Genomic DNA, 101729 nt, shown 5'->3' with positions numbered 1-101729 from the left:
ACATCTAAAATTTATGCTCTTTAGGATTTGAACACAAAATGGTTCATTGGTTCTGGAGTGGAGAAGTTTGTTTTCATAGATTAAACTGGAATTTTCCCTCATCCACAATGGCTGCCGAGTCACATGACCAGCTGAAATTTAAAGGGTCAGGTGTATGCATGTACTCACAAGACCATACATGTCCTGCAATTTTGAGGAGTTTAAGTGCATCCTGGGTTTTTGAGGTAAAGTTCAAAAAAGTTATTGAAGATGAAGAAGGGGAAAGAAAAAACTGAAATGAATACATTTAGAGCCAGGCAGGCTTGGGCCCTGGTTTTGTTCACAATTTCTGGCAAAGGAGTGAAATAAATTAGTTATAACGAAATAGAAAGATAACGACACATTATTCAACAATTCTACATAATGAGAACATTTGTGTTGCAATTTGTCTGACCCCATACTGTTGATTGACTGGACTATTTCCCTGGTAAATGATTGGTTAAAAGAAATCACATGACAACACCATATTTGGGATAATGTTTCTCTTTATTTGAAAGATGAACCAGTTGGTATATGATTACAATAATCGTGGGTTTACAAGCTTTGCTGTGTTTGTTCTAAAAAAACACACAGCTGAACATGTAAAATACAGGATACAGTTATGATGACCCACAAAAAGAAATCAGAGAAAATCAAAAACACAGATAACATAAATGACAACAGAAATGAAAGATGTCTCCTTGGTTTCAGTTCCTGTGAGGAAATGCATACGCAGAGGTCAGGTAATTATATTCTTGTTGGTCTAAACTAGTACAGTGGTGAGATAACGCATCTTGTGGGGTCGTATTCTGCTTGCTGTCTGACAAGTAAAATCTTGTCCAAGCAGAGCAAATAAATACCTGAACAGACCACACAAAAAGATAAACCTGACAAACTTGAACTTCTGTACATAAAAACAACCTACGTACTGCCAATTGCACTTGGAGTCGACTTTTTTCTCAGAGTCTGGAAGAATTGAGTTTTCTCATGTGTGACTATTAACAATGTCATTGGTGAATTTGTACAATACTGACTGTACCCACAAGTTGTACATACAAAAAAATATAATAAGACTCCATTCACTTATTCTACAAACTCTCTGATCTGTAGATATGTCACTCATCTAATTTCATTATTTTCCTTTTTTTAATTTTTCATATGATGAAAACATTCATATTTTTCATCTCCAGTTACATTCATTTAATTTACGCTATTTACATATTTTTTTCGCAAACCCTCATATTGTGTGCCATAATGTCATATTAAAATTTGACTGCGGGGAACTGATCAACTCAAGGTGTCTTGTAGCAGAAGCATGCACATATATAAATCTCCCAAAGGATACCCCGTTGCTTAGGGCAGAAGCTAACATTACAGTAAACCCCATAAAACTCTGTTTCAAAAACCCCAGTCCCTACCAAAATTTTGAAAAAAAATAAGTTACAAAAACAGAGGTGAATGCTTTGAATCAAATATCTCCATGCATCAACAACAGTAAATTAAATACAGTTAAGCAGCATATCCATAAAGTCAACCACTTCCAACGTTTGATTTCTCATTTGCCTCTCTCTCCACATTGTTTACAACTTTTTCTACAATGTCCTGTTCTCCAGTTTCCCAGACCGACCGCGTACACACTACAGAGAAATGGACACCAGGCCGTGCTTCAGTCTCCAGAAGACACAATAGACAACTGCCTTTCCTTCTGCAACTGTTGGGAGAGATTGAATGTCCAAAGAACATCTGGAATAATTTGGGAACCCTGACAGATTTTGTGAGCTATTCTCTCTATATATTGATATTCATCTGTTGCCATGACATCCACTCAGAATACACAGGGACATATAACAATTGCTTCTCAAGTGGGTAAAAATACAACTTAGCCATGACATATGCAAACTTAAGATAAAATCAAATAATTACACTGGAAATTACCAAATCTCACTTCAGACATACTTATCAATGCAAATGCATTGCTCTGTGAACGTGCTAACATTACATGCACAACCAAGTCTACCGGCTGTGGTATCAATGTACATGTCAGCTGAATGATCACAAAGAAAGATATCATACAGCTCTATCATGTGTACACACATCATGCTCAAAACATGTATCTGCCATATAGACACTCAAACAACACATTTCACTCGTACATAGCTTCCATCTACCAGGCACAATGTTCAGGCGCGTGCACACACACGGACACATGCACACACACTCACAGACACACACAAGCATATTTACGTCCTATTCATACTCGTACCCTACCCTACCCTACCCTACCCTCTCTCCTATAGCCCAGATCTGCCTATCCTGTCACTCTAACTTTCACGAGAAAACACTCTCCAAGCTCAGCTCCCAATATGGAATATGCTAACAATAAAGACATTTTGATGATAGTGACTTGGAGAGAAGAACTACATATGGAGAGAAGGGCTACATATGAAATACATGCACATGCCATGCAAAAAAACATGACAACTAAGATAGTTATTTTATGAATTGTGATGGTTGATTTTATTCTAGAAAACATTTAGGGTAGACAAATCAGGGATATAGAGGGATGCTATATGGAGTCTATTTTTATGATGAGTCCATTTTCGTGCCTTTTCGAGGGAAAACTACATTAACTTCACTTATGTTGTCTCAGGTGGTTAGATTGATTGGCGAGACTTTAACCCTTTTGCAACCAAACTTCAGGATAATGCTATGGTTTTTGAAATTGGGACCTCCGTATGAGGTGGTACTGGGAGTTAAAAGGTTTAACTCCGTTTAGTGTTGATACAATGTAGCTGCTTTTCTACATGGTTGTACTGCGATGAACTGAGTGTGACCAGATTGCAGAAATTCCTGCACAGTGAGTGGGTCTGTCCCTCGGCTTCAAACATTGACACTGCTGCCGGCAATTGTGGACGTACACTCCAACTACATTTGACAGAGCTTATCCGTCCAGCCAGTGTCCACACACTCTAATGGGCACATTGTCTAAATCACATGACGATATACTTCCCACAAGCCAACCTGGAACCTCACAGAACTGTCCATCGAGACACAGAGTATAGCCATTACATAAAAAGGAGGGTTTTTAGGATACAGGACTGAATAATGCGCTAAAATAGTAAAATGGTGCTACATAGTGAGCTATGCTGCAGTGTTTTGTGTTTAAAATGTATACATTGCAATAAATGACATCTTTCCCCAGAGAAGAAAACCATCCTAGTTGACAATAATATGATATACAGAATGTAAATACCTATATTTCTCTATTGACTCAGAATTATTTCCAATAACATATACTTTACACTTACTTCTCTGGAAAAATGATCATCCTCTGCTTCTTCAAACCATATTTTTTCAACATTTTTTTTCAAAATATTTCGTTTTTGTATTACAAACCTGATATTTTACAAGAACTTTATTACAAGTATAGGGACACACTGTCTCTCTCTGTTGATGTTTTTTTGTCTTTTTGTTAAGCCATTGTAGTGAATAACTGATTGACAATTGATTGGCAGTAGGTACAGGTAAGTATCTGTTTTGTAACGCACCTTGCAGATTTCAATAAATGTAAACTCGGACTCACAAAAAAATCCCCCGAAATTCACCTGCAAGGTGTTGTCTGTGTGTCTTCTCAGTCAGTCGGTCGGTTAAAAGTTGTAATGTCCACGACAATGTTTTACAACATAGTATGGCGACTGATAACAAAAAAAAATTACAAAATAAAATTCATGATATTCTTTTTTTGTAAACCGAGAGAGTTACCTATACAGGAGTCCGGAAAGAATTTCATTGGACTGAGTGGAGTGGTTTATGTATTTACAAAGAAATTGATCTGTCGAGTTAGAAAACCAAGACGTCCGTGCTCATTTCATCATGTAATTACTGCCCATCATTGGTGATTGACTGCCCATCCCCATGCCCATCGTTTGCATTCCCATGGTGCCCTGGGGCATGGAGCCCATCCCCATGTTGCCCTGTAAACCCAATGCCCATACCCATTCCTTGCATACCCATACCCATGCCCATACTGTTTTGCATAGGTTGCATGTTCATCATGGGCGTCTGCTGGTTCATCGCACCCAGGTTCATCTGGCCCATGCCGCTGGTCATCCCCGCCACGCCGGCCTGGTTGTACATATTTGCGCCCGATGGCTGGGCTGAGAAGTTACCCTGCATTCCGCCTACAAAGGGACAAGACAAGTAATAAGTCAAGTCTTATCATACCTAATCATTTAAAGGCTAAAGTCAACTTTTGTTGCCTTGAAAATATAATTCCAGGCAATTTTTTTTTCAAATCCAGACATTTTTTTCCCGGATTTCCACACAATTCTGATCAAAAACTGTAGCAAATGAAAAGTGATGTCCATTTAGTCCTAAATTATCAAAAGAATTACATAAAATTCATATAAATTGGGTAAAATGTTGCACTAAAATTTTGGTGGGAAAAAAATTAAAGCACTCAACAAAGGGTTAATAGGGTGAACACCAGAGGAAAGGTAGCTAATGGGTAATGTTCACCACCATACCAGGCAAAAACTGAGATCTTGGAATGAAACCATCATAGGCGACACACTACAGAAATTATTGCAGTTTGCCATTCGGAAACACAATGACATTAACTGGCTATTTATCAGAGTGAAATCTAGGCTGATGGCTGACACAGTTTGGCAAGTAAACTAGCTTATCAGGTCTAGGTGACATAACATGTTCTTAACTTACCCATTTGTGGACTGTTGTGTTGTTGGAGTTCATTCATCGATGGCTGAATTGTCTTTTTGTACTTGTCTGCAGGGCTTAATGAATCTAAACTGATATCCACTTTACTGTTGGTCCAAATTGTATTTTTCTGTAGGAGAAAAACGTAACAGTACATTACAGAAGCATACCATTGACTGTTATTGACAACTTGCAGACCAAGGGACAAAACCAAACACTGTTACCCAGATTTGGCTTGCCAGGACACCTCATCAAACTTTCTCATGGAAAAATGAGAAATTCTCTGCAATCACTTGCCTCAGTTTAAATTTTCAAGAATTGTTGGCATGCATAGAGGGCGCTTTTCAAACTTACCCGGGTAACAGTTAAAAATAAAGTTCTCTGAACTGTTCACTAGAACTTGTCTTTTGCATGTATCAAATGATGCATATCACATTACAGTAAATTGACGAATCATGACAGAGATATCGCATAAGGTGTTTTACAAAGCTAGCTATTGGCTTTATCCATAAAGAAAGTCCTTCCTCAACCAAACTGGCATTAGGGCTAACTGTTCAGCAACGATTGAATTCATCTGGGGAAACTAGTGTTTTGTGTTTTGGTCATTTTGTCAATGTTAAATGATCACAGATCACAGCGCAATTGCTATATTACCTGCGGTGACTGAGTTGCCGATGACGTCGTCTTGGATGGCGTCATCATGTTTGGCTGGGGAGCCATCATGGGTTGCTGCTGGGCTGCCATCATGCCGGGCATTTGCTGTGGCATCATCTGCGGGTTGGCCATGGGTACGGAGCCTACCATGGGTGCCATCGGGCCCATGCCAGGGTTGCCTAGCCCTCCTGGGGTGGGTTGCATGGGTTGTTGACCCATCATGGGTTGAGTGTTCTGCATGGGGGGCATCTGACTGGTGGCGCTACTTCCTGCAGCCATTGGCTGTTGCAAAACAAATGATGACAATTATATTAGTTTTTACTGCTATCATTTCTAAATATCCATAAGTCAGTTTTGTCATTGCTGATCCGTCTGACAGTAGAGTGCGACGACCATAAAAAAAACAAGGAAGAGAATAAAGTGCAGGTTGGTAAGAATTTAAGAAAACATCAATGGGTAGGCCAAGCTTATCACGTGATAATCCAACCACGTGGATATCATCATCTGCATACGGCAAGTAACATTGAAAAGTAAATATCACAATTAAAAGACAGTTTATGACACAGAAAAAGAAAGGTGTATTTTGGTAATAACAAGAATCGTCTTGAGAAAAGTTGTGTCTTGTATCTGACATATTGAGAGAGAGATCATTTTAGCCTTTTCCAGTATTTCTCTTTTTGTCAATCTACTGAGACTTTCTCCTAGCTTCAAAAGCCCCTTCCCCTCCCCCAAAAATGAAGGGTACACATAACATGTAATCAAACTGAGACATCTACGGGTTGAGCTTTTGTGATAAAAGGCAAGAATTTTGTACTCTTCCATCATATATCTACAAATTTGCTAGTATTTTGCATGTCTCTGCTAATGCTGTGTCTGGGACTGACGCCATAGCATAGCAGATTACAACAGCACCTTGTAGGCGCTGCTTGTGGGTATTTCTACAAATAGTTACATCAGTATAAAATCTACCCTATATCTAATGAGGCCTGCTGGTATGTATCTCTGTCATGGAGAACTCAGCCATCTTGCTACAGAAGCTAAGATATGTATAATCATACTATCCAAAAAATCCCCTTCATTTCAAATTTCTTTCAGACCCCTAGATTCTGTAACAAGATGATAAAGATCTTGTACTGACATGCAAGTATCTATAACCATAGTAACTGCTACATGTGTTGAATGTCTAGACATGCCAAAATGCATTACCAAGTACGCTACACGATGCATGACAACATGCCATATAGAGGGATAAATGTGGCTTATTCCACTAGTATTACGGGTAGAGCAGGCAACCACCTTAAAACCCCGGCCGATTCTATAACAATGCATGACTGTAACAGTTGACTGTACATACCATAGTCATCAAACCTGAAAATGATGCCATTAATTCTGGGTTTGGCTGCATGGCCAACATTGGATCCACTGTGGTGTATGCAAACATGGGCTACAAGATAGAGCAATGGGAATGTTTCTATCCAGCCTGTGGCTATTAGGATAATCACTTGGCATACTAGCCACACACTGGGTAGCTGTCAACGTGAATGCCAGATGTGCACACAGGGAATATTCAAATTGATTTCATTGTCAACAGCATACACCATCAGATGCAGGAGCAAACCATCCCACTTTTATGTCAATGGCCTGCAGTATCAAAAGATTTCAGCGTTTCCATAGCTTGGAAAATTAGAGGGATGAACAATTAACATAACAATGCATAATTTGCATACTGTTTCTTTGTATTCTTTGGTATGGTTATTAACATATGAATAGATTGCTTAAAAGGATACCTCACCCCCTAAAATCTACTTTCGGAGAACCCTCCCTGTTTGGGACGAATTGTTCAATAGAGAGAAATAAAGAGGTAATGTTTGTTGGTACATGATCAAGTACTGGTGGTTGAGAGTCAGGAATTGTGGAGCATGATGTCAACTGATCCACCATAAAATTATCAAGCATGGATAGCTTATGTACTTTCTTCAGGGTCATATTAAACCATGGATGTCTTTTTTTACGTCCATGTTTAAACTAAGATACAATAGAGTGAGAGAAGAGGTAACTCTGGTATTTCAACTGCAAATCCTGAATTTTCAATGGAGTCTTGATTACGACTAATCTATCAAATTACAACACATGCATGTGCAATATCAGTTGTCTGAAAATATGACTATTAAAACACATGCCAGCTGCTGCCACAAGATTGAAATTAACAAACATCATTGTTAACACCCTCCATGAAGCAATAAGCTAGTTCTCCCATACAGCTAAGGCACTTCTATACCTGTTTCAACTGATTTTCTAGACATTGGGATTGCAAAATATGTTGAAGTTTTATTACTTTTTATGACATCTTTTAAACGTGTCTTTTCAATACATACTGGTCAATATTTGATCTCGCAATTTACACATTGATGGAACAAACAACTGAACACAGTAATCAATGGAATCAATGAGGAAAATTGCTATGTGGAAGCCCCAGTGAATTTCAGTTCTCAAGATCAAGCAGTTGTCACTGGCATTCCTTTAAGTTAACCGGGGATTATGGATGATGTTGATATTCAGTGATTTATATCATGCCGGGGCAATGCTTGCCTTGCTTCTCACAATAGTGCAGATAAGCAGAGTATCTCAGACAAAAAGTGGACACAGTCGTAAATTGTAGATTCCAAGGTTGCTCATTGAAACCATTTTTTTTCCCCTCAACTTTCTCTTTCTGTACATAACTGTAATTGCAAGGTCAACTATTGACCAGTTTCATTAAAATAAGGTGTTTAAGATTTATTCACAAAATGCACAAAAAGAGAATGCCTTCTTAAGGGGAGGGAGGTCGTCGTCCTGTCTGCCGCTGCGCAATTTTCTTGTTGATAAACAGTTCCTCTTCCAAGGAATTGTGATGAATGTTGAGCCATGTGAAGCAAAGTCAGTGTTTGATGCATGTTCATAGTTTACCAGTTTTGTAGCATTCCAATCACTGCAAGACTTTGCCAAATGAACTTTGGTTGCGTCCCTTTGTTTATATGGAGCTGCTTGAACCGTTGTCACCAGTTTTGGTACAGCGGCCATTTTAAAATTTTGGAAGTGCACAATGATGTTGGGATGTTGTGTTGTGCATAGCAACACACCCACTGTATGGGTATACGTGGGGTCATAGACAGGATGACACTTCCCTCTCTCTTTAACCCTTTCACCACCATGGTTTGGCCCAAACATATTGTTATCAATGGTGACTGTGGACCTTTTTACAGGGAATTGGGGGTGAGCAGGTTAAAAGAGGCTACAGGCATCATCTGATATAGTAGTTTGATACAACATGTCCACTTTACGTTTAAATGCATGCAAAATGGAATCTTCAATTTTTTCAAACAAGATTGAATTTACCTGTTGTGGAATCTGTTGGTTAGATTGCACTGAGGACATTGGCATTAAAGGAGTTTGCTGCATTCCTACTTGTGGCTGCATCGGCTGTTGTTGCTGTTGTAACTGTGGTTGTTGCTGCTGAAGTGGTGGTTGCTGCTGTTGTTGTGGTTGGAGAACTTGTTCCTGAGGGACTGGAGACTGTACCGTCATTCCCATCAGAAGGCTGCTATTGCTACTGTTGGTGGACGTTGGTGGCGCTACGAATGCTGTTGCTTGGAAATCACCGAATGAAGAATCCCTGGGATCAAAAAGCAGAGATATATATCATATGCGTGTGTACTTGTCTCTGTATATGTATGTTTGTATGTAAATATGTATGTATGTATGTATGTGTGTGTGTATGTATGTATGTATGTACATTTAAGTATTTTAGTGTGTGTATGTGTATGGGTGTATGTAACTTTCTAGGGAGGTGTGCTTTGCAATAAAAAAATATTATTTCTTGTGTGTTAAATGTGTGTTAATCTGCTATGCAACATCCACTGAGTGTACTCTGTATTTGAGTTTTGGCACAAGACGTGAGTTTCTAGGATAACCAACTGAGCATTTTCCAGGAAGGGACTGCCAATTCCAGGATTCTTCAGGAAAATGAAAAACTTTAAGTAATCACAGCAAAGTGTTTCAGTATTCTCGCCTATTGTTCTTGATTGCTCCCGATGATCATTTAAATGATCTGTTTATGCGTAAAGCTTTCTCTGCAAATGAGAGTCTGGAAATATTCAAAAGTAATAAAAAACTCATTTTTCACCCTTTCATCCCTATTTCCTAGTGGAAAGGTCCAATTGTCATCATTGCAAACACACTGGGTTTTGTCAAGGCTTGATAAGAGAAGGGACTAGCTAAAGAATGATGGTCAGTCATGGTGTTGTTGTCAAACCTTCAAAATTATAGCCGTAGTGTAGCTACGTATTCAAAGAGTAGGGCCTACACAGCTTTGTTTACAATCCTTTTGAATGATAATTCTATCCTCTTGCACTTGTTCTGTCTGCTAAATTCTGTCAAAATTTGCATTTTCATGATGCACATGTGGTTCCGACAGACTTACCCTTTCTCTGGGCTTTTTGGCGAGGTCGTTGAACCCTGAAACACGCTGAAGTCGCCAAACTCTCCGTTTGCAGTCGTCTGTGATGTGTTAGCACCAGCTGTGTCCACACTACTGTCTAGGCTGGTCACCGCCTCTGGGGAACTGAAATCCGCAAAGGCATCTGTGCTACTCTGGGTCTGCGAGAGTAAAGTCGGTTGAGCGGGAACGTCTGTGTCTATGAGGGAAAATATATCCTGTGAGGGCTGAGAGGGAACTTCCTAAAAAAGAAGACAAAAAAAATATGATTGTTATTACTGTTTATGTGACTGTTTTCACTTCTCATTCAGAAACCTATTACTTTACTCTGCAATTAGTCAGTGAGATTACAAGTACTGTGAATCTTGTTTTGACATCAGTGTTTGCAGTCATAATTTTTTTAACCCTTTGAGTGCTGCCCATCAAAATTGTTGTGTGCAACATTTTACCAATTTTGTGAATTTTTCTGTAATTTTTTTGACAATTTTGGGTCAAATGAAAATCACTTTTTATTGGCTTAAGATTTTTAGCAAAATTTAGAAAAAAGTTGACTGGCGTATATTTTGATAGAAGCGACAAAAATTGACTTTGGTGCTCAAAGGGTTAAACAGGTGACACACTGTCAGTGATGGAAGGAAAGGGGAGGAGTTTAGAGTAACCCTCTTGATAGCTTAGAAAATTTTGATGAGAAAACAATGGGCAAATTTTGTTCACAGAGCTAAGTCAATTTGTTACGTGTCTGGCTAAAAATGAACAAGGGGCCATGGACAACATGAAAAGTCCTTTGGACCTTGCATATCAAAATTGAAGACAAAATTCATATGGTTCAGATAAATATAGTTCAGATAAATGTAAACCATGCTATTATATGTGAAACAAGTCATCGTTGATGACACAGTCCCCACTTGTTAATGGGTACTTTGATTACATGTCCTAAGAGGATAGAGTCCTCTTCATTAATTGAGACATGCCCAAGTTTTGGCTAAGGACACGAAAAAATTGTAACAAAATGGCTGCCATGCAGCCATATTGGATCATATCAAGAAACAAATTGACATACATATGTATGACATTGGTTAATGTCCTTGTACCAACTTTGAATAAAATCGGTTAAGATATGCCTTAGAGTATTATGGCCCTCGACAGGAAAAAATCGTAATAAAATGGCCGCAAGGCAGCCATATTGGATCGTATCACATAACAAATTGACATGCATATGTATGACATTAGTCAATCTCCTTGTACCAACTTTGAATAAAATCGGTTGAAACATGTATGAGTTATGGCTCTGTACATGAAAATATCGTAATAAAATGGCTGCCTAGCGGCCATATTGGATCGTATCACATTACAAATTGACGTACATATGTAAGACATAGGTCAATGTCCTTGTACCAACTTTGAATAAAATCGGTTGAGATATGCCTGAGTTATGCCTCTGCATATGAAAAAATTGTAATAAAATGGCCACACAGCAGCCATATTGGATTGTATCACAAAACAAATTGATGTGCATATCTATGACATTGGTCAATGTCCTTGTACCAACTTTGAATAAAATCGGTTAAAACATGTCTGAGTTATGGCACTGTATATGAAAATATTGTAATAAAATGGCCGCCTGGCCGCCATATTGGATCGTATCACAAAACAAATCGACATGCATATCTATGACATTGGTCAATGTCCTTGTACCAACGTTTGATAAAATCGGTTGAAACATGTCTGAGTTATGGCTCTGTACATGAAAAAATCGTAATAAAATGGCCGCCTGGCGGCCATATTGGATCGTATCACAAAACAAAATGACGTGCATATCTATGACATTGGTCAATGTCCTTGTACCAACTTTGAATAAAATCGGTTGAAACATGTCTGAGTTATGGCTCTGTACATGAAAAAATCGTAATAAAATGGCCGCCTGGCGGCCATATTGGATCGTATCACAAAACAAATCGACGTGCATCTGTATGACATATGAAGTAATCCTTGTACCAAGTTTGAATGAAATCGCTTCTTGCATCTCTGAGATATCTGCGTGAACGGACGGACGCACGCACACACGCACGCACACACGCACGGACATGACCAAACCTATAAGTCCCCCCGGACGGTGTCCGTGGGGACTAAAAAGGTCAAAGGTCACCTCTAAAGTTTGTTATGAGTTCGTTTTGGTATGCACACTGTCCATCATATCTAGCCAGTGTTTATTTACCTAACTGCACACACCATTTTGCCTAACTGAGCAACTAATGCATGTATTCTCATGTCAATTATGTTTTTTGCCAAACTATGCTAAACTTGACCAACAGTGATCTTTGACATATAATGTCAAGATTTTACCTACTAGTGCGATCAATTTCAATTTCAGAGAGAGTAATAGAGTTGCATGTATCAATATCTATGTGCATATATCTGAATTTGACGCCAATATCTGAATACATAATCCTATTGTAGAGAATATCCAATCAGCTCCTTAACTTGATACTAACAGCCTATTGTGATTACATCATCACTCTGTGTGCTCTGAACAACACGCATCTAGTCATCAGTTTACGTGTTCTTTTTCAGCCAAAAACACCTCACCTGTTTACTACTACTCGTTTTCTCACTTGCACCGTACGAGGCAGCAGCACCTAGGTCGACTTTTTTGCCACTTTTAAGTTTTGACGTCTTTTTTGTCTGTGATTCTGTTTTTGAGGAGGTAGAAAACTCTGAGGAGGTGACACTGTCTTCTTTGTCCTTGTATTGGTAACTGTCAGCCTCCTCCACATCGTCGTCACTGCTGTAACAAACAGACGCATTTCAAAACATTTCCCATGGTGCTACATGTTTCTTATAATAGATTTGTAATTTAAGTCATTGTCAATGACATAGTCCTCACCCAATATAAATCTGTCAATGTGCAACAGTAAAAGTGTATAAAAGTGATTGTTTATGCACAGGTGGACGGATGGACGGACAGACAGAGCCCAATTACAATCCCCTTGACTTTGTCCGCAGGTACTAACAAAGCAATTTGTAAGTGACAGTGACAGCTACCGACATAAACTGAAACAAAGAATGCATATTGCGCTCATGTTTACTGCTGAAATGTGTGATCAGATCCCCTCAATATATAATTTTTACAGTTTCAATCATAACATTTGCGGTTACCAATTTCACAATTTCTGTCAACTTACAATTTTTTATTGTATCGTAAAAAAAGAAATTTGAGTATCATATTATTATTATTGCATATTAGATATTATGTATAAGGCCAGTAGCTATTTTTGTTTTTAATGTCAACTACAGTTTCTTGTTCTGTTCTACTAAGCATGTTCACACAGTAAGCATACAGTATTCAGCTTGTCAACTCAGCCTGGACATCTGTAAACTTCATTGTTATTGTTGACTAGCCAATTCTGACGTGGATTAGAATTCACACGTAAACAATAACAATGCATTCTACTTATATGGACACTGTATTTGCAAGCTAATTGTTCCAACATACTTTGGGGAGAAGAGCGAGAATTTGCAATTGACACAGACAACAAAATTAGCGAAACAATCATTACAGTTACTGGCCCTTTGAATCAGACACAGTTATGTGCTAGGGCTTCATCTCTTATACAGAGTACACCCTTTGCCTTAACCCTTTCAACACCATGGTTTGGCCCAAACCTATTGTTATCAATGGTGATAGTGGACATGTTAACAGGAAATTAGGGATGAACAGGTTAAATTTGGTTACCTCTCTGAGTACGGACTAAACTTAAAATGGTCACAGAGGACAAAACAAAGAGGAAGTGACCGAGCCAATGCTCATATCTGATATTGTTTAATCAGATTTCAAGTGACCTGACTGAAATCTACAATAATTACGATGGGTCAACTCACTGACAGAGGAGATCTGGTCAGTGGAACTATGCTCTAAGGTCTTATGGAATCCAATAGTATGTGATATTGCATAAAGAAATGTTTTCCATGATAAATGCAGCATAAACGGGGTGACTTCATCCATCTTAATTAAAGCTGACTTTGCAAATATGTTGACTAGAATTTGTTGAGTCATCAGTAATGAGCAATGAGGCTTCAAATTTTATGCATGAGAAATATGAATGGCCTAAGAAATTTTTCTGCTTTTTGGTCCTTTGTTGTCCCAGGGAAGAAACCACAAAGATATTTAACTGACTGACGCACTGTGTGTTGGTTGAATGTTAACTCCCTCCTCCATCCAGCCTATGGATACGGCAGATCCATTCATAATATCTGGAATCAGAGTTCACAGACACACTTTCTACTCAACAAATCTGCTAAGGTCACACTCTGAACTTGGCCATGATTAAAGTACCAGTGGCGGTAACTTTTGATGATTTGGTTTTCACTATTTTTGTTTTCTAATGTCAACCAGTTCCTTGTTCTATTACCCATTTTAAGGTAGAACGCACCTCGGGGACAGACATTCGGACTCTCAAACTTTTACAGTTCTCTTCTGATATACCACATGTGGGGGTTTATTTTAAAGCTCTTGGTGAAAGAAAACTTTTCACCGCCTTAGTTTTTCGAAATTCAAATTTTTTATTTTTCTCCATAGAGTTAACACAGGCATGGCGGCCATTTTGAATTTCTAATATCGGTAAATCTTGGGTAATTTGTTTCTCTAGTACAAAAATTTGCACGGTGACCCCCTATTTTTATTCTTGATTTTGAAAGAGAATGACTGAAAGATTCCTTGAGGAAAGTTAGAGCAAAAGTTTAAGTCTTTCACTTTCGAGGTGCATATTACCTTAAGAAATGTTGATATACACAGTATTCATCTTGTCAGCTCAGCCGGTACATGTTTAGACTGCATTGTTATTGTTGACAAGTGGAATTCTGGTCATAACTAGAATTCAAATGTAAACAATAACAGTGCATTTTACATGTATAGATGCTGTGTTGACAAGCTAGGCATTTCAACATGCTTTAGGAGAAGTAAAAGAATTTGCAAATGATGTACTGAACAAAAATAGTGAAATAGGAAAATAAAATAGGAAAAGAAATCTGACTGAGAGAGAATGAAAAGGAAGCATTTACCTGACATAATCTGGTGGTGAGTCGTCGGAAGAGTCTCTTCTACGGCTATGTCTTTGTCTTCTATTGTGACTGTTAATTTCATCTTCCCATTCTTTCAGTTTATCTTTCCTAGATTGTGGATCATACCTGTCACCTGGGAAAAATAATACAGAAACGTTTCTGTCAATGGAAGACTCCCAATATAAAACACACTAAAGAACTGAGTGCATGATGCTAAGACTGTACATGTGCATGTCCTGTATGCAAATCTGTGCATGTATTTGGAAGCATACATGTATTCTGAAAGTTGGCTGATATGTAAACATATCAAGTCTGCGATCAACAATAGACAGCTTATCGTTAAAACTTATTTCACCGAAGGACAATTTAAACCCATAGGTAAGCTAAAATTGTCTTGGGCATACCACACATGCACGCTTTTTGGAAAACCAAAAAGAATATTATCACAATGAGATAACCTGCAGATCTTCACAAACTGAACTATGGCCAAGTGTTGTTTCTAGGTTTTCTATAAATAGCCCTATGCATGTAATCTACTAAATGTATATGAGTCTACTGGTTATTGACATTTCTGCCTCCTGAAATACAGCATTGTGCTCTGTATCAATCAAAACATCTAGTTCCATGATGTCTGCAAAAATAAAGTCTTCACAAAGTCAATCTAACTTGTACAATGAGCCTTTCAATATAACTTCCTGTACATCTTGTGGGTCTAAATATATGCACTGTTCAAGAAGAAAACTTGATTAAAGAAAACCAATAAGTAGGCTTTAAATTTGGCACTATGTGGTATTTGAAGAAAGAATTTGTTACAGTTTTCAGTACTCGCAAGGAAACCAATGACACATGGGGCCAAGGTCAAGAACGACAGCCATGTTTGTTTACAAAATACCATTCATGTATGGAGCATGGATGACAGTCGCCTTCAAAAACACAATGATTCCTAAATTGATTGATAACAGGACAATCTTTGCAATTATTTCTTCAAACTCATAAAGTGAAAATGTCTAAGTCAGGTTCAGCCCAACTTCAAAAGATCTGTTGTGAGCTACACGCCTGTTTTAGAATTCTCTGAGAGCTTTCAATGGTGAGTACGTGTGTACATTAGCCATTACAAGTCATTAGCCAGATGCATTTAAACAAGAATTTCCTTCCTTTTACAGTGCCAATACAGTCAATGAAGTGGTTAATGCACAAAGAATGTCAGCGATATTATCAGTGGTGCAATTTGAAAATACTCCGTTATCATGTGGAAATTTATCACCAGTTCGTCGTGGCAAGCACAAACAGAAAATGCATAACTTGTTAAATTTTAAGTTTTTTTAACAATATTTATTTTGCTAAAGTACACAATGCTATCATATCCCTCATGACCACATTTTTGGCAATGTTAGAAAATGCGCAATTACCTTTATTGACATTATTTATTATTTCAGCCTTGAGTTCTTTGATCTGGGCTGTTGTTCAACAACAGGTCAAAGTACTAGGGTTTAAGGGTTAATATCCATGAATTATTGATTGCTCAATCATCAAATACCACCCATTTGAATGTACTATTGACCTATTCACCCTGTATTCCCTGTGAACAGGTCCACACTCTCCATAGATAACAATGGGTTTGGACCAAACCACAGCGGTGAAGGGGTTATTGTCAAAAAAATATCCCCCTTGGTTCAAATACTCAAGAGTAGTTCAAATTTATTGAAAAATCAGAAGATATTTTATGAAATCATCCTGGGTGGGCTATCTGGAGCAGAGTTCAATTATGACATATTGACATATCATGAATGCTCTGGGAACATATCAGCTTTGAGTGGCAGTCTCAGACTTCATAACCAGAAATCAGACCCAATTTTACGATATTTGTTTTGCACTTGTACACAATGCTATCACATGCCTTAACCACATGACGACTTATCACTGATCTTTATTGGTAGAGCGAAACTGGTGGGACAGGAATTTGAAAATCTCAGGTGAAAATTTGACGTTTACTCTTTGACCTAATACCAGGAATGCAGGTATTAAATGGTTGCTATGCCGACAACCGATAGACTTGGTAGCATTCTGTCACAGCTTGTCAGTGGTTCTAATTTAACTAACACATGATCCATACAAGTGTTTGAACAAAGATATGTAAATTAAAATTACAGCTCATAATGTGGAATTTTTCAAATATTTCTGCTTTATGGCAAACAACATTAATGTGATTACGGATGTGTACCGGAGCACTGCTGTTCAGAATAAAACGCAACACAGATGTGAGAGACTTGTAGAAGCACAAACACATTTGTGCAGGTCTGTGTATGAAGTCGTAAGCCATATAACACGATGAGTTAATTAATTACTTGTTTGATTATTATACTCCCAGTTAGTAATTAATTTGTCGATTGTGAATAATAAGGTGAGTTATAATGTTAAATACCAGTGATCTCATTAATATGTACATTGTCAGTGAATTACTTCATTGAATGTTGTTTATTTCACAATTATTCTTCTCATGGTTGAAGGCTTACAAAGCCTGATATCTACACCTTTTTTAGGATTTGCATCTGTGCACACATAAGGTACACCACCAAGCATTATAAGTAAACTCCATCTGTGCAACCATCATCTTCAGGAACGCTGAAAGACCTTTTGAAAATATTTAATTTTTGGAAATGGAGACTAGACCAAATATTGTTGTATAATTTATGGCATTTTCTTCTTAGGCAGTTCCCTTTACTAATGCAAAGTTGGCACAGCACCATTGCCTTAGCTGAAATTATACATCTATTGAATACAAGAGGGTTTTCCACAAGGCGATTTTTAGGGGAGGACCATCGGTCTGTTTTTAGAGCAATTTATTGATATGTTAATAACTGTACAAAAGAATACATTCTCACAACAAAAGAATATGCAAATTGTATACTGATATGTAAATTGGTCACCCATTTTTTTAATCCATGCTGAGGAAAACACTGAACAGATATCATCAAAATGTTCACACCATTGAATATAAACGTAAAATTACTAAGTACACCATGTAATGTTTAACTCTATTATCATGTCAAATTATCATGGTCACAACGTGATTAACTTTTCACAGATACTTACTGTACTTGTATTGGTATTGATCTCCTGACATTCCAATATATTTGTCTTTAGTCTTCCGGGCTTTCCTTCTCTCATCTCGTAGACGATCATCGTCTTGGATAAAATCTACCACCTCTTTTACTTTCTGGCGCACTGTGGAATGAAACGGAATGTTGCTTTATCATGTAAAGAATGACATTACATTCTCTTCCAGTATTCCACAACACATTAATTGATGGATAGTGTCTCATAAAGAGAACTGAGTGCAAAAACAATTATGTGAAGACCCACTTATCATTATCTGAAGAGGTCAAATGAGACAGACAGAGTAATCAATCATAAATAATATGATAAATGTGTCATCGGCCTTCAACAGGAGACATTTATTTCATCGCTAGACCACTGACCTATCACTATGCTCTCACAAATTATCTCAATAAACGGTCTTGACCACAGCAAAGATTGACTAATCTTTAACGTCCACAAGAAAACACACATTGACATAGCCGCAATGAGCAATGTCTTTCCAAACTGACAACATTTTTAAAACTCTACGAAACAATTTAGAAATTTCCGGACATCTCTGCGACTCACCGCTATACTGGTAAATGTGTGTACAATGTTATATGTGAAACTTTATTTGTGTCGCAGAGGTCATTCTTGTGTCAAAGGGCCATTAATTCAGCTTTAGAGCACACATGGACTATGTGAGGTACATGTGTGTACATGTAGGAAGTGCATCGGAAGGGCAGACATCAAGAGCAAAACTACAGACATTGCCTCTCTCCCTATGTACAATGTCCCTGACACTTTACTTCCTTCTGGGAAATGTAAGCTCTGATTTCTTGGAAGTGTCACAAAATGATATCATGCAAAGAGGAACAAAGTACTTTGAAATACACGTCAGTCAAGCGTTTAACATCCATGGCCATGGTGAAATGTGAACTGCAGTTCCCCTCTGAAAACCTCAATTTACATGATGGTTGCTGTGGTGATAAACACTGATTAACTTTTTACCATTTTGGTAAGTTTTATCAATAGAAGCCTTGCAAAGCAAATTGAAACACTGGTTGATTTCTAGTTTCCTTTTGAATCTGCCTCGACATAAAGAAATGATTCACATCTTGGTTATTCAGAAAGTTCCCTGAAATGTCTTTTTCCATCCATCATTTTTTTTCAAATTTGAACTTTCCCTAAAAAATCTCGTCCTTCTAGCCCTAATCTCGTATGCAGCTATTGTTCTAAGACTTCTTTAATATTTAATTGTTTTATTGACGTTTTTGTACGTCACTTATCTTATCAAAGATATTGAGGCAAAAGAGAAAATACAACAACTGGAGAAAATGATACAACTGATTGCATTAAATTGCCTGGATTAGAAAATATTTCATCTACAATAAAAGAAAACGTTTGTAATTGGATATGCACACAAAATGCATGCCTGATTGATTTGACAATTTCCGTTTTGATAGTATTCTTCTTTTCCTATTGATAAAACCGTGATGCAAAATTTGTGGTCGAAAAAACAGATAAAGCTGCTTCTTTATTCACCATTCACCAAACTATCAGGTTTTTTCTGAGCTATTGTTTTTTGTAGATTGTATTGCAAGAAACATGAGAGTTTGGAGTCTGGGTACATTTCTGTGTAATTATCAAGCTATTTCATGTTGTGTTCATGAAGGCACACAGCGTGACTTGTGGAAATCAAAACCCTTGAATGAACCATTTCTTACTTGGGTTACCAAGATGGATGTAGCAAGACCGAGTAAAAGCACAGCTGGGAAAAGTTTTACCACAAAAAGGGCATGTCTGCACATTTTTTCCATATGTAAGTTATGGTGTTTTCCCCCAATACATCCATGTTGATGTGCACACATGAAAATATAAAACCAAATGTGAGCTAAAAAAGGCTTGATGTAAACCAACCTGGCTAGTTTGATAAAGATAAATAGCTTGTTTACAGTGTTTCCATGGGTTATAATATGGCTTTTGTCTTTTTTGTCTTCCACGGTCTCTCAGTGTGCAGACATGAAAATTACATACATGCTACTCACAAACAATTCTGACAGCGAACAGCAATAGCACATGTAGATTTCCAAATGCAACAGCCCTATTATTTTGTCTGAACTCCCATCACTATGGTAACATGTTACAACACGACCACACTAATATAATCCCTTGACAATTTCAACATTTTGTTTTAAATTCATTTGGATTACCCTGATTATAATTTTGCAACGAACACGTATTTGAACATGCAAAATTTCCTCTATAGACAGTGTCTGTGTTTTTGCAAGCATCATTTGTGATTTATGCCGTGTAAAATCAATATTTTAATGCACCATGAATAGTTGTGAGAAAAGTTCAGTATACGACCATTATAATTGCTCTGTCTGTACATCGATAGGTCAGATTTCTTCCAAAGTACGAATAAATTTATTACCCAAAGGATTACTAGCAACACTTCAATGATATTACACAACACGGTCACAAGAAGTTCATTTGGGCATTGAAATTCATTTTGCAGACACAGATGATCGACTGATGTTATTGTTCGATTTCAGTATGCTGCTGAAATTTTCAATGTCCCCTGATGTTCCTTTGTTATTTTAGACACACAGATAACCCCAATCCATTCACCTTCAGTTTTCAGCCCCTGTACCAGAAACATAGACATCCACAGACGTCTGTAGATTGCTTTTGTATGACAAATCTCCTGACAAATGCGGCAAATTTTTTCTTTGTTATAAACATTAAGATTCAATGCTATTTTCATCAACTTGAGATGGTCATGTGGTCAAATGGGAGACTGGAGAAGTCATCGTTTGGGAAACAAGTCATCGTTGATGACACAGTCCCCACTTGTTAATGGGTGCTTTGATTACAGGTCCTCAGAGAGGATAGAGTCCTCTTCATTAGGTCTGTGATAAAAATACTTTTGAATAAATTCGCTTGATACATGTCTGAGTTGTAGTTCAGGAGATGAAAAAATCGTAATAAAATGGCCACATGGTGGCCATATTGGATCGAATCACAAAACAAATCAATGTGCATATGTATGACATAGGTCAATGTCCTTGTACCAAGTCTGAATGAAATTGGTTGAGATATGCCTGAGTTATGGCTCTGTACATGAAAAAATCGTAACAAAATGGCCGCATGGCGGCCATATTGGATCGTATCACAAAACAAATTGATGTGTGTAGCTATGACATTGGTCAATGTCCTTGTACCAACTTTGAATAAAATCTGTAGAAACATGCCTGAGTTATGACTCTGTACATGAAAAAATCGTAATAAAATGGCCGCCTGCTGGCGGCCATATTAGATCGTATCACAAAACAAATCAATGTGCATATGTATGACATAGGTCAATGTCCTTGTACCAATTTTGAATGAAATTGGTTGAGATATGCCTGAGTTATGGCTCTGTACATGAAACAATCGTAACAAAATGGCCGCCTGGCGGCCATATTGGATCGTATCACAAAACAAATTGATGTGCATAGCTATGACATTGGTCAATGTCCTTGTACCAACTTTGAATAAAATCTGTAGAAACATGCCTGAGTTATGGCTCTGTACATGAAAAAATCGTAATAAAATGGCCGCCTGGCGGCCATATTGGATCGTATCACAAAACAAATTGACGTGCATATGTATGACATGGGTCAATGTCCTTGTACCAATTTTGAATGAAATTGGTTGAGATATGCCTGAGTTATGGCTCTGTACATGAAAAATCGTAACAAAATGGCCGCCTGGCGGCCATATTGGATCGTATCACAAAACAATTGATGTGCATAGCTATGACATTGGTCAATATCCTTGTACCAACTTTGAATAAAATCTGTAGAAACATGCCTGAGTTATGGCTCTGTACATGAAAAAATCGTAATAAAATGGCCGCCTGGCAGCCATATGGATCGTATCACAAAACAAATTGATGTGCATATGTATGACATAGGTCAATGTCCTTGTACCAATTTTGAATGAAATTGGTTGAGATATGCCTGAGTTATGGCTCTGTACATGAAACAATCGTAACAAAATGGCCGCACGGCGGCCATATTGGATCGTATCACAAAAAGAATCGACGTGCATATCTATGACACTGGTCAATGTCCTTGTACCAACTTTGAATAAAATCTGTTGAAACATGCCTGAATTATGGCTCTGTACATGAAAAAATCGTAATAAAATGGCCGCCTGGCAGCCATATTGGATTGTATCACAAAACAAATCGACGTGCATCTGTATGACATATGAAGTAATCCTTGTACCAAGTTTGAATGAAATCGCTTCAGGCATCTCTGAGATATCTGCGTGAACGGACGGACGGACGGACGGACGGACGGACGGACGCACACACGGACGGACATGACCAAACCTATAAGTCCCCCCGGACGGTGTCCGTGGGGACTAAAAATCAGAATCAGTAGGAAAGCTACACTTATACAACAATCTGTATGAAAGCCACTGTTCTACAACAACTGTCAAGTCCCACTCAGTGAAGCCCTCAATATTGCTTTAACATTCTTGGGTATGCTGTAACATGAATCCATCCCAGTGTACTACCCTTTGGGCTAAAGCCAAAGTCAATCAAAGGATCAAGGAATAGCACGGTAGGCCCTAGGATTCCGTAGTATGTACAGACGGCCCAAGCATTCCATGGTGTTTAGTCCTGGAATGAGGCACCATAATCCTCATGCTATTCCCAACACACGAGTTACAAGTAATTGGGGACTGGCATAGCAATAGAGTTATTTAGTTCCATGCAGCCCATCCACCTGTGAGGTTGAATCTGAATGTACACAGAAATGCGGTGTTGGCCGTCCCTACACTTACCGTTTATGCCTTGATCTTTGCCAAATTCATCCCGAGCTGAAAAATCTTCTAGACCTTTTAAATCGTAGATATGTTCCCTGGCACTGGTGACGACGCGTTCAGAGCCGTTCAGAATCAAATATTTTAACAAAAGAAGACACTGAAAAAGGGAGACAAAAATATGAGAATACTGATAAATACTGAGTGAAAACTACCATCGTTTCGAGAATACTTAGCTGTGATAAGCGTATTTTCTGAAATACCAGTAAATGGACCATTCTGGTCTTTTGTTAGATCTCTATTCCTTTGTATCGTATATGAGCTAAGCAGTTAGTTCGTAAATGGCAGTCTTACGGAAAGATGCGTTCTTGTTTTAAGGTGGTTGGAAAGGCTAGAGCATCAGTTATAAATTTCAACAAAACTATTAAAATATAAAAGTAGTCAACATTCTCTGTGGAATAAAAAAAACTAGACATTTGGGCACAAAGGCATTGCAGAGTTAACCCTTTTCCTGCCGAGCGCCCTTGTCCGTTATTCTCCCAAGTCAGTAGAAAACCGCCCCATAATATGTGCCTGCAAAAGATTGGCTCTCCTGCATGTTATCCTGCCAGCCATTTTGGCAGAAATTGCCCATTTTCAGGGTAGTTTTAGCCGTACTTATACGTGTTAGACTTCGATAATTTCTACATGCCCGTAGACAGGGGAAGGAGCTCAAGGGTTGCTGCAGAAAAAAATTGAGGTCACCGGCTTTGTTTGCCCCTGGGAGTGCGTCATTTTATTGCCGTTTCATGTTTATTTTTTCGGAAATAAACTCCTTCAGTATTACGCACGTCCGCTAGGCACAAACATCACCTCACTCGTCTGTTAGTCAGAGGTCCTGAGGGTCGTGCTAGGGGTGCAGAAGCACCGTCAAACCTGTCCTGTTTCCCCAGGGTAGGGGCAATTGAATACGTACCTCAACGACTTGGCAGTGTAGCACAAAAACTACGTTTTTGCCGTTGTATTAACGACATGGCTGAGCCATTGAAGCACAGCTTTACGTAGTTTTGCCAGCTCAGTTGGGAGTTGGCTTACGAGTGTTACCGTTCATTACTGACTTAATCGAGTGGTCCTCAGTCAGGTACGGGTTTGTACCGACATGGCTTGGGCTGCAGCTAACCAGTGATAACCAGTCACTACCCCCAAGTCTTCAGTTCACTTTTGCGATGCACGGGTGCAACGCAATATGCTTCCATTGTTCTAGCCATCGACGTGTCCACATGCTGGCAGCCATATTGTACTGCTAGCTGGTTTGCATAACAAAAGCAGTCCCTGCTAAATGCAGACGTGTTATCCCCGTACATGTAGCATATTGACCTCATGTGCCCTTTTGAATTCTCTGTACGCAAACAGCGTACGTAGTTACCAATGCATCGGCAAGAGGATACGTTTGCCTGCAAACCAGAGCCAGTACTTCGGACGGTGGAATAAATAAAAAATCCAAAGCTACGTCCATTGAATGGCACGGCCAAGGCAGTGAAGGACGTTGCCTGGCTTGAACTTGCAGAGCTGAAGCCCAGCTTAGTACGTCGGACACCAGTTTGTAATGGTATTTCCGAGTCGTTCATATCCGTTCCATGGGAGGAACAAGTCGAGCCGTCCCGTCAAAAATACGTTCTCATTTTCAGTCACGCACAACTGAATAAGTGACTTTCGTCTCGCACCATCGGCATATCTGCCAAGTCGTTTGCAAGAGGTAGCCTTCTAGATTAGCATTGCCGAGTTGGTCAAGTTCGGCAGCAATCTGTATAGTGCCAGGCAGCCAAGTACGTCCAACTCCGCCAGAAAACGTCACCATGCTATCCTGCCAAGTCCGCTAAAAAGCGGTAAAAAAAAACCAGCCCCCCTCGGGTGTGGGGGACTGGCGGACAGGTTTCTGCACCTTTCCCTGTCCTTGGACTCCCTGTGAACCCATTTCGAGAGCAAACGCCGTTCCTCGCCCAAAACCTGTCCTCGAACGACCCCTAGCGTGAGCAAGGGTTTGCTACACGTAGTTCCGTCGACTAGGCAGGAAAGGGGGTACCAAAAAGGAGCCCGATTTCCACCGCCTTAGGAGGATAACGGCCGTGGCTGCTCAGCTTCTAGCTACACCGAATTTCAAGCGGATTTTCACCGACTTGGCAGGAAAAGGGTTAAAGCCTGTTAAAACTTCTGAAAAACTGACCAAATAAGAAGAAGTTGGGGAGTCCTTAGTGTATTAACTATGGTAGAGGTCCCCTAGCTGTTAATAAAATGTTTGAAAAGGGAAAGTCATTATTTGCAGTTTTTCAGGAAAGTTTGACAAGGTGGTGCTGGCATTCAGAGTGAGTGACTGCTATTGTAAATGCATTTTTAGATTCTTTGAGTGTCAAAGAGGTGTCAAAAGTGAGATTAACCAAAAAAAACTGCTCTATGACTTCAAAAGAGGGGTGCAAATATGGCATGTTTTCAACATTTTTGACAGAACAACAGTTTTCCTACATAATTGTATACCAATTTAATCCAACTTTGAAATGAGATATGGACATGGAATTTTTACAGCCTATTAACAAGGTTACAGATAAGATTTGTACGGCACAATTTTCCTGTATTTGAAGTACTTTTTGAAAAATCACATTTTGAAATTTGAAAGAATTTTTAATAATTTTTTGATATATAAACCCATGTAAAATCATAAAAACAAATTTTATTTACAAATCCTGCCGTACAAATCTTACAATAAATAGTGTCAACATATTTATAACTAATTTGGTAATATTAATACTATCCAATTCTTATTAAATTCAAATATGTAAAAAAAATATGAAAAATTAAATTTTAATATTTACTGGTGTCATATTTCAAAATCATGGCTGCAAATATACAATTTTTATATTCATTGGAGAAAATATTAACTAAGGGAGTTATCCTGAAAATTTGAACTAAATATCTTGATTCTAACACTTGAAACTTGACATTAACTCTGAGAAAAGAATTGGTGCAAAAATAGCCTTTCCAACCACCATAAAGTAGAATGTTAACAATATTCAAATCCATACATCTACACTTGTTCCATTGACTGCTATTGCCATGTGACAAGATAATTGAATACACGCTCCCTGTATCCTTTGTAATAAATTACTGTGAAGTCTTTTAGGCAGATTATTGCTCTCAAATCTATGAAACTATAGAAACATTTCATTGCAGACTTTTGACATTTGACATATACAGAGGCTCAGTCTGGTGTCAAATTTCCACAATTTTTTAGCAAAAGCTTCTTAAGTTGCTTGAGTAGTTTCGTTCATACAATGATACGTTGGGAAATTATCCACAGGCACTTGGCAATTTGTCTTAAGGGGTCTACACAAAGTAGTTATTAAAGTGCCCTGACAATAGCTCTGATTTTATAATAAAGTGCCCAATCATTTTTCCTGATCAGATGAATACACTGTATGTTTCTATCTTGGCAATAATAGATGTATGGAAGTATTCGAAACAGCAGGAAACCTACACTTTTTGTGTTTTGCCAGAAATTCTCCTTTACTTTCGTTATCAGCTACATATAACTGTGTTTATGACATGAAAGTTATTGTTTTACCATAATTACAACAGATTGCTTTTTTACCTTATAAGTTCTCCTCCAATTTTTCCTAGGTTCTGTGAGCATTCTTTTCCATAACATTCCCATGACTTCCGGAAAATGTTCATAAGTAAATGTTTCCTTGGCAATTTCTGCCATGAGTGTGCCGTGAGGTCCCCACTGGTCATCGTTTGTAGCCTCTCTGACCTTGGCCTCAACTTCACTGTAGTTCATCACCACATTGGTCCTACAATGAAAACCAATACATGATATATTGCGACTTTTACCGGTTTCTGTCTTATTTCATTCACTCCTCATTTAGTAAGATGGCTAAAATTGAACATTTATGTTTAAATCCACAATTTATGTACAAAAGAATATCTTTACGCTTCATACAGAAAGCACCGGTTGGATGTACACTCACAAAGGTATGAGTGATCCTCCTTGTGTTCTTGGTGTTTTAACTCACAAGTACTCCCGTTAAATTAAGTATACTGAAAATATATAGAACTGTGCTCATCCTTAATCTCTCACAAAGGTGATGTGGCGACAGTTTTTTGTCCTTTTCAGCTCACAAGATTTAACTTGTGGGAAGAAGAAAGACCCAGAAATAAGAATGTATGAATGCAGTGATAATTTGGACATGCATCAAGATGACAAGCATAACTTTATTGTTCAGAATTGAACAGTCCATACATACTACATGTGTGATTCTACAGATATAGAGCACTATCAATATTTTTGGTTTTTCGCGAGTAAATCTTCTAAAATTTCAATACAAAAAAGAGAGATGTAGCCAGCCTTAATTGACACGTGCGAGGATGAAAATTGATTTACCAGTACTGTATCTTGGCCTTTATGACTGTGTTGGGTGTTCTGTTTTTCTCTTTGTGTGGTTTTTGAATACTATAAACTCAAAGTGTAAAATGATGCAGGCATTGATTATAAAAGACATGCAAATGAAATGTACAGAAAAGTTTTGTTTTGATTGACTGGTATTATAGCGTACGTTAGCTGAAAATCAAACAGCACCATCTAAATCTGAAGTTCTACATTAAAAAGTGTGTCCATTTTCTAGACTGTATTGGAACTTTTGAGACATGTTTTGGGGTGTGCATCTCAGTGCCAGCAGAGCACAACAAGGATATGAGCAGTTGGGTCAATATTGAAATAAGATGTATCTGTGCATGTACAATATAAAATGTGTATTGTCAGTGACCATTCCTACAGTAGCAGGTGCACTGTTAAAACATTGTGACACACCTACATGTACACTGAACAAACTAATCTAAGTTTGCTATATATCAATATTCATATGTTATATTTGTGCACATTTTTCACATATTTTCTTTGTTCCATTTTTATTTTGATACCACGTTGAATTAAAAGATACCAAATGAAAAAATGGGCAAAGCTGCTTTTTAGAATGAATATTGATTATGTCAAATACAGATATCTACACATTCTCTCAGAGAATGTACCTGTAGTGATAGTGTACATATATATACTTAAATGGTAGAAACTGCAGTATTTTTTAATTTCACTTTTGTGTAATGTAAATATTTCGGAGGTGAGTTTATGAGAGTATGACCTTTTCACCTTGTTGCCCTGTATTCAGATATTCCTTTGGCTGACAGGAAATCCTATTAGGACAAATCACATTATCCGGTTTCTCTGGGCAGTTGCAGTGCACAAGTACCAGATATTGGTCTGTATGGTCAATATTGGATTTGATACAAATCTATTCAATGTCAATAAACTGTCTGCATTAAATTTGTACGTTTAATCTTTTCAAATATCAAAATAACACCAGCCATTGCCGCTTCTGAAATTCAAATCCTTCATATTTCTGAAGATGTGATGTCATTAGCTCTACAGAAACTTTCCACAATAAACCATCTGGTAAACTTTTTAAAGGATCAATGTTTGGGATTTTGTGACTCCTTGATAAACTGACAAAAAATATGAGTGTGCCATACGATAACTCTTGTTCATATCTTGTCCATCACCAGATTTTGGACTGTCTGCACTGCTATCAATGTTGACCCAATTTTTGGTGGAAATTACACTTAAAGTGAAACAGGTAAATAAATTTAGTAAACTGACGACACACCTCACTCGTCAACAACCTTCTCATCGAAAAGAATAAGCACTTTATTACAGAAGAGACCTTTTGATCTGTATGATGCAGTCTGGCGAGTTGCAATATATAACGAACAGCCAGATGTATGATTTATCAAGTATGGATACTTCCTGTCATCTGCACTGTACAGGGAAGCCATACAGTACCTTGCAGATCAACACTTCCTGTCATCAACAGGACTGGAGAAGCCATACATCTTACACATCGATACACTGGACTATATGTACTTGACTTGCCATTGGTACTAAAAGTGATACCTTCAGGGTATGACTTGCTGGCCCTGCTCAGCACATATGTGTAACCATGAGTTCCTCATGCCCCTTTGATGGGGAGGCAGCATATTGATGGGGCTGAGAAAACATCCTTTACAATCTTACAAATCTTTACGGTTAATTTAAACTATATTACTTCTGAATGTCCTCTCCCTCCATGTCAAAAAAAATGGGTGGGTGGGAGGGGAGAAGGTTGATTTGAAGAACTCTCTCTAAACACTTTACAAAAATTATCTGACCAGCTCTACTTCAAATTAGAGGTTGTTGTAAAATACAGGAGTGCACAAGGTATATGTTGTGTATTGAATTTATAAACGCACATTTATTTTTTCTGGCTATGCTAACTGTCGACTAAGTTTCCACTTTCAATAATAGTTAAACATGTTTGACATTACACTCCTTAGGAATGTTGTTCTCTTTTGTAAATTCCCTCCTACATTGTTAATCTGAATGACGCCTGACTTGGGGTTTTGACAGACAAATACAGGGACAATATAAAGTGCCATGAATTTGATTAAAAACTGTCACTCTCATAGATTGGCATACTTTGTATGGTCAACATAATACACAAAACCAACCAACTGCGTTTCTTGAGTGTCAAGTAAGTGAAATACGAGTATTTTTTTCAGAGATTTGTGTTGTGATCCTCGGAATTTAAAACTGGCACTGTACTCTGCAGTGATTGTCGTTGAACAAATAATAAAAAAACACCTTTCCTCGACACACTGGAATCACATAGCGATGATAATGGTAGGATCACGGAAATTTTATGTTCTCTGGAAAACCTACTATCCGATGTGCACGGATGTTCTAGTTAAAAGACCATATAATGTACGACATTACTGGTAGCAACGCCAAATACAAATAGGTATTTGACTATCACTACTGACTGACTGGTGGTATGGTGGGTGGGGTTCAAAGCGACCTTATCATTTTAACTGTGTTGACACCGAAAGTGGCATTGAAGTTCTTCGGACTCGTGATCATGAACTGAAGAGAGAGACTCTTTATATCAGCAATGATCACCCGAAGGTACAGCAAATGCCACAATCATCATGCCATACAATGTCACTGCCGAGCAAATTCAGGAAGTATTTTTTTTCTGCCTAGGTGCAATCGGCAGTACGATCGCTTTATGTGAAGCCTTTTTGTACGTGAAACGTAGATCAAAATGTAGATTCGGGAGATTCTGCTTTCATTTTACATAAATTTTCACGAAAACTGGCGCAAAATCTGAGTGTATTGGAGTCGTCTTGCGACCAATCTTTGAATACTATTTCTTTTATGAGAATGTACACGTAAACGCAATGGCGGCCATTGCAATAATATGCAAATAACCCGGCTTTAGTAAGTACTGCATTTGACTAAAAAATGGCTGGATTATACTTACACTTTATCGGTAAGCTCACGAAGCTTCCACATCTTGTCACTGGATTTCTGATACTCCTTCTGACGACTACTATATGTCCTTTTAACAAATACCAGCAGCGATGATTGAGGATGGTGTAAGGTCTACCCTTTCGCTCGATAGACGGTACTGTAGCGATATAAGATGGCGCCCACTGAACCCGGAAGTGATATAATCGTGACCCTTTAATGTTTTCATTGCATTACAGCATGCTGTCACGAACCCTCCGAAGCAAGGCTTTAGCAGCACTCCGAATGCCATCCGGGAATGCCATGTGCCTGAAAGCTTTTCGGGGCATAATTATGACACGTTTGGGTCACTGGTAAATGGCGACTGTTATTTAAATTACAATAACTTTCTTTTCTCTCTCGTTTGGGCGGTACACTTTTCATAAAGAAACCGGCAAAATACTGTTTTATGATTGCCGTGTACAAGCCTTGCATCTACAACATTTTGAATCGGATCACATCTTACTCTACGAACTTTGAACCCAGATTCTGAGATTGAGCGCACTTGGTGCGTGGAAGCTCAACGTGCAAGTCAGTGTTCTGAGTTTTGTCACGTTTATTACGACAACAATTCGCTGTTGGAGATCATAAAGTCCTCAGCAATGGCTCAGGCGTGCACATTGTCCACGGCTCGATTATCAAGCCCTATCGGTGAGATCATCGTAAATGCTTGCAGTAAAGGTGTGCATAAAATACAACTTTCAGCGGCGGAATCCCCGCGTTACAAAGAAGGGTGAGTCAGCTGGGAAGAAGAGATTCCTTGAGTTTCGTTTCGTGGCTGTGTCATTTGATGTCGGTTTCAAGGTTATTCATTTTCCCCTACATTTTAGCGCTGAATTCCCAAATGTGTAATGGATCATTCTAGTATATTCTGGTTTCATTTTTTATTAGTTCATTTTCGGATGAAACACATTTACACATATTTACTGGTTCCCGGCCCGTCATGTGTCATGTCAGTGACGAGCTCGAGGGATGGAATCGGATGTACCTTGATGGGGCAAAGCATATCAATGATTGTAAAGTAGATGAATATATGTTTTGACTTGTTCAGGTTACATATTGTGTCATACAGGTATGGTATTATGTAGGTGCAGTACAGTAGCTCGAGGTTCTGCCTGGGTATTTATTTGGGTCGGACCGTATTTGCAGTCTGGTCTGACCCAAATACCCAAGCAAAACCTCGAGCTACTGTACTGCAGCTAGGTATTATGTCGTCCACTACTAGCATTTGCAAAGAATCGTAAAAATCTACCGTACCAATTACCATATCGAGGAATTGAGTGCATGGAAAATATTATTGGAAGTGTGTACATGTCATTTCTATTGTTTGAGAAATGAGCCAAAAACATGAAAAGAAATAAAAACTTGTCGTGCTTGAGGTAACAGCACTTGGTAAGTTCTGTGGGATCATTCACCACTACTTACAGCTTATTGGTTGATTGTGAATCATCTGATGTTTGACCCAGTGCTGTATGAGATATTTAGCACATGTACACATTTAACCCCTCTTACTGCAGTAGAGCCAAAGTTTGATTTAGAGTTTGAGCATAGTTCATTTGATGCCGCTGAAACATTTTCCCCACTTCTGACGTGTTCCCATACTAGAAGAATTGTGCTCGTACCAACTCAGAATTTATGGGCGCTGACTATTTTCCTACAGAAGAGAAAATTGGTTTTAACCAGATATGAACTGAAAATGCTCATGTTTCATTATATATTGCAGCTATGTGTAAATGTGAACCTTTGCCACATGTTTACAACTTTATTGAAAGTTTTATGATCAACATAATGAACAATTCACCACAGATTAATTCTAAAGGTCAATTAATATTCAAATATGTAATCAGCTGAAATAACAATACTTAATTTCTTTGACTGCTGTCCTTGAATTACCACTTTATATAGCAAGTGCAATTGCCTTCATTCAAGTCCGTCAAGCTATATATGCCAAACTGCGAAAACTCATTAGATATGCAAATTATAAATTAGCTGACATGAAAATGCGAAATGACTTTCAATATTGGTATAACCTTGTATAGTCATCAATGTACATGGCATGATTTTCCAACTTTGATCAAATAAATCCAAGTATATATCCCAAATTAGAAAAGTTCATTAAATATGCAAATTAGCAATTGACTGAAATGTTCTCTTTAAATATGCAAATTCAGAATTGGCTGAAGTAAAAATGTTACATGATTTTCAATAATGTCGTATCAAAGTATCTTTAATGTACAAAGTAAGTTTTGCCAACTTTGGTCTTGTCAATACAGATAAATATCCCCATTAGGAAATTTCATTAAATATGCAAATAAGGAATTTGCCGAAATAAAAATGCATAATGACTTTCAACAATGTTATATCATAGTATCTTTAATGTACATAGCAAGTTTCATCAATTTTGGTCAAGTCAATTCAAATAAATATCCCTAATTTCAAAAGTTCAACATGTGTGATCAAGATTTGTAGCACATCTCATCAAATCGTATATCCGTTTTTTCTACAATCATTAATTATGCAAATGAGCAAAAAGTAAGCAAGCCATACTCAGCAAAAATTAATCAGTTCTTGCCATTTGCACAGTTATGTACTAGATTTGATTCTGATCTGATGGAGCTGTTTTTGAGATATCCAGCACACAGACCGACAGACAGACAGACATCACTGCGACATTAGCTCATGTGTGCGAACACATGAGCTAAAAACATGATGAAATTAGTAGAAGAGACTGTTTCAGCAACTTCCCTTTTCTTCAATAAAGTTATATTCCTTTTATCAAGTAAATGCAAATCAAGAAAAAAAGGAGTAAATAACAGTGATAATTTGATAGAAAATGGATGAGATGTAATCGATTTATCTTAATCATAGTCTTAAGGACTCTTCTGTTCCATAGATTTCATATGTTACCTTGGAGCATCGTTATGCAAATTGTAGCCATGCCAATATTGTTATGCAAATTGTAGCCATGACATTTACATATGAAATGAAACGAAAAGCATTTGTCTAAATTGAACCATGGATCTTCTCGGACTGTCTTTATAGATTGTCAGATAAAGTGGTAGAGATCGAAAGAGATGATGGTCAGTCTCCAGTACTAAACCAGTGCGTAGGTTGGTTGAAAGTGTATTTTTCTGACATCGATGAAGCTAGAAAGATGACTTTGCCACCGTTGCATGTCACAACTATGAAACCAGGTCAGTTCACAGTTGCTAGCATCGCAATGTTCCATGTTTATGTATACTAATCATTGATATATATCATAGTCACTGTTTTAAAGCCCCAATTAGCTGCAAAGTTGTATTATTTTCATGATTTCATTTTCAAACCAAAGTTGGTTCATGTAAATGTGCTAACTGAAGGACATCGAAGTATCACTGCTCACTTATTTGGACCATGCCTGTGTGTTTTAACAGGCTGAATAATAAACGGGTGCTTCATTCTTAAAATGTTCCCCCACGGAAAAGTACAAAAATGCAGTATTTCCTGCACATACACATTACGCATTGTGATCATAAAGGAAACAAGCATGATGCCATTTACTTGAATGCACAACAAACAATGGCTGACATTTTGTTGTTGTAATCTTTATTTTCTCTGTCACGTGAGTAGTTTTTAAAAATGCTGGAAAATCTAAAATGATGTTAAAGGTTTGAATTTACTTCCCACTTTTGACACTTAAGACAGTGTTATACACTTTTTCACTCTTTATTGGGTCTTACTCAAAGAGGACTCTTAGAAAACGGAGGATATTTTGAGATTGGTTTATGACACATTTGCAACTATTGGAGCTTTAATGAGATTTGTTCATGAAAAATGATAAAAAAGACGTAGTGTAACAGCAAAATTCATTTACAATCCATGATCAAGAGGGACCGTGGCTTATCTTTATTTGTAAAACGTGAAAAAAAAGGAAAATACATGTTCTCCATCGATATTGGCTAATTTTTGAATGATTTGCACATTCAAAAGTCACATTTATGCTAAATTAATTTAAGTACACTCACGCTTGTCTATCAGTACCAACTAAGGAGTGTTGTAAAGATGAGAAATTCTGATCCAAAGTATGGTCATGGACTCTGCTGGTAGTTTGAAATATGAAAGAATATGATATACAAAAACTAATTAATTGTAACGTTACTGATACAATGTGCAGAGTTCTACTACCACCTGTGTTAAATTTTGCATCCATTTAGTTTTACATCACATTTTTCTTGTAGATTCTTTCACTGCCAACGTATGGAAAACTCTCACAGAGGAGATACCAGTCGGGCAGACCATATCCTATGGAGAGTTGGCTGGCATGGTGGGCAACGTGAAGGCCAGCCGTGCCGTTGGTGGCGCTATGAGGCTGAACCAAGTACCTCTGATTATTCCATGTCATCGGGTCATCGGCAGCCAGGGTAAACTGGGTAACTACATGTCAGACAAAGGAATTCCGATCAAAAAATGGTTACTCAGACACGAGGGAGTTACAGGGTTTTAGTGAAGTCATAGTGAGAATGTTTCCGGAATGAACACAAAAGTTCACTGCCATGAACAGGTGCGTCAGACCATGAGTACCTTTCAAAGTTCAACATCTATCAGTATTAATCAAAAGTAATCCTCTTTGAGCTGAAGTAATACTGCCGTTATATAATGTATCTGATCTAAAATTTCAGTTCTATAGTCTGTTTCCGATGTTTTTTGTATACATTCCAGTGTTTACACCTTCCAATGCTGCAGTCTCATCTTTGTTCTATGAGGCCACTGAACATCAAGTTCGAAACGTAAGTGGCTCCAACATTTATTGAGTTGGACCAAACGATTTGTCAAATGAAGTTAGCTGCTCCTAACATGTGTTATGTCACATCCGTAACAGCCAATCAACACACAGCTGAGTCAGACTCTGTGATTGATTTTCAGCCAGTCTATCTCTGCCAACGTCCCATATGTGAGGTTCTACATTTGGCATTGATTAATAATTATATTGAATGATATGTAACAGTAGGGTTTAAAGTAGCCCAGATCTCAGTGTACATATGCATGTAAATCTTATGGCCAAAAGAATGTATTTGTAAGACGTTTGGATATATACAACTCCGTGTGTCTGGCAGTGCAATAGTACATAAGTCAGACGTATGCCTCCATAACAAAGACAGAACAGACAACTTTTCACTGTCTGGTCCAAAAGAAGTGATATAACGAACATTTAGTCTGTGGAAATCATTTGGTGATTTGAAAGATTTGAAGCATTCAAACTTGTGATTGTCATCAAATGTCAAGTGTGTTAACTGTTAGGTTTGAGGTTAAACTAATATTTGTGAACAGAAAACCTGTACATGTACTTCTGATGATCAGAGTGCTTGAATAAACCATAATGGACACACAAAGTACACTCACAGTACACTATGCATTTTGTATTTTTTCAGCGTTTGTAAATGTTTAGCATTTTTTAAATAAAACATGTTTGTAGTCATGTACAAAAAATGGTCTTTGTTTGAAATCACAAGCTACTTTAACAGTGGAGGCGCTCTCTATGGAGAGGGGTGTAGAGCGCCCTCAAGCGACAGATCATTCGGTCAATGGATTCGTTATGCACCTTTTGATAATGATGGCTGTGTTCATATACGATCGAATGTAACATCATCAGAGATCTGCTATATAGAGTAATTTAACTTCCACCTTTTCAAAGGGAACCTGATTGATCAAAAAGTGACATGCGTAGAATTCATCTGCTGTCCATCTTGTTTTTTGTAAATTTGTGATGTGATGTGGTAAGGTTCTGTTCCTGTATGCAATGTGTCGATGTGATATTTTGCCCATTTTCAATAAAAAAAACAACAACTCGCAATATATACAATGTTTAGAAAAACTAAAACAACAGTTGTACTTTTTCTGTTGAGTAAAGGTTCTCGTGTTGTAAGCTCTGCACACCAGAACAATCATGCATTTTTCTACTGATCAATGAAAAGTCAGAAACGTAGAAATGCCTACCACATTACTCCATATTGAGGCTGTAGTCACTTGATAGTTTAATGGTGCTATGTACAATGCCATCAAAACAGATTTCTGTCATAAAACCTGTATCATTTATTTCAGATATCCTGCCAACAATAATTCAATACATGACTACTTGAATGACGTTTATTATTACGTGAAGATTGTTCTAAATAATGGTAAGGAATGCAGAGCTTGAAATTACCCCCCCCCCCCCATATACAATCCCCACCTTGCAAAGCAATCTTTCACAATTAGATATTTCAGTCAGCTATTCAGTTGTACTCTGATATAAAAGATTTGAACCGCACAGTTTTGAACCTTTTATGATTGGAAGGGCTCCATTTTCCTTTGAACACAGTTGAAAAATGTGGAGTACTTAATAGTCTTATTTCAATGGCATTGTTCCAAAAATTATAAATGATATACATTCATAACAGTTGTCTTTAATACAAGCCGCTTTGTGGTCACCCAGTGGGAATGCTCGTAAGTCTGTATGTATGTAAATTGATGTTTCCATCAAGGCTTGCTGCGCAAGAGGCGAGAGGGCATGGGTCGTGAGACTAATTTCGAGCTGAGAAGAAGTTGAGCTGGAGGTACTGGTATAGAGATTATGAACCTCTTGTATAGCGCCACCAACGATTCGTACGTGATTATTAGCTCCGCTTTTCACTCTGTTGCCGTTAATACTATGCCCGGATACTATGTAAGAAATTATCCACATAATAATGCTGTGAACACTTTATTGGCTGATTTTGACGGATCCTTTCTTCTAGATGTTACGATTTCAATGTTATAACAAAAAGAGGATGCTCAGAATGTCTGTATACATACACATATTCTTTTTTTTTTAATTGAACATGTTAAAAGTCACAGCGTGTGCTCTTTGGTGCACAGGTCCATAATAGTTGAAAAGTTGTAACATTCTTCATTTATACATTTTCTAAAGTAATTTGAATGAGTTTCATACTGACTTTCCTTCTCAACACTTTACCTTTCTTATATATATATTTGTGTCATTTTTGAATGACACTCTAATTTGATTACTTCACTTTTGTCCATTCTTTTGCCGCGATATCCAATAATATGTGCGAGGGTCATCCGTAATTTGTCCTGAAATACGGTAATACATGTAGCTTTGATACTCATATGTTTTACACCCTCTGCAGTACAGACTATTAACGAAGGACAGTATCTATAATATTATTTGAGAAACTCTTACCTGGGAAATGTCATATATAACTGTTAAAAAATATCCATTACAAATACAAATGAAAGCTGTCATTTTTTGACGAAAAGACAATGCTTTTTTCACAAAAGTAAAGTTCAGGGCGCCAGAACATTTTCTCTGGCTTTCGTGCTTCCACTTGTCCTGTATGAGAAACTTATTCAAGACTAACGCCACCTACGACCAAGTTAGACTAGGCAGGTTGACCTGTCAACAACCCCACGACGAGTGTTCCAGGTCGTCTGCAGAAGGTGGCCAAGCTTAGCCGTTGCGCCAGTGTTTCACCGTTCGCGCCTCTCGTAACACCAGGATGGGCACGGATACTGGACGGGGAACCATGCTAAAAGGTAGTGATGTGGATCAAGGATCTCAGAAAGTGAACTAGGTTTGCGTTTGATTGGGCATCAACAAATACAAGGTGTGTATGCCAAAGTCCTACATGCACGTCGCGTCAACATCATGAACATGTCTGTCTCGTCACCAGACGAAACGTGTACTGGGCAGCGCAGGGCAAAAGTCTTGAGAGTGAATTCAATCGCACCCGCTTTGCTTGATGAAGAACAGTGGAACTGGGTAGTCGATGATCACGACAATGGGCAAGATGACCGTGTACTAGGAGCACAGTTACTCAGGTAGGCGTTTTCTGGTTAATGTTTTCAAGTGATGACCAGCAGCAGTCGACTTTGCTTTGCTGCACATGGATTCCGAGTGATTGGGTTCGTAAGCGTGGTCTTTTATTGCTGTCTAAGGTCCGACAGTGATACCGGCATAATATTGCTGCTGGTGCACCATAGCACACGTGTAGTCGCCTGCTTTATTGCACATAAATATATTAGTAAGTATACTCTTTGAAACAAGGAGACGCCCGATAGATTTCAAGAGACAAGATCAGCATGACGTGCTTCACTATCAATACTCCCCCACACAGTCGTTTGATGATCGAGTTTGATTCCGATCATGTACATGTATTTGTGAGATGTTCCAGTTGTTCACGACTTTTACACCTTTTGAATATCATGTCAGCATGTATAACTGGCTTCCCCTTGGTTTGAGGAAATAAAACATGAATGAACACCACACATATCCGAAATGCCCAACAATTATATTTTTGGATTTCCCCTGTAAGTTGAAAAGAAGACTTTGTTTGCGTACAATACCGCAGTATAGCGTATATACGTCCATATTGAGTTGAAGCTGCATCGGGTTCCATGATATGACCATGGAGCTTAGCTCCATGGTATAACAGTGCGACAGCGTGGATGTATCAACCACAAAGACACCTTTACCTGACCATGGAGGGAGTAAATCTCTTCCTCCATAACCTGACCAAGAACAGTGTCGTATGGCCATAGAGTTCGATGTTTTGACTGGAGTTGAGCGGAATGGTTATTCATGGTTATTCAATGTGCTTACACTGTAACCCGAGTGTTTCCTGTTCGAACTATCGGGTCGGATCGCTCACAATTTCTTTATTCCATTATCTGTCAGCGAAATGGGATAAACGTGTTACTAATACTATACCACGTGTCAACGTTGACTCTAGAGCACCTTGCTATAAATAATACGTGACCTTCCCCTATTCACAAGATACGTTCATGAATTCTGAAAAACCTTGGATGACTGAACCTTTGGTTAGTTTAGTTACCTGAAACCATGGAGGTAGTACTACTACCTCCATGCTGAAACTAATAATAGAGTACCACTGACTGAAAAGATTCTACCTGAATCACTGTGATGCTTGAATCAAATAAGTTGTTCGTCATCAATATGGTAAACACCAGGGATTCCCCTCATGATAATCATCAGGAAGGAAGAGAACACAAAAATATCATTGTGAACTGTTTTTCCCCCTTTCTTTTTGCGTTCCTTGAGTTTACTATATTTGATCACTCATTTCTACCTGCTACCTGTAGTATTTATTAATATGGTAGCACTGTGTAATGATCGGTCAACTTTGATGACATTTATTTGCATTCCCTTTTGATTGTGTCCTATACAGCTATCTCTTACCTTTTTGTCCTTCACACAGCTTTGTTTATAGGTGACATCACACTTGGCAAAAGTCCCATCTTGGTGAAATCAGCTATCATGTGGAGTTAGTCTTGAAAGAAGTTCCTTTTCAACACAAAGTGTGCCACAATAGATATTTTCATGCAATTTATTTCTACATTTAGACTTTTAAGGCATTGCCAAAAGTATGAAAGTTTTTATGTCAACAGGTCCCTGGTTCCTGATCAGATCTGTCTGTATTAGATTGTAAAGCTTCTGATATATCACTGCAATAGGATACAGACAACAATTTAGAATATTTCATACAAGATTCTGTCAGTTTGTTTGACTTTGTCAGTCTAAACCTGAGATGAGTTTTAAAGAAAGGATCTTGGAACACATGATTTTGGAAGCTAGCTCAAGTTTTCTAAACATTCAAATCACAAATACCTAAAGACAGTGTTTTCCAATATTAAGACATTTTAGTTGATTGATCGGATAATTGATGTGTGATCTGGTACAAAATGTTATGGTCTTGGTAGTGATGGATTATTGCATAAAACGACAGAAGCCTTACATAAAGTGACAGTTATCAATGTGTAGTGAATTCTTTGAGAAGCCCCATCATCCATTAGGGTACAAGAAGTCAAATCAAATAAACACCCCATTTGTAAGCCATCGGCTCAAATCACAGTCCTAAGACAATTAAAGTACACTCTGATTGTGACATAAAAGACCTTCAAGACTCCAGGAAAGTTCAGTCGTTCAAATTTTTCTAAAACAAAATTTATTACAGTACATGGTGTATGATTTCCAAAAATACATAAATTGCTTGCTGTGTTGTTATACATGGTTTCCCCGGCCAAAAATAGACAGGACATGTCTCAAATACAATCTGTAGTGATTGTGCCTTAATTGACAAGAGTAGAGGGCCAGATATTGCACAGTCCCAGAGTTGATCATCAAATACATTCCGTCATCCAGCTTTGACCTTAAAATGACCCCAACCACAGCATGGTTTCCCATACACAGCAGGCATAGTTGGTATCAACTTATGAACTTTTCTCAGTGGCTAAGAGATTGACCAAGTTTTTCTGGTTTTGTAATTATCCAGACTCTGAGGTCAATAAGATATATACCAAACTTCATTTCCATAAAATACATGATTTTTTTTACCCCAGTTCCATTGTCATATCAGTCATTATTTTTTAACTTCTAGAAGATTGGTTCACATGCCTCTCATCATACCAGGTGTTCAGATGGAGTAAGCTGTATGCCCTCAAATGTGAACACACTATGTAGACATATCTTGGTTCCTTTGCTGTCATACTTTCCTATCAGAAATGTGAAGTAAAACAGTTCCTGCATTAACTGTTCTCCCTGTAATCAACGCTGTAAACTTCTCTGATCCGGGGTTATTTCCTGATCACTCTTCTGAGAATTAATCTTGACAAAGGAAGCAGTATGAATGTTTTTAGCTCGAGCGCTCATATTTGGTATTTATATAAATACCAAAAAGAGCTTATTTACCATAATAGGAAGAGCGGGTGTTCTTCGTCATGCACCAGAAGACTTGAAAATATAAGTCCTTCATGGTACAACAAGCTTTATTACCTGCACAACTAGGCTTGCCCCGAGTCTGTGGGCTTATACACATCAAAACAAGAGTAAATTGAAGAGGTAAACTTTAACAGACTGTCGCAATTGCATACTTGAAGTACAGTAAAACCTGTCTAAACCGAACCGCTCAGGGACTGAGAAATTTGTTCGGTTTGTAGAGGTGTTGGGTTTATAGATGTCCTTTTAACATAGAGTTCTATTGGAATGTTACTAGGAAAAGGGTTCAGTTTAGACAGGTTTCCAGATGAGACAGGGTGCAGTTTAGACAGGCTTCACTATAATACACTTTGGCAGACGGTTTCATGGATGGAGGGGTGAACGTTAAACCCACGGCCAGTAACTAGCACGTGTGCATTAGAATAAAACATTGCCTCATTAGTATGCGGATCAGACTTCTGTTCCTGCAGAGGGTTATACCAAATACGGTAGTAGTGAGGGCATGGCCTGAATGGCTAGGACTGAAGCAGTATAAAGATTTATTGTTCAAGTGTCCTTTCCATGTCTTTCCAATCTTAGCTGGCGTATATAATAAAATGTTTAAGAGAGTTATGCAATGAACATGTTTGCGCAGAAGTGAAGTGTTTTGACTTGAGAAGCTGGAATACTTAACCTGGAGACAATTAGGGTATTTTGTTGTGTACGTTTTTGTGTCTCTTTATAAATATTTCTTCAGCCCAGCACTCCCTCGACAAGATGTACCACCACCACTACCACCAACCAGTACTTAAAGATATTAAATGCAATTATGGCATATTTGCTTCAATTATCAGACTACGTCATTATGCAGATGAGTATTACATCACTGATACCAGTAGTTAATAAGTCAGTGAGTGCAACGCATTTGATGAGGTAGCAATCTTGTTGCTGTAACTTTCCACATTTCTTGCTCTTTACGTGTATACATGTATACCAGGGTCCTTTAATTCAGCTTGTGGTATGCAAACACGTGACTTCATACATGCCTTGTTCAGAGTCATAGAGTGATTGCAGGGGTTTTCTAATGAGCTGGACTGGACTTCTCATCTGGGCAAAAGAAGTCTTCGGTGAATACTTGCTGTGATACAAACATTCACTTTGAAAGGAAACTGACTTGTGAATGAAAATAATCAAGGCCTGAAAAATTCTTGAAAGGCAGCAGTTAGCAAAGCATATAGATACAAAAGTCAAACAATAAACCATTTTATTGCTATCTCTGTTTTCTAGGAGTTTCTTTTATCTTCAACAACTCACCTAAAATCTCTGTAGTTTGTTTCCACCCACTTTACGGTACCATGAGTTGTCAGGAAACACACAAGATTTACTGACATCCACGTCACTAAGGCTTTTCAGAGCAGTGTCTTCATCCATAGCATCAACAACCAATTACTGTCCCTAACCTTTGTTGACCAACAATTGGTAGCAGCCAGAGATTTACTACTGTTAAAAGGTCTGCTAAAGGCCAGATACATGAATAAACCCACAAAAAAACAACTTTCATTTACTTTAGAGAAGCTCTACACCCACATCATCAGGTCATAGGTCAGCTCGGGGTGTAACCAGGTCGTCGGTTAGCTTGGGGTCACTGTAGAGTAAGAATTCAATACTCCACAGTGACCAAGTTGTCACATCTATAGATCTCTGGCATGCCTGGTGATGTCAAAGATTTTCCCTCGACCTGGAGCAGGCACTGGTCAAGATCACTGCGATTTTTAAAACGGATATCTTTTTCTTTGTCAGTTAACTTTAATTTTTGTCTTTTAATTGCTCATCACAGGCATGGAAATACAGTCAAGAAGATTCATGGTTATTTCAGGAATTTAGAGTAAGTATCTTCTGCAGCACTCTTCGTATAAAAGAAATATCAAGGAAAAAATGTTTGTGTTGCTTGAAACATTGCCCTAAACAGGTTAGGTTGGTTGGTCAGGAACTTTTTTTATACACACTCTGTTATGATCAAGTACAAATAGCAAAATTAAGTAATAATCATATTTTGGCATCATTACAGCAGTGGTATTGCTACAAATTGATCATTACAGCAGTGGTATTGCTACAAATTGATGATATCATACCTGCTGTAGACAAAAGACATTGTCTATAATGGTGGCACTAACTGCAATGTATTGTCAGTACCACTTCTGTAATGGTACCCACATTTTAAATTTTTTGAAACGCAGACATAAGTTACTTGAAGTGACATTTTTATTCGTCTCCTCCATCTTCTGAATATCATTACAAGCTTTCAACCATACCTCTGGTCTTTATGCACTCAATTCATAAACTCTATCGGATGCACTTGCTTACCTGTTACCTTGCTGCGTTTTTGTGACATGAATATTTTAAGGACAGCAACTATCTCTTTCTGTCAACCAAAATGAAAAAAATACATCAAACCAGTGCACCACACAGAGCTCACTAAATGGATAGAAATTTTAATGTTTCACCATTTTAACAGAATGGTGGTGATGAAGCTTACTGAAGTCGAGATGCAAGTGGGAATTTTATGAAACAAAAATCATCAGTGTCTTAGGTAATCAGAACATATTCTAATTTCAGTTTGTACTCAGACAGATGGCTCATAAAAGTGAAAAAGGGACTTTACTCTTAATTTAGATTAAACTATGTAAAGTACAGTAAATGTGCAGTTTGCTTCAAAACTTTAGAAGTGACTGTGTTAAGGATGATAAATACCAAATCGTTCATTTTTCTGTCAAATTTTCAAAATTCTCTGAGAATACGCCTTGAAGTAAGACCCAGAATTGAGATGTGTCGCCAGTTCAAGATAAGGAATGGTTTCCGTGTAATTCACGATTTTTAAAAATCAAAACAAATGCACGTGGCTATCCCGGTTAAATCGGGGAGCTTTTGTAAACATTGTGGACACATTTGCATTGCTATTTCCATAATCCATCTTGAGTGACACAACGTTGCGTTGCACTAGCTAATTTACATAATGACGTGCTGTGACTTCTCCAAACACCAGGATTACTTCCGTCTGTAAACAATAAACCGTAATTAAATGTTTGTCGAAGCCTAGTCCAATAAACAAGTATTCGTACAGTTCCAGACATAGTCTACACCAGAGAGCAAGTCATTTTTCTCAGTGTGGTCAAGACATCGTGTCAACGACGATTTCTCAGCAATGCGACGTTTTATCACTCTTTGCTTAGGGTTGGTCGGAGCCTGCACATGCCGCTCTACGGTGGTTGACGTCTTTTTCGCAATGTTAGATAAACAATTACACAGTGTTCATTCTAGGATTTAAAAACAACGGGCCACTGTTGGCCCCAACTCCTGTCCCAAGGGGGCCATTTTAGAAAATCGGGGGCCATCATCATTACACATGAAAAAACCTTGAATTTTCTGCAGAAAACACTATAGTCTATCAAGTCAAGAAAAGGAGAACACTGGAGATTGGGGCCCCCGTAACCAACCAAGCCTACTGCAAAGTTGTCCCTTTACGTACGCAACAGGCCCAATAATGGCAACAGCGAACCGTTTAGTTTAATTCAATTGTTTACGTAACTTATGTGATGAATTATTGATATGTCGGACTTGAACAAGTGTACAAATTGCTAAGGACTGTGATTTTGACTGTGAAAACGATCATGATCAAAGCTTAGCCTACCGGTAGGATTTCTCCGAGAGTGGCCTCGATTTGCACGCATCGACAATTAGGCTACTCATACACTGATATAGCACGAGACTGTAACCCGTACGACCTAAATAAAGTGATCGATACATCAACTTTTAAACATAACTCGTATGTATTAGCAAATTTACGATCATTGGTTCTGGCCAAAGGGTTTTACACAGCGGTGTTGTTCTATGCAAAGACCTGGCTACTCTGGAAAACGAGATGTGTCCGACCTAAAATGTGTTGCTCTTCAAAACGATCATGGATCTTTTCCTTGCAGTGTTCAACGTTTCGTTTGTATGGACGATAGACGTTGCAAACGCTTCAATTTAAGGGACTGCCCGACCATCCGGGGTTCATCAACTATACCGGCGTTAAAAATCCGAGTGTCGACTAGCTTTCCACCTTTACGCAGCGGCCAGTGCCGTTGTTTTATATTCATCGGCCATGCCACATGCGTACGGCTCCAAAACACCGTTGCCCCTACATCAGTCCTTCCTACCCAGCTTCCTATGTACCACAATATATGCTGTAGTGGGTATTTAATCGCAAAGATAGATAGGTAACTGAATCGTTTTACATGTCACACTATGACTGAGGTATTACCTTCGGGGAGCTACGCGAATGTATGAACTAAGTGAACTCTGCGTGATCGACCCATTCATATAATGTTGCGCCCTTAGTGGCGCGTCAAACGTAGAAATGAGGGCCATTCGAGATTTTATTGCGCAATGGCGAATTAACTTTGCAATTGGTGCGATAGTACGCTATCAAGTCTACGGTTCTACATAGCGTGTGAGGGGAGTGTGATCTGGGGAACGCAAACAAGCTTATCTGCATATGAATTTAGGACACGCCCGCTATCAGTAATGACTGCTGACGTCATTGTTTTTCCCACTGAAGCCATTCGCTGTGGCGAAGTGTCGACACGCAAGGCTCCAAAAATTGGTAGTTTTCCGCGATTTATTTTATTTTCCTGGGACCTTTTCTCTTAACAACTGTCATTCCCGGCCGACATCACCACTTGGTAACAAAGTATGCCCGTGTTGAGGCTCGTGCACGTCTAATTATCAAATGCCGTAGCGTAGAAGTATCAAAACATGTTTTTTGCGTTTTTCTCGAATTCAATGCGTGAATGAAGTACCCTTCTTTGGCACCTCGTCAATTCGCGCTCACAAACACTAGCTGCTTGAAATTCACACCGTCCATTGGAAACATAATGAACTCAAAATCCGTGTCTGGGATTTCCTTTATATGCCTTTGTTATTTTTAATGCGCTCTTAAAGGTGTTGGACGAAGGTGCTTTTCAAGGAATTTTAATTATCACGCCATATAATTTGAATGGAGCCTCCGAGAAAAAATCGCAGACACGGTTTTGAAGGATATTGTCAAGGCTTGTCAATGAAGAAATTCCAACCGGAAATCTTGCAGCGTGTTCGCATAAGGCCGGGAAAACCGGTTTTTGGAAGGTTCAGCAAAACGCTTGTCACGTGACTCTTATGCAAATAATGACCGTGCACTGTGCTTGGTCGGATAGCTCTATATCAGGGCTTTCAGAAAATGTATACTTTATTGGGGTTTGGGACATGTTCAATTGAGAAAAAAATAAAAATCTGAAAGTGTCTAAAAGGTATTTATCATCCTTAAGGTGATATGCACCTCGAAAGTGAAAGACTTAAACTTTTGCTCAAACTTTCCTCAGTGAAACTTTCAACCATTCTCTTACCAAAGCAAAAATAAAAATCAGGGGTCACCGTGCAACTTTAGTACTAGAGAGACAAATAACTTGCGATTTATCGATATTTGAAATTCAAAATGGCCGCCATCCCTGTGTTAAAGGGCTGGTGAAGAGTAAAAATGAAATTTTTATTGCATGTTTATTTTGACAAATAAAATGGTCAAAAAAAGATCTGCATTGGAATTTTTCAAAACTGCGCTCCCAGTTCCGAATAAAGGCCCTAGCGACGCCCTTGGCAACAAAGATACAAATCTTCGGTACATTTCGTCAAATGTCGGGTGTGACGTAATTTACAGCACATTGACCGCCGGCGATATTCACGTCAGTGCTTTTGTGTGCATTCTCGAAATCAATCGTAAAAAGTTGTAACAGTACCTAAGCGTTGCGTCGCTGTGCAATGTTCTCATTCAGTGTCAAAATTGTTTCAATGACCGAAGGATGAAGATCTGGCCCAAAAATGGACCAAATTTGTAAAAGCAAAGCGGGTTAATTTTACTCCTGTAGCCTGGCGCTACCGGTAGCTCTGCATGGCAGGGCTGTGTGTTACCAGCGTTATACGGGGCGGCCGTAATAACATGTATTTTATACAAAGGTACAGACTTATTCTACCTGCAAGTTAAAACTGGTAGTGATTTTTTAGCTCATTCTTTGCTATTTTACATAGTATTTGGTAGCAGGTATCAGACAGTTCGTGTTCGTGTCGACTACATAGACAATCTGATGCCGTAAGCTTATACGCAGGTAACACACAGCCCTGCCATGCAGAGAGCTCTAGCCAGGCGCGTACTTCGCTACAAACACTTCACTGACGATTGGTTTCACGGAATGCAATAATGAATTTTCCAGAAGGCAAGCCCTAATTTATAAGATTATCAATAAAACAAGTGATTTGCTAGACTGTTTTGGTGATGTAGTTCTACCCCACGAGTTCTACGTAACCGAAGACGTCAAACGACTCAGACAACTGCATGTGCTTCAGCTTTCCAAGCATTTCTATGTTGCCAAACCATGTGTTGCGCAATCGATTGTCTGATATATGTACGTCGCGGCGATTAAATATCATACCGTTCACACTTGACGATGTATTCAGTGTAGAAGTTACAACAACAACAGACCTAAGCTTACATTGGGGAAGAAATTAATCTGTGAAAAATATCGAAAATTTGCAGTTGATTTTAAAAACGTGTCCGGTAGAATGATTCATTAAAAAACGTATGTGCCGCTGGCTGGTGTAGCTCGGCAATTGCCTGGCATGGCGTGACCTTTGACAGTCGGTCAATCAACGTTTACAGATCGATGGGAATATTTTATATAAAGTGAGATACTGAGTCATGATTATGGAGAACACGTCTTATATGGGCTCTGAATCTCACGTCAAAACTATGTCAAAGATTAGAAATTTTCAGGCGTACATGATTCGAAAATACCGCAGCTCGCGCACTGTCTTGCAACAGATTATACACAGAATGATACCATGACGATACACAACTTTCCACAAGTTTCTAGCTGTTTCGGCACTTGTAGGTTTTAGCCCAAATTGTTTCGGCAGGTAATGTTCACAACCCGGTTTGTTCGGCGATGACAGCTTAGCCTTTTCGGCCCATATCGTTTTGTCAGGACTGACATGCAAGATAGTACGATAATACCACGGCGGTGTACCAGATTTTACCTCCATGGATAATACGGACAGTGCGAGCGAGCGTTTTGTCAGTAGGACTAACATGACACTACAGTGGACGACAGTACGATAGAGCCGGCGAGCGTTTTGTCAGTATAACTGAAACAATTTAATAGAGACCTACAGCTACCATGTGCAGCCCAAAATGTAGCTGTTGTTCGTTCTCTAACACTATCTTGGTCGCGGTACTCGACAGAAGTTGCCATCGTGTTCAAGGCAAGTACAGATGAGTACAGATAGCCTGCTCTTTTTGTTGAGGGACCGTGCTTAAAGTGACTTCACACTTCCGGGTTTGATTTTTTTTCGCGGGAAAATGTGACTAAGCTTTGGAAAACGCAATTTTTTCCCGGAAAATACGCACTTAAACCATTTTTCTGCCGTAAATTTTTTGCTTGTGCCTTTCCATGTATTATTTAACGAGTGAAAATCATCTTTTCAGCGATTTCATTTTTACTCTTCACCAGCCCTTTAAGTCTATGGGAAAAAATTAAATTTTCGATTTTCGAAAAACTAAGACGGTGAAAACTTTTCTTTTGCCAAGAGCTTCAAAATGTGCCTTCACAAGTGGTAGGTCAGAAGAGAATTGATAAAATTTGAAGGCCTGAATTTCTGTCCCCTAGGCGCGTTCTACCTTAAGACATTGTTAAAAATATTCTGATTTCTTGTCTTGCATAAATTTGTTTTGATCAACACAATCAACACTCCGCTGTCCAGCAGTGTACCGGTAACCCAATGAGAAACAATGAAATTGCTATGCCATATACAAAAATAGACCAAACAAATTCACAGCAGTGGAACTTTCAATAATAGCAACTGTTTCCACACAATGATTTATATTTACTTTTCTGTTACCAGTCACAAACAATACAAGAAACTTGAAAGTGTCACAGTGTTTGGCTGGTACAGGTGTATTTACTGTCAACAACTCATCAATCTTTGTTTTCCACCCTGTGATAGAAAATGCCAAAACTTTGCGTGCTGGAATTTAATGCATCATGATTTTTTGAAAAGCACAGCTTGAGCAAGCATAAATGTAATTTTGTGTAGCTTTCTGTGTTTACACTTTTAATGGAGCTGGTGCAAACGAACCTAACACACATGAACTGCTATCAAATATCAAAAAATGATGTCAGTTACAGGAAGGAAGTCTACCATATCGTGACTTTTTACCAATTTTGGACACAGCTTTTTGGACAAGACTTTGCTGGCATGAAATTAAAAACTTGCAAGTAATCTTTTTTTGTACAATGTTCAGCTCTGAAATATTGACATTTCAACTTCCCTATTGAAGCAAATCTTCTCAACATTACCATCTAGATAATCTTTCGGCCTTGTTTACTTCTTCAAATCTTGAAAAAATCAAAAAGAATGACGCAAATAAAATCATAAATTGCTTGTAATCTTTTTTGTATAACTTTCAGCTCGGAAATCTTGACATATCAAATTCCCTAAGAAAATCTTCTCAACATATCATCTATATAATCTTTCGGCCTTGTTTACTTCTTAAAAATCTCAACATAAAGGACAACAAAGCAGAATTGACTTCACACTGTATGGTCGTCATATCGCCAACTTCACTTGAATGTGCTAAAACTGGAGTTTCACTTACTAATGCTTAACAGGTTTCACTTTGCGGTAAAATGGCCAAACAGTATCTTGTGACAACAAAGTTATTACTGACACTTGGTGTCAATGAACTTTCTTGTCCCCTTGTAAAATCCAATATGAACTGCAATGGCATATCACAATGGCTCAGGTGGTCATTTCCAGCCACTGCACGATATAGAAAGTATGAGTGTTTTGCTGTCATGAAATCTCAACATACGTAAATAAATTTTTTGCTCAATAACAGGGCAAGGTTGCATGAAACGGTAACTATTTTTATACTCCATACAGAAATCACATGCTCTGACACTTCTGTCATTATTGATGTCAAAGGTCATACAGACACTACACCTTGTGAGCTTCATGTGACTCCGTGTCCTTTGTTAATCAGATTGACATACTTCAGAAAATCTATATGAAGAAAAAAAATATGTTACATACTAAAATTGATTATTATTTTACACAGTAATGCAAAATCTCAAATATGCTGCTGGCGAATTTTTCTCCCGGTTAAATTTCAATAATCACATTGACACTGTCGGTATTTTGATGAGCTGAACACGTACCTATTGACACATATGCCATGTCAACTTTATAAGAAATGCCTTCAGTCTGTTGTATGACTTTTCAGCCTTCCTGCTGTCATTTTGATAGGAGTAGATTGTGTGTTTGATTCTTCTTCCGGAAGATATTACTTGACTTAATAATACTGGACAAACATTTTTACTTTTAAAAAGGAAAGAAAAATACATATAAATATTGATTGGCCATAATAAACCATCTCAAAATGATCATGTACCCATCTTAGTTGCCCAGTGTTGTGTTTAGGCAGACCTTTACAAATGTAAATACAAGCATATATTCAATCACCGACAGTGTCATTTTAACAGTTCCTCTTGAAAGTTTGTGTTACATGGTACAAGCAAGGTATTGATATCTCTGATTGTTTGTGAACAAGTTAGCTGTATGTGCAGTCAGTATAAACTCCTCACAAAGAACATATAGTGAGTTTTTTAAATTTCTTTTTAAATATTTTTTAATAATTTTATTTTTTTTATTATTTTATAAAAATTTTAAAACTTATAAAAAAAGAATACATAGTGAGTTTCTTAGTTATGGACAAACTATAACCCTTTCTAACAGTGGTTTTCAGAACTCCCCCAGCAAACAGTGGTGCGTAAGTATAGGATAAAGCCCGAGTACGAGGGCTCTTCTGGTATATAAAGTCCAACCCAACGATAAATGTCGAGGCCGCAGGCCGAGAGATTTTATCGTAGGGTTTGACTTTATATACCAGAAGAGCCTGAGTACGAGGGTTTTATCCGACTTAAAAACTATCGCCCCTAACTGATATATTTTCGTTTTCAATGTGTTTACGTCAAACGTCCCCTTTGTCAATGTAACATGTTTAGGATATGAATTAAAACTTTTATTTGTGAAATAGCCTTCCAATGTAATGGAACATCCTATAAATGCCCTAGGGCACATTATATAAATGCCCTAGGGCACAGCAGATTTTGTGTCGCATCTGGTTTCCGCTGTGTTACCAAAATTGAATACTAAAACGTACCAGATGTCTACAGAATATGACATGTTCACTTTTGATTGGACAGTACTTTACTACGGCGCTGTCATTCGTTTCTGGAATTTGGTGACCAAGGCTTTGCTGGTAGATAAAACACCCTGAATTGAGCACTCTGATTGGTCAATCAGCAGTAGATAGTTTTTAATTCGTGTTACAAGTGTTGACATGCCAATAAAGGGTGGTTGCTTAATAAAAAGTGATGACCTCATTGAAAAGTTCATTCCTCCAGGCATTGACCCTCTCTCTGCATGACCTACATATGTACCGGTACATGAAATAAACATGGCTTCCTTTGGAAATTGGAAAAGGTCTTCCCTTAACACAGAAAGAGTGCCTGATATAAAATGAAAATGTACAAAGCAAGATATTTAAGCAATAAAGCACCCCAGCCGAGCGATGATATACCACAAGATTTTGACCAGTTCACAACATATATGCACGAGCGATAGCGAGTGCATACATTGTATATGAAGTGGAGTGGTTAAAATCTCATGGTATATTGTTGCTGGGTGTGCTTTATCGCTATTATATCATAACAGTATATTGAAAGTCTAGGATGAAATGTCAAAAAAGGATTTGTGCACTTGCCGAGAGTTCACGAATATACCATGAATATACGAATATACCAACGAATATACCATGGATCTTTTCACGTCTGGACCAATCAGATCGCTGCATTAGCACCATCAATATACTGGTGTGATATAATGTAGAATATCACATTACAGTGGTTGGAGAAATTATGATCACATACATGCTTTAACTTTTAAGCCACTTATTTATTTTGCAAAAAAAAAATCAGTCATCTATAACAAAAACATTCAGTAATCGTGATATTCAAAATGTTATTCTGAATTTACAGTCATTCAATTTTTCGCTGTTGTGGTTTTGGAGGGTTGCTGTTAGTTTTTATGTGTATTGTACATATATCTGTAATTGTCTTGTTTGCTTGCTTACAAGTATGTTGTGTCCTATACTAGGGCTAGGAAATGTTGCATGAGCCTAGCCGGGCCCAAGACATCCCTCACTAACATCCGACTGGTCCGGAATGATGGCAGGGACTCTGGAATTGAGGAAGGGGCCATGTCTTCCCAGTCGGTGGAACTGTCATCATCAACAAAACAACTCAGTGATAAGGTGAGCTAGAAGTGAAAATTCTCAGTACTCTCTCATTCATAAAAAGGGGAAATTTAAACCTTATTTGTTTAATAGAATGGGTGTACTTTGAATAGTTTTGCAGCAAACTAGGGGGTTGAGATCACGGATATCTATAATGATCATGCTGTTGTATTTCACTTTGACTCACAAAAAGAGTTCGTAGTTCAAAATGCACAATGTGTAAGTTCATGCAACTGAGAGAAAATAGAATTTGAAGAGTAATTCTTTATGTCAATTATAGTGTACTTCATTGAATGAGGGTAAAAGAATTCAATGATCGTAACAAAGTTTGTACAAATTGTGAAATTTTAGATAAAGTGAATTTATTATAAAAGTCAGTTTTATCCTCATTGCAGTAATTCCATTTTTCTCCAACTATACTGTCAATTTAAAAAAGGCTAAATGCAAACAGCTGGCTTCACAGACTGATGTGGTGTCCTTCCTTTCAAAATATAATCCTGGTCGCACAAACACTCAACGTCAAAAACATTGTCATTGTTGTATCTGGGTAATCAGTAAGCAATCTGTTATTCAGATAACACACTGATGTATGGGACAATGGAGTCACAGTTGTTTTGAGACTAAAGTTCATTGTCACCAGATTGTGTGGGTGAATTAACATGTGTTACCTGGCGGTTGTTTGATGTGTTATGCCTAATTACCAACCAACCTTCATTTACCTTCAGAATACTGAAGCCCCCAAAATATATTTTTTGATTGTGCTACACTTAGTTTCATAACAGCTGAAATTATTCTCTGTTTTAGATTCATAAGTCACTCAGTTCTTTTTCCTTGATCTTTACGTGGTCATTGGTTTCAAGTAATTTTGGCATCTTTAGAAATGTACTGGCTGGACAATTTAGCTATCTGTTTCTTTTTTGTGATTTCTTCTTTTGAGTTATGAAGTATTTTACAAACTGGCCTGTTTTGAAAAAAGTAATAAAAATCTAAAATATCAAGGGTTATAAATGCATTTACTCTGTTCAATTAATAGAACTCCCTTGTAAAAGTAAACGTATGTACAACCATAAAATTTACAATCAATAGTCTTTGGTCAAGATATTTTTGGCTTGTTCATTCACAGTTAGCAGATGGCAGTTTTTTATTTTTTGCAAATCCAGTGGTACTTATACCTGTATACGGTATATGGGTGACCTTGGATGTTCCTGTATAGATGACAATTCTCATTGTTTTCATTTCACAAAGGAATTTCAAGTTTACAAGCATGCTTTCCTCTGCTCTGAATTCCCTGTACCGGAGCCCCCGACCCACCATCAGCCTACACTCCTCCTACCACACCACTTAGAACAAATGTGAATACGCTCACGACGCTTTCAACATCATCGTTGCAATCAACATCGTCAAGTCAGGAGAGAGACTCCCAGACTGAAACTGACTCCGATGAAGGCACCTCCCCCATACAAGCGGAGACCCTGTTTGAGTTGGTCCGGCAAGCCTTTGGACTGACTCCGGAAAAACACCAGTATTACAGTGATATCATCATGGAGGCAATGGGACGGAGAGCTCCGGCTAAGGTATTGACAGCTCTATTGTTTTGATAGTAGGTAACATGTAAACTATCATGAGGCACTGTTAACCCTTTCAAGACCATGGTTTGGCCCAAGCCCATTGTCATCAATGGTGAGTTTGGACCTGTCTACATGGAATTAGGGGTGTACAGGTGGATGCAGCCCCACAACTACTGTCCACAGATTACAAGACTTTATTTCTGTCATACAGAGCCAGGAGAAGTGAGAGTCTAAAAATTGCGTTTTAAATGCATTATTAGCATTATTCAAAGGATCATAGTCACCATCCTTTGACTAATATTTTTAGGATATCTTTGTTTCATTGATGAAGTGCTGTTGTCAAAGTATTTCCACATTTTGTCATTGAAGCATGGCTGATTCAGACATTTGATAGTGGAATATATTTCCAATATGGCCAGAAAAATGGATATAACTTGTCAGATTAAGCGACAATGACCAAAATTAATGTCAACAGTATGCCTCTCACTCAGTTGAATTCATACGCTTCAGCTTGCTCCTCTGTTTGTAGACTGTTGTTTTGAATAAAATCTAGACCAGATCAGAGTATCAGACAAGCTGTACAGTGTGGAAAGTTGATTTGTGCATACTTGTCTGTGATATCACTTGTTTTGCAGCATTTCAGCACCCCACGAACATCAAATTTTTAATGATGTGCCATAAATAATGGCCAGCAGCTGAAGAAAATGCCCAAGAGAACTCAGAGCTTGTCCAGCTATGATGTCTGTGAACCAAGTTACCACACACCAGTTAATGTTCATAATAGTGCTCACACACGCCCTCTTTCCATACTTACATTATCTCTGTCATCACCCAAAATCATAACTGTGCTGCATCACTGAATATAGGCGACCAGCAGCTACCCCTTAATGTAACCATTTCACCACCGTGGTTTGGTCCAAACCCACTGTTATCATGGTGTGCGTGGACCTGTTTACTGGGAATATTGGATGTGCAGGTTGAACTATGGATAATAATATTGACAAATAGTGTGCAGCCATGCAATCAGTAGATGAACTTTTATTTGTGAAATGAGATTTAGAATATGAAATAATCCAAAGTATTCAGGAAGTTTATTTTACACTTTGGTCTTTCCACAGCTGCTTGTAGAGGAACTAGTCAGCCAGCTTGCCATATTGGAGAACAACAGACACCCATATTACAGTCCCCAGGCATTTCTGGTAAGTTTTATTCACAATACATAAAATAACAAACGTTTTTATTGATTACCATAATTAAAATCTTTTGTTTCCCACAAATGGCATGTTTGCCATCTTTTATAGCACAATGAAATTATATCGCTCTGCTGCTTACTGCATTCAAACAACATAAAGTAAAAACAAAAAGTGAACATGATAAATGTGTAAAAACAATCATTGAAAGTGAAGAGCAAACGGTAAATATAACCTTAATAAGACTAGTTTTCCATCTATTTTTTTTTTTTGCAAAAAGGTAGCTCAACCTTGACCAGTGTGTCTGCCCATGCAAGTAGTTGTATTAACCTTTTGACAGACAAAGTCAATTTTCGTCTCCTGCATAAATTATGTTCCACACAATTTTTGTCAGGTCTAAACATTTTGTTCGGAATTTTACCAAAATTTTGACCAAAAATTGAAGTCTATGAAAAGTGCTGTCCATTTGGTCCAAAATTTTCAAAAGAATGACTGAAAAACTTAAAAAATTAGTAAAATGTTGCATTTAAATTTTGGTTGGAAAAATTACAGCACTCAAGGGTTAATGTTTTAGAAATGTAAAAAGGTAAGGTATCACATAATGTGAAGCTCTGTAGACATTGACCAATAGCGCTGTTCACGGTTACAGGTTTGTTTCTAAATATAGCTGTACGCGCGCGACATCGCACACGCAGCTTGAAATGCGGACAAATTTTATCAATGTTGCATACATGGCCGTTTTTGCAGCTAATACTCAGAGTCGTGAATATGTTTTTTAGTATTCATTGTTACACTAGCAGTCACCCACTGAGATGTATTTTCGTCGTTCTTGCATGCGTAATTTTCAAAAGCGTTATCTGAAAATGCGGACAAATATTTATTTTTGCATATTAATTAGAGAACAGTGACGTAAACTGTGAACGGCCCTATTCCATATTCCCTTATTACAGATCTCATACGCATTAATGTATGTTGTCTTGTGTGTGTGATTGCATTGTGTATTTTGATGAGCTTTGGAATGTAGAATGTGTACTTTGAGATAGTTTACAATGAGTCAATATCTTTATTTGAATGGCCTACCCAATAAAGTTAGATAGCTGCCACTTCAAAGGTGAATTCCACCAGACTTTGATACACAGGGCAAGGTAGTGGACTGACCTGGCTTCACCCATCTAGTGTAACAAGTGCTACATAATGGAAGTTATTCCTGCAAATTTTTTAGCAGAGAATATTCAAGTGCGTTAGATCTTCCGCATATAAGTTGGCACAGATTTTGAGCATATCTCAACAATGTACTGTCAAACATAAAATGATTTTACAGATTTCTTGACTCTTTGAGTTCCTTTTGGAATTTTCGGAGATATCCTTTAATCAGTCCTGTGCCAAGGTTATGATAAAATTTTCAAACTGACTCAAAAAGAGTGCTCAAATGGACATTTTGGGCACACTTGTGTCCGTGGAAGCTGAAAGATGGCAGAGTGTTGAGTACCAACTCCAACTGGACTTTGATAGTTGACAATGCTGTGTGTTGGTGTGGGTGTAAAAATACCTGTTTATAAAAGTTAACTCCAAGCAAATATAAAATTTTAATTCTGACAGGCAGAGAATATTTAGCCTTCTGTTTCAATCATGATTGGATGCAGAAAATGTAAAGTATAAATGTATGATAAGTAGTATGTAAATAATCGTAAACAAAACAAGATGATAAGAGAATAAAATTTAAACATAGTCTTCTGAATTTTAAATGATATTTGCTAAAGCATATATTTTGGTTTGTGCATGGAAAACTTTGGTTCAGCGAGGTTTTTACTGTGTATCAGAGATGTAAAGACAATGAGGAGATCATTCAGATACCATAATATAGAGAAACTATAGAGACAGTGGATTGTGACAGTGCCTCATATAACCATTAACAGCCACACTGAATCCATCAGCCATACTGCTGTAAACTATGACAATGCTGGGGCTCAGTATGTGTCGAAAGGAACAACTGCTGTAACTTTTGATGATTTTTAATGGTTTTTGTTCTATAAAATACAAAACATTGAATCATTCTACCTCTTAAAATTATATGGAAACACATACCAGGTTAAACTTGTGAACATAATACAGTGTGTACAATAGATAGTGTTATTTTTTGGACCAATGAAAAGTAGTCCAGACTGAAATTCAGTTGTCAACAAATACCAGGGACATCAAAACGCACACAGGCTGAGTTAATGACGAGTTGAACAGTCGCCATTTCAAGAGGTGGGACAGGAAATTGTATTCACAAACACACAAAAGCTGCGGAAAATACATCACAGGTTGTAGCCACTTGAGCTTCGAATATGATGTGACAATCTAGGTAGTGTCGCCCGAGTTCCTTTCAGACTCAGAGAGCATAGGTGTATTATTATTGAAAGGACGCTGTGTCCTGTATCTAGGACGTCTGTCAAAATTAAGAAGTCACTTTCCAGATAATGGATATAAATAGGTACCAGTGTAGTTGCAGCCAGGCAGAACATCAACACGCCCATTTGTGTCAATATTAGTTTGTATTGTTCTTTCTTTCTTAGATGCATCCATAATCCGTAATAAGTTTTGTGTACGTGACTGAAAATAACAAAGTTGACAGGAACTGAAAAATGATTGGTAGACTTTTAGTTTGAAATGGTCGGATGGTTAAATGATGGAAACAGCATGTAGGATGTCATCAACAGTCCCTATCAACAATCTATATGTGTGTGTGCATGTGCTTGTGTGTGTTTATCCGTCCGTTAACTGATTTTGTTCCAGTCATAACTTAAAGCCGCCGTTCTCAATCCCAGGATCGCGCATTAGTGGGTACTCCACCCTGTCAATATAGTATCGCTTTCATCGTTTTGCGTCAAACGCCGCTATATTAGTAGATTTACAAACATAAATTCACGTCGAACGTCGATGAGCACGTCGGAGAACGTACATTTTGGCATGAGGTGTTTTCACCATACTTGGTGCGTTCGAGTTACAGATTTCACCGATTCCGGCAGTGTGTCGCTTGGCGCCGGATGCGGACAGTGTCCTCGACCATCTTCCCCCATACTCTCTATGCCTCGATCCACAAAATTACAAGTCAATATACTGGTATGTAAAAAACACAATCTGCATCGTTCGAATCTCTCAAATTCTTAGAAGTAATGTTTTATTAAATTTGGAAACATCGGTGTCGAAATAACATAAAATGAGTATTTCCTGAAGATTGAACCATGATCCCGGGTTATCCCGACGTACTCAACCAGCCCAACGTAAAACTTTTATGAGGCCAAGATGGCGGTCAGAAGTTAGAAACAAGTCCAGATCATCGTGTATTACATTATTTGCCAATTTGTGTTGCGAGACTTTGTTTGAATTGTAACCAAAAAAGTACAAAAATCAGATGCATTTCGAAAACTCGGACAGGAAATCTCGTAATTTAAAATTTCTCAGACGTAATGAACTTTGATCGATATGCAGCGGAACTGCATGGCGTCGGTTATCGATAAGATGGCACTTGCTCACGAGGCTACGTACACTCGAAGTGACGGCGGAACGAAACAGAGGAAGTCAAATCATCCTTTTTTAGCTCCATGGTCAAATAAACATTTCGTTTATTAGTAGACTCACAGAGGTACAAACGACACTCCATGGGAAACTATACACGGATACCGTACCGCTTCACACCTCTGTGCCGGGATATTGAACATTTCTTGATTTGTCATTCTGAGTTTAGCATCATTAGTTTGGCAATGACAACGCGTCTATCTGACTCCGACTCTGTCGGAAGTATTGGGATATCCTTGACCGGACACATGCTTGGCGTGATGAGCGATATTTGGCCCGAAAACAGCATCTGATGCAGGCCGATGACGTACTCGTCAAAAGAAGAGAACTAGCTGATATGCCCATTTGTGTGACTTTTGTTGTCCGATCGTTATATCCAAATTTGCCCGGTGTACCATACACATTTGCCATTGTTGGGGGTGTACGGTAGAAGCCACAAAACCAAACTAAACGGCCCTTTTCAGGGCCCTCAAACTTTCCAGTAAGAGAGAACCCGATAATACCTTTTCTTTTTACACGGCACGTCTTGTGGAGGGACCGTGTCCACGGTTACTGAGACGTAATCGACTTGAATGTAGTCTGATCACGTTTTTTATCCCCAGCAATGCGGCGGGTAGGTGCAAAAGTTGGAGAACTGTGAAGAAACTATTGCGCGCGTCTTTCGACACTGGAAATCTTGACACATATTTTATTTATTTTAGTCACCATTAGCAGATAAGGCGAATGCTAATCGACACTAGGTACACATCAAGCTAACTCGTGTCTGACTTTGCACAAGGTTTGATTGACAGTGGTATTCAAATCCCAATCGGCGTCCCCTGGGTCGACGTTCTCACTGGTCACACACAATTACTCACTAAAATTGTCCTGAAAACTTATCGGTTTAGAAAATATGGAGTCGTTATGTATTGATCAGGTATTTCCTCTGCTGTAGAGCATTCCCATTTCATAAATTTTCATAAAAAACACGCAAAAAAACGCAATCTGTGGAGCTCTCAGTTCAAGCTACTCGCACGGCGTCTCTTTGCATAATAAGCATCCTCTCATGTAATCCGGTATTTATAACCAATGGGCGTCTTTAAAAACCATTCATATTTAATTAATTTCTATAATTAGGCCATATATTAATATTGAGGGCACAGATTTTGACTGGACCTCTGCTATTAATTGATCTAGTTATGTTGTAAGTTTGATGAGCATAGAAGTCTAATTAATAGCTCATTTGCATATTTAATGAATTTCTGTAATTAGGCTATCTGTCAATACTGAGTGCCAAGTTTTGACCAGACATTTACTATTGATTGGTCTTACTAAGGTCTAGTAATTTTGAAAGTTTATGAGCACAAGATTCTTATTAGGCCAAAAAAAAAAAATGAAATGTTTCTGGTCAGCGCGCGCGTCACTTGAACAACAGCGCGTCACCCTTTTTTTTCCTGGTTTGAGGCCGGCGGCAGTGGCAAACTACATACTGATTACTATAAAACACGAAACCAAAACGGCTGAAGAGAAAGAAAATTCTTTGGGGCACATGATCAGTGACTGCATGAACAGTTTAAATGTTACTATATTGATAAAACTACAAAACTCAGTGTTATCCCCAGGCCATAGCGGTCCCGCTACGCTTTCGCCTCTCCCCCCCCCCCCCCCCGCTACGCCTTGATTCTCCCCGCTACGCTTTAAAATATTCCCGCCATCCTTTAGTTCACACGCTCTGCGTAGCTACCAGCTGATGCATGCATTATCTACACATAAGCGCTCACTGCAACTTTTAACCTGGTGAAAGAGTGGAAGGTGTGAAGTATGGTATGCATCAGATAAGTTGTCCGGAAGTGTTGAGAGGAACGTTAAAACAATAGAAGAATCGGCTGGGTTGTTCACAAATTTTCATTCCAGAACGACTATTACGACCAACAAAGACAGTATAGGGTATAGGCCTACATCGCGGACAAGTGTTCACAGAGGTAGGCGGTGTAGCACTAGCAGGGCCTTTGATCACATTCCCATGCTTTGATCAACGAAATGGACCGCAAAAGAAACAAGAGTTGACTGGTGAGGTTGATTATGATTGTACAACGATGAGTTTTGTCTGAGTACGATCACGATCGGATCGAGTTCACATTGCATAACTTTCAATATGGCGGCGGCCATGTTGGTCGACAGGTTTTTAAGGTGTTGACATTGATCCTGGCGTCGCGTTTGGTTCCACTCTGACACGTTCTCTGAAAGATTTTACACCTGATTTTCGAGGGATTCTAGTTGTACTTAGTTCATGTCTTGTGATCATCTTGGTGGTATTTTTAAAATCAAGAATCGAACGACGATGTTCAGTGGAAGTAGAAGTTATGCGGGGGGGGGGGGGGGGGGGGGGGGGCCGCTGGTTGAAATCTATCCCCGTGATGAAAAATTATTCGCGGTGTTTGTCGTTCAAAAATGATATAAAACTCAATTGCATTTGAATTGCTCTTTGTTGGCAAGTTTTGACAATTTATTAGCAATATATGTATTAATGAAACTCCAATCAGAAGAACCATTTCTTGCTCTCAAAGTTTCAATCTGAATCTTCTGTTTTAATTGCAATTGTAATTACAATACTGTGATGATTTATTTAAGTGTAATAAAGAGTTTCCATGATGTTCAAACTGCACACTTGTGTGTTACCATTGCATTTTGTTGTGAGTGTACATGTATGTGTGGATGCATGTGCAAGCTTACATCCATATGCAAATATAAATTAATGATATGCAAATGATTATGCAAATTAGCCGCTAAGCTTTGGCGCTTTAACTGACCCTGCTCCCTCCCTTGAGGAGGAGGATAAAAAAAAAAAAAAAAAAAAGCCGCGTCGCCGCACCATTTTTTAAAGAAAGGCCTGACCAGAAACATTTCTTTTTTTTTTTTTGGCCTTACTAGCTGATTAGCATATTTTATGAACTTCTGTAATTTGACTGTATATCAATACTGGGTTCATCAATGTTCATGAGACCTCTTCTGTATATTGATCATACTTTCGTCTATTTTTCTTAAAAGATTTATGAGCAGGAGATTCCTATTATTATCAGTTCAGTTGCATTTTAATTAATTTCTGAAATTAGGCCACAGGTTGAAATTCTGTATTCAGGCTCTATGTCGAAAGTGAATCTACTGAATTTGATCAGACTTCTAAGCTACAATGGCCATACTCACTTTAAATCATGCTTGAAGTTGATGGGAATAATATATCATAATTAGCTCAATTACATAATGACATTCTATAATTAGGCCATGAACAAAACTGAATGGAGTGGATTTGATGAGACTTTCAAGATGTGTCAGACATACTTACACATGTGCGAAAAGTTTATTGAATATAACATGTTTACATCATACTGACATTTCGTCATGCTTGAAGTATGATGGGTGTGCATATCATAATTAGTTCATTTGCATATCTATATATAATGCACTTTATGTGGACCAAATGTCAAAGTTGAATACCCTGATTTTGAACAAGTACAACATTGATGAATGACTTGTGTTTAACATTACAAGTATAATACAACTTTGTGTTCAGTATATATATATATATATATATAATGCACAATTCGGGGCAGATGAATATTCCACATTGATAAAGAATCATTAGCATAAAATTTTAATACCAAAACAATGCTCATTAATATAATTTGCATAAATTGATACTAATCGGTCTAGTATCTTGCATTTATAGTCAGCATATACAAGTATGGATAAATACCTTTTTCAGTTATTTTTGCTTCCATACCATGTTTCCAATGCATTCCTTTTGGCGCACTGTGTCCACCTAAGTCTTACTTTGATTATCCGTAGACAGTAGAGGGGGGGAAGACGGACGCGTCTCTGCCACATTTCTTTTCAAGTAACCAATGTTGTAATCCTTAAATCAGATTCCGGTAACGAGATTATCCCCATAAAAAATCTCGCGATCTCAGGCATATCGCGTGATGTGACTATGCAAAATAGCTGTGAGTTGTTTACAAGTGATTACTTCCAGCATAGACAGTAGAGGGGGAATCTTCCCCCCCTCTACTGTCTATGGATTATCATAGCTGTAAGCATAGCACAAACAACAGATCTCAAGCTATGAACCCAGTTGACCTCCAGACACTGGGGAGGATTCACCTCACGAATCACATTCTAAACCAGCCACAAACTCTTTCATGTCATTTCCGGAAATTTATGTCCAATCGCACAATCACAACAATCGTTCTACCAGAACCTGACTATGTCAAAGAGAGACAACTTTCTGAAAAGAAACCTTTCATTTTTTCCCCCACGCACAAACAGAGTCGTAATTCTTATGATCAATGGCAGCAAATGGAGAGAAGCAAAATCAGTGGGCTGATCAACAAATTCTGGCATTTTGCACTGCCTGCCCCACATAGCGCCATGGCAAAGCCTACGTACTGGTTTAACAGGCATGAAGAGTACAACGCCCTCATGAACAAACTGCTCAGGTAATGAATGGAATACCTTAGTGGGAAAGAGACACGTGGGCATATCAGAATGGAAGTTAAGATGTACATATAGTGGTGCCATTGATAAGACTTTGAGCTAAGATGTTTATAAATATTTTTCATACAGTCTGATGTGTGAATGAGAGTGTTTTAAAAACAGTTGTGACATCACTGTGTGGAATTCATGTAAATTCGTAATTGTTTCATTTAAATGTGTCAAAAGAGGTTTTATATTGTATTTTTAGCGCCGCTGTCAGAGACGCGGAGCTTATCTGATAGGATGATTGTCCGTCGTCATCCGTCCGTCCGTCCGTCCGTCAACAATGGTCTTCTTCTCTGAAACCGCAAGTCAGATTTCTTTGAAATTTGGTATGGAGGTTCTAGGAGTGACCTCACTCAAGTTTGTTCAAATTGTGGTGAAATTTGCATAATTGTATTTTAAGGGCAATTTTTCCTGTTTTTTGTCAAGAAATCTTCTTCTCTGAAACCGCTTGTCCGATTGCTTTGAAATTTGATATGTAGTTTATTTATTGTGACCTCAGTTAGATTTGTTCAAATTGTCGTGAAATTTGCATATTTGTATTTAAGGCAATTTTTGTCATTTTTGGTAAAAAAATCTTTAAAAATCTTCTTCTTCAAAACTACCAGTCAGATAGCTTTGATATTTGGTACATATGTGCCTAGGGATGATCTATTTCAGATTTGTTCAAATTGTGCAGAAATATGCAAATTTGCATTTTTAAGGCAATTTTTGCTATTTTTGGTCGAAAAATGTGTTTCTCAAAAAGTACTTGTCTGATAGCTTTGAAATTTGGTATACAGGTTTCTGTAGATGAACTAAGTAATATGTATTGAATTTGTGATGAAATCTGTAAATCTGTATTTTTGGGGCAATTTTTGCCATTTTTGGTCAAAAAATGTGTATTTCCAAAACTACTCATCTGATAGCTTTGAAATTTGGTATACAGGTTCCTATAGATGAACTAAATGATATTTATTGAAATTATGATGAAATCTACATACAAATTTGTATATTTGGGGCAATTTTTGCCATTTTTGGTCAAAAAATGTGTTTCTCAAAAAGTACGGGTCTAATAGCTTTGAAATTTGGTATACAGGTTCCTATAGATAAATTCAATGATTTTTATTGAAATTATGATGAAATCTGCAATTTTGAATTTTGGGGCAATTTTTGCCATTTTTGGTCAAAAAAATGTGTATTTCCAAAACTACTCATCTGATAGCTTTGAAATTTGGTATACAGGTTCCTACAGATGATCTTAATGATATTTATGGACATAGTGATGAAATCTACGATTTGCATATTTTTGGCAATTTTTTCCATTTTTGGCCAAAAAATGTATTTCATAAATTGTACTGGTCTGATAGCTTTGAAATTCGATATGCAGGTTCCTACAGATGAACTTAATGTAAATGTGATATATTGAAATTATGGTGAAATCTGCAATTTAGTATTTTGGGAGCAATTTTTGCCATTTTTGGTCAAATAATTTGTTTCTCAAAAACTGCAAGTTGATAGCTTTGATATTTGGTATACAAATTCCAAGGGATTATTTTGATATATGATATATTGATATTATGGTGAAATCTGCAATTTTCATTGGAGGGGGCAATTTTTGCCATTTTTGGTCAGAAAATTTCATTCTTTTAAAAAACTCTTTGTCAGATAGATTTGGTTGACGTGTTCTCAGGGATGATACAATGTGATATATTCAAATTTTGATGAAATCTTCAATTGTGTATTTTTGCAGCTATTTTAGCCACTTTTTTCTGGCCACTTGGATTGAGCTATCAAAGATTTCCACCTTCTTCATCAACATGTGTCAAAAATAGTTATTCTCTACATAAACACAGCGGAGCTATATCGGCCGATAGGTCGCCTGTAAGTGACAAGTTCTCAGTTTCTCATCTTCTTGTAGACATTTTGATCATTTTCTGGATTACAGATCTACTATCATGACAAAACCCATTGCAATGGGTCAAATTCAAGTCCTGTGTTTTCATTGTACGATTTTTACTGCAGTGGACATCATCAAGGTTCATGAATCTTGTCTTTGAATCGTGCTACTGACACCCTAGTCTTATCTTTGTGAATTTTCAGATTTGAGAGTTCTTTCAAGAGAAGTTCTGTCTTTTTCATTCCGCTGTCATCATCTTCACGGAGGCTTCTCAGAGAATTCGGTCTTCGATATGGCGTGGTAAGTCATTGTGTATGAATATCTTTCAATGTTTGACTGCAAGTATGGTGTCGTACAAACTTGAGATATTTGAACAGAACTTGTACATCAAACCTGTTGATATCTAGCATCATATCAGAGTCAAATATTACTGAAGATTTATTCTTTTCAATCATGACAACTGGGAGGAAAGTGACTTACTGTCGTTATTGTTGTTTTCAGGGGGAGCTGTACAGGAAAGCTGTGTACCTGGAGTATCTTGCAAGGTTAGCTTCAACATCCTCTAACCCTTTCACCCCCATTTCCAAGTAGATGGATCAAACCAGAACTTCGAAAGCAATCCGGTTTAATTATCCATTGTATAGAGGCATGTTCAATTGTAGGAATTCAAGTTCATTTGAACTACATGAAGTTCAAACAATTTCAGACAGTGAATATGATTTTATCTGATGTTGGAAAAAATGACATTTCATCTTTTGTAACAGACATTGTGACTTGTCATTACAGGACGATATTCCATAATATGTAAAAGCTACAAGTATAGACTTCATCTCTCTCTTCATTTTTGTTGCCATAACAATAAGCACTGATAACAATAGACAGTGTGAATAATACATATGACACTGATAGATATGAAAGTAACATTTGAGAATATTGAAATCTTGCCAAAAGATTGTAATGAAAGGTCAAAGTTCAGGTTGTGTGCAAACACACTAATACAATAGACTAAAGATAAAATATAATTTGAAAAACAATAATGCTTTCTTTGTTTAGGGAGGGCTGCTTGTTGTGTCTCTTATATGTGACGTCACAGATTGATGGAATAATATTCCTTCATGTGACAGTGAGTGAATCTGACAGCAATCGGTATGAGTAACTCACACAGTGCCATTGGAATGTGCATTTAAGTGTCAATATTCCCATTAATTTCTGTCCACAGTAACTTTGAGAATGAAGTTGGACTTGTCAAGCATATCACAAAGACTGTCAATCAAGTATTCAGTTTAGTCAATACACACCATAGAGGGAGACTTGTTATGACCAGAAATGAGGTGAGTCACCCTCCTGTATACACACCCTCCCAACCCCACCCCTGCCTGCTACAAATACTTACAAATCAGTCACCCACAGCCCCCTCTCCCTCCCCTGTCACTCACATACGGACACACACAGACATGCACAGTCACTCACTGTAGATAAAATTCTCATAAATTCCTGTACAAATAGGAACTTACAAGTTATGATTTAATCTCTCCTTCTGATTTCAAAGTTCAAAATTCATTTCAAGCAAGTGTAAACCATTAAAAAGCCAAATATGCTTGGTTTCCTAGCACTTGAAATATCAAATGATTTCCTTGCACTAACAGAAATATTGGCATCTAGGTGATTGAAGTGAGGGACAGTTTTGACTTGTTTGTCTATGGCACTGTGATGCTGTGATCAAATATAGACTTGTTCTGTACTCTAATCTTGCCTTGCAATTATCATGTTGATCAGTTCAGGGATGTCCAGTTTATTTATTACATTATTTTTCCATATAAATGTTGAAGATCTCTCAAACTTCATAGCATCTTTGCTTACTATTAATGACTCACACCTCGAGATCTTGCACACCTACTCTGAATATTTCGTTTTGACTTAGAAATTGGAGACTGTTACTCGACAAGCATATATTGGCATTGAAATTCTCATCTTGGCATTTTTCCCTTTTTCAGTTTGATACTCTGCAGCAAACAGTAATACTATTGCATGGACAGTGTGGTAATTCTTTGACAAGAATTAAAAGACTGTTCCCAGACAATCAGCCACCTGATGGACTGGTTAAGGAGATTTGGAAAAAAACCGGCAGAAAATATTAACCCTTTGAGCGCCAAAGTCAATTGTTGTTGCCCTTACAAAATATACCTCAGTCAATTTTTGTCAGATTTTTGCCAAAATTTTGATAAAAAACTCTGGCCAATGATATGTTGTGTTCATTTGGTCCAAAATTATCTAAAAAATTACAAAAAGTTTATAAAAATTGGTAAAATGTTGCACTTAACTTTGGGTGGAAAAAAATACAGACTCACTCAAAGGGTTAAAGGTTTGCACAAAACAAAAATTAAACTGAAGTTTGACAAAGAAAATGTGAACCTTAATCTTAGACCCAAGAACATCATCGCTCTCTTCATGCACAGTGATCAGGTCTTAACAAGACAGGTTTTACTTTTGATTATGTATTTGAGTGATACTCATTGATTTAGGGTGACTGGCTTTGTATAGGTGGTTCGCACCTGTTTCAGTCATCCTATCCTATGTCGGTACACGTATCGTGTCCACTGTGGATGAATATTATAAATAAAATAAAATAAGATTACAGTAATGAAGCAAGTAGTGATATGATAAAACACAGAGTATTGTATTCATTTTCGAGGAAAATGATTTATGAAATATTTACATTTATTGATATCTTCACTTTCAGAATCATTGATAGGTCTTTTGTCAAGTGTGTTGCGTCTCAAGAGTGTTTTATCTGGAAAGAAGGAACGTTCTGTTGAACACTGGTTGAAACAATACATGCAGGTAACGCATTTTTGTGTTTCCCCCATTTGTCACTGAGTGTACTCCACAGCGCTATTTAAATTGCGTCAATCGAAGGTTGAAGGTCGTAGCTTTCAAAACAAACATCTGCTGTGTTGGAAGAATTACATAACATTTTGCCTTTGTGCCAGGCAGTGCTATGACCTATTGTCAATCGTACGCCCTCTATACTGTGGTGTACTGCATTAGTGTGGTTTAAAATGCTGACTTATGCAAACAGTGCTGTATATGTGTGCACTAAGTGTCAAAATATAATACTTTCAACAAGTAAGCCTTGTGATAATGTAGTGAATGCGATGAATAATGATTTTCACTTTCTGCAAGAAACTTTAACTGTTATTATCAATTTACAATAATACATTATTAACAATGGACATACAATAAAAAAATTTACTATCCAAACGTTGCTTGTACAATAACTGGTGCTTATGACAGCACAGACTTGCTTGCAAATGTACCAAAATCCCAGAGTTTTGATATAGTCTGCTATTTTACTCAGATGTTATGTACAGTGCATGTCTTTTGTTCCTTAACATTGGATATCTCTGTGGTTTGGGGGCTGAGTCCTACTTATTAAAAGAAAGATCTACTTTACTTGATTCATTCCTACTTCTTGTTTCATTTCCAGGAGAGCTTTGCTTTAACCTACGAGAGACACAAGTTGATTGCAACGACAGAACTGAATCTGAATGCATTTACGACTCCGTTGTCCCCAAGACTGGTAAGTTATCCACTTTAATACTTAATCTGAATACATTTACGACTCCGTTGTCCCCAAGACTGGTAAGTTATCCACTTAGGAGTGTTTCAAACCCATATGTATTATAGATTTACATGTAAAGGACTTGGAACCCGATCATAGTCATTCCCTGGTTCAAATCCATATTGTAGAGAGTCCTGGCTTATTTTATTGACTGTATCAATGTATGTTGTCATTATATGGAGTCTGTAAATTGTAATTGTCCACTCATTATGAATGGCAATTTTATTTCAAAACACAAACATGTATACCATTGTGCCCTTTAAACTTATTTGATGGGCCATAAGAATGTTCAGTTAAATTGGAAATTATTCATTGTGACACAGAAAATTTCACAAAATTTTCAATTGCCTCAAAAGTTTCCTGAAATCTCTTTTGTTAGAGGGCACACTGATATAGAGATATGTATGAGTAGTCTATCATTTGAATTGTTTGTTTGTTGAAATTTCAACAATATAAATGTTGGGTGAAACCAACAGACGGGTGCTTTGTGCCAGTGTTTATGTCATACGTTGCATGCTATTTTTACTTCATATCTAGACTACCAGTACTGTGCATTAGCATAAAACATTATTCATCATGCATTTTATTTTAAGTCGTGTTCTTGTTTTCAGAACGAGCATAGTTTTCAGCTTGCTGTTAAAAATAACACAGTGAATTTGTTTTTCTTTCAGCTGAATATTTTATTGTTTGATATCCGTGATGAAATCAGCAATTACAGACAGTATTATGTGGAGGTCTTCCAGCCGTAAGTTGATGTTAATGATTGGTAATCCCTGTACAAATCAGTGGAGTTTAATACAGAATTCCTAGGAAAACAAAACAATTTTCTTAGTGTTTCACTGTATTTCACCTAGTTTTGAATCACACATACAAAATTAAAATACCTGCATATACTCACAGAAAAGATTCAGTGTCTGTAAAGTTTATGAACCATTGAGTAAAAGCTCATATGTAGTTATTTCATCACTTACACGATTGTAGCTCCCTAGGTTTTGTTTGGAAAGCAAAGCTTTTAAACAAGCCTGGAAATTCTATCATGGTATTTCTCAGGATTATATTTAAAAGTTTAGGGTCTTCAGAAAACTAAATCACCATATACAGCTTACTAAGTCAAGTTTGATGTACAATAAGATTTTTTTCTCTATGAAGTATAATATTTATGAAATTTAATAAAATTAATATTATTGTAGTATTAGTAATATAATAATAAGTGCATCTGTTTGATTCTGTTGCAGGTATTTTAACATTGTGCAAGTAGCTGCCAAGGCTTTTTATCAATTTCTAATGGATGATGTGAAACATTTGTGTGAGATAGCAGCTGAGGAGAAGGTGAGTTGATCAATGATATCGATAGCTGAAGAATTCAGTTAATTTGGTTAATGGAAAATATGGCAGGAAAGAGAAATCATTTCATTGCATAATGACATTGAAATGAATGCAGTAGTTTTTGCATTTGTTTTGTGAACTATGAAATGTAAAATTCAGGTGTGCGTTAATATATACTGGATGTGTGATTTTTCATTTACTGACAGTCACTGTAATGGTACCTGTATTTCATCTGTTTTGTATTCAGCGGCTGAGATTTTTGTATTCCCTTGCAAATTCTTTGTATTTATTTAAATCACTGCGATCAATATTGTTAACAATACATCTTTAAAAAATCTTGCAATTTTCGATCTCATCTCACCATAATTTATTACCTGGCATTTTCAGTGGCTGTTGCTACATGCTTTGTTGGCAGAGTGACCCGTCCTTGAGTTCATGACCTTTTGGTCAGGTCATGTGACAACAAAATAGACCAAAAACTTATGTCAATAATTATCTACCAATGAATGAAAATTCCTGCATGCAGAATTTTGTTTGACTCTATAAACCATGATGAAATGATTTCGGTTTGTCCTCACACAGATGGACTTGTCTGCTACGGCATTTCTTCCGAACTAAAACATAATGACCCTGGTCAAGTTTGTAGAGAAACCTTTTGTGCATCTTCCACAAAATGACAACTGGTAAATTTTGTCCACAATATACAGGCAGTCGCAAAACTCAGATTAGTTAAGCAGGCAACTTATTGAATCAGTATTCCCCATGTAGAGCCATGGATCTTTGCAGGCAATGGGCACTCTCAGATTGAAACTTGTGCCGTTTTTTCTGCAAATTACACATTCATCTGTATTTCTTGCAGGACTCTGGAGAAATTGATCTCATGATGTTGAGTTTAGCCTACAGACTGAACCGATTGGATGCAGACTGGGCCATGTTTATTTTACCCAGGTAAGTCCTCCGCCATCAACGATATGCCTGAATGGTTTATGCCAGTTTGTCGTCTAGATCAGATTAAAATAGGTATTTTCTAGCTCATTAATGTAAGGCCACCAACCTTAACTGCTCATAAATTACAGCGTCATCAGATTAGAAAGTCACTGAACACCAAGAAAACAGTCCACAATGGATTAAAATTTTCCTTATTCTGTATCTATTTACCAAGATGGGATATAAGCAGTACCTTTGAATTGAATTCCACACCACTCATAACAAGTCTGTATTTCTATAGCATAATTCGGTCACGATACGTATGACGTAACTCTGTAATTATTGGTGAAAAAGTTAAGCAGACACTTCCCAGGAATTGTACAATTCTATCTACCACACTTGGCCTGTTAGTTCACTTGTACAACATGGAACAAAAGTTTCATTGCAACTGTGCACCTTAAGTAGCTCCTGAGTCCTGAGACTGAGTCATACTACAGTGACTTCAACCGTACTTCACGATAAGCGTGAAAGTGACAGACTTAAACTTTTACCCAAACTTCCCCCAAACAAAATTTTCAGCTGTTCTCTTACCAAATCAAGAATAAAAATGAGGGGTCACGATGCAAAGTTTAGAACTAGAAAAACAAATTACTTTAGATTTACTACGATGTAGAATTCAAAATGGCCTCCATCACAGTGTTAGCTCTATGGGGAAAAGTGACAATTTTGATTTAAAAAAATTAAGATGTTGAAAATTTTTCTGACTCCAAGGGCTTTAAAAAATGAGCCGCTACAAGTGGTAGATCAGAAAAGTATTATAAAATCGAAGAGTTTGAAAATCTGTTCCTGAAGAGCATTTAACCTTGATATCTTCACATTTCGATAAAATTTTCAAATGTCATAGAAACACTACTCATAGCCACATACATCAGGATATGCATGTGTGTGTGATTTTCATGTCTCATTGATATACTTCTGTGACTTTGTCCTATCTTTGTAGAGCTCAACGTTGGAGGCCATGTTTTCTTCAGCAGTCCAGTAGATGGTTGATGGTTCTCAGGGAGCACCTTGTTTCACTAGTTTTACAGTCTGTTGGTGCCGATAAGGTAAGAATTTTAATGACAATTCACCTATAACCAGTGATCCGTGAATGTGCTGTTTCAGTTTTTACGAGAATTTTTTAATACAAAATGATGAAAGAGTGAGTTCAAAAAAACAATGCAGATCCACCAAACTTAACTGTGGGATCTTCAAATTTATTTCAGTACTTCCCAGGGTTATCATTAGAACTGCCATGTATATGTATTTTGTACTGAACATATTTGCTCAGTGATGCAAACTTGTCAACATATTTTTTTCAGCTGCATCTTTTCCAGCTTTTTCCATCCTCTACTGCCGGTGTAAAAACAGGATAAGAAAGTATTCTTTCACTACATCTTTGAATTCTTCCCCTTCACACTTACTGTAGATAAATTTTGCACTTTTGCAGTATGAAATTCTAAAACTGCCAGCGGGATTGGAAGATTTCACGCTGTCGTTGTCACAGGACTACAGTCGCCTCGGACCCACTGCAACCCAACTCACCCAGTCTGAGGGCTCCGCCTTCAGCAGTGTGCCTTCGTCAGGCAACATGACGCCACGGTCACCGCAGGAAGGGGTGGGTACCTGATTTATGCAATATCACATGATTTGGCAAACAGTAGGTTTAAACAGTTCATCTAAAGGTCAAAGTGAGAATAACAGTGTGTGTGCATTGACAGATACTTGAAAACAGCATCCCTACAAAAGGGGGGGGCCAACCTTTCTTGTTGCACTGAATATTCCTGTGTTGTGATGCCAGTCATTTTCTGCAAGGTAAATCCAAGTACATCATGGTGAAGAGGTTCAAGGTGATTGCAGGATTCTTTCAATGATGGAAATTTCACAACAAATTGAAATAACTCCCAATCTCGTATTTCCAAGTATTGGATGATAATAGAATCCTGATCATGAGGGATATGAATGTAATGATCCATGCAGAGGTAGATGGCTCTAGGATTACACAGTCATGTATTTAGCCTTCTAGGGGAAAATGTCACAAAAAAGTTTATTGTGTGTCTGTGTACATGCAGGTTTCTCAAGAAGCAGATGCCAGGAGGAGAAATCAGACAGCTCAACCCAGTCATGCAAACCAATGCAACCAAAACGATGAAACTATGCCAGTAAACAGGCAGCAGTACACCACTGCTGCCAAGTCTTCAAAAGGGTTCAAAGGTCAGGGTCAAGGGTCATCAGGCCAGTATGCCCCGATGGGAAGTGACCTACCGTTCGGCATCAATGATGACTACAAGTATGGCTTGAAAAGCAGGCCCCCAACAAATGCAACGAAGATACAGGGTAGACCAAATTCTGACGGACATTACACTTCTGAAGATGAACAAATTTTGTCCTTTGCGCAAAAAGTGGTGAAAAGTAAACCCAATTACAGTGACAGTAGCATGCAGAAGGTGCCCAATAGAACTGAGGTCAAGGTCGAAGTTCACAGGGTCAGCACTGACGCTTCAGGTGAAACTGAAGGTCAAAAAGGTCAAGGTGACAGGAAAACACAGACTACAGCAGTGACACCATACCCAGTTGTGGTTACGGATCAGGCTCGGGAGATTCCCTCATCAGTGACGAGGAAGCAATCATATCAAAAGCCGGAAAGATGCAAGGTCTCTCAGAAGAGTCTGAGAAACTCAACAACAATGAAGAAGATATTTACAGTCAGCAGGAGTCTGACACAAGAACTGCCCAGGAAGATCTCACAACTGACGCAGTTGCTGGCACAGCTGTTGAAAGCAGTACGGAGACTGGCATTGTATGTGGTGAACGTGATTCATCAGAGAGGACCACTAGTTCAAATCGTGCCAGCACAGATGAGGACGTCGAAGAAAGTGCAACCACATCAAAAGATGCACTCGAAGGTGCACTGACCGGTGTACAGGACAGCAGTGGTAGCTTCACCAGCACTCTCCAGGACATGACAGACTCTGCTGAGATGAAAAATGAAAGGAGGGGTGAAGATACAGAGATAGAAAACCTTGAAAACGATGAGATAACTCAAATATCTGCCAATGCCAGTCAGCATCCAACTCCTGCCATAGACCGCTTCTCAGCATGCAGGACACCGCAAGACGGGGAAGTTGAAGTTGCCGCAGTTGAGGGAGGAGAAGTTGAAGTTGCTGCAGGGGAGGGAGGAGAAGGAGATGATTTGGACAGAGAAGGAGAGACTGAACAATCAGGAATGGAAGATGAGGAGGGGGAGGGGGAGGAGGATGGAGAGAGAGTACTGCCAATCACCAGCTCACTCGTTGATGTCATTTGTATGATCAAGAGACTTTCTTCTTTCGTTTCAACGTTGTATGAAATGCTATGCCCGGTCCACGAGTGTTCAGACCTGTGCATGGTGAACGGTGCCGAGAGCGTGGCACATTTGAACGCCATGGAAACCATCAGTAAACAAAACTTGATGGCTGCTCAGGAGCTGTTTCAGAAGATGGTTCAGGTTTGTAATTTGAATCTTTTTTAACCCTTTCACCACCATGGTTTGGCCCAACCCATCGTTATCATTGGTGAGTGTGCACCTGTTTACAGGGAATCAGGGGGTGGACAGGTACTATGTCAGACAAAGTATCTGTACACTGAATACATTTTTGTCTTCAAAGCTGTGCTTTTGAACTTACCACTAATTGCTTCCAAACTGCAAAATACTGTTCATTTTAGGATTGTACCCAAGTATTTATGTCACTGTTTGTGTTCTGTCAGATATCAATGATAAAATATCTTATTTTCCAGGCTTTCTCAAGTACTCTATGTATCTATGCAGACAATTTACTCTCCATGGATGTGTGTGCAACGCCGCGAGTTATAGCTCTGAAACTTCTTGGAAGACAGGTAAATAATCATGAGAAGTTCTTTGAAGAAAAAAGTGTTGTGTTGTCTTTAAGCAATAAAGTACCCCATTCTGGCCCATAATGTACGAAAGCAAACTTTGTGTGACATAGTGTATGAGGGGAAGACGAGTACATTATGGAGTGTGAAGTTTGCTTAAATTTTCTGTTCCACAATTGGAGCAGATCTGTCTTATGCTGTTCTTTCCAACCACACAAGTTGCATAGAATTCTGTGATCAGTTAAATTTAACGTCAACAATAAGTGTAATATTCATGTCTTTGTTATTTTTTTTTCAGCTGCTCCAACATCTTCGATGGGATCGGAAAAATAACCATCTATGGGGATGTCGTCACATGGCTGCTGGAATCAATACCTGTTACCAGTATGTGTCCAGGGAATCGCAGTACCTCTGTGATAGCTTTGAACCTGTCACTGAAGAGGTGAGGAACACGTGTAACTAGGGTACTTTCAGTGTTTGAGTTTCCATAAACAAAATTTGTGAAATTTTCAAATCTTTTCTGAGTCTGATCAGACTAAAACTTTTTCAAACTTTTGTGTTATTTTTTTATAACAGATGTGTAGTCGTATCAATAATGTGGCTGACTTGATCACGCTGATACCGATGTTCCATTCAATGTTATCCCAAGCGATACCTATGTTTGAAGACATCAACCAAACTAGGTCAGAAGATTTCGTCTCTGATTTGGAAGGTAAAGTCAAAGTGTAATGAATGAAGTTGTGGCTGAAGTGCACTGCTTAAAGATTTCATAGTTCTAGATAATGCTGAAATTTATTTTACTTTAGCCCCGGTGGTAGAGAGAGGAAAAGTTTTTTCAAAAAATGACAGCTAATCAAGTTTGAAATCTTGGAGTAGCCAACTGCGTCATACATTGTTGTTTCAGTGGTGTTGTTAGAACTGTGTATTTAAAGTGCATGCGCATGTACTGCAAGCAGATTTTGGGTTAGGTGGGGAATGTAGTAAAGGAGTCTGTTACAAGAAAAAAACGGCAAGCTTCACAATTTGTAGTTGTGGTGCATATGGATTCTTTTATCTTTAAGGTAGTATGCACCTCGAAAGTGAAAGACTTAAACTTTTGCTCTAACTTTCCTCAAGGAATCTTTCAATCATTCTCTTTCAAAATCAAGAATAAAAATAGGGGGTCACCATGCAAATTTTGGTAATAGAGAAACAAATTACCCAAGATTTACCGATATTAGAAATTCAAAATGGCCGCCATCCCTGTGTTAACTCTATGAAGAAAAATAAAAATTTTTGAATTTCGAAAAACTAAGCCGGTAAAAAGTTTTCTTTCACCAAGAACTTTAAAATGAACCCCCACATGTGGTATATCAGAAGAGAATTGTAAAAGTTTGAGAGTCTGAATGCCTGTCCCCGAGGTGCGTTCTACCTTAAAAGCAACAAGATGTTTTGTGCACATTGGGAGAATTCGGTAATTAGGTGATAAAATGAGTGAACTGCTCTAATCTTTAATGTTTTAGTGTTTTTTGTACAAAGGTAATTACGTAAAATTCTACATATATTATCATTCATAGTTGTGTCATCTTTCCAGACTTTGTGGTTGTTGGTGATGTCCCACACATACCAACATCAATGACAGACGACGACGAAGAAGAGACATCGTCAGCAGAGAGCACCACATCCACTAGTTACCATAGCAACAGCAGTACTACAAGGAGGAGAAGCCAGCAGACCAGCAGAGAGGCAAGGGCAAGTACTTCCAGACAGTCATCCAGTGAACTTGGCAATGTGAGAGCTTACAGAGACAGGGAGTCACTGGTTGACCTTGTACTTGGACACTGTGAGTGGCACCTGAACTGCGTCAAAGACAGCCTTATAAACCTGCTAGCTGAGAAGGTAAGTAGATGAATGACATGATGGGCTGGTGAAAAAGTCAAGGTTATAGAATATCAGTTAATGACTTCTGTAGCCACAGTGTGAACTGATGATTATTTCAACTAGTAATAAATGTTCACTGATGACAATGGATGTTGTTAACTGTCAACTAGTGTGATTTATATTTGCAATGAAATGATTTCTATAATATCAACTAACTGTGTCTATTTTAGCTGTCAAATATTTTAATGTTAACTAGTGATTTCTGTAATGTAAAGTAATGATTTCTGTAACATTATGTCAGCCATTGATTTCTGTGAGGTCAACTTGTGATTTCTGTAATTTCAAGAAATGGTTTCTCAATGTCAACTGGTCATATGTAAAATGTGATTTATGTAATGTCACGAAATGATTCATAATGTTGACCAATGATTTCTATAATGTTGACATCGGCATTAACTATCACCATTTCAATTTTCCAGATAAATCTATTTTTCAAGCAAGGATTGTCACTACTGGTGGAGCTGGACATGGAAGGTTTTACCATTGAGAAGAGACTCAAGCCACTGACTGAATTTCTGACCAACCACCTTGAAGCTCTTTCACAGTGGCTCTATCCAGACTGCTATGACAGGGTCCACCTGGTTCTATGGTATTTTATTGCCGAAGTATGTATGATACACAAAATCAATTATTTAAGGATGTGTTTGGTTCTGAAGCAAGGCTGTCTGTTGAATCACAGTGCCAATAGACAAAAGTGGAAACTCATCGCAATCCAACATTCATTGTCCAGTAAATTTGAATTGTAATGTAGGACACTTTGTGGTAGGTCACGAAGGACAAAGCTCATTGGCTCTGCAAAATAATATTTAATTAATTTGATACTTTTTACATATTTTATTCTTTTCAGAACTCAGGACAACATTTTAAATTGTACAAACCATAAACTCACATATTTTTTTTTGTAAACAGGATTTTGAACAAGAAGCATACAAACTGAAGAAATTTCACAACAAAGCTGAGGAGAAAGCCATGCTGTTATTGCAGGCATTGTCAGTAAGTTGTGTGATTTTTACTCTATTCCGGCTTTGATGTGTTTACCTCATGTTGCTGGGATACTGTCTTTTGCAGTGATAGTCATGTGAAATAGCAGTCCTCAAGAGAGAATGCACAATTTACATCTTTTGTCTATTAGCTGTTTGATGCACATACATGCTGAATGCTGAACTGATAGGTACAATCTGTAGGCATGTTGACCCTACAGCATCTTGTCTGTCCAGTCTTGGTCAAATCTGACTCTATGAATGTTTCAGGTTCAGATAAGAGAATATTTCGTGATCTAACAAGGCTATAAGAGCAATTCGGTACCATCAGCAGAAATATATACATGCGATTATCAAAGACTAAAGCCCCATTAGCTGGATCTTTTTGCATTGTTTTTTGACAAGTTGGTTTGAAATCATAAGCAGCTTATGTAAAAATGCTTTCGCAAGCGTGACGACAGAACATTTTTCAAACATAAGCAACAAATGTACAACTTGGATTTTAACAACTAAAGAAGTTTTGACATGTGAGTGAAATATGGCCGTCGTGAGCAAGTGCACAAAAACGGAACAGTTCACTGAATCCATTGCCAAGGCAAGAATTGAATCAAGACAGTTTGGCTCAATAACAGGAATCAAAAATATCTCTCTGAAGTTAGGATGATATTTTTGACCGACAAAATGCAGAATGATACAGCTTACTGGTCTTTAATGTCTTAGCATTCATGAACTTTATAATTATTCAGGGACAGTGTCACGAGGTTGAAAATGACCTGCAGTGATGGTCATCATATTATCATAAGCAATGAAGTGTCAAGTGTCTGACCTTTGCATTCTTTGTGTAGGTCATATCACCATAAAACCACTGATAAATGGTATACTTTTATTACTTGTACACAGTATATGATAGAATTTATCCACGATGGCGGTCAAGGTCTTCCAATAGATCAGCTTATACCTCCAGCTGTAAGTATACGCTTCATTAACCTGTTCAAGCTAAAGTCCCAGTAAACAGATCCACACTCATCAATGATAACAATGGGTTTGGGTTAAACCATGGTGGCAAAAGGTACAATCAATCATTTTTTTATTTTAAACACTCTGAAATTGCATTTGCTGAAAAATTTCAACAACTTTTGTCAACTTCGTAGGGAATGTTGGGTCAATTTCATGCTGATACTGAAAATTTAAAAAAAAGTTTTTTTTTGAAATGATTATTTTGGCTAAAAAGCATTCATTTAGCATACTGTGCTCCAATATGTTGCCACAGATGACATGTATAAACCACATCCCATTTTTGTGCTACTGGAGTATCAGCGCCATTGTAAAAGAAAACAAGGCAACTCCGATGTTTAAACTTTGCAGTATTATGTTTGTGCACATATTCTGGAAAAGACTGATTGGTTGATTTCAGTTTTATAGATAAATTTTTACTGTATATCTGATTATACATATATTAATAATCAACTAGGACAAATAATCGTGGACCAATTTTGCTGATTAATGCTGCAGACTGTTTTCATGTCCTCAAGTGTGTGAGCAAAGCTGACCCCAAATTATGTCCAAACATTGCAGTTCATCTACTGAGCAATCGGAAATTGATAAATTAGTTACAAAAATGTAAAAAAAATAATGTAGATTATGAAATTATGACTTTGTTATGATGTTGCCAAGTTCACGGAGCAAACATACTATGTAATTTGCACAGTTTAATTGGAGCTCAGATTTGCATGAGTGGGTCTTTTCTCCCAGACACATACAATGTAAACACGCATGCAGACCAATTTTCACAACATACATTGACAAACCTGTACACATGCTACATCCATGTCAAAATAATTATGTGCATAGTGTGCGTACACTTTCAGCATCCTGGAGTGTATGCATGTACTTGGTATCTGCCATGGAAATGATATTTCGCTTTCACTGTTTTTATCATCATTTGGGGTACTCAGGTGACGCTATAACTTCAACCACATACAGAATCAGTTATCATATGTTAACTGAAACGCCCACGTTGTGCATACATGTTTTACATCTTGTAATGTGAGACAGCTTATCTATAAAATTGTGTCATATTATTTGTTCAGGAACATGTGATGCAGTTACTACAGCTGTTCAGCTGGTCAACCAAGAAACTGATAAATCTTTATCACCACCTTGTGGCAGAGGTGAGGGTTTTTGTTTTTTCAGTAATACTGATATCAGTTTCATAGTATTTAATCTGAAAAAGTTAGAGCCCCCTTTGACATTTTGCGAAATAGAAATACATCAACATCTGACGGAGAAAATACCAAACTCTCCATATATTGACACCATACGTCAAGCAGACGTTCTTTTCACAGATGTCAGGTTTGTGGAGGTTGTTCTACAGAGACCAAGAAAGAAAATCTTTCACAACCATGCAGGTTTTTATCTTCAATGTGTGTGTAAGCATAATAATGTGGAATGATATAGGGACAGTTAATGACAGTATTTGACTGTCATGTCACCTTTGACCCTAGGCTCTCTCACAGTCCCGATTGGCTATGAGCTACGACACCCCTCTCCTTGTGCCCTCTAGAGGGCAGCACTTCAGTGTGAAGCTGAGATGAGAAGCTATGTAGCAAACAACAGGCTGTGAATGAATCAATCCATTTTTAGCTCATTTCTGAATGATAGAATTAAACTAGAGTTGATCTCTTCTTGCATCTTAGTACATTGTTCTATATTGATCAATCACTGAATCATACTTAATGTGTTTTTCTCAGAAATCTGGAGATGGACAAACATCTGAAAACAGTCTCCAGGTACCTCCTAGAGAATTGCTCCAAAGAATGAGATACGATCTGCACAACATTCGCAAATGCTTCACCGGCAAACAGTTGGTGGACTGGATTTTGAAAAATTACACAATACAAGGTACTTTTGAAAACCTTAGAATTTTATTTAAAAGGCTACTGTACTTGAAAAATTACAGGGTACAAGTTGAGAAACTCCAGCTAAACCTGCATTCACAAGGGCGCCCTCTACAGGCATGTTGACAATTATGCCTCAGAATCACAACAATCTGTTTTGTAGCTGTTTGTTTCAGCTTTGAAGAAAAATGGCATATTTGATACCATATAATATTGTTCTTTCTGAAAAGAATTGAAACGTACAGTATCCTTCTAATTTTCAAAAAAAATTATTTTAATTTTTTTAGAGGGAAAAATTGTAATTTTGGCAATTTTTTCAGTATTGATGTTATTCAGTGCATTAGCTACGACTTCTTTTTCTACTCCCCACAACATATTCAAATACCCCTATTCTACTTGTAGCCTGTTCATATGTAATGTCCTTTGTGTTGATAAATGAATTGAATCCTGATATGAATTTAAATTGCAAGAATTGTAATGCTTTTGCTGTACATGTACAGATTGTGTTGATGAACAAAAATTCTTGACTTCTCTTCATTAGGGATTCAAACATAAAAATGTAGTGCTCACAGAGAACAAAAACACTGATAAAATGCGGCCAAAAGCTTGAGCTATGAGAGCTTTGAGATCAAAATTTTGTTAAAGAAATTGTACCAACACCATGAGATCATCTTTAGTTGTCAACCAACATTTTCAATTTTACACTGTATGTGAGTTCACAGGCAGAGTTCTAGCATAATGTGATGTTGTAACTTTTTGCTGTAATATCGCATTGATATCATTTTTGTGTTTTAGTTCCCAGTACAGAAGCAGACACCAGCATTGATATTTGCAGTGACATTGACGGAGCCATGCAGTTAGCTCAGAGACTACTTGATCTCAATGTCATCTGTCCAACTGTGGATGAACTTTCCTCCATATCAAGTAAGCCTCCATCATTGATGTTTCCTTTGCGTAGTGAAACATTTCAATCAAACATTGATATTTATCGTGTTTGGTGTGAGCATTTGTCAGCAACAAAATCCACGCCATTGGCGAAATCTTGTTTCCAACTCTCGATTGGTTTTGATATTTGCAAACTTGTCACTGCAGTGCTAGTTTACTTTATATTTCAGCTGGTCAGAGCATGTTAACGTATGAAATTGAAAAACTGAAACATTTGCACAACAGAACAAATTATCATGGCTTTTTATATGTTGTAATTCTTGAATTCAGGTTTCATGTGATTTCACAGATTGAGGGGCAAATCCTGAGTTTCTTTTCTGCTGATGGTGAAAATGTCTGAGAGACACTCATCAATAAACATTTGGAGACAAAAAGGAAGTGTGATGCATTGTCCCAGTGGTCTGTTTTCTTCCCTGCATTGTTTGTAATTGTTCGTATTTGTTATTGTTGGTGTTTGACAGTTGAACTTATGAAGTATGAAAAACAAGAATGTTGTCATCATCATTTCAGATCGCCTTCAAAACCCGAGAGCGGAGAGTGCATCTCCATTAAACTCTCCGTATCCAGAGATCTCAATCCACTCAGAGCCGAACACAATGGGCCGTCACCGATGGACAAGTTCAGAGTCAGAAACCAGCACCTTGAAGAGAGAGCGGACATCAACTTTTGGCACTGAGGATACTCGGAGCGAGGAGAAATTTACGGAAGGAACAGAGGAGCAGAGGGGAAGTGGAACGGAAGAGGGGTCAGTAGGCGATCTGCCAAGGATATCTGTGGACACTGCTACCGAGAAGAGCGTGGAACATTTGAATGTTATGCCACAAGAGGGCGCTGTTGCTCAGACTCCAATTGATGCAGTTGCCATTGGAAAAGAAAACGCTGAAGGCAAAACAGAGAATACGATTGGTGTTTTAAGGTCTAGGCCAAGTAGTGTAGACACTTCTGCTGTGGCTGAAGATGAGAAGAATGACAGTCAACTCACAACAACCAGAGTAGAGTCAGCGGAGAGACGTAGAGAGGACTTTGCTGGCAGCAGACCGAGTCATGAAGAAAGGAATAAGAAAGACAAGCTGTCAGCAGATGGCAGTGAAACAATGGAATCGTCGGCAGTTAGGGACCAATCAGCACGGAGCAGTGATGTCAGAGATTTCCACCACGGAATACAAAGCCCTCAGAGTACAGGGAGCAGGAGCATGACTCCGGCGTCATCACACAGCACGACATCCGACAGTACAAGCCGGCATTCTGTTGAAACACATCTGTTCATGAACTCAACGGTACATCTGTACCGCTTCTGTGATGTTGACGACGAGGAACTCTACAGTTATCACAGCGACGCGACCATCTACTCGGCAAGAGACTTTCCTGGCAACACGGGCGGCAACAATGAGTGCCACCGGATAAAAGTCGGAATGCAAAACAAATCCATCGACCCCCTGTACGTTGTGACTGTGATTTTCACTAGGAAGAGAAAGGACTCTAAAGCTAAAAGGCTACTTAAACATGTTCCCAAACCAATGCTGGAATATCTCAAAGGAGAATCCTGGAATTTTGGCTGTTTTTAGGATTCAGATTAGTTTTCAGATCATAATGTAAACAACCAACACTTAACTATAATTTGGATCGTGATTGCTTTTCAAATTAACACAAGTGTAATCCAACCGCATTGATCAGAATACAGTATTTTCGACAACTCAAGGTGCATTGCATTACATAACAACAGACAAAGGAGTGTTTGTTGTGACAGACATGTATTGGTTTACTATGTCATTGAAATACTAACAACTCCCAGTTGAAGGTTGAAATATGTGCCTTAGTGACATTTCATGAATAATTAGAGAGAATTTTAGAGGGCAAATCCATAGTCCAAATGATAGTTTACATAATTCATGATAATAGGTGAAATGTACATGGAGTATAAATTCAATTGTTGCGTGATCTACTTATGTAAAGTATGGTGTCAAGGAAGTATAAATCATACAGTTAACTGGAATGGTTGGACTCTGCACAGGACTTGAATCTCACCTTCAGTGAGTGCAAAGCATCAATGTCAAGACTTCTGCATCCCGTATGTACACAGGCAGTGCTTGTGTACAGATTATAACACACTGATGCTGCCCTCCTGTTAACCCTTTGAGGGCCAAAGTCAATTTTTGTCAACTTTGTAAAATATATCTCAGTCATGTTTTTCCAGATTTTCGCTAAAATTTTGATAAAATACTGTAGACAATGAAATGTGATGTCCATTTGATCCAAAATTATAAAAGAAAATTACAGAAAGTTCATAAAAACTGGTAAAATGTGGCAGTAAAATTTTGGCGGGAAAAACTACAGCACTCAGAGGGTTAATGAAGATTACCGCTTACTAATGTAATATGGGTTTTCTCACTGCAAGACTAGCAGTGATTGATGGGAAGACACAGATTCTGTTTGTGACAATGTGTTTACATGCTTTACTCTATCATAGCAAAAAAGTCATAACATTGATACTGTTATATACCCTCACCGTGGCCAACATCAATGACTGATGCAGATATGTAGATAGTCATATCACTCTAGTCTTCTGTTCCAGTTTGTACATAGAACTGTGATATTAAACAGATGATATTGAATCTATCAATTGTCAAGATTGTCACCAGTCTCATCAACTACTCAAGATACGTCACTAATGACAGCCTGACAATCAATATTTGCCCAGCATTTGCAAAACGAGTGTTCTTATGTTTTTTATCTGGAAGTGCCACCATGTTTTGGTGAAAGTTTTTTCTTGTGCAGTTTTATCTCGAGCGTCGCATTTAACTTATCCAATGCAAAAAATTAAATATACATTATTAGAAATAATGTACAATTTTATGAATGTAATTATTTGACTCCCAGCGTTGAGGTGAATGCCAACGTGATTATATGAAATATTTACAAAATAGACTATATTTGTACATTGCAATAATGAATTAGTTAGTGAGGTGAGGTCACATTGTGGCAGATGTATATGCAAAGTTTTTATTGTTGTGAATTCTGGCTATAGAAGCGCAGTGGTTTTTGATACTGTGTAATTTTTATCGGAGAGGGTGTAATTTTATGCATTGCAAAGAATAGAAACATGGAAGTGCATTAGGACCAAACAACATCACTTTGATGTAAAATTAGAATTTTTAACTAGATTTATTGTGATTGTTTAAATTTATTCTGCATCAGAAATTTACTGTAACATAAAGTTCATCTTGACTGTAATGGATGTAAAATGTTTTAATGCATGTGAACATGAAATGTGTAATTGTTGTGATGGCCTTTTAAGGGATGATAAAAAAACATTGAGATAGTGTTAGTTTTCACAAGTATTTCATTTCACTATTTTGATGTACAAGACATTGTTGTTTGGATTTAAATTTATTGATTTGCCTGTAAACAATATAGTACTGTGTCAACATATCGTTTTACTAGGATTTGGTTTAATGGATTTCATCAGTGAGTGAAAGTAGCAAAATCAAATCCCAGTGAATAATTTAACACCTTTACAGTACGGCCAGTCTGATTGGCTGGCATGTGAGTCTTTCTTCAATGGAATTACAGTACAGCCGGTCTGATTGGCTTGCATGTGAGTCTGTCTAGGTTGGCATTGTGGACAGACTGAAAACTACTGGGACAATTCAATAATCTTATCAATGGACAAACCCATTGAAGAGCTGTTAACCCTATGAGTGCCCAAATCAATTTTTGTTACTTTTATAAAGAAAACCTATACAATTTTTTTAGATTCAAACAATTATTTTTTTTTTTCAAATATTTCCCAAAAATTTGATCAAAAATTGTACCCATTGGAGAGTAATGTCCATTTAGTCCAAAATTATCAAAAGAATTGCTGAAAAATTCATAAAAATTGGTAAAACGTTGCATTAAAATTTTGGCGGGAAAAATTACAGCACTCGAAGGGTTAAGAAAACATGATCATTTCCCAGTGCACCCAGTGACCTTCATGGGCTACCAAGATATTGTGTCATGGAATTGAATTGAGTTTGTGTAGAGTTACACATTTACCATAATGCCAACTCAGTGTAGAAGTAACAGCAATCCGATGGTTGTATTGGTTATACAGGATTTCTGTTCAATATTTTCTCACCCATTGAGAGATGTCTGGCTTGTTTGAAATCCATACTATGACTGACATCTTGTCTCACTCTTTTCTTCTCGTGAATCTTCAAATCACTGTGATTTATAAACTGCCACAGTGAGAATGTTTATCCCCAAAAACAGACTCTTTTCCCTTTTTTACAAAAAATGATAAATATTGTAGCATTTGACATTTACATTGGTGCGAATCACCAACAGACTCCAAAGTCTATGTACATCCATCTGTATGTAATGCTGGGCAAATATACTACAAGCTGCTGAATTCAGCAGGACTCTAACCAGAACACAAGGAATGTGGTACCAAATATATAATTGGAAATAGTTTTTGTATTGTTTGTACATTGGTGTGATTTACCCATAAATTGTAACAGTTTCAACAAGTTTTTATAGCTAATGTATTTTTAGGATGGAATTTTTAAATTGATTAAATGTGCTTGTTAGTCCAGAAGTAAAACTATTTTCTGTCCTTTTGTGATTCTCTCATAGGTGCATGTATCTGTGGACTCTGACATTATTCTGTAGGGGAAACAGGTTTATTACCTATCTCCCATATCTAAGGTCTCGCACGCTCCATTGCATTCCAATGGTAACTAGTTGATGACGTTGCAGGCGGCATATTCATCATTTGACTGAACTATTTTCAACTTGACAACCTCGGGATGTAAAAATTTTCAAATTACATGTTTTACACGGGAAACCCGGTTTTTAGAAAATTATGTGTGAAAAATTGATAAACCACACAACAGTGATGTAAATGTACAGTGTGCCTTTAAACCATGAAAATCGATCTTTTTAACGGATTTTCTTCTAACATGGAATGAAAGCATATGATTTTCATGTGCAAATAAACCCAAACATTTGGAGTGAAAACTGTAAGAGAGGCATGTAATAAAAAATCGATACAATTTTTTGCCTGATTACCTTTTAACCAGAAAAATTACATCAACGGCCTGGTTTGGAAGATTTCTGGCCGGTGAGAGAATATGGATGCTTTCGATAGAGTACTCTAGTTCAATAAAATAACCGGTTTATTTTTTCGAGAAAGGGAACAAATAAATAAATAACCGTTAATGGTAGGAGGTACTTTACATATTGAAGGCAGAACAAAAAGGTATAAATTCTGGAGCAACATGTCCCTCAACATTCTACCGCCCGCATTCTACCTCCTCAAAACATTGGTACCAGCAAACCATAATGTCAGAGATATGCTATAGCTCTGTCTGCATATCGGTCTACTGATCAATGAAGATCTTCATCACTGCACGTTCGAATTCTTAACTTTTTGTAGACTGATGTTTGGCTAGAAATAAATATGTAACTTGTAAAGGGGGCTCCATAATCAAACCTTTTTAATGTGAACTGAGAAGATTTTCTTTATATCTACTTAGACGGTATTTTTTTAAACTTATTTTTCGGGCCTTCATTTTAGAGAACCTGCTTACATTAGGCCTAGTGCATCTTGAAACAACGCTTCGGGGTCTGCTGAATTTCAATGAAATGGTCGTCAGTATATTTGTTTCCCTTGTAGCAGGTATAAATCCGACTCAACAAAAGTAGTACACAATTACAACAGATGAGGATGATTTCTGAAAATTCCATATTCTGATAGACTATCGTTATCACCTCTTCTTCGACATTAATACATTATCTTTTACAAAGTTAGATACATCGAAACATGAAAACTGAGATACATCGAAAAACATGTTCATGTTTCAATATTTCTATCGCCGACAAATACCTACGAGAAGTGGAGTACAAAGAGCGCCTCAAACGACAGATCTGTCACTCTGGGCCGTTTTCCATATGATCACCTCGACGACGGGAATGACGGTCGAACTGACTGATTGACATACTTTTTATTATAAAAGATAAACAATCTCCGTTTTCATTGTAATTTTTCATACCCACCTTTCGATTCTCAGATGAACGCTCACTTTTGTTGTCATTGTTTATTATCATAATTTATTTCAAAGCAAGCTTATTATCATTTTAAGGTTAGTTTTTACGAAGTAACTTATTTTTATTTTGTGTGTGTGTGTGTCTGTCTGTCTGTCTGTCCGTGTGCGTCTGTGTGTGTATCGCTCTTTTTGTAAAAGTCGAAAGTGAAGTAGATTGTCCTATTTTCACTTTCATAGGGAATTAAGATATCCGTTTTTAAAATTTGATTTCGTTTGATATGAAATTAAACTCTGAATTTTGTTGCTAACTATCCTATTCGTTTACACATCATAAAACATCGATTAAACAACGTGTAGATTTTCGCATTTGAATCAAATTTGAATTATTGCACTGTGAATTCAATTTACATTTAAATGCGATTTAAAAGCAATTAATCTGTACGGAAACACATAGGCACTACAGTTTACCCTCATCGGTGAGCATATGGACATTCGGCCAATTCCAAAGGTCATTTTGAGTTAATCATCTACACAGTTTATCTATTTGCATTGAATTTTAAGACTTTATCAAATACTGTTGTCTGAAGGCCTAACAGGTACACTTCGGAAACACGTTTTGTATGAACAACCGGCACATTTCGTCGGTTCCACAGACTCGGTGTGTAGCGTCTTCACCTGGTGATTTGATCTGAGAATTCAGCACGGGTCCGTACACGCACTCCCAGTAGGCTTGCACACTGAGTGTGCAGTGTGCACACATGTGCACTGACAATAACAAGCTACCACCCGTTGTGAGCAGCAAGCAGGCCAGGTAAACTTTACAGTACTCGCTGGAAGATATCTTCAGGCCTGATAAGTACACAGTTACTACTATGGCGGACGAATGGGCTAGAGCCAGGCGTCTGGCGCTATTCTATTTCTCCCTCCCGCTTCTGACCTTCTTCATGTGTTTTGCGTTCCCGTCCGTGTTCGGAACTGGATTGTACAACAAGAGCATTGTTGCCATGGTTTCGTGCGTCATAACCTTGGTAGGAGTCAGATCGTTGCCGAGAGAACGACCAGAACCAAAGAAACCCACACAGCGGCCAATAGCAAAAGACCCTGACAGAAAGAAACGAGATTAGAACAGCAGCTGTTTAAGATAAGGTAGAGTTCCCGCTTCAAAATTTATTTAGGATCTATTTCCGCATCTTGCTCATTATTTTCAACAGATTTTGGCACAGAGAAATGTATCACCCTTATATGAATACTCCCATTTCCTTCATTTTGTAAATCTTCTTTCAATCGTTTCTGATATGAATCTTACAACGTGTCTTTGAAATTTTAACCAATGTAAACAGACAGATTGGGGTTTTATTTACCGATACTTGGGTGTCACCGAGGATGCGAATGCCTGTAGTTCGAGCAACTGGGCACTTCTGTGAACCCGCTAGTTTTAGAAAATGTTGAACAAATGAGAAATGATACCTCACGACTTGTGAATATTCACACTTTAATGAATCAGACACAGTCTTTAAATTTGTGTGATTTTCCGAAGAAAAGGAATTTCGAAGAATTGACCATTTCTTCGGCCGCAGTATAGGGTCCGCTTATTGATCGAAAGTATAGCATAGCGCAGTAACACAAACTATAATGCGCTTTATTCCGCTTCATCTGTACATGAGTCATATTCATGAATGATGAGACCCAGTAGAAGTTACAAAGGCAATGCTTCTGGGAAGTATACCGGCGCTGACACATGTCAGCTCATCCGGATTCTTAAAATAATTTCAGCGACAAGTTAAGTCTTACATTCCACACTTTATATTAATCGCACGTACGTTTCAACAATATTGCCAATTGTTAATCAATTTTTCCAATATTTTACAGGCGAAGCAAAAATACAAAATCTGGACGATTCATCGTTGGATGAACAGATGGGTTTTCTGGTCATTGAGGAATATATCCGTCTTTATTGGACAACACACAGTGTAAATCGTTCAAAAATGTCAATTCAATTTGTAATGTTCATTGCATGGAGCAGGTACTAATACCTTTTATCTATGTGTAAATTTACAACAATTTTACATCTCCTGTATCTATTAATATTGAACCCAGGCGGATTCTGAAGGGTTTACTAATCTTCTTCAGGGGATGACCCTTTCTCAATATAAAGTCTTACATCAGTACATAACACCATTGGAACTAATTTCGGACAATTGGATGGTGAATTAATGTCGGTTTAATCTGCAAATAAAACCTCATCTACTTTTCTTTTTAAGTTACACACTTGTTTTTATGAGTAATTTGTATTATTGCAACATTCAGCTATAGGGCACCTAACACTTTTGAGAAATTTGAACATTATGAAGATCTAATTCTCCAAAATTAGTACCAATCGCGTTACATATAACGGCAGTCCTGCAATGATTACTTGAACGCAAAAACAATACAGCTTGGTTTATATGTGGATATGAACGACACAGATAGCTAAAAACATTTTTATCAGCATTAATGATGGGACTTACAGAAACAAACTCACATTAAATATGGTACGTTTAGCATTCTCATTAAATATCCCAGAGTCATTCTGATTTCAACAAAGATTCTACACGATCAACCCTATCATGAGATGAAAGCTAAGAAAAAAATTAACAAATGAAAAAGAAAGCAAGAAAGAAAGAAGGAAAGACGGACAGACAGAGCTCTTTTTATTGATCACCATCATGGAAAACATAATGTGCTTAACGCGATTGGAAGTATCTCAGATTGCAAAATTCGAAAAGTAAAATTGTTTGAGTTTGTGAAGAATACCTGATGTGGAAAATTAGTCATAACTGACGCTAAACTTCAACATTCATGAAAATTATGTAAGAGGCGTGATATATAATGAAAACATGGAAAAGGTTAAAGTATAGAGATATCACTTATATCATGTTCCCACAGTGCAATTTTGCCAAAATACGGTATATTGCCCGAACAATGACAGTGGGCACACGTATAAACAAAGACACACAGCAAAGGGTTAAAAGGGTGTACTTTAGCGATGTTTTGAATGAAAACATTTTGATTCCATTGAACATAGCTTTATCATTCTCTTCAACAAACGCGACAACTATGAAAATTCGAATGAACTGAGTGAAAACGGTCCTTCACAGAATATTGACTGTTTTTGAAGTACAGTAAAACTGAATCTCATTTTTGTAAATCTTAATTCAAGGAGGAGGACTTTCCGTTCACCGATGATAAGATGGTGGTAGTTGAAATGGCGCAATCGTGCTGTCTAGGCCAATATTAATTTCCTCGTCGATTGGGATTGTTGACAATGCATTGTCCTACAGAAATTTTATCAGGTCTTTCATTGTATATCCATCCAATGAACTATGGAACCACCTCATTCCCCTCTTAGATACGTTTCGGTGAAACTTCTGTCTTTTCCTGAAGTATTAATCTATGTTGATTTTGCAGAATTTATCCCTTTGCCTTATAGCTATCCATGAATTTATGTCATATCAGTCAACGACTTCATGTTGTTGGTGGCCAGGCTGTCAATATTCAACATTGTCGATCGGGACTGGATTAAAATGAGTAAGAAATTCACAACCTGTATAAAAATTAGCAGTTAACAGCAGTTCTCGTTACGTCTAACCAAAGCGGAACTCACAGACAAAAATAAATTCGCTCCTTGAACTCTGAACGGCAGATACCATACACTTCTTATAAACCCTTGCATTCTGTAATCCGTATTCTATTACCTCTGGTAACGTCAAGTAAAGCTCCCAACTATAGATTCCGATAATGCTTTGCAGTGTTTCTGTTTCACTTTTACAATATCGTTTATTTTCCTGTGCTCAAAATCATGTCGAAATGAGTAGACCTGACTGTGAATGATGTCCAATGTTATCGTTAAAGGCACTGTTCCCGATCCCTGGGATTGCCTTTGTTCTAGTCTATAAGAGGATTATTGAGGTGTGATAGCCTTATTTTCCATTAAAATTGTAATCTGACAAGTAAATTTTCTGATGAGACAATCTGGTGACAACACAGGCCTTTAAAGTAGTATACGCATCGGAAGTGGAAAACTTAAACTTTTGCTCAAATTTTCTTCGGTGAATCTTTCAACCATTCTCTTACCAAATCAACAATAAAAATCGGGGGGGGGGGGTGAATTTTGGTACTAGAAAAAATATTACTTGACATTTGCCAATATTTAAAATTCAAAATGGTCGCCGTCCCCGTATTAACTCTATGAGGAAAAATAAAATTTTGGATTTTCGAAAAACTAAGACGGTGAAAATTTTACTCATTCAGAGAGGTTTAGAATGAGCACCAAAAAGTCTGTGGTAGATCAGAAAACAATTGTAAATAATTGAGAGTCCAAATATCTGTTTCCGAGGCACATTCTGCCTTAACAACGAGATTTTAGCACAGACAAAACAAACTATTTATATGTGATTTTAGCCCGAAGTAGAATTCACTCGCCGACTGTAACATAACGCATATACACAACCGCGTTGGCAAGGGTAATACTGTACAATTCAACATGCTTTAAGAAGTGGAATAAGAAAATATTATCTTTTTTTTCAGAACAATACTAATGCAAATAATACCAAAAGTACGATGGCGGAGAGAGTTCTTCCAATGCAAAATGCAAAATTCAAAATTCAAAATGCAAAATTCAAAATGCAAAATGCAAAATTCAAAATGCAAAATTCAATACTCGGAAACGAGGCTTGACAGACGCCATCTTGGTCGGATATTTATGATGGCTAGATTTTCATAACTATTTTGAGTTCTTCATCAAAGATTGCTTTCTCATTTCATAGTTTCGATCTAAAGCATTTGTTTGTGCTCTGGGCCGTGAAAAGTATCAATCTGGCGACCACATAATTACAGCGGCATGGTTGATTTTCTGATGATATGACAAAAAACGGACAGTTTTTTATGGGTTGCCTATACAGGATATAATAGAATCTCACATCCCCAAGGACCTGGGATCAGATTTCTCACACGAGTTGGGGATATTTTGTCTCACACTCGCAAATATATCCCCAACGAGTGTGAGAAATCTGATCCCAGGTCCTTGGGGGTGTGAGATTCTTTTTCTCACATGACCACAAAATGCGTTTAATTCATATTGGACACGTACAATATTATCAAAAATCGTGACAACTCTGTCGTCTGCCGCTGTACTTTGACCTGCTTACTTTGTAGTTCTAGTCCATGTGTTACTCGTCGTGCCATTGGATACGATTTTGCGCGTGGAACAAAACAGACTGCTTATCATCCAATCAGAGGTGATGTAATATTTACTGCAGAGTGTGGGACGGTTTCTGAGAGTGTGGGATCGATTTATCCCACACTCTCGATCCCGCACTCCCAGCAGCCAGGAATGTGAGAAATAAGCTGTTACTTGTAGCACTTTTTTCAGTACTCTGCTTCTCTATATCAACTACCGTATCTGCCCCAATCCTTTATCATGCTGAAATTTCGAGTATCCTTTTTATCACAACTGGAAGTTGTGATATAGTCTTGGTTTCAACCGGTGTTTGATGTCGTCCATTTCCGTAAACGACAAAAAGTCAAAAACTGCTGAACAGACTGCGTTAATATTTGGTACCGATACATAGACTGGTTCCAAGGTTCCAATTCGGAAAAATGGAGCCAAACGGAGCAGAGGTTATATAGTTTTGGGAAATTTCTAACCCCCCTTTTTAACTAATTGATTTTAGGGGTCTTTCATATATGTAGTTTTGGAATGTACACCAATCCTGCATTGTGGACTGTTTTATGAGTTGTGGAACAGAAATGAGGTTTTGATGAATGTTAGAAATATGCAGGATGGCTGATTCAAAGTATAAGAGATTTCTATGCTCTTTTGGGTATCAAAAGCAATAAAAAAAAACATATTTCATAGTTTAGATTCTCACTTTTGAGATGACCCTAAGCATTTGTTATGTAAACATCCTTGAGTCAATATACAGACTTTGACATTCCAGAGATTAAGTATCCACAACCTCACATGTTACAGTCTTTCACTACAATGGTATGGCCCAAACCCATTGTTATCAATGGAGAGTGTGGACCTGTCTACAGGAAATTGGGGTGAACAGGTTAGACAATGACGTTACAAGTTGTAGGTTAGTTATCAAGGTAGCACCAGCATAGAGTCCTGAGCATCTGTCCATGTGTTCTCACAGCAAATTACAGGGAAAAAAATTATTTGAGAAGTTTCTCTCCTTTAAATAGAAGTATATTACAATTTAAACCTGTCATGGATAGATTGCTCTCAAATGATCTGAAACACAGTTATTGCCCATTAGCAACAAATCTATAGCAAGATTTATGTAAGGTTCATGAACTTACACAAGGTATTAGACAAAAGATGACCATGACTTTGCTACTTTTCAACATTTATTTCAATCAGATTTCCCCAGCTTAGTGTATAATTTTGCAATCTTAATTACTGTCAACTTAGCTTTACTAACTTATTCATACCTCATTATTCTTACACTACTGTTATACCTTATAACCACAAAATTTCAAGAGATGCATATATGATTGTCACTTAACAAACAATTTACAAATATGTCTTCTGCTTTTTCTCCATATACATATACATGTCTCTTTTCTCATAAAAATGAGCTTAAAATCGCAATGTGAAAATAGTCTTTCAGCTATATGTTGCTCATTGACTTCGTGGTCTGTCTAATTCACAGTGAGTGTGGTTGTTGATAAATGCTGATAATACTAGGCGGTCATTATGTCCAAGCGCCATTGGCGGTATTTTTTAACATAATGACCATAGGTCATTATCACATCTGGAAGTTGTGATATAGGGTTAGCTTCAACCGGTGGTGGACAGTGTCCATTTTCCGTAAACGACAAAAAGTCAAAAACCGCTGAACAGACTGCATTGATATTTGGTAGAGATATTCAGACTAATTCCAAGGTTCCGATTCCGAAAAATGGAGCCAAACGGAGCAGCGGTTAGATAGTTTTGGGAAATTTCTAACCCCCCTTTAACTAATTGATTTTAGGGGTCTTTCATATATGTAGTTTTGGAATGTACACCAATCCTGCATTGTGGACTATTTAATGAGTTGTGGAACAGAAATGAGGTTTTGATGAATGTTACAAATATGCAGGATGGCTGATTCAAAGCATCAGAGATTTTCATGCACTTTTGGTAATAAAATTGATAAAAAACAACATATTTAATGTTTAGATTTCTCACATTTGTTATGACCCTTAACATTACAGACTTGATGACATAACTAGCTGCTGGACCTGTTTACTGGCGCATTGATTTAAAGACAAAGATCGTTTTATTTTGTAATAAGGACGTGTGATTTCGTAAAACATAGTCTATTAGCCTGGAAATGTGATTTTTGCGAATATTGCTTACCCCACTGACAAACAGTGTGGTTTGAAAATGGCTGGAATTCGCTACTTCGGGACTTTGTTTTCTGTGTGCATTTACAGACAAACTCCAAACCCGCAGCACCTACCCATTCAGTATTTCATGTACAGGTGCACCCAGAGATAGAGTAGTTTCACAATGTGCCAGTTGTGATCAAGTGCCATTGGCGCTATTTTTGTCAATACAGCTTGTATGTGTGTAGTGATCATTGTCTATTGTTTACAAATGAATAGGGCCGTTCACAGTTTACGTCACTGTTCTCTAATTAATATGCAAAAATAAATATTTGTCCGCATTTTCAGATAACGCTTTTGAAAATTACGCATGCAAGAACGACGAAAATACATCTCAGTGGGTGACTGCTAGTGTAACAATGAATACTAAAAAACATATTCACGACTCTGAGTATTAGCTGCAAAAACGGCCATGTATGCAACATTGATAAAATTTGTCCGCATTTCAAGCTGCGTGTGCGATGTCGCGCGCGTACAGCTATATTTAGAAACAAACCTGTAACCGTGAACAGCGCTATTCTAATCCGGACTTGAATACAATTTTCAACAATAACAATGGAGATTATACTCATATAGATTATGTTGATATGCTAAATACTTGGCATTAAATGGCAGTTTAGGGATTCAATGCAGAAAGTGAAGTGGAAACCACAAAACAAAATTTCTTAAAAAACAGCTAAAAGATTCTGCTTAGGGAGCTTTAAACAAGTAATGTTATAAAGCAAGTAACTAACACTGCCTGCATTCTTCTAATTTCTGCTAAATCGTGAGTGGTCGACAATTGAACGTCAACTCTAATTATGAATGCAGCAAAATTCATGAAAAATAATAATGCTTTGAGTTCGAAAGTAAATTTAACAGCACATTCAATTTGCATCTCTTTTCCAAAAACCAAAGAATACGAAATAGTTCAGCTCGATATCTTTTTTATTTGTTTTTAACATGTAATGAAGAGGATGTTTACACGCCATGCCTAGTCGAATACTGTATTTCTTGTGTTTTTGGTCTCAGTATAGACCACAAAAGTTCAAATAGACTGTGTTTATACCCTATTACAGCACAAAGCGCCTTTGCACAATACATTTAATGCTGGACATGTCTTCATACTATAGGGTCAGAATGTGAATATTTTGTTGATACACAGAACAACACTACTAAAAGCAGTCGGAGTTACTGGGCATTTAATTCAATTGTATTACATATAAGCCTTAGGTATGTATTAAGTATATAATTTATCGTTTCCAAGAAATGAATTTTGAATTTTGCACTGCAAAAATGCAAAATGCAAAATGCAAAATTCAAAATGCAAAATGCAAAATTCAAAATGCAAAATGCAAAATTCAAAATGCAAAATTCAAAATTCAAAATGCAAAATGCGAAATGCAAAATGCAAAATGCAAAATGCAAAATTCAATACTTGGAAACGAGGCTTTACATACCTTATATACATTCCTTAGGCTTACAGGTGATACTATTGAATTAAAGAAACAGTACCTCCGACTGTTTCAGTCCTTTTGTTCTGAGTATCAACACAACATTCCCATTCTGACCCTAGAGTATGAACACCTACCCAGCATTAAGAATTTCAACATAGCCTGTTTATGACTAATGGCCATTGCTTTTCTGAAAAAATTAATTAAACTGAGGACTAGAATTTATGCCCAACAATAATATTGCTGATAGTACACATGACAGCTGTGTTGAGAAGCCAAATTTATTTCGATTTCAGGCCAACCGAATTTTAATGTCGAAATTGAAGAAGCAATAATATCGTCATATTTCTTTCTGTGATTGTCGTTTTAGAGTTGGCATATAAAACATCGCATTTTACATGTAACGCCGTGCATTACTCTGCCAGCTTATATTTGATGATGATATTGGAGAACTAAACGCATATTGGTTTGAAATCCAGCACCTATGCATTGTTCGCATGAAATAAGTGAGAAGATACAAAGACCATCGCTTTACAATATGCTTGGAATAAATCGAATATCGACATTTGGTGTAGAACCGGGAGTTTCATTTGTCAATTTTTCATTTCAAATGCTGACGTCACAAATCGGACGGTTATGCCAAAAATAATAAGCTGTACAGTAAATAATAAGCTGTACATTAAATAAACTTTTCAGTCAGGCGTATTTAATTACAAACGAGTTACTCTGCTTTGTTTCCGAAATAGAGACGATACATGGTCACCATGCCCCATCCCATTACGATAGAGCTGCTATGGAGTTGCCTGTGACAGAATGGACAAAGTTTCAGGGTACCTACTTTTCGGCTAATTGCCTTCCTTATTCAGAATAAAATAATTAATTGATTGGGGTTGATAAACACGTAATTCATTTGCTGTTCTCTAAGGCTTAATGTCTTTTCTTCTTTCTTTTTCACTTTTCCCGGGATCAAGAAGTGCCTTTATGTAACTATCATCGACTGACAGCTGTTCTAGATCCATAGCTGTTCTTGTGCCAGACTTTCAGATCAGCCTCAGGCCGAGTAAACAGCGTCTCAGCATACGAGACACAACCGTTTTATCAGAAAGTATCACCATGGCAGGAGGAAGTGCCTTTTTTAGGCGTCAGCTATTAAAAAAACCGTCAACAGTATAGGCGCGGGCGGATGTTTTATCTAAAATGTATTATAGTCTGAGTGAGACGGGATCATCGCTAAAAATATAAACATGGTCGGGTCAAACCCAATATTAAAAATCGCATATCCGAAATAAGGGGCTGTGTATCAAATAGCAATATTCGATTTTGTTGCTCGCATAAGACAGAACACGTCGCACAACTACTTCATGCGCAATATTATTGGTAGTCAACACTAGTAAACATCAATTTAAAGCCGATTCCTCATAAATGTTTTTCTCTTTTAAAACTAGAAAAATGCCTGGCCGTATCGCACACCTAGCGCAATTTATTTTTCGAATTCATTCACAAATTTGCACCGATTTATTAAAAATTGCTTAAAAACGTCATTTCCTTAGAAATGTGATTTCCTCATTGAAATATGGTTGGAATAAAAATGCCATGGATTAATTTATATGTGGACGCCAGATTAATACCTTTCACGAGTCACGGCCCCGATCACAAACAAAGTGAGAAAGCAATCTTTGATGAAGAACTCAAAATAGTAATGAAAATCTAGCAATCATAAATATTCGACCACGATGGCGCCTGTCAAGCCTCGTTTTCAAGTATTGAATTTTGAATTTTGCATTTTGCATTTTGCATTTTGAATTTTGCATTCTGCATTTTGAATTTTGCATTTTGCATTTTGAATTTTGCATTTTGAATTTTGCATTGGAAGAACTCTCTCGGCCATCGTACAAAAGGGACAGCTACTGTCCCTTTATATAACTACATAACCGCAATATGAGCAGTTAACCATAACATTTGATATAAGTACACTGGTGATATAAGGCGAACGTCTATTTTGAGCCAAATCTGACTAGCCAGAGCTGAATACACGTCTCTACCTTTGAACAAACAAGGTATGGGTGGCTAAGGTGAAAAATATTATTTGATTTATTAAGAGTAATTGTGACAGAGAAAAGTTTATCGTTGACACATCAAAACCTCATCTGAATAATAACACAAAATGTTGACGGGTAGATTTCCCGCCCCCTTCTATCGAATTGCAGATATTCAAACATATTTTTCTAGATTCTATTTTCTTCGGCACAATGCCCAACGCTGTTAAAATAGCTAAGCCCATACACCTTTTATCTAGATTGTTTGACGATTAAGAAGATATATATACAAACTTATGCGAGAATTGTTCTCGGCAGGAACTCAGTGATACTATAGACCTCAAGTATTATTTTAGGCAACCGAGGATTGCTTCTGATGGAGAATGTCCTTGTGGATTGCTGTTTTTGGTTCAGCTTCCCTCAAATCGTCAAAATAATTGCCAATTCAGAGCTATATTACTATGTCACCGTTCTCTGACAGCTCAGTATGGTCAAGCGGCTCGTAAGGTTGACGGCATGTTCACCAAGGCCTTGACTACATCTTATAAGGTTGACGACAAAAAGTGTCAACGTGTGTAAACTAGTGATCGTACTTTATTTAGTTAGTGAACTTGTCACGGGAGTATAGATATGAGTGTTTAAACTTTTGTCCTTTCGAACGCGAAACCTTAGAATCACTTTGCAAGATCGAATGCTTGGTGTCACAGATTGAAAAAAAACCCATTATTTTGTCTCACTTAGGCTAAAAAAAAAATCGATCTTCTGCTCTTACCGAAGGTGAAATACATATACATTACCATAACACAATAATATATTAAAGATATTCTGTTTTTCATGTACACTGCGAGTCACTGACGAAATGTCACATCCGAAACAACGAACGCGCCTTTTGTCATCTCTACTCTTGTGTTTTATTCCCCGTTTATCCGAAAAAGGCAATTTTGAACACACACGAAATGTCGTAATACGCACTTTTGCCCTAAATGTTTGTAAGTGTTTGACAAAAGGTCACGAACCCAACCGTTGACAGCGTCACGTCTTACATGGAAACAATCGCTGGGCACTGAACCCTCTCCCGTCAGGTGCCTGTGTTGAAGTCATAAGTAACGTATGGATTTGAACTGGTCAGGAACGAAAGGGCTATGTGTATCGCTGTAATTTCGACTCTTGGCTAGGTGTACACTACCACTTATCTTAAACCCTGACTGAAGCCTTCGACCGGACTTTGTACGTGGAGAGCAGGTAAGAACTTTGTCATAAATAGTACAGATTTGATACTGTGAAATAATCGTGTCCTGAAATGAATTGAATCTTCCTTTATTAGTGCAGAAGTAGGCCTATCAGTATTTAGGTGTACCTCAGTTTGGAGTCATTCAAGCGAGCGCTGAAGTTCTCACATATACGACATGTGTCCTTTGTGACCCCTTTTCTCAAAACCAAACTAATCCGTGAAAGACAGGAATATCCACCGACAGATTTTATAGAAATCTGTCTCTCAAATGTCTTAGTGTCTTTCAGCTTCCTAGAGAAATTAGTGCTGTGTCCGTATCATAGTAATAGTATGTTTAATCGTTAATGATAAGACAGTGGCTGAACAAAGACCAAGCTTTCACTAAGTAAAAAATATTGCCTTTTTTGACCCGTTGAATACGAGTGGCCGCGGAAACCTCAACACCCGCTATTGTCCACCCACAGACTCAAGCTTATTGTCTGTTTCAGTGATATGCCCATTGAATGCATTGTTTGTTCTATGGTTGACGTACAATTCGCATCTAGGTTACAACAACATACCGTGCTTGAAGTCCTGATAAAAGCGCCAAGTATTTACGCTGTCTTTTATGACTAAAACCTCCGCGCAATACGATCTGTGTTTCATACAAAGTGTACGAGCGTGTACGCATGTTATCACATACCTTGTAACCTCCATAAATGTAATAATCTCCACAAATGTAATATCAACCACAATTGTAATAAAACCAACCACAATTGTAATAAAACAGTCAACCATTAATGTAACAACCCGCAACCAACAAATGTGATGAACAAATTAACATAAATGTAATAAAACTCAACCATAAATGTAATAAACTTGAACTTGTATTTGTGATTATTTGTTTATCAATGCCCTGAGTAAATAAAAACTAAAGACTGGTGTAATGTTATTGCATACTTTCCTGAAACTAGGTTTCCTTTCCGAAACACAGAACAGAATACTTAGAGAACACTATCAGAAAACGGCGAGGTACCGATCAAACTGTAAGATAATGGAAGCGGAACAGCAGTTCTAGACACTGATAATTACATAATAAGGAAGCGACAAAATAACCAGTGATACCACACAAAATTTATGACAGATGACTCAGAACAAATAACAGAGAAATATACAACCTTATAGCAGAAACTTACGACACGAAACGTGTTAACGAGAACATATATCTACATTTCCATCTAGTATAAACAATACGAACAGTACCTTGAACACAGTAGAACAAAATTAGACATCCTTGCATCGCATATCCCCAGTGAAGGAACAAACTTCAAGTGGGACAACATAGGAATACAGACACTTCTATCGATTATTCCACACAATTTATCCACTGAAAACGAATTTGAGGCGACCGATTAAGAAAGTACAGCAAATTTTCGAAAAAATTGCGTTAAAGGATCGTAGTGTTCCACAGTCCCCCCACTCTGGAGTAGAGACTGCACTGACATTCACATTACAACTGTCTCTCGCCATGGCCAATCAGTTCTTTGCACAAAACAGGGAAACGTAAAATACACTTTCAAAATATACTAAACGCAACAATTAAGATATGAATAATGTGTGGAGTTGCTTTCCTTATCACATATATAAATATCTAAGGGCTAATTCTTCAATTACAACCATAAAATAGATTTATTACATTTATGGTTGACAAGTATTACATTTATGGGTGATTCGTTTATTACATTTATGGTTACCATTTATTACAATTGTGGTTGATGTTTTTTATTACATTTATAGTTGATTTTTGTTACATTTATGGGTGATATTACATTTATAGGTGCACTTTATTACAATTATGGTTGATGTTACATTTATGGAGATTATTACATTTATGGAGGTTACATACCTCGATGTGAGTGCAAATCAGTGCATTGATTTGAATAGGAACATCCAGGGAGTTAGCGGACGGGTGAACGATGTTCTGACCGGTT

At 37.7% G+C, this 101729-nt stretch overlaps 3 protein-coding genes and 1 long non-coding RNA gene across 5 annotated transcripts; 3 read left to right on the top strand and 1 right to left on the bottom strand.

Moving 5' to 3' along the window:
• Positions 1 to 506: 506 nt before the first annotated feature.
• LOC139120092 (clathrin interactor 1-like) lies at positions 507 to 30387 on the bottom strand. 2 transcript variants are annotated; one of them, XM_070684173.1, is made up of 11 exons: positions 30202 to 30387; positions 26442 to 26643; positions 22841 to 22979; positions 18014 to 18145; positions 14921 to 15053; positions 12449 to 12647; positions 9848 to 10104; positions 8764 to 9040; positions 5389 to 5670; positions 4738 to 4864; positions 507 to 4199 (listed from the first exon to the last, which is right to left on the bottom strand). In XM_070684173.1, exons 1-11 carry the CDS (start codon positions 30231 to 30233, stop codon positions 3898 to 3900), a joined length of 2082 nt encoding a protein of 693 aa, XP_070540274.1. In that variant the 5' UTR covers positions 30234 to 30387; the 3' UTR covers positions 507 to 3897. The 2 variants fall into 2 exon arrangements, with proteins under 2 accessions (XP_070540274.1, XP_070540276.1); XM_070684175.1 differs by having other exon boundaries at positions 12449 to 12644.
• A 46-nt stretch (positions 30388 to 30433) lies between these two features.
• Positions 30434 to 35607, top strand: LOC139120093 (methylated-DNA--protein-cysteine methyltransferase-like). Its single transcript, XM_070684176.1, has 3 exons — positions 30434 to 30960; positions 33270 to 33421; positions 34445 to 35607. The coding sequence occupies exons 1-3, from the start codon at positions 30830 to 30832 to the stop codon at positions 34708 to 34710; spliced, it is 549 nt and encodes a 182-aa protein (XP_070540277.1). The 5' UTR covers positions 30434 to 30829; the 3' UTR covers positions 34711 to 35607.
• Positions 35608 to 37677: 2070 nt separating this feature from the next.
• On the top strand, positions 37678 to 86199 carry LOC139120094 (uncharacterized). The gene is made up of 29 exons (XM_070684177.1): positions 37678 to 38063; positions 42794 to 42841; positions 52240 to 52396; positions 53624 to 53952; positions 55065 to 55145; positions 63000 to 63169; positions 65292 to 65388; positions 65590 to 65633; positions 66308 to 66419; positions 67083 to 67187; positions 67829 to 67929; positions 68576 to 68668; positions 69382 to 69455; positions 69946 to 70039; positions 70896 to 70984; positions 71964 to 72069; positions 72453 to 72620; positions 73075 to 74489; positions 74780 to 74878; positions 75174 to 75317; positions 75452 to 75587; positions 76449 to 76753; positions 77215 to 77400; positions 77705 to 77788; positions 78676 to 78741; positions 79866 to 79946; positions 80526 to 80676; positions 81468 to 81596; positions 82128 to 86199. The coding sequence occupies exons 18-29, from the start codon at positions 73650 to 73652 to the stop codon at positions 83180 to 83182; spliced, it is 3276 nt and encodes a 1091-aa protein (XP_070540278.1). The 5' UTR covers positions 37678 to 38063; positions 42794 to 42841; positions 52240 to 52396; positions 53624 to 53952; positions 55065 to 55145; positions 63000 to 63169; positions 65292 to 65388; positions 65590 to 65633; positions 66308 to 66419; positions 67083 to 67187; positions 67829 to 67929; positions 68576 to 68668; positions 69382 to 69455; positions 69946 to 70039; positions 70896 to 70984; positions 71964 to 72069; positions 72453 to 72620; positions 73075 to 73649; the 3' UTR covers positions 83183 to 86199.
• A 2017-nt stretch (positions 86200 to 88216) lies between these two features.
• LOC139120091 (uncharacterized) lies at positions 88217 to 89907 on the top strand. The gene is made up of 2 exons (XR_011549037.1): positions 88217 to 88789; positions 89513 to 89907. It is a non-coding gene; the product is annotated as an uncharacterized lncRNA (long non-coding RNA).
• Positions 89908 to 101729: the final 11822 nt, after the last annotated feature.

The sequence above is a fragment of the Ptychodera flava genome, chromosome 20 (genome assembly GCF_041260155.1).
Source record: "Ptychodera flava strain L36383 chromosome 20, AS_Pfla_20210202, whole genome shotgun sequence".
NCBI lineage: Eukaryota > Metazoa > Hemichordata > Enteropneusta > Ptychoderidae > Ptychodera > Ptychodera flava.
This window is presented reverse-complemented; position numbering and strand designations above follow the sequence as displayed.

Bases quoted from the DNA above. Each gene is read 5' to 3' on its own strand.
- LOC139120093 (XM_070684176.1), top strand. From the start codon at position 30,830: ATGGCTCAGGCGTGCACATTGTCCACGGCTCGATTATCAAGCCCTATC. The intron at 30,961-33,269 runs GTGAGTCAGCTG...CTGTCTTTATAG, and splicing joins TCCCCGCGTTACAAAGAAGG to ATTGTCAGATAAAGTGGTAG. The intron at 33,422-34,444 runs GTCAGTTCACAG...TTTTTCTTGTAG, and splicing joins TGTCACAACTATGAAACCAG to ATTCTTTCACTGCCAACGTA.
- LOC139120094 (XM_070684177.1), top strand. From the start codon at position 73,650: ATGCAAGGTCTCTCAGAAGAGTCTGAGAAACTCAACAACAATGAAGAA. The intron at 75,588-76,448 runs GTAAAGTCAAAG...TCATCTTTCCAG, and splicing joins TTTCGTCTCTGATTTGGAAG to ACTTTGTGGTTGTTGGTGAT. The intron at 81,597-82,127 runs GTAAGCCTCCAT...TCATCATTTCAG, and splicing joins TGAACTTTCCTCCATATCAA to ATCGCCTTCAAAACCCGAGA.
- LOC139120092 (XM_070684173.1), bottom strand. From the start codon at position 30,233: ATGTGGAAGCTTCGTGAGCTTACCGATAAAGT. The intron at 22,980-26,441 runs GTAAAAAAGCAA...TCCCTTTTTCAG, and splicing joins ATTGGAGGAGAACTTATAAG to TGTCTTCTTTTGTTAAAATA. The intron at 15,054-18,013 runs GTAAGTATCTGT...TATTTTTCCCAG, and splicing joins TCAATACCAATACAAGTACA to GTGACAGGTATGATCCACAA.